The sequence below is a fragment of the Oncorhynchus gorbuscha genome, linkage group LG10 (assembly GCF_021184085.1).
Source record: "Oncorhynchus gorbuscha isolate QuinsamMale2020 ecotype Even-year linkage group LG10, OgorEven_v1.0, whole genome shotgun sequence".
In the NCBI taxonomy this organism is placed as follows: domain Eukaryota; kingdom Metazoa; phylum Chordata; class Actinopteri; order Salmoniformes; family Salmonidae; genus Oncorhynchus; species Oncorhynchus gorbuscha.
In genome coordinates, this window is record NC_060182.1 from 37,306,717 (window position 1) to 37,410,039 (window position 103,323).

The 103,323-nt window shown below is 42.7% G+C and overlaps 5 protein-coding genes across 15 annotated transcripts in view; 3 read left to right on the forward strand and 2 right to left on the reverse strand.

Moving 5' to 3' along the window:
• Positions 1-20,853, forward strand: part of acap3a (ArfGAP with coiled-coil, ankyrin repeat and PH domains 3a) — a 79,574-nt gene extending 58,721 nt beyond the window's left edge. Inside the window, exons 6-24 of one of the 3 annotated variants that reach the window (XM_046365892.1) lie at positions 1-61; positions 863-907; positions 1,037-1,132; positions 1,747-1,821; positions 3,996-4,007; positions 9,709-9,824; positions 10,157-10,208; positions 10,670-10,770; positions 11,015-11,126; positions 11,345-11,553; positions 12,882-13,046; positions 13,255-13,472; positions 13,629-13,730; positions 13,870-13,962; positions 14,178-14,407; positions 14,792-14,901; positions 15,188-15,298; positions 15,486-15,547; positions 19,491-20,853. The exon at positions 1-61 is cut by the window's left edge and continues 123 nt beyond it. In XM_046365892.1, coding sequence (XP_046221848.1) covers positions 1-61; positions 863-907; positions 1,037-1,132; positions 1,747-1,821; positions 3,996-4,007; positions 9,709-9,824; positions 10,157-10,208; positions 10,670-10,770; positions 11,015-11,126; positions 11,345-11,553; positions 12,882-13,046; positions 13,255-13,472; positions 13,629-13,730; positions 13,870-13,962; positions 14,178-14,407; positions 14,792-14,901; positions 15,188-15,298; positions 15,486-15,547; positions 19,491-19,597 — 2,077 coding nt within the window. In that variant the 3' untranslated portion in view covers positions 19,598-20,853. Of the gene's footprint in view, positions 62-862; positions 908-1,036; positions 1,133-1,746; positions 1,822-3,995; positions 4,008-9,708; positions 9,825-10,156; positions 10,209-10,669; positions 10,771-11,014; positions 11,127-11,344; positions 11,554-12,881; positions 13,047-13,254; positions 13,473-13,628; positions 13,731-13,860; positions 13,963-14,177; positions 14,408-14,791; positions 14,902-15,187; positions 15,299-15,485; positions 18,019-19,490 lie in introns of those variants that run through there. The other 2 variants (XM_046365891.1, XM_046365893.1) reach the window with 2 other exon arrangements.
• Positions 20,854-25,875: 5,022 nt separating this feature from the next.
• hipk1a (homeodomain interacting protein kinase 1a) lies at positions 25,876-51,941 on the forward strand. 7 transcript variants are annotated; one of them, XM_046365895.1, is made up of 18 exons: positions 25,876-26,282; positions 26,752-27,521; positions 27,652-27,843; positions 29,345-29,526; positions 29,746-29,869; positions 30,078-30,197; positions 30,419-30,511; positions 30,711-30,892; positions 45,284-45,434; positions 45,529-45,733; positions 46,051-46,169; positions 46,435-46,563; positions 47,612-47,778; positions 48,227-48,364; positions 48,545-48,706; positions 48,925-49,127; positions 49,288-49,421; positions 49,563-51,941. In XM_046365895.1, exons 2-18 carry the CDS (start codon positions 26,754-26,756, stop codon positions 49,953-49,955), a joined length of 3,462 nt encoding a protein of 1,153 aa, XP_046221851.1. In that variant the 5' UTR covers positions 25,876-26,282; positions 26,752-26,753; the 3' UTR covers positions 49,956-51,941. The 7 variants fall into 7 exon arrangements, with proteins under 7 accessions (XP_046221851.1, XP_046221850.1, XP_046221854.1 ...); XM_046365894.1 differs by having other exon boundaries at positions 25,877-26,282; positions 47,609-47,778; XM_046365901.1 differs by having other exon boundaries at positions 25,878-26,282; positions 30,419-30,505.
• Positions 51,942-52,076: 135 nt separating this feature from the next.
• On the reverse strand, positions 52,077-54,288 carry LOC124046008 (coiled-coil domain-containing protein 42-like). Its single transcript, XM_046365904.1, has 6 exons — positions 54,002-54,288; positions 53,742-53,846; positions 53,438-53,638; positions 52,955-53,176; positions 52,591-52,755; positions 52,077-52,290 (listed from the first exon to the last, which is right to left on the reverse strand). Exons 1-6 carry the CDS (start codon positions 54,080-54,082, stop codon positions 52,207-52,209), a joined length of 858 nt encoding a protein of 285 aa, XP_046221860.1. The 5' UTR covers positions 54,083-54,288; the 3' UTR covers positions 52,077-52,206.
• Positions 54,289-54,674: 386 nt separating this feature from the next.
• On the reverse strand, positions 54,675-67,636 carry LOC124046007 (45 kDa calcium-binding protein-like). 2 transcript variants are annotated; one of them, XM_046365903.1, is made up of 7 exons: positions 67,617-67,636; positions 59,603-59,977; positions 58,664-58,800; positions 57,597-57,710; positions 57,200-57,358; positions 56,817-56,992; positions 54,675-56,279 (listed from the first exon to the last, which is right to left on the reverse strand). In XM_046365903.1, the coding sequence occupies exons 2-7, from the start codon at positions 59,920-59,922 to the stop codon at positions 56,103-56,105; spliced, it is 1,083 nt and encodes a 360-aa protein (XP_046221859.1). In that variant the 5' UTR covers positions 59,923-59,977; positions 67,617-67,636; the 3' UTR covers positions 54,675-56,102. The 2 variants fall into 2 exon arrangements, with proteins under 2 accessions (XP_046221859.1, XP_046221858.1); XM_046365902.1 differs by lacking the exon at positions 67,617-67,636 and adding an exon at positions 67,222-67,577.
• A 3,114-nt stretch (positions 67,637-70,750) lies between these two features.
• c1qtnf12 (C1q and TNF related 12) lies at positions 70,751-95,225 on the forward strand. 2 transcript variants are annotated; one of them, XM_046365907.1, is made up of 8 exons: positions 70,751-71,997; positions 83,127-83,231; positions 83,635-83,746; positions 84,074-84,261; positions 85,308-85,416; positions 85,651-85,744; positions 91,823-91,901; positions 93,857-95,225. In XM_046365907.1, the coding sequence occupies exons 1-8, from the start codon at positions 71,824-71,826 to the stop codon at positions 93,953-93,955; spliced, it is 960 nt and encodes a 319-aa protein (XP_046221863.1). In that variant the 5' UTR covers positions 70,751-71,823; the 3' UTR covers positions 93,956-95,225. The 2 variants fall into 2 exon arrangements, with proteins under 2 accessions (XP_046221863.1, XP_046221861.1); XM_046365905.1 differs by having other exon boundaries at positions 70,752-71,997; positions 84,071-84,261.
• Positions 95,226-103,323: the final 8,098 nt, after the last annotated feature.

Below are 103,323 nucleotides of genomic sequence, written 5' to 3' on the forward strand. Positions count from 1 at the left end.
CGGTACACTCAGCATCACCAGGAAGTGTTTCCGACACCTGGCCCTCGACTACGTACTTCAGGTCAGCGATAGAGAACCGTAACCAGGGATATATGGCGAGAGGAATTTAGACAGATGAGATGCCTTTGAATTCTGTAGGTCTAGAATAGAATAAAATACCAATTGGATTAGTGATCTCACTGGCAGCCCCTTAAAGATGGTGGTACAATAGCTGTGGCATTGTACTCCGTTAGGAAATTGTAGTCACATGTTGTCTCCTCTCCACTCAGGCTCTAGACAGCTACTATGTCTATCTTTAGGAAACGAGAATTGATGTGGTGTGATCTCTGTGGCTCCCTCTGTCTGCAGTATGTCTCCCGGCACTAACGTCCTCTGCTCTAATTTAGCAGTTTGTGTGTTTGTGACCCTGTGTGGTTTTAATTGGCTGAAGGCAGAGAAGGTCACGGTTGTGTCTGGAGATGTATTCTAGTGACCCCTCAAATGTAGCGCAAGATCTAATTTAGGTTTGCATCATTCATTAAGATAGCCAATGAGCTGAATGAATCTTTTTTTCTTCTTAAATGCCAACATGATGACCATAATTGGTTCATATAAAGGTCATTGCAGTATCATGTTGATGTAATGTTATTTTGTTCGTAACATACATAAAAGCTGAGAGACCGGCAGGACTGCAGGACACATGCAGCACAGCTCTCTAGTGTCGTAAACGGTTGGTCACTGTTCTGACATCAGTGAAGTGTAACTATTGTCCACACGAGGGAGATGTTTCGATGCACGGCAGTATCAGATCAGGCTGATTCTGGCGGAGTTGTAACATACCATATTACTACTCACTGTCACCCACTTCTCTCCCGTCCTGCAGATTAACGTCCTTCAAGCCAAGAAGAAGTTTGAGATCCTAGATGCTGTAAGTGCCCTTAACGATCAGTCCCAACAACATGGAGTACAGCTCTGTAAAAGTGTTTTGCCTTTGGTAAAAAAACATACCAATAATAGATTGCTTGTATTCCTCTGTCTGTCTCTGTTTCCCCTGCAGATGCTATCCTTCATGCATGCCCAGTACTCCCTCTTTCAGCAGGGCTACAACCTGCTGGATGAGATTGACCCCTACATGAAGAAGCTGGCTGCTGAGGTGAGCATCGCTATATCACCCTCACCACCCTCATCCAGAGCCACGGCCAGCCTACAGCTTTGCTGTTCCGCCGGGCCCTAAACCCCGGTTCCTGATTGGTATTGGATTGGCTCCGATGGAAAACATCGACCCAGGCAGAGTTGCATCACCGATGCCCTGTCCGCTGTTGTGCCGTCTGTTAACATAACAGTGCATTAGCCTTCTGATTTGACTGTGTGAAACCAGGGGTGTTATCTGTGGAAAATCCCTGACTGTGCTGGGTGGTAGACGTAGCAGATATACTGTAGTAGTAGAACCATAACAGTGTTTTAGTCAAAGACTTCCGCGGCATGGTATCCTCTCGCACGTCCAGCATGCAGAAGAGTGAGACAGACTCGATCAGACGCTTCGTGACAAACCATTGACCTCGCTCACGCCCCCCATTTGGACACTGCCGGTTCAAAGTGTGGCAGTTCCGTCTCTGAGCTCCACTCTGTCTGACGGCTATTCCTTCACGTTGCCTCTGTTTAAAACGAGGCACTTCTGTGGACATTCCTTTTGCTTGGCCTCTTCTCTACCCACAAGTCTCAGCTATGTGATCAACGCCATGTGTGTTTTGTGAATCTTGTTTCCAGTTGGATCAGTTGGTGATTGACTCGGCCATGGAGAAGAGGGATATGGAACACAAGCACGCCACCGTACAGCAGAGGGTAAAGAAAGCAGCCATTTCACTCTTTCTGCTTCTCCTCTGGAAGTTACCCAGGGGTCTGGGGAATCTTGAGTTTGCTAGCCTGGTCCCATATCATGTGTGCCATAGCCATGACTTCTCTATCGTTGCCATGCGCCGCGCATGTATGGCTTGATAGCACAGGAGGTTGGTGGCACCTTAAATTGGGGAGAACGGGCTCGTGTAAATGAACACAGAATGTATATGCTGTATTCTATTCTACTGTATCTTAGTCTGTGTCGCTCTGACGTTGCTCGTCCATATATTTGTATATTCTTAATTCCATTCCTTTACTTAGATTTGTGTATATTGTGTATTGTTGTGAAATGGTCAGATATTACTTTCTAGATATTACTAAACTGTCGGAGCTAGAAACACAAGCAATTCGCCACACCCGCAAAAACATCTGCGAACCGCGTGTATTTGACCAATAAAATGTGATTTGATTTGATCAAATACATCAAGCACATGGTTTGCAGGTGTTTGATGCCCTTCCGTTATGCGCCGTTCTCCACTCAGCAGCCTCCTGTGCTTGTTAACGAGGGCTAGGATAGTCTTCTGTGAGTTGGCCATGTCTGTGTTGGGACTAGGCTGGGAGTTTGGCTGTGGTTTAGGAAACACATCAGAGCTCCCTCCAATCCTAAATGCACCACCTGGCTACTGTTATGACTGGGGGATTAGGGAGGAGACTGGTCAGCGTTTGATTAGTCTGCCTCAGAAAGGCCAGTCGTTGGTTTAACCGTTAAACCAAGTGGAATTAAGTGTTTTTAAGAGGCTAATCCAAGTGTTGTCCACTGTAAATAAGAATGTTCAGCAAATTCAGTGTATGCTAGGCTAGCTAATCATTGAGATTTGTGGCCCGAACTGTATGCTTTTTGTGTGTGTGTTTTTCTGCTGACATTTGAAATGTGGGTTCTCTCTGTTCCGTACACGTTTACACAGGCGGCCCAATTCGAATATTTTTTTCCCCCCACAAATTGGTCTTTTGACCAATCCGTTCAGCTCCGAAAAAGATTGGATGTGAAAAGAATTGATGTGATTGGTCAAAACACCCATTAGTGGAGAATAATATCCGAAACGGGGCTGCCTGTGTAAGAACGGAGAGAGGAGTACAGAACGGAGAGAACCCACTTTTTTTTTTTAAACAGACAGTTAGGGTGTAGACGTAATGCCTCTGATGTTATTTTAGTGCTTTAATGGATCATTTAGGTCTCAGATACAGGTCCACTGTGCCATGCTATATTTACTGATACAAATGTATCCGCCTGCGGGCTGTCAGTTTGCTGTGAAACTGGCAGAAAACACACAGATACATTTGGGGCGAGTTGAAATTAGAAGGAAAAGAAATTGGTGCTGTCCTCCAACGTCTACGACGATTACCGTGAGTTGGCAAGGCAGGCACAAACAGATCTGGGACCAGGCTAGTCCTATTCTGGTTGTGAATGAATAATCCCTGGCTTGTTGAGTGGGACTTCCTGAGGTCCTCGCGATCTCCATATGAATGAGACACTGCAGTCTCCAGTCTCAGGGTACTGAGCCCCAGGAACAATACTTACTTACCTCAGGAAGGATCAGTGGCCATCTGTCCATCTGCCTACAGCCAGCCAGGCAGACAGCCATGCAGACAGTCATGCAGACAGTCATGCAGGCAGCTAGACAGGCAGCCCTGGACACCCTATTTATCACCAGGCCTCTGCCTGTAGTCTGGACACAGACAGAGAAACAGGAGGTGGCAGATTGGATAAGGGCCAAGCAGTTTTTAAAAATCTGTTTATGTCTGAAAATCAGTTACTTTTTTCTTCATGCAAGCGTCAAACTAACACACTCCATTGGAAAGTGGTAGTCTGTGAGCATGTTAGCCAGTGAGCATAATGTCAGCATCTGGTCACAAATAAAATGTAGGCTATGTTTTTATAGGGATGGTCATTTTAAAGAGGAGCTCAAATACCAGGGACACTGTCTTCTAGAGTCAGATTATGAGATGCTGGAAGGCCAATAAATAGAATTATAATCTGAGGTACAATGAAGCAGTTGAGATGATTGTATTATCACCCCACAATTGGTCTCTGCTATGTCCTCTTGCGTGTTATAATGCTGCCCTCTCTCTCTCTCACTCTCTCTCTCTCTCTCAAACCATGTGGCGATCTGCTCTACCAGACTCTCATGCAGGTGAGTACATTTTATACTTCACATGCTTGTAGTCTGCTTCTTGTGAGAGACTGATGCAGACGTACAGCACAGCTCAGAAGTGCCTCTGGAGAACATTAGCCAACCCCTTTGAAGTTATCTTAAGCACTAGTGTGCGGAGCTGCAGAGGCACACAACTGTACTCTGTGAATCATTTATATGACACAATCAGATCCTCAGCGCTGACTGCTATCGGCATAGCATAGGATAGTATAGCATATACAGCCGTTTAGTTCTGAAGTGGATGGCTCTGTTCCCATGAGACTTCTCTTCTGTTCAGAAGTGTTCGGCCGAATGATTTTCTGGATGTTTTGTAGATTCCGAGGCAAAGAAAGGTTGAATCTTATTGATGGACTTTTTGATGGATATTTGTTCTTAATTTCATACAATTGGGAAATGTGTTTGTTATCATGCCACTTCAAGCATCACCTTCTAGCTCAGCTACGGCATTTGACAAATCAGTAGTGGCCTTATTACAACGGGCACCATTTTGTGTTCCCTTCCCCTCCCCTCCCCTCCCTGAAGTCATACTCCGCTCTGCGCTGGTTAAATATCACAGGGATTTGATGGTCCTTCTCATCACATCTGGACATGAGCAATAACCCTTGTGTAAAGGTACATGGGACAATGGGGCATCCCTGACATTACCAGCAGAGAGATGTGAATAAAGTGCTGCCACCAAGTGTGACCGGAGCTCTCTGGTAAACAGAGCAGAGAAAGCCTGTAAATGTCAACCCCCTGAGAGGTCTTATTCATTTCTAACTGTGGGTTTAATAGAGGAATTCTGTCCTCGGCCACGTTTGATCTCTCCAGCTCAACACTAATACGGTACCAACACAACGTTCTGGGCTACTGTTCCTCTAGCACACAGCTTGTTAATGAATTAGGCTGATAAAAAAAATATATATATACGTTTTGATCATTAAAAAAAACTTTTCAGTACTTTAATATTCAAGATTTCAGGAGTCCTGAGGTTTCTATACACAATCTCGTTTATAATTGAGGCTTTTACCAGCATTAGCAGTATATTGCAGGATTGCGATTTCAATGACTTAATAGGCTAATTTGTCTGTGCAGGTCGTGGTTAGGGGAATGAGAATGTGGGAGTTCTTTTTCGCCAGTGTTGTACAGTGTCCACGCACTCAAGATGGGCTTGGTTACATGGTAACTGTTTCTCATGGCAACAGCCAAGGGAGAGCTAAATAAACCAGGTGGGGCTCCGGATTAGGTCAGACAGGCTGTTGTGTTGTGTGGGTGGGGCTGAGGCTGAGGCTAGGGCTGGTAAGGCAAGGTGCCAGGTTAGTCAGTGGTAGATGACACCTCGGGTATGAGGGGACAAGAGGATCCTTGCTGGCTGCAGACAATAGTGGTGTAGTATGTCACTGCAGACAGAATGGCTAATCAGTGCCACCAACTGTCCTGTCTTGGCCAGGGCCCATGTGGCAAAGAGTGTGGGGGCATATGTGTCTCAGAGGGGTTGGGTAAAATGCGGAAGACACATTTCAGTTTGAATGCCTTCAGTTGTACAACTGACTAGGTATCCCCCCTTTCCCTTTACCAGGTGGATGAGATATCAGAACGTTCCTCCCCAGTCCAGTTTTGTGTAGTCGACTTTAGTTCTTGCCTCATTTGACATGCGCCCTCGGCTGATCCTGATCAAAATCTCTGTCTTGTAGTATCTGTGTGCATTGTTTACCAGCTGCATGATGTAGGCCACACACACCGCTGTGATTGCTGTTGCGACTGGACCGTTAAATGGCATATGTACTGCTGAGGTGAATGAGTACATGGACATGAATAAGTAACCGTTGTAAAAAAAAGTGGCAACTTATTTCTGTGTAAACTCTCTCAAATGGCTCAGGACAAGAACACACTCAGGAGGCTAAAGGGCACATTTTATTAACCCTTCAGCCGCTAACTGCCACTCCTTGATGGTCCTGAAATTCTCTCCCCTGAAGTCGTATTTGGAACAATATCAGAGAGGGGTTTTCCAAGGGAACTTAGCACATACTTAACCAAGGGATCCTGAGATGCTCATGATGAGAATGAGATCTTAATATCTTACACACTCACATTTCAGTCAGGCAGAGTCTCTCTCTATCCAATATCCAAGGGAGGGGTAATGGCAGAGTACATCAATAGTGGGCCTTGTTGTCGGTCCAGAGGAAAGCCTGTGGAGAGTCGGACACCCACGTTGCTTTGCTCTGACCGATGGAGACCCGGGGCTTTGATATTGGAGAGTGTTGAGGGGTTCCTTCTCAAAGTTACATAAATATGTCGTTAGTTTGCCCTATAACTTATTCGAATGGAGAGCAAAACATTGTCATAAGCCCTCCACAGCTCTGTACTCAGTAGCCTCTGACCTCTGACCTCTGCCCTCTGTGGAACATGGCTGCTGGAATTAACGGTTTTCACCTGCATCCTACATCCATTCAACATCCATGCATCATCCATTCTAGTCTCCTTTCAATAATTGACTTATCAATTAAAGCATAGATGATATTGCACCAGTAAATAGTTAGATTCCTTTTGAGTTATCTGCACCTACTAATCGGTGTAATATGTCTGACCAGAGCCATGATTACACAACTCTATGTCTGACTATCTCACCGGCTGCTGTTGCCCCTTCCACGTCCTTTCACATTCCACAGCTCCCAATCCCCCTCATCTGGCACAGCTCTGCTGCTGCCGGCATCCGGACAAGGATCAGCTCATATAACCTACGTTTAAGTTTACGGGGACACAACAAAGCTCGAACAGTAAATAAATAAATACAAAGGAAGTTAAAGTAGCCTTTATTGTGAACCATTTATTGTCTCTTGTTTTTTTTAACACGGTGGCCCACCTGACTACATTGCTAACAAGATGCTCTGCTTCTATTCTTGTTGAATTATTGAACTGCCAGTCATTTCCCCTCTGCATGATGCCAGATCATGAATAATGAATGTACTTTATTGTTCGGTTAGCTTGCATACAGGAAATATTTGCTTCCCGTTTTCATAACATGTGTTGGGTTACTCTAAGGGCATTATGTTTATGGTAAGGACAAACGTTCTTGAAGGGTACTGGACTAATTGATAAGTGCATGTTTGTGTAGACTACACTATATGGTAAATGTGCCGCTACTGACATGTTTTCTGTAGTGGCTTGCAATTTCGTTAGTTTACTCTTTGTTCGGGTCGATGGCAAAGTCTCAGCTTCTCAGTGGTGATTGCTTGATTAACTGGGCTGGTTGCCAGATGGAATCATAGAGACGCGGGCCGGGCTCCATTTATTGCGCGCTGCAGAACACTCACGGTGTCGGAGTGTTGAGGAGTCGTAAAAGTGTCCAACCAAGCGCAGCCTGGATTCTGGTGTCATTTTAACAAACTGCACGTCTTTGGGTCTGGAGCGACTGAAGGCAACTCTGATTTGGAAGTTCAACGTTCCGCGAATAAACTGGCAGCTGTATGATAATAAGATCTAATCCAAAGACCCACACAGTGACGGCAGCAGGCAGGTGCTATTGTGGAGCGCGCACATGTCTGTGTAGGGTAGTTATTCTCGATGCGGTACTAACAGTCCCAGAATTGTTCAGCGATCAGAGGACTTAACGGACGTTTCGTTTGCAGCTCGACAGCGATGCCTATTCACTGAGCATTTGATTAGAGTTCCTACATTTTCTGTTATATTTTGGTTTGCCTATTTACATGTCCAATGCTGGATAATTTAAAACGTTTGAAAATGAAGATATTTGGACGGTTGGACCACACTCTGGTGGGTTGAGCTTTTTTTATAGTCTATTAATCATTTTATTTCACTTCTACTTTGTATTGTTTTTATTGCATTTATGGAGAGTTGACCTTTTGAGAAGAGAGGAGACTCATAATTTGAATACGGATATTTTTTTGTGTCATAAAAATATGACTTTTTAATTTGTGTCATGGAGTATTGTACAACATATTTAGAAATAGCCTAGTTTATGGTCAACAGCAGCACATTGTAAGATCAGACTGTAACAACAAATTGCACAACGCATATTTGTGCACGTCAAAATGAGTGATTTTTAAAAAGTAGTAGTTGTATCATTCAAACATGGAGTGACTAGTAGTTAATGGCGTGCTGCCCTGCTCAGTGCTGCTAATACCCCGTTATGAAACTCAACTGATCACAGTGTCGGATGGGATCTGACTGTGTGCACCGTCACTGGCGTTCGTTTATCTAGGTCAGCTATGGAGCTATTCTGAATCGTCCTAAAAGAAAGAAATGTAAATGACAGATTGGACAGAGTCGTCAAACCTTCACCGTTTTTATTGCTTTTCATTAGAGAACTCATTTATTCAGTTGGAACTTGACCAGGATGGGAAGATTGTGTTCAATAGGTTGTTTGTGTATTTGTCATGAAAAAGAACCCAAACTGAAGCTAGATCAATGTTCTGTACCTATTCACCTGTCCATGGGTGAGTGTCACAGGCAAAGATGCAGGACATCAAATGATTCTAATCTAATACCTATTCTTTCCTTCTTAATACTTGATTATTTCTTAACATTGGGGTGGTAGGGTAGCCTAGTGGTTTGGTTAGAGCATTGGAGACTACTAACCGAAAGGTTGCAAGTTCAAATCCCTGACCTGACAAGGTACAAATCTGTCGTCCTGCCCCTGAACAGACAGTTAACCCACTGTTCCTAGGCCGTCATTGAAAATAAGAATTTTGTTCTTAACTGACTTGCCTAGTTAAATAAAGGTGTAAGAAAATGATCTCACAGTGGGCCTCCATATTCCTTCTCTGAGAACTCTTTCATCAAGACTATTCATTAATGAGACAATTGTGTCTTGGCAGAGGAAGCTTTACCACTATAATGTAATGTGGTTAATGGGCCAGACTGAACACAGGCACTAAAATGTTTCTTTATTTCTGTTGAAGGCATGGTAACGGTTTTGTACATGTTGGTCTGTGTTGTGAGACATGCCTTTATTTCAAGAAGGATGCACATCCTAGCTACTACTTTCTAAATGAAACCAAATGACTGTCTGACTTGGCACAACGATTCATGATTCCGCTGAGACTTGAGCCGACGGACTGCACTAGGACACTGAACCTCAAGTAGCTGCCTTTCAGTGTGTAGTTGGTGTAAATGAAGAATCTGTGAAAAGGGACGGGGGGGGTAGTAATTCTCTTCAGCCAGAAGATGCTTACACAACCATTTGCGTCAGAGTGTACATCTCAGATGGGAGTTCCTGAAGGGCACAGTGAATCGCTCTGTGAGGATGCACGGCACACTTTTCCCATCACATGCGCACACACGTGAATTGTGTTAACATGACTGCACAACTTTCTGCATCTTTCATGGAGGGCTTATATCACATCCTGATCTTATGTGATGTCATAGTTCAAACCTCTCCTTTGGACCCCCTAAACTTTTCACAATCTTGTTGTAGCCCTGAACTATCTCACCGGATTCCCCTTTTATAAAGGGATTGTTGAATAGTTGACGAATTGAATCAGGCGTACCAGCTCTGGAATCGATCAAATACATGGAACGGCTAGGGTCCCTGAGGAGGAGTTTGAGAACCACTGCTTCAGTCACTGTCCCTCTCAAATGCGTTCCCTCACTGATCAGTGAAATACCCTCATTTGTTCCTATGTTGAGTGGCCACAGGGTTAACTTGGGGTCCCCTTTTTGTCTCTCTCAACTCTGACAGGACTTCTCGTATGACGACTCAAAGGTGGAGTTGTTCAACGTGGACGCTCCCAATGGCGTGGTGATGGAGGGGTACCTGTTCAAGAGGGCCAGCAATGCTTTCAAGACCTGGAACCGGTAACTAGATGACTGACGAGTAGCCATCACTAAACCAGCCACACTCTGGCTTCAAATCTATATATGCAGTATGACAGTAATCCTGTTGATTTGGTCTCTACCTTGGCAATGGTATGTTTTGTGGATATTGTATAGGATATCAAGACATACCATAGGGAACTAAAGAAATACAGTCTATTCACTAGGAAACCAATGGCCGTACTTGCTAGCATTGAGTTACCTTGGTTAGAGAGAAACCCCCATCGCAGGACATAGAGGAGATCTATAATATATACTGTCTGTAGAAACATATCCATTTAACATACATCTGTTATTCATTTCTTGTTTTTCAGGCGGTGGTTTTCCATCCAGAACAGTCAGCTGGTCTATCAGAAGAAGCTGAAGGCTAGTCCACATAACCACCAGCTATCATCTTTATAGGTCCCTGGGGGGGTGGGGGTGGGGTTGAGTGCAACTTTAATGGGGTATAGAGCTGCTCTGAAAGTCACAGTGATCTACATTGGCGAAACGCAACCCTCCCTCATTTAACACTGACTGCATTAGGGCAGAGGACTGTTACAGGATACTCCTCAAGAGTCCTGTCCAAAGACTGCGATGGATGGCTGCATGTGTTAACCCCATCCTACGGCCTTACATCGACCCTCGCATGAATCCATAGTGGGATATAGAATGTGAGCGTCAGTGTACTCATATGCACATTGGCTCAAAAGGGGAAAGGTGCTCAACTTGGGAATCCAAACGACATGTCTTACTTTACTCCAGGACACATTGGACATAATGTTGGTGTGATGAATAATTGAACTGATTTGACTGACCGGGCCTTTTTCACTGTTACTGACCAATAGGATTCCCTGACGGTGGTGGTGGAGGACCTCAGGCTTTGCTCTGTCAAGCCCTGTGAGGACATCGAGAGGAGGTTCTGCTTCGAGGTTGTCTCCCCCACCAAGTATGTTCTTCTTCGTGCCCTTCTATTACGGAATGAGCTGTAAACTCAATTCACCTTTGTTCCAAGGGATTTGTCTTACACATGCATTCAATTTATTTAAATCCCTTGAGGTGACATTTTAAGAAAATGTCCAATAAGATTTATTCTAAATCATTCGCTTCATTCTAAGAGGGCCAAGGGGCTATCGTTTTGTACTGTTGAGAGACTGTGTGTTGTAATATGGGGCTGTCTTTCCATTCTGCAGGAGTTGTATGCTCCAAGCGGAGTCAGACAAGCTTCGGCTAGCCTGGATCCAAGCAGTGCAGGCCAGCATTGCCTCGGCATACAGGGAGAGCCCAGACTACCATTATGTCGAGGTCAGTTGGTCCATCTATCGTAAACATAACTGTCAAACAAACAATGATATTCTCTTCACTTTCTCACCACGACACGTCATTTATAAGCTTATATGCTTGCATGAAGTGATCGTCATTTGTGAGCTATCTAAAATCAAGAGTCTCATGCCTCAAGAGAATGATTGCATGCCTCTGTTATGCGCTTTTTGCCATGTGCGCGTGTCTCGTCTCACCACTAGCGCCTGGACAGGACCGCCTCGCCGTCTGTCAGCAGTATCGACTCGGCCAGTGAGCCTCGGGAGCGTAGCATGAGGGGGGAGAGTATTCTGCACCGCATCCAGTGTCTCCCGGGCAACGAGTATTGCTGTGACTGTGGCCAGGCTGACCCGCGCTGGGCCTCCATCAACCTGGGCATCCTGCTTTGCATCGAGTGCTCCGGCATCCACAGGTAATGTCAGTTTGTATAGAGGCCAGGGCATCCTGCTCTGGCATCCACAGGCACTGTGTCTGGATGGACTGGAGACATCTGAGTCACCTCAGTTTATATAAAGCATAATAAAAGCTATAGTCTTATGAGTTATATTCTAAATATATTAGCTCAAAGTATAGCTCTATTTTAGCTAGTATAAGTTTAGTATAGCTAGCTTGGCCTGCCGAGGGCGACTACATAAAGGCATACTACACTGGCCACACATACTGTAAGCTCCTTTTGGTTGTAGATCAATGGATGTAATGTAGTAGCAGCAGATTGTAGCGTAGGGCGAGGAGTCATTTTAAGGGGTCACTTGTGACTGTTTCAGACCATGTTTCTTACCATGTGCTGGTCTCTTGGCTCTGAGAATATGAAAGAGTCCCAATGACCAAAAGGGTGCCTTAGCCTTACCTTGTCATCTGCTAGTATAGGGCAAGTTCTGCCCCCCCTAGGCTGCTTAACTCTACTTATGGGATCACGCTATGTTTGATTGGGAGAGCTAATTGAGTGAGTAGACAGGATGGGAGTTAGACGATAAGCACCACAGCACTGAGACACTGAATATAATGGCATCCCTTTAATGGTGAAAGTACGCAATTGTTGACTAACCGGGCCAAAGCAAGCCGGAGATTCCTGTCTAATACCTGTCTGTCCTTAATACTGTGTCTCTGTTGACTCTAGAACTGCATTCATCATAGCTGTACCCCGCTAGGTTATTTGTCAAGCATGAGGCTAGATGGGGAAAGTTTTCCTCCATTTACGGTTTACTGCAGAGATGCAGCAATTATCAACGCTTATGTAATCACCACCTCCTCTGGACCATCTGCTGAATATTCATGATCTGTTTCTCTCAGAGCCTGTCTTCTCACAGTGCTGAGGTGAGATCACATGAGGTTTCCCATTAGCGTGGCGGAGGGATACAGAGACACTATCTCACACAGTTTTTATTTTTGGCATGCAGCGCAGCAGTTGCCTGGATACCAAAAGGTTTTGTTCGTGGAGCGGAGATTTGCATGACATTGAGGGCAGCTACTCTGTTTCCAAGGGGATAACGCCCGTGTGATTTGAAACCCCTACTGCAGCTTTTCAACTGTCATGGAGCTTCCTGTGTTGCTTATTAGGGGAGGCTATTACGTCTGCCTTCTTAATGTTGTTATAAGCAAAGCAAGGAAAAAAATATGTTGGTAGCAACACTAACTTCAAATGCTTCTTACCCAATAATAATTCTAGCCACGGAACTTGAAGACATACAGGATTCAAATGCCATCACGTTAAGACTAGTTGTGTCTCGGTCTCTGTTGCAGGAGTTTGGGGGTTCACTGCTCCAAGGTGCGCTCTCTAACGTTGGACTCATGGGAACCTGAGTTACTCAAGTTAATGTGCGAGCTGGGAAACAGTGTCATCAACCACATCTATGAGGGAGCATGTGAGGAGCAGGGCCTGAAGAAACCAGGGCCCTCAAGTTCCAGGTAAGAACTGCCACACCCTATTCAAATGCCTCTACCTGATTTTTTTATATTTTTTTTTACCCCCCCCTTCCCCTTGAATATTTAGATCAATTATTTCCCCCCAGATAATTGGTGGAGACTGGGAATGTCCTCTGAGCAACTGTGTATATTTGATGGTTAGATGCTAGGGTCATTGTGATCAATCAATATTCCATGCTATCTTCTGCAGGCAAGAGAAGGAGGCGTGGATCAAATCTAAGTACGTGGAGAAGAAGTTCCTGAAGAAGTTGGGGGCCACCGAGGTGCTGGTGAACGGCGGGCGAAAGTCAGCGCGCCGGTGGAGTGTGAAGAAGTGCCGGAGACACAACAGTGCCACCACAGTGCCCAAGACTCGACGGAAATATCGCCAGGAGCTTGGTAGCGCCTCCCCTGCCACCCTCTCCTCGGGTACTCTAATTGCTCTCCTGCCACTAGAGAAATGATACCTTGTTTATCTTTGTATTTGTTATTCCCCATCGTGCTAAACCATCAGTTGACAATGACAACCCAGTACATATGGTATGGACATTTAACATTTACACATTCCCTCCTTGTGCTTAACAGCGGCTTCAGCTCTAGAGAGGAAGTTCCGGCGAGAGTCACTGTTTTGTCCAGATGAGCTGGACAACCTCTTCTCTTACTTCGACACGGGATCTGGGCCTCGTAGTAAGTTACCTACCCGTCTAATATACAAACACTACACCCTAAACCACAGAGATACTTGAATCTTTTATGTGGTGTGTAAAGTGAAATAACTAGAAGCAACACTAACGTGACCATGGCTTGGCTCCAATTGGCCCTGCAGGTCTGAGCAGTGACAGTGGCCTGGGGGGCAGTACAGACGGCAGCACAGACATCCTAGTGTTCGGCTCAGTGGTGGACAGTGTCACAGAGGAGGGTAAGAGAAACACATACGGGTAACTGATGGAATGGGAAAAAAATGTGCAACATATATGTTCAGCCATCGTTTTGAAATGCCATTTTCAGAAACCCTGACAATTGATCTCAATCATCCTTAATTGCCCTTGAGGGGATAAATAAAGTTGTATTGAATCCTAGTTGTCGCGGTTGTTGTTCTGGTTTTGTAACTCTGCTGCTTCTGTCTCTCTGCAGAGCGTGAGGTGTCAGAGGACTCTAGCGGAGAGGCTGAGATGGAGCCGGAGCCTGAGACCCAGTCGGACCCAGAGGATAGGCGTGAGCTCCACCCTGGGGCGCTGCTCTACAAGGCCTCCCAGGCACGCAACCTGCCCGTCATGGCCGAGGCCCTGGCCCACGGGGCTGAGGTCAACTCCATCAACGACGAGGATGATGGCAAGAGCCCACTCATACAGGCTGTGATTGGGGTGAGCCATTGTAATAACAGGCAGGCTTGTTCTTAGTACACTGGCAAAGGAAGTCCTTGTCGTTCACGATGAATAGCGCTGGAGGCATCTTCCTGAAATATTCTTCTTCAGTGGCCTCAACTGACAGCACTGCAACATACATGAATGTGTGCATCTATCCCATACAGGATGTCTATGCATGATCACAATATTCTAAATATGCACAACGTTTTGGGAGCATATTTAGTGTGCGACTTTCTGTAATTATTTTAATACAGTTTAATACATTTTTGGGTGTGCGTCAGCTTGTGCTTTTCTACTAACCACAATATTCTGTCACATTTTATTTGCGCTTTATTTGGCCATATGGAGAGAGCCTCACAACGTGTGTGTGTTCCATTCCAGGGCTCTTTGATAGCCTGTGAGTTCCTGCTCCAGAATGCAGCTGACGTCAACCAAAGAGACGCAAAGGGGAGGGGGCCACTGCACCACGCCACATATCTGGGACACACAGGGTGGGTAGTGCCAAGGCATAACACGTTCCCTGTTTCTTTCCTTACTATTATCAATGTTATTTTTGAGTCACTAGTGAACATTTTTAAAGAATAGTTTTCATGGACAATGATGTAGCTTGCAAGGCAGATTATTGTTCGGTTCTTTTTTTTTTACATTCATATTGTTCCTCGGGCTAGATGGCATAAGGGACGAAGCTGCTGGGTCCAGTTCTTTTTATGCTGATTTAACTGTGGGAACGTTCAGTACATGTTCCCGTCTGATCCGTCTCCATGCTGCCCTCTACAGGCAGGTGTGTTTGTTCCTGAAGAGAGGAGCCACGCAGAACGACGGGGACGACGATGGCCAGGACCCTCTGAGTATCGCTGTGCAGGCAGCCAACGCAGACATCGTCACCTTGTGAGTTTCAGTGGGACACAACACCCTTGTCCCTCAACTTACTCAGCCTCACACGATCCTTTGAAATACATGTTATGACCGGGGGTTAGCTCCTCACTTCTGGCTAGTATGAGTGGTTCCATCTGACATGTTGTGTTCCATCCCTCCCTCTTTCCTTCTCTCTCCCTCCTCCCTTTTTTCCCCCAAGGTTGCGTCTGGCCAGGATGAACGAGGAGATGCGGGAGTCGGAGGGACCGTTCGGCCAGCCAGGTCAATACCCCACCAGCAGCCCCACTGAACAGCAGTATAAGAAATGCATACAAGAGTTTATCTGTCTCAACATAGCTGAGTGCTAGAAGTCAGTCACACTTCCTGGTCCAGTTCAGTCTTTCCCTTTCTGGTCATGGTTGGAGGGGAAGCCAATAGCATACCAGGTCTGTGGCGGGACAGGCCTGTCGGGAATCTTGTGCAGGAAGGAACGTAGTCCAAAACACACATTTCTCTACCAGATTCCCTACACGCTGCTGTCCCTCCCAGCTTTATGGTTCTTCTCTTAAAAAACCTGTTTCACCCAGTGCTGCAGACTAACATTGTTCAAACGAGGCCAGACCAGAATATGCCAACTACTATTCCTTATCAACGGCATAGGATGTCAGTATCATTAACTCTTATCATGATGTCAAAACTGTACTGTTGACTTGGACTGGCAACATTTAGTTCAGAGTTAGGTCATTTGTCAACAAATGGTTAGGGACCAACTTTATAATCGACTTTCTAAGTGAATTTAAATCATAATGTAACCTAACTAATAACCATGTCAAGTGGATTAATTCAGCTGCTCTTTATTCATTTGGAGAGGGGACAGGTGTTTGCGTGCGGTTTTCAAGGTAGGTTAGTGTGCTCCGAACCAAAGACCAGATCAGACCAATATGCTGCACGATACTTTCATCAAGCTACTCTGCCTGCTCATGTAACAATACCAAAGCAGCACATGGGTAGTCTTGTCAAGGGTATAAAAACAGACCTTAATTTCAAGGCCTGTAAAGTTGTTGTCGTTCTAGCTTGTCGGTTCTGCTCCAGCTGTGTTGTGTTGTGGCATGAGGTGGTTCTTCAGTACACGCACACTGTGTGAAAAAAAAGAGGCGTGTACTTGTGAATTTCATTATGGTGATTAGCCAGCATAACAATGAAGCTAAGGAACAACTGTGATTGAGTGTAGATGATATGGATTATTTTATCATTTCATAGATTTTTAAAGCAACATTATGCACTTTTCCTACCAACAATGATTTGAATTTAATTTAGTTACTTTTCGGTATTTTCATTTAGTAGTGTAGGTTTTCTCCCTTAATTTATGATGAACTGCCCAGAGCAATAGTGCAATGATAATTTAAATACAGATAATCTGTATTTTTTTGTATTAATTTTATCAATACGATGCAGATGGTATTTTTTTAACTGGATATATTTTGTTAGGTTTTATTTTCCTGAGCACTCACACGCACAAGGCCAGTTAACCTTCACTGTCATTTCTTCACCTCTCTTCTTGGAAAAGACAACCACAACTCACAATCTTATAATAGAAAATGACCGAGATTTACCTTAAACTGCGATGAGATGGAAGTTTTTTTTTATATATAATATGAAAACTCACATGTATTGGGTACAGTATTTGTATATGTTTGTCGAAAATATTGACTTATTATGGTATTCTGATGTATTATGGCTATACAGTATTAGATTAGTTCTGGGTTTCGTGGTTGAATAGTGCATGGGTTGCCGGTGCCCAGGTCTTTCAAAGCCATGTTGGTTTCGTTTACTTCATTAATCTGTGTATGGTAATATTTTATATATTGTTAAAAGAAAATAACTGCGTGATATGCTGCCAAATCATGACATAAAAAGACATTACAGATCAGTTAGATCTGTGGTCTATAATCAAACTGAAACTAAAAACGGATATATTGGATAGAATACCCCATAATATACAGGCATAGTTTCCCAGGCCTATGAGAACTGGAGAGAAAGATTGGTCCATGCAAATATCCCAGCTTTCCCTCTAGCTCCTCTGAATACCAACAGAATACCCCCTCCTCTGTAAGCACTGCCCGTGTACACACTATACATGCCGTGTGTACATAGCGAGAGGGTGACCACAGTGCCCAGGTTTAATTTGATACTGTGCAGTTGCTTACTACCATTTTGAAATCATCTTAAACAGGAAATGTAATTAGTTGTAGTCGCTTAAGGCTAGTAACAACTTATGCTTAAGGCTAGTAACAACTTATGACCACACAAAGTTCAAGTCATTTGAGGAGAAAATAATGAGTAGAAAAGAAGACGAGACCAAGAGTAGTGACTCTTATGAAATATCTGGGAAACAATGTTATGACTAAACAATGCCGATGATTTGCATCAAGCCACTAAAAAGGTTTACATGTTGTACAGTGTATGAGTCAGTGGATTGATTAAACTATTGGTTGACTAGGTGACTGTTCTGCTGTAAATATGCTAAAAACTATTAACACTTAACTGCTTGCTTCTATCTTCTGTATTTTCATTTTTGTGTTTCTGACTTAAATCTGTACGTTTTCTTTGTATATTGTTAGAGAACACGTGTCTCTGGATATCTTTGTGCAAGTTACACTTACTGCTACCGTTTTATGTTCATTCCCTTTTCCTAATATCTTCTAAAATGAGAAAATACTGAAAATAAATTAAAGATGTGATTCAAAGCCTGACTTCTCCCACTGCTTCTTGCTTCATTTATTCTGTTCTTTTATATATCACCGTTATAACACTTTTTCCCTCTGTCACTACAACTAACCGCATTAACCTGAACTGGCACTGTACCTATTAGTCAACACATTTTCAGAGATTAGAAACGTTGTCCTCTGACATTTAACATTAGAAACGTTGTCCTCTGACATTTAACATTAGAAACGTTGTCCTCTGACATTTAACATTAGAAACGTTGTCCTCTGACATTTAACATTAGAAACGTTGTCCTCTGACATTTAACATTAGAAACGTTGTCCTCTGACATTTAACATTAGAAACGTTGTCCTCTGACATTTAACATTAGAAACGTTGTCCTCTGACATTTAACATTAGAAACGTTGTCCTCTGACATTTAACATTAGAAACGTTGTCCTCTGACATTTAACATTAGAAACGTTGTCCTCTGACATTTAACATTAGAAACGTTGTCCTCTGACATTTAACATTAGAAACGTTGTCCTCTGACATTTAACATTAGAAACGTTGTCCTCTGACATTTAACATTAGAAACGTTGTCCTCTGACATTTAACATTAGAAACGTTGTCCTCTGACATTTAACATTAGAAACGTTGTCCTCTGACATTTAACATTAGAAACGTTGTCCTCTGACATTTAACATTAGAAACGTTGTCCTCTGACATTTAACATTAGAAACGTTGTCCTCTGACATTTAACTCAAGTATGGATTCAAATGAGTTCTATGATGAATCCAGTTTGCCCATATAACATTAGTTATTTACAAAACCGTTTCAGCGCTTTGTTTTCAATTTCTCACCTGTAGGTGGTGTGCTGCTTAAAGTAAAGGTTCACCCATTTTGAATGTTTAATTGTTTTGGTGCATCTCTGAGTGATGTTCTATTGCTTCCCGGGGTCACTTCATGTTTTCATGTGTATCTGAGTTATTGGCGTTCAAGTAGGCAGAAATCTGGCTGATATGACGTAGCGTCATGACAAAGCCGCTCTCATTACACTGGAAGTTAATAGGAATATGACTTTTAGATCGCGAAAACATCTATCATGTGAGATTTCAATACTGGCCGATGTCATAACTCGGGAGGATGTCTTCTCTCGTATGAGCCATTGATCATAGACACACACACAGGAAGAGACTGGAATGTTATTTTTAATTAGTCAAGCCGAGAATTTCTCACGAGGTCGAAAGGAGTTCGACTGGCTGTAACCATGGTCACCAGAAAACTGAAGCTTGAGAATTTAGAAATCGAGTGAAGCCTGTGGGTTTGTTCCTCTGTTGATTTATCGAGATTAGAGGCTCTGTCATTTTTGAAAATCATTTCAGGTTTTGAACAATCGATGTCGTTTTTTTATACACAAATTCCACATTATTGTACGGTCGGCCTACTGTTATTTACCAGATCGATTTAATGCAATTATTGATGATACTGTTCTGTTACATTGCTATCCTTTTTTCAGGAGACACTACTTACCTGGATATCTTCCGAGAGTTTTCTCACATGGCCTCACACAACCCAGAAAAGCTGAAGCGGAGGAGTGTGCATTTCAGACACTCTTTCAGGTAGCCCACGGAGGGATGAGATGTCTGGGAAGTCATACTTGAAGAGTGCAACAGTCACTTTCTTTACATCATTACAGATTTGCACAGTGAATCTAGCCCCCTCATATTCAGAACCTGACTTCACTCATCCTCTCAGATCCTCAACTCATAAATGTTCTTCACAAATGAGAACCACTATTGCCTTCTTCCAAATTGCCCCACAACAGCTATTATCTCTACTGATAATCCCAATACCACCTCACACTAAATTACTCCGCTCATTTTACTGGTAAAACCACTTTTGTCAACATGCACTATAGTATATGGGAGATGCCTAGAAATGTTGCCTCTGAAAGCATAGTGAGATGCTCTCAAGAATTGTTGTCACTGTGCTACAAACATCTGTGGATTCTTAGGTGATGTTCACGTGTTACTTCTTTGACAGATGCTGTTGATGCTTTTCAGCAATTGGGAAGCGTATTTTGTTGGATAATGCTGTATGTTACAAATGTGTGAGATGCGTATTCTGTTATCAGATCAATCCTTTTGTTTTGATAACGTTTTGTGATGTAGCCTGTACTCGCTTTATGAGGATTTGCTGGACTTGTCCTCTCTTATTTACCGCACGAGATCGTTTTTAAGCGTTGCTGTTCAACGTTAACTGTAGATGAATCCAAGCACTTAACAGTTTCTCATCCTGTGTTCTAGATAGATGTCAGGAGCCTTTAAGCATTATACGTTTTCTTTGTGTGCTCAGATCAGCTTGATTAATTTGTTCAATGTGCCTGACTCATTATAGGAATATAAGCATATTATTAACATCGCAAAATGTTTCGGGTTTTTTTTTGTATTCAGCTGTGTGTAATGCATGACTTTGGTCCATTTTTATATTTCTTACACATAAACAAACTTGAATTAAGCAGCAATGCCTCTACACTACAGCCTATAGGCTAAATGGATAGGGTTGTTTACTGTGTGTACCATCCAGTTCTTTGAAATGTGTTATAATGTCAGTATTATTTTTAAAATACTTTTTGTTTTTATCCTGGAACTATATGGAAGGTGATTTTTGCTATTGACTATGCTGGTATAGTCTTAATCTTTGAAATGTAATGAAAAATCTCTTTATATTCATACCACTATGAATTCCAATGCAGATATTGTATATAAACGCTGTAGAGGCAAAATGCTAATATATCTGAAAGGAAAGTTATTTTGTCATGAATATTTTTTGGAAGATGTATGCCTCTTGAAGGGTGAAAATAAAGAAAGTCTCTTTAATCTGACTGTTTTTTTGTTGACACAATGGTTTGTTGCCTGACTGGCAGTTAAACAAATTATACAAGACTGGTGTGTCCATATTTCTGAAACTAATTATATTTAAGACCAGGCGCCACAGGCTGAATGTCATGCATCTACCTACCTACCAATTTTGAGATTTTTGTTGGTATTTTGGTCCATCAATATTCGTATTTTCAAAAAGTAAACATAAAAATTTACATTAAATTCATACTACCGTCATCAATTTTCAATAATTTCAAAGCTCACTACATTAAATTACACATAATTTAAAAGCCCATTTCATAGAGAATGTTACAAACTGGAATATATTTAGTAACTTATTTTTAAGAGATGTTGACTGTGTCTAGCGTTTGGTAGCTTAAATTCAGTGTCTAACTGCCCTTTCCTGAAACATTTTCTCAGCTTCAGAAGCATCTGCATTCACCAAATGGTGTATGGTTATTATTAGATATATTCTCCAGACTTGCCCAGATGGAATTGTTGATATGTTGTCAATTCTTTATTCTAGATAACATTTTCTTTGGAAGAATTTGCCAAAAATGCATTTTACAAGCATGTCTTTAACTATTTTACAAATAGAAGGATGAAAAAAAGTATTTATCCACAATCTGCTCTGAATAAGTCCGAAACCAAAATAGTTTGACTGGCTTCAATACAGTATCCAGGAAAATGGATTTGGCAATACCCAAATATGTACATATTTAATGATATATTTACTAATTTGCATATTTTAATAAAATATTTAAGTTTATTTTATTCCTAAAATAATTAGATGTGTGTCTATATTCAACTGGTAAAAGTATATATAATATGATTCTTAAAAATATGACCATTGGCTGGCAGCACTCTGATGAGTTTGAGAGTCAAAAGAACACGGCATAGAAAGGCAGTTTGAGAGACTAACCATATTTCCATCCGAGTACCATATATATAAAAATAATGACAGCTGTGATAGAAACTGGAAGTGTTGGTACAATTTTATAAATGCAGATAGATCATTATTTAGTTCAACATGGAGGGATCTTTTTGTGTCAGTAAAATAAATTATGCAAGAAATAGCAGTGGAACCGCCCGATGCACATATATAGCCTAACCATCATATCGAAGTAAACTTGTGGTCAGGTGATGATATGCTGTGTGGTCCTCCCACTACGACTCAGTAATAAATTATAATGAACTTTACAGTGTGGTGAGCTTGATGCTCCTTTCCAATAAACATTGAGGGTCTTAAACTCTTATTCTGGTAATATGATGATCAATGCTTGGCTGCCATTTGACAAATAAAAATGATCTTGCTCTTTTGCCAATAATAATCTCATCATGTAGGCTATACCCACACTGCATCTGCAGGCTGTTGGCCAGAGTGCACAAGGTTGAGTAATAATAACAAAATCATACCGGTGATGTGACAGTTTGGGAGGATGTGCCTCTGCGTTTCATGTAAAACCATACATCAATAAAACTCAGCGCAACAGGAAAGTACTGACGGTCTTCCAGGTATTCGTTGAAACATAGTTACATTCGTAACTTTCCGTTCTATTTCATACCTTTCAGACCATCAGTACAGTTGAAAGTATGGATGACTGATACCAACAAGGTCTCGAGGAATAGCAGCACTAACCTCTGATTAATGCGCCGATGCCACTGGGAGAATGGTAGACCCCATTGTTTGGCAGGACGCGACGTTGACCTTGTAAAATCTTGAGAATGTGCAGGGGACATCAACAATCCAATGTGAAAGCCTCTGCTTGGACAATACAAGGCCTTTTGATTTCCCACTGAATCCCAGGAAAAACACCTTGTAAGAATTGCCCCGCCGCTTTACCGTAAATTGTTTGCTGGTATGACTGAGACATTCACCTTCAAGGTCAAATTAGAGCGACCTGTGTCCAATAGTGACTGAAGGAAGCTCAGTATGACAGGTACGGAGCAAGACACCGGGTGCTCCGCCCTGGTAAAGCTCCATTTGGTAAACAGGTTCCAGGGACCGGCATGCATCATCCTGGTTGATAGTGCTCTGGCGTTCTGTAAAGTCTCAATGACAGTGGGATCGCAGCCGATCAGTAGAGGGTTGGGCTCTTCAGAGGCTACAACCATAGATGTAATTGGTCCGGGCTGGGATGCCATATCCTCTGGTCCAACTTTGAGAGCAAGTCTTGTCTAGGTGGCAGCTGCCATGGCTCTCCCTCCAGAAGACTGAGGGGGGTTGGAAACCAGGGCCTGTGCAGAGTTTCTAAGATCAAGGGTAGTCGGAGGGAAAGCATACAGCAGGCCCTCTGGCCATGTGTGCGCTAAGGCATCCATGCCCAGGGGGCTGTTTGTCTCTGCCAGAGAGAACCAGTGTGAGCAGTGGGATGTTTGCTCTGAGGCGAACAGGTACATATCTGCTGTTCTGAACTGCTGCCAAATCATCTTACCTACTTGTGGGTGAAATCTCCATTCCCCCGGGGGCGGTTTCTGTCCCAACAAGAAATACGCCACCTCGTTCACCTTGCCTGGCAGCTGGATGTCTCGTAGGTTTGCCAGTTGTGGTAGGGCCCATGTCAGGAGATGTTGGGCCACCTGTAGGGACCGTACAGACCTACCTCTGATCGCATCAAGACATGTTTGTGTTTGAGAACAGGCAGAAAGTGTTTCAGAGCGAGGTAAACTGTCCGATGTTCTAGCATGTTGGTGTGTTCTTTCCTCCAGTGGGGGAACCACTCTCCACGTACAGTCCTGTGTTGCCACACTGCTCCCCAGCCTGTTAGTGAAGCATCGGTCATCACTACTTCCCGCCTTGATGGAATTGATCTGAGAGGGATACCTGTAGTCAGGTAGGTTCGCTTTTTCCACAGCCACAGAGTAGAGTAGCACACCCTTGTCGCTCGGATTTTGGTGTTTCTGTCCTGCTTGTTGAACCACACTTGAAGTGGTCTTAAAGACAGCAGGCCTTACGGTGTCACCCCAGAGGACGTCACAAGCATGTCCATCAGTTGTTGGAATGTTCATACTTTCACCAATGCTTTCAACTGGAATTGTTGCAGGAGTGTAAGAATGCTGTCCACACACTCATTGATCACAGTAAGACCCTGTGTATTTATGTGGGTCAGTGCTGTGCTCTCGGCCACACTTTCGTGAGAGGGGGCGCAGATGAGCCAGTCGTCAAGGTAAGAAAGGATCTTAATCCCCTGTAGGTGGAGGAAGCCCAGGGCTGCATTCATGCATCTTGTGAAGACAGGCGGAGCCAGGGAGATGCTAGGGTAATACTACAAACTGGTATGCCTAGCCTTGGAAGGTGAACTGCAAGAAAACGTCTGTGTTCAGGTAACACGGCGACGTGGAAGTATATGTCCTTTAAGTCCAGGGACGTGAACCATTCCCCTGTAGCTCCAGTCTGGAGAACGTTGACTATCCGAAACACATGAAAGGGGAGAACTGGATGGAAGCCTCAGTCTTTCTTCATAACCAGGAAATAGGAAATAGCTTGCTGTTCTGATGCTTTTACTCTTGTGATCGTGCCCTTCTCTAAGAGAGATGTAATCTCCTGGCTGAGAGTGAAAACTTTCAGGGGGTCTGTGACAGAGGTCATTCTTACCCCTGAGAATGGTGGGGATTGGCGTCAGAACTGCAGCTTGTACCCCTGTGAGAGGGTCCTCACCATGGGTCGGAGGAGTATGATGCACAGTAGGCCAGGAGCTGCTGGGTAAACATTACATTTACATTACATTTACATTTAAGTCATTTAGCAGACGCTCTTATCCAGAGCGACTTACAAATTGGTGCATTCACCTTATGACATCCAGTAGAACAGTCGCTTTATAATAGTGCATCTAAATCTTAAAGGGGGGGGGGGGGGGGGGTGAGAAGGATTACTTATCCTATCCTAGGTATTCCTTAAAGAGGTGGGGTTTCAGGTGTCTCCGGAAGGTGGTGATTGACTCCGCTGTCCTGGCGTCGTGAGGGAGTTTGTTCCACCATTGGGGGGCCAGAGCAGCGAACAGTTTTGACTGGGCTGAGCGGGAACTGTACTTCCTCAGTGGTAGGGAGGCGAGCAGGCCAGAGGTGGATGAACGCAGTGCCAACTATGTTGGCCAATGGCCGACCCCTGCCATTCAGTTTCTGCCCCACGGCTGTTTGTGCCCGACCTCACTAATGCTCGTGGCTGAATAGAAGCAAGTCGCTGTGTGGCCGATGTGAAATGGCTAGCTAGTTAGCGGTGGTGTGCGCTAAAAGTGTTTCAGTCGGTGTGGCTTTCGTGGTGTGATGGGTAACAATGCTTTGTGAGTGACTGTGGTTGATGTGTGCAGAGGGTCCCTGGTTTGAGCCCAGGTTGGGGAGGGGAGAGGAGAGGGACGGAAGCTGTACTGTTACACCCGCAACAATGTTCCAGCATCTAGTGGAAAGCCTTCACAGAAGAGTGGAGGCTGTTATATCAGCAAAGGGGGGACCAACTCCACATTAATGCCTATGATTTTGGAATGATGTTCGAGAGCAGGTGTCCACATCCTTTTGGTCATGTAGTGTATGGTTGCAAATAGAAATAGGAGACATGGTCTGACCTAAGGTTTTATATGAACCATGGCGGCCTGACTTTGCTTTTATAATGACTCAACCTGCGAGGAGCGTGAGGGACATATGCCTCGTTAAAAACGGGGAACTCACAGCTGGGAACCATACATCTCCGACTTCCGAGCGTTCAAAAACAATTGGGAACTCGGAAAAATTGAGCTCCACTGGGAAAAAAAATCTATTTTAACAGTCATCCAACTCAAACCTCTTTATAGAGCAACGACTTTCCGACCTGAACATCACTGACGTCATAATTCGTTTTTTTCTGAGTTCGCAGTTGTATATAGAACGCGGCAATAATCCATACTTTCAACCACACTGATGGTCTGAAACTGTAGAACCGACATGTAAATTACTTTACACTCATAAAAAGGATGGAAACATGATTACTGCGCAACACCAGAGCTTGTGTGCAGTGTGTCACAAAGCCGAAACCTCGTGATTTGGCAAAGAGTTAGAGAAAGGTTTTCTTTGATTTGGACTCTAAGGAATGTGGGCTTTTATTTTGAAGATTTCCTCATTACTATACAAAGTGGCGTCATAATTTGTGCTGCTGGCATAGTAATACTAGTGATGGATCATGGCCTCTCCTAGTGTTTTTGGAATTAGTTTGTCATTTTCTAGCTAGCTAGGTATCTCCAAATTATATGATGTCGTGTGATATCTCCGTAGCTAATGCTACTATGATGTTCCGATTGATGGTGTGAATGATGTCGCGTCAGAGGAGAGATCTCTAGGGGAGGTCTTCTACATGAATCTCGCTGTAGCTGCAGCTAGCTAACACTTCATTGACCAAGAACAATGTGGCCTGCTGTTTCGGGAAAACGATCGGAACTGCGGGACTAAAACAAACACAGGTGACGTTCATTTGTTTTTGTTTTACATTATGTTATTTTCCGGCTGTTGACAACCAGTTTTTCATAACATTTAGCTAGCTATAGCTTCCTAGGCTGCTTGGCTGCTGCTTTGTTCCGCAATAACATGGCTGGCGCCGCTAGCAGAACACTGATTATCTACTACAGTTTGTAAATATAGTTCACTTGGTATGAGTTGTCAAGGTGATTTAATTTAAACTGATTTCAACTGTCTGATCTATTACAACTATGTAAGACCACTAGCTACTTAACACCAGCTGTCAGTTTATGGTGATTTTCCCGTGTGGTTCAGTTGGTAGAGCATGACGCTTGCAACGCCAGGGTTGTGAGTTCGATTCACACGGGGGACCAGCATGAAACATTTATGCACTCACTACTGTAAGTCACTGCCAAATGACTAAAATGTAAATGTAACATGCAATCATCTCTATTTGCCTCTCATTTTGTGTAGACATGGCTTCTGAGCTCCAGGTGTTCTCCTCACCCTCAATCTCCTCCAGCGCCTACACTCGCTCCAAGAAACTGAAGGTAGAGAACAGTGTGTGGGATGTGAGCAGCCAAGTGGGAGACAACAACAGCAGTTACTACCAGCAGCAGGGCCCCAGCCAGGGCAATGGAAACACATCCTCCCCCTCTGTATCAAGTTTCAACCCAGCATACAACTCCTCCAACTCCAACCAGGGGTACCCATCAACGGGGGCAGGCTCCCGGGAGCAGACGATCGTACGGGCGGCAGACAGCACCGGCAGCGTCCGAGGACCACCTTCCTCTTCATCTTCCTCCTCTTCCGCCAGTTGCCTTGTCAAAGATGCCGCATCATCATCCTCCCAGCCAGGCGACCTATACCAACATCAGTATGGTAACAGCCTGAAGAGGAAGAGTGAGGAGGTGGACAGCAGTGACAGTGTTCAGATCCTGGAGGAGCTCTCGGCCCCTGTGCTCTCCAACCGCACAGCTGCTGGCGGGGGGACCACCACAGCCCAGTCCATAGCACATTCCACCTCCACCACTAAGAGTAGTAACTCCCACAGTGAGGGGGACTACCAGCTAGTGCAGCATGAGATCCTGTGCTCTGTGTCCAACAGTTATGAGGTGCTGGAGTTCCTAGGGAGAGGTACATTTGGTCAGGTGGCTAAATGCTGGAAGCGTGGCACTAATGAGATTGTGGCCATCAAGATCTTGAAGAATCATCCCTCATATGTCCGGCAAGGTCAAATTGAGGTTAGTGTTGTATCACTAAGCAAAAGTGACGTTCTTGTAAGCTTTAACCAAAACATTTTTGTAAAAGTTTGGGAGGAGAAAGAATAATTAGAAATATAATTGAACACGTCTGCCCTTCTCCACTCGCCAGGTGAGTATCCTGAGCAGACTGAGCACAGAGAATGCTGAAGAGTTCAACTTTGTGCGTTCCTACGAGTGTTTCCAACACAAGAACCACACCTGCCTGGTGTTTGAGATGCTGGAGCAGAACCTCTATGACTTCCTGAAGCACAGCAAGTTCAGCCCGCTGCTACTCAAGTCCATCCGGCCTGTGTTGCAGCAGGTATGATACAGTCCACCATATGCTTTATTATCCATATGGGGAAAATGGTCTTGAACACTTTTTCAGTACTGCTGTTGACTGTATGCAAAACAACACGATACATTTTGCATTACCCACTTGACACATACATTAATACATATATTGCACGTTACCCATATCCTACACATATCATACATCCACCTACATAATATATACACTCTCCTATGTATTTATTTGGACAGTGAAGCTATACATTTTAATTTGGCTCTATACTCCAGCGTTTTGGATTGTAGATTGAGTGTTTTTATAGGAGGCTACAGTACAGAATGTTACCCCCTTTTATGTTTATTTTTTTCATACTTGTTTTGCTGTTTAAAAATGAATGCACTTTAGGTATCTAGTCCCCCTATTTGAAGGTGTCATAACTATTTGGACAAATTCCCTTAAAGTGTATTACATTTTGTCAAAAGTTTCGTATTTTTCCTACCAAGTGGCGAATTGCAGTGCTTAAGGCGTCACTACAGCCAGTTGTACGGTGTTTCCTCCAACACATTGTTGCGGCAGGTTAAGCGTGCAGTGAAGCGAGCAGGGTGTCAAGAAGGAGTGCGGCTTGGAAGGGTTGTGTTTCGGAGGACGCGTGGCTCTCGACTTTCGCCTCTCCCGTGTCCGTACGGGAGTTGCTGCGATGGGACAAGACTGTAGCTTCCAATTTGCTATCATAAAAAAATACAAAATAAAAGTTTAGTATTTGTATTTTATAGCACTCAATGACTACATCCAGCGTGTGACACTTGGATGCATTTGCAATTAATTCAGGATAAATCCATAATCATGGTAGCATCCACATGAATGTAGAAGTGTTCAGAAATATAATATATATTGTATTCTTATTTAAAGTAGAAGTGACTCCGAAATGACACAATGCATTATATATTATTAATTTCTATTGGGCACAACATAATCCAAAACACAAACAAAACAAACTTGAAAAGCATCCAAAAAGCTTGTAGTCACAAGCTTGATGTAGTCATTGCGAGATAGGAATATGGGACCAAATTGTATTTGTCACATGCGCCGAATACAACCGGTGTAGGCCTTACAGTGAAATGCTTACAAGCCCTTAACCAACTTAAGGGCTTGTAAGCATTCCAATTGGAATAAACTAATAAACACTTAGGCTTCTACCTTCAGTTAATACATCTTATACACATTTTACAGACACAATCTATTTTACAATAGTTATATTATTTTTTTTTGTCTCAAATCCAAGATGCTGGAGTATAGAGCCAAATAAAAAGTTTTAGCTTCACTGTCTGAAGATTGATTCTTATTTCACCTTTATTTTACTAGGCAAGTCAGTTAAGAACAAATTCTTATTTACAATGATGGCCTACCCCGGCCAAACCTGGACGATGCTGGACCAATTGTGCGCCGCCATATTTGAGTCCCAATCACAGCCGGATGTCATGCAGCCTGAAATAAATATGTAGGGAGTGTATATTTGACTCTTGTGTTCCATCAGGTGGCCACGGCCCTGATGAAGCTGAAGAGCCTAGGTCTGATCCATGCTGACCTGAAGCCAGAGAACATCATGCTTGTAGATCCTCTCAGACAGCCCTACAGGGTCAAGGTCATCGACTTTGGCTCTGCCAGCCATGTCTCCAAGGCTGTGTGTTCCACCTACCTGCAGTCCCGCTACTACCGGTGAGTGTCTGACTGTCTCATGGGAGGCACAAGCATAGAAATAGAATTACTGGAACAGGCAAAGCCCATCAGACCACTGCAATTTACTTAAATGGGGATACTAGTTTTAGTAATTATATTTCTATGGGCACAATCTGAGTCCCATTAGCCATGGAGGATGTATTGCAGGCTCAATGTACAACTATGGACATGTCCAATGGTTTTTGTGTGTTATTACAGGGCGCCAGAGATCATCCTGGGTCTTCCCTTCTGTGAAGCGATCGACATGTGGTCTCTGGGCTGTGTCATTGCTGAACTGTTCTTGGGTTGGCCTCTTTATCCCGGTGCCTCAGAGTATGGTCAGGTCAGCAGCAATTATTCTACTGTCAGTGAGACAATACACTCATCCATCGTTGACATGTATTTGTCTCTTTCATTTTGTAGTTATACAGTATTGTATTTTATCTAGCATTTCATACAGTATTGTCTTTAATGCAAGGTGCATTTGTTTGTACTAAAAAAGCAGCGCTCATAATACAATCTCTGATTTGCATTTCCCTTGGTTGCATCAGATCCGGTACATTTCCCAGACCCAGGGCCTGCCTGCTGAGTACCTCCTGAGTGCAGGCACTAAGACCAGCCGCTTTTTCAACAGAGGCCCTGACTCCAGTTACCCCCTCTGGAGGCTCAAGGTACAGTATGTGGCAACAGAACATCTCTGGGTTGTTGATATGTACATATTTTGTTCATGAGTGTAGCTAGGCCTATATGAGACAGTACTTTTGGTAGCATGTTATTACTAGTTGTAACTAGTTTCCAATTTATTACCATATTATTGCTCCCTTATTCCACGCAGTAGTGTGTAGTGCTACTGTACGTAATAGTCTTCTGTTGTATTGTTTTTTTTCTGTAGACACCTTCAGAGCATGAGGCAGAGCTGGGGATAAAGTCAAAGGAGGCGAGGAAATACATTTTCAACTGTTTGGATGACATGATGCAGGTGAGGGTGAGCAGGTTACCATTCATTCTGTTAAATAACTCACTCCTACGTTTGATGTCTTAATGTTTTTGTATTATGCTAATAAATTGGTTTGTTTCATGTCATAAATGTATTTGATTTTGTCAGGCGAGACTTAATGTTTAAATTGGAGTCATTTAGCAGACATTCTTAGCCAGAGAAGGCAACTTTCTGTGTTTTGTTGCAGGTGAACATGACTAGTCTGGTGGGGACTGACGTCCTGGCAGAGAAGGCTGACCGGAGAGAGTTTATTGATCTGCTAAAGAAAATGCTGACGCTGGACGCAGACAAACGCATCACCCCCATGAAGACCCTCAACCACCCCTTCGTCACCATGACACACCTGCTGCACTTTCCTCACAGCTCACAGTAAGTAGAGTCAGGGCTAGGGCTGTTGCGGGGACCGTATTACCGCCACACTGGCGGTCATGAGTCATGAAGGCAGTCAAATTCTGGTATTAAGCACTCTATTGTCCCTCTAATCACTCTGACATCAATGCAAATGTATTCGAAAATCTAATCAAACACTTAATGAGCTCATGTGCTATATTTCTATAGGCTATGCAATTGCGGGAGAAAACCGAGTGATGGCCGTTAATAAAAAGAGGAGGATCCCATCAGCTTTCTATTGGCTAGGCCTACTATATTTATTTCTCAACTTTCCTAATATTAAGCACATTTCTTATTTACAACAGGAATTTAGGCTACCTGGCTGCCATGAAAATAAACCACGGAGAAAAGTATCCTCCATTCGCTATTTAAGTGCATAGATGACATGCATTTTTCCCCACGCTGCCCCTATTTTGATACAGGTGCATGATAATGGTCTATTCTAAATCAAAACAAATGTCACACCAATATTATTTAGTATATGTAAAGACAAAATTAAAAAACAAATAGGCTAATAATCACCCATCAGGCTAACACTTGTGAATGATATATTATCACTTGTGAATGATGCCCAGCATAAGAAACAATGCCTTTAAAAAAAAAACTTGTTTGAATTATAGTTGCACACCTTATGTAGCCTAGCTCATAGGCCTATATGTTTTAATAAGGTTTGTATCACAACTAAAATGGCAAAATAACTTCTTAAAATTAAGCACATTAATCTTTACAACGGGTGTAGATCCTAACTGGCATATAAACTCAACAGAAACGTCCTCCCACTGTCAACTGCATTTATTTTCAGCACACTTAACGTGTAAATATTTGTATGAACATAACAATATTCAACAACTGAGACATAAACTGAACAAGTTCCACAGACATGTGACTGACAGAAATGGAATAATGTGTCCCTCAACAAAGGGGTGTTTTAAAATCAAAGTAACAGTCAGTATCTGGGTGTGGCCACCAGCTGCATTAAGTACTGCAGTGCATCTCCTCATGGACTGCACCAGATTTGCCAGTTCTTGCAGTGAGATGTTACCCCACTCTTCCACAAAGGCACCTGCAAGTTCCCGCACATTTCTGGGGGGAATGGCCCTAGCCCTCACCCTCCAATCCAACCTCAGTTGGATTGAGATCCTGGCTCTTCGCTGGCCACGGCAGAACACTGACATTCCTGTCTTGCAGGAAATCATGCACAGAATGAGCAGTATGGCTGGTGGCATTGTCATGCTGGAGGGTAATGTCAGGATGAGCCTGCAGGAAGGGTACCACATGAGGGAGGAGGATGTCTTCCCTGTAACGCACTGCGTTTAGATTGAGCTTGTTGTCATTGCAGACAGTCGTATGATGCTGTGACACACTGGTGATGTCTGGTGAGGACCTGCCTTACAACAGGTTGGTCTGAGGGCTTGTAGGCCTATCTCAGCCTATTGCGGACAGTTGTTGTTGCCATCCTGTACCTGTCCCGCATGTGATGTTCGGATGTACCGATCCTGTGCAGGTGTTGTTACACGTGGTCTGACACTGCGAGGACGATCAGCTGTCCGCCCTGTCTCCCTGTAGTGCCGTCTTAGGTGTTTCACAGTACGGACATTGCAATGTATTACCCTGGCCACATCTGCAGTCCTCATGCCTCCTTGCAGCATACCTAAGGCACGTTCACACAGATGAGCAGGGACCCTGAGCATCTTTCTTTTGGTGTTTTTCAGAGTCAGTAGAAAGGCCTCTTTAGTGGCCTAAGATTTCTTAACTGTGACCTTAATTGCCTACCGTCTGTAAGCTGTTAGTGTCTTAACGACCGTTCCAAAGGTGCATGTTCATTAATTGTTTGTTTATGGTTCATTGAACAAGCATGGGAAACAGTGTTTAAACCCTTTACAATGAAGATCTGTGAAGTTATTTGGATTTTTCCGTATTATCTTTGCAAGACAGGGTCCTGAAAAAGGGAGGTTTCTTTTTTCGCTGAGTTATAAGCAGTGCGTGAGTTTCAAGTGTGGGGAAGATAATTTGCACTATAAAAATACACATTTATAATAAAATCATTACATGCATAATTGCATTTGTGGTCACTTTTGAGAATGGTGTTTTCCTGCTAATGGAACATTTGTGCTTATAGCCTACTGCCGTGTGCGCATTGCTGCGCTTATAATGTGAAGAAATAGCCTAATAGTTTATCAACATTTTAAGGTAAATGTTCTGATCTGTTGCGTTAGCCACATTGCATAAACATTTTTGGGGGGATGCTATTGGTTGTATTCATTTGGGATCTATCGCATCCCACAACTGGCCCAGGCACAGAATAGAATAGGTTGACTTTTGTACTATGGGGGACAGTAGATTGACATAGACTAATGCTTTTGCTGTTTGTTAGGCCGACTCATATTGATGGCTGACGAAAAGTTAACGTGGACAGTTCTTCCAATATCTTCAATATGCACCTTGGAATTAGATAAGGATGAGCGCAGTTGCGTCCCCGATGTGTCTGTCTTAACTTGTAGCCTGTGAGGAAGACGGATTCACGTGATGGAGAGCCGTGTGAGTGAGAGACTCTTCGATTGTGCAGCACACTCAGGGAGAAGGCCGCAAAAGGCATTTATTTCAAATGCAATTTTAAGGATGCATAATTTACTTCAGAAGCTGTAAGATTCATTACTTACCAACAACAGTTGCAAATCCCAATAAAACTACATTACTTTTCGAAGCTTGCTTTGTCTAACAACACTATCATGAATCATGAAGGTGTATTTTCCTCTGAAGCCATTCTGTTGTTGATTTACTTATTCTGTTGTTGATTTACGACTGTGTTTGGGTCGTTGTCCTGTTGCATCTCCCAACTTCAGTTGAGCTTCAGTTGGCGGACAGTCTTAAGTCTTCTATCTCTTTTGTTCGAGGCATGGGTCACATCAGGCAATGCTTCTTGTGAATAGCAAACTCATATTTTGTGAGTGTTTTTTTATAGGGCAAGGCAGCTCTAACCAACATCTCCAATCTCATCTCATTGATTGGACTCCAGGTTAGTTGACTCCAATTTAGCTTTCCGAGAAGTCATTAGCCTAGGGTTTCACATCGTTTTTCCAACCTACACTGAATGTTTAAATTGTGTATTCAACATAGACAAGAAAAATACAATCATTTTTTGTTGTGACTTAGATGAAGACTTAGATGAAGATCAGACCAATGTATGCAGAAATCCAGGTAATTCCAGAGGGTTCACATACTTTTTCTTGTCACTGTATATGCTTTGCGTCATATACAGTGTCTACTGGTATCATTTTCAATTGAGAACATACACTGAGTGTGTAAACCATTAAGAACAGTCTCAATTCGTTGGGGCATGGACTCTACGAGGTGTCAAAGTGTTGGACAGGGATTCTGGCCCATGTTGACTCCAATGCTTTCAACAGTTGTCAAGTTAGCTGGATGTCCTTTGGGTGGTGGACCATTCTTGATACACACGGGAAACTGTTGAGCGTGGAAAAACCCAGTAGCACTGCAGTTCTTGAAGCGAACCGTTGTGCCTGGCACCTACTACCATGCCCCGTTCAAAGGCGCGTAAATATTTTGTCTTGCCCATTCACCCTCTGAATGGCACACACACACAGTCCATATCTCAAATCGTCTCCAAGCTTAAAAATCTTTCTTTAACCTGTCTCTTCCCCTTCATCTACACTGATTTGAAGTGGATTGATATCGATAAGGGATTATAGGCTGACAAGGTGAAGGCTATGTCATGGAAAGAGCAGATGCCGTTAATGTTTTGTACACTTTGTGTATAGCTCAACATGTAAACAATGTGCGAGTTGAGCTATTCTCTGCTTTAGATGACAGATGTCTATAAGGCCAGTAATGCCATAATACTGTAGGCCTCTGGATGCATTGGTGATGCATGCCATTAGATAAGAAGGAAGCAGCTACTCTGCCTGGGGTCCAGCAAAATTAAGGCAGTTTATACAATTGAAAAAAACTTTACAATTCATTCACAGATTTCACAACACACTATGTGCCTTCAGGTCCCTACTCCACCACTACCACATATCTACAGCACAAAATCCATGTGTAAGTGTGTATAGTATGTTATCGTGTGTGTGTATGCATGTGTCTGTGCCTATGTTTGTGTTGCTTCACAGTCCCCGCTGTTCCATAAGGTGCATTTTTATCTGTTTTTTATAAAAATCTCATTTTAATGCTTGTATCAGTTACTTGATGTGGAACAGAGTTCCATGTAGTCATGGCTCTGTAGTGCTGTGTGCCTCCCATAGTCTGTTCTGGACTTGGGGACTGTGAAGAGACCTCTTGTGGCATGTCTTGTGGGGTATGCATGGGTGTCCGAGCTGTGTGCCAGTAGTTCAAAGAGACAGCTCAGTGCATTCAACATGTCAATACCTCTAATAAATACAAAAAGTGATGAAGTCAAACTCTCCTCCACTTTGAGCCAGGAGAGATTGACATGCATATTATTAATATTAGCTCTCTTTGTACATCCAAGGGCTAGCTGGGCTGCCCTGTTCTGAGCCAATTGCAATTTTCCTAAGTCCCTTTTTGTGGCACCTGACCACACAACTTAACAGTAGTCCTGGTGCGACAAAACTAGAGCCTGTAGGACCTGCCTTGTTGACAGTGCTGTTAACAAGGTAGAGCGATGCTTTATTATGGACAGACTTCTCCCCATCTTACATTTACATTACATTTAAGTCATTTAGCAGACGCTCTTATCCAGAGCGACTTACAAATTGGTGCATTCACCTTATGACATCCTAGCTACTGATGTATCAATATGTTTTGACCATTACCATTTACAATCCAGGGTTACTCCAAGCAGTTTTGTCACCTCAGCTTGCTAAATTTCCACATTATTTAGTTGAGGTTTAGGGTTTAGTAAATGATTTGTCCCAAATAAAATGCTTTTAGTTTTAGAAATATTTAGGACTAACTAATTCCTTCCCACCCACTCTGAAGCTAACTGCAGCTCTTTAAGTGTTGCAGTCATTTCAGTCGCTGTAGTAGCTGACATGTATAGTGTTGAGTCATCTGCATACATAGACACACTGACTTTACTCAAAGCCAGTGGCATGACATTAGTAAAGATTGAAAGAAGTAAGGGGCCTAGACAGCTGCCCTGGGGAATTCCTGATTCTCCTTGGATTATGTTGGAGAGGCTTCCATTAAAGAACACCCTCATAGAGGGTGACTCTTTATCCACAATATAGCCGGGGGTGTAAAGCCATAACGCATACATTTTCCAGCAGCAGACTATGATCGATAATGTCAGAATCCACACTCCCCCACAATCTTTTTATCGTGAATTTATCTCAGCCAGTCATCAGTCATTTGTGTAAGTGCTGTGCTTGTTGAATGTCCTTCCCTATAAGCATGTTGAAAGTTTGTCAATTTGTTTACTGTAAAATAGCATTGCATCTGATCAAACACCATTTTTCCCAAAAGTTTACTAAGGGTTGGTTACAAAAGGCTAATTGGTTGGCTATTTGAGCCAGTAAAGGGGGCTTTACTATTCTTAGGTAGCTGAATGACTTTCTAGTAGGCCTAAATTGAAAAAATGGCAAATAGGAGTGGTAATATTGTCAGCTATTATCCTCAGTAATTTTATAATAATAATAATAATAATATATGCCATTTAGCAGACGCTTTTATCCAAAGCGACTTACAGTCATGTGTGCATACATTCTACGTATGGGTGGTCCCGGGGATCGAACCCACTACCCTGGCGTAACAAGCGCCATGCTCTACCAACTGAGCTACAGAAGGACCATATTTTACATCCAACCTCTTCCACACTCACTTTACGGAATTCAAAATTACAATGCATGTCTTTCATAATCTGGTCACATTATATACTTGAATGTGTTGTGTCAGCGTTTGTTGCTGGCATGTCATGTATAAGTTTGCTAATCTTTCCAATATCTGTTGGTTTTGTGATGAATGATTCAATGAATTGTGGAGCTGAGTTTGCCTTTTTTCCCAACATTTCATTTAAGGTGCTTCAAGGCTTTTTACTATCATTATTTGACATTTATATTTGTTTCAAAGTGTAGTTTCTTCAGTTTAGTCATATGATTTCTTAATTTGCAATAAGTTTACCAATTGGTTGTGCAACCAGACTTATTTATTTGCCATTCCTTTTGCTTCATCCCTCTCAACCATACGCTTTTTCAAATCCTCATCCATCCAAGGGGATTTATGTTTTTACAGTAATTTTCTTAACGGGTGCATGCTTATAGGTAAGGAATAAGCAATTTCATAAATGTGTCAAGTGCAGTGTCTGTTCATTACATACCATGGACCAATTTATTCTTTATATCAACAACATAGGAATCACTACAAAACTTATTGTATGACCTCTTATACACTATATTAGGCCCAGCCTTTGGAACTTTGGTTTTCCTAGATATGGCTACTATATTGTGATCACTACATGCAATGGCTATAGATAATGCTTTCATGCAAATTTATGCAGCATTAGTAAAGCTGTGATCAATACGTGTTGATGATTTAATTCCTGTGCTGTTTGTAACTACCCTGGTAGGTTGATTTTAAAATCTGAACCAGGTTGCAGGCACTCTTTACAGTTTTAAGCTTTTTCTTGAGTGGGCAGCTTGATGAAAGCCAGTCAATATACCTCTCTGTTGATATCATGTACATTATCAAGCATTTCACACATGTTATCCAGAGACTGACTGTTAGCACTTGGTGATCTTTTGCAGCTTCCCATCCGAATGGGCTTTAGGTGAGGCAGATGAACCTGTAGCCATATTACTTCAACACTATTTAACATGAGATCCTCTCTAATCTTTACAGGAATGTGGTTCTGAATATAAACAGCAAAACCTCCACCTTTGGCATTTCATTTTTTTCTGTAAATGTTATAACCTTGTATTTCTACCACTGTATCAACAAAGGTATTATGTACGTGAGTTTCTTAGATAGTCAGAATATGAATGTCATCTGTTACTAGCAAATTTACTGATTTTGTGAATCTCGTTTATTAAGCCACATATGTCAATGTAGACTATTTTGAGCACCATTCTTCTGGGATGCTTACTTGTTTTCATTGCTTTACTGGGAAGCGTACCAGAAGAAGATATGCTCATGTTATTGCAGGGTGAGCTGCACACAGTGGACTTCCTCCTAGGGCACACAGCCTCCGTGCTAACAGTATAAATCTGGTTCATAGGCACATGATTACTACATACAGGATCAGCAGAGGCATTCTGGGCAGTTAGAGGGACATAAATAAGGTTACTTACTTTGTGTCTACCAATGCCCCTGGTGTAATGTTAATTTATTGAAGCATTATGACAACTCTGCGTCACAATGGTAGGGATTAGCTGAGCTGGGCTTTGAAAGGATCCAGGAACCTGCATTATTTGGGTGGATCCCATCCTTTTCATAAAACGTGTTTTGTTTCCAAAAGGTATCGAAAGATTGTCAACAAAAGTTAAACCCATTGAGCTGCAATTGTCCCGTTGCCAGCTGTGAAGAGAATGAACGATTTAGCAAGATTCTATGCCACGATTCAAAGAGGGCACAGGGCCAGATATGATGAGTATTTTGTTAGTGTCTAGCAGAGTCTCTATCAGCTCTTTTTAAAATTCACTTTCAACTGTTCAGAGCTGCCCTTCATAATGTCATTAAAATCCACATGGACTACGATAGTACATTCGGGAGCAGCTTAGTTATGTCATTTACCCGAGCTCCGGGATAGGACATTGGTTTTGCACCAGGAACGGTAACATTTCTTACCATGGAGCTGCTCATACAGTGCATTTGGAAAGTATTCAGACCCCTTCACTTTTTCCACATTGTGTTACGTTACAGCTTTATTCTAAAATATAATCTGTTTTTACCCCCCCCCCCATCAATCTACACAAAATATCCCATAATGTCAAAGCAAAAACAGGTTTTTAGAAAGTTTTACTAATTTATAAAAAATATAAATATCACATTTACTTAAGTATTCAGACCCTTTACTTTGTTGAAGCACCTTTTTAGCAGCGATTACAGCTTCAAGTCTTCTTGGGTATGACGCTACAATTTTGGCACACCTGTATTTGGGGAGTTCCTCCCATTCTTCTCTGCAGATCCTCTCAAGCTCTGTCGGGTTGAATGGGGAGCGTTGCAGCACAGCTATTTTCAGATCTCTCCACAGATGTTACATTTAACATTTACATTTAAGTCATTTAGCAGACGCTCTTATCCAGAGCGACTTACAAATTGGTGCATTCACCTTATGACATCCAGTGGAACAACCACTTTACAATAGTGCATCTAAATATTTTAAGGGGGGTGAGAAGGATTACTTTATCCTATCCTAGGTATTCCTTAAAGAGGTGGGGTTTCAGGTGTCTCCGGAAGGTGGTGATTGACTCCGCTGTCCTGGCGTCGTGAGGGAGTTTGTTCCACCATTGGGGAGCCAGAGCAGCGAACAGTTTTGACTGAGCTGAGCGGGAACTGTACTTCCTCAGTGGTAGGGAGGCGAGCAGGCCAGAGGTGGATGAACGCAGTGCCCTTATTTGGGTGTAGGGCCTGATCAGAGCCTGGAGGTACTGAGGTGCCGTTTCCCCTCACAGCTCCGTAGGCAAGCACCATGGTCTTGTAGCGGATGCGAGCTTCAACTGGAAGCCAGTGGAGAGAGCGGAGGAGCGGGGTGACGTGAGAGAACTTGGGAAGGTTGAACACTAGACGGGCTGCGGCGTTCTGGATGAGTTGTAGGGGTTTAATGGCACAGGCAGGGAGCCCAGCCAACAGCGAGTTGCAGTAATCCAGACGGGAGATGACAAGTGCCTGGATTAGGACCTGCGCCGCTTCCTGTGTGAGGCAGGGTCGTACTCTGCGGATGTTGTAGAGCATGAACCTACAGGAACGGGCCACCGCCTTGATGTTAGTTGAGAACGACAGTTTGTTGTCCAGGATCACGCCAAGGTTCTTAGCGCTCTGGGAGGAGGACACAATGGAGTTGTCAACCATGATGGCGAGATCATGGAACGGGCAGTCCTTCCCCGGGAGGAAGAGCAGCTCCGTCTTGCCGAAGTTCAGCTTGAGGTGGTGATCCGTCATCCACACTGATATGTCTGCCAGACATGCAGAGATGCGATTCGCCACCTGGTCATCAGAAGGGGGAAAGGAGAAGATTAATTGTGTGTCGTCTGCATAGCAATGATAGGAGAGACCATGTGAGGTTATGACAGAGCCAAGTGACTTGGTGTATAGCGAGAATAGGAGAGGGCCTAGAACAGAGCCCTGGGGGACACCAGTGGTGAGAGCGCGTGGTGAGGAGACAGATTCTCGCCACGCCACCTGGTAGGAGCGACCTGTCAGGTAGGACGCAATCCAAGCGTGGGCCGCGCCGGAGATGCCCAACTCGGAGAGGGTGGAGAGGAGGATCTGATGGTTCACAGTATCGAAGGCAGCCGATAGGTCTAGAAGGATGAGAGCAGAGGAGAGAGAGTTAGCTTTAGCGGTGCGGAGCGCCTCCGTGATACAGAGAAGAGCAGTCTCAGTTGAATGACTAGTCTTGAAACCTGACTGATTTGGATCAAGAAGGTCATTCTGAGAGAGATAGCGGGAGAGCTGACCAAGGACGGCACGTTCAAGAGTTTTGGAGAGAAAAGAAAGAAGGGATACTGGTCTGTAGTTGTTGACATCGGAGGGATCGAGTGTAGGTTTTTTCAGAAGGGGTGCAACTCTTGCTCTCTTGAAGACGGAAGGGACGTAGCCAGCGGTCAGGGATAAGTTGATGAGCGAGGTGAGGTAAGGGAGAAGGTCTCCGGAAATGGTCTGGAGAAGAGAGGAGGGGATAGGGTCGAGCGGGCAGGTTGTTGGGCGGCCGGCCGTCACAAGACGCGAGATTTCATCTGGAGAGAGAGGGGAGAAAGAGGTCAGAGCACAGGGTAGGGCAGTGTGAGCAGAACCAGCGGTGTTGTTTGACTTAGCAAACGAGGATCGGATGTCGTCGATCTTCTTTTCAAAATGGTTGACGAAGTCATCTGCAGAGAGGGAGGAGGGGGGGGAGGGGGAGGAGGATTCAGGAGGGAGGAGAATGTGGCAAAGAGCTTCCTAGGGTTAGAGGCAGATGCTTGGAATTTAGAGTGGTAGAAAGTGGCTTTAGCAGCAGAGACAGAGGAGGAAAATGTAGAGAGGAGGGAGTGAAAGGATGCCAGGTCCGCAGGGAGGCGAGTTTTCCTCCATTTCCGCTCGGCCTTCCGGAGCCCTGTTCTGTGAGCTCGCATTGAGTCGTCAAGCCACGGAGCGGGAGGGGAGGACCGAGCCGGCCTGGAAGATAGGGGACATAGAGAGTCAAAGGATGCAGAAAGGGAGGAGAGGAGGGTTGAGGAGGCAGAATCAGGAGATAGGTTGGAGAAGGTTTGAGCAGAGGGAAGAGATGATAGGATGGAAGAGGAGAGAGTAGCGGGGGAGAGAGAGCGAAGGTTGGGACGGCGCGATACCATCCGAGTAGGGGCAGTGTGGGAAGTGTTGGATGAGAGCGAGAGGGAAAAGGATACAAGGTAGTGGTCGGAGACTTGGAGGGGAGTTGCAATGAGGTTAGTGGAAGAACAGCATCTAGTAAAGATGAGGTCGAGCGTATTGCCTGCCTTGTGAGTAGGGGGGAAGGTGAGAGGGTGAGGTCAAAAGAGGAGAGGAGTGGAAAGAAGGAGGCAGAGAGGAATGAGTCAAAGGTAGACGTGGGGAGGTTAAAGTCGCCCAGAACTGTGAGAGGTGAGCCGTCCTCAGGAAAGGAGCTTATCAAGGCATCAAGCTCATTGATGAACTCTCCGAGGGGACCTGGAGGGCGATAAATGATAAGGATGTTAAGCTTGAAAGGGCTGGTAACTGTGACAGCATGAAATTCAAAGGAGGCGATAGACAGATGGGTAAGGGGAGAAAGAGAGAATGACCACATGGGAGAGATAAGGATCCCTATGCCACCACCCCGCTGACCAGAAGCTCTCGGGTGTGCGAGAACACGTGGGCGGACGAAGAGAGAGCAGTAGGAGTAGCAGTGTTATCTGTGGTGATCCATGTTTCTGTCAGTGCCAAGAAGTCGAGGGACTGGAGGGAGGCATAGGCTGAGATGAACTCTGCCTTGTTGGCTGCAGATCGGCAGTTCCAGAGGCTACCGGAGACCTGGAACTCCACGTGGGTCGTGCACGCTGGGACCACCAGATTAGGGTGGCAGCGGCCACGCGGTGTGGAGCGTTTGTATGGTCTGTGCAGAGAGGAGAGAACAGGGATAGACAGACACATAGTTGACAGGCTACAGAAGAGGCTACGCTAATGCAAGGAGATTGGAATGACAAGTGGACTACACGTCTCGAATGTTCAGAAAGTTAAGCTTACGTAGCAAGAATCTTATTGATTAAAATTATTAAAAATGATACAGTACTGCTGAAGTAGGCTAGCTGGCAGTGGCTGCGTTGTTGACTTTGTAGGCTAGCTGACAGTGGCTGCGTTGTTGACACTACACTAATCAAGTCGTTCCGTTGAGTGTAGTAGTTTCTACAGTGCTGCTATTCGGGGGCTAGCTGGCTAGCTAGCAGTGTTGATTACGTTACGTTGCGTTAAAAGAACGACAATAGCTGGCTAGCTAACCTAGAAAATCGCTCTAGACTACACAATTATCTTTGATACACAGACGGCTATGTAGCTAGCTATGTAGCTAGCTACGATCAAACAAATCAAACCGTTGTGCTGTAATGAAATGAAATGAAAAATGTGATACTACCTGTGGAGCGAAGCGGAATGCGACCGGGTTGTTGAGTGCGGAAGTTCTATTCAGTAGACGTTGGCTAGCTGTTGGCTAGCTAGCAGTGTCTCCTACGTTAAGGACGACAAATAGCTGGCTAGCTAACCTCGGTAAATTAAGATAATCACTCTAAGACTACACGCTCTAAACTACACAATTATCTTGGATACGAAGACAGCAAAGACAACTATGTAGCTAGCTAACACTACACTAATCAAGTCGTTCAGTTGAGTGTAATAGTTTCTACAGTGCTGCTATTCGGTAGACGGTGGACGTTTCCTAGCTGGCTAGCTGCTGGGCAGATAGCAGTGTAGACTACGTTAGGACGACGAAATACGAAGTTGCAATAGAAGTGCTGACTGTTTCACTTTGTTGTCCTCTTTCTTTTCCTTTTTCTTCTGTCCTTCTTTTGTCCTTATTTTGTCTTCCTTTCTTCTGTTAACTAGATATTTTTTGTTGTTATTCTTTGTAAGCTAGCTAGATCGGATTCAAGTCCGGGCTCTGGCTGGGCCACTCAAGGACATTCAGTGACTTGTCCCGAAGCCACTCCTGTGTTGTCTTGGCTGTGTGCTTAGGGTTGTTGTCCTGTTGGAAGGGGAACCTTCACCCCAGTCTGAGGTCCTGAGCGCTCTGAAGCAGGTAATCAAGGATCTCTCTGTACTTTATCATCTTTCCCTCGATCCTGACTAGTCTCCCAGTCCCTGCCGCTGTAAAACATACACACAGCATGCTGCTGCCACCACCATGCTTCACCGTAGGGATGGTGCCAGGTTTCCTCCAGACGTGACGCTTGGCATTCAGGCCAAAGAGTTCAATCTTGGTTTCATCAGACAAGATAATCTTGTTTCTCATGGTCTGAGTGTCCTTTAGGTGCCTTTTGGCAAACTCCCAAGTGGGGCCGTCGTGTGCCTTTTACTGAGGAGTGGCTTCGTCTGGCCACTCCTCCACTCTAAAAGCCTGATTGACGGAGTTCTGCAGAGATGGTTGTCCTTCTGGAAGGTCCTCCCATCTCCACAGAGGAAAACTAGAGCTCTGTCAGGGTTGCCATTGTGTTCTTGGTCACCTGCCTGATCAAGGCCATTCTACCCCGATTGCTTAGTTTTGCTGGGTGCCCAGCTCTCAGAAGAGTCTTGTTGGTTCCAAACTTCTTTCATTACAGAATGATGGAGTCTACTGTGTTCTTGGGGACCTTCAATGCTGTATACATTTTTTGGTACCCTTCCCCATATCTGTCTCTCAACACAATCTTGTCTCGGCGCTCTACGGACACCTTTTTGGTTTCATGGCTTGGTTTTTGCTCTGACATGGTCTGTCAACTGTGGGACCTTACATAGACGGGTCTGTGCCTCTCCAAAGGATTTGTAATAAATTTGCAAACATTTTGAACATTTTCGCTTTGTCATTGAGGTATTGTGTGTAGATTGCAGATAATAAAAAAATCAGTTTTAGAATACCAAATGATAATGTTTACTATACTACATGTTGGACCACTAACTTTTATATTGTTGTGTAGTTTACCAATACAATGGTCTGACGGTGATGTGGACATACTCTGTATTCATATCCCGAAAGGAAGAAATGCTCTCATTGAAATGATCTCATTACAATACATTTTTATAGAAAGTTAGCAAACACAGATAAGATCTTGCTACCGTGGAAAGGAAAATACCTGTCTATTTGTGATTTAACTCTTTAGTCATTACCTATTTGCTTATGGGCTTGTCTACACCTAGAGACTTGTTTTTTAAATTATATGAGCAAAAAAGATTCCCTTTTTATTAGGAACGGCAAGCCAGACAAATTAAACGTGCCTATTTTAAAAATGAATATGAATTCGGAGGGCAGAAATGATTAAATATTAAAGCATTAGACCTCTCACTAAAGGCATCGGTCATTCAAAAGTTATACTTAAATCCAAACTTGTTCTCTAGCAGATTAGTAAGAATGCCTCACCCCATGTTCAAGAATGGCCTTTTCCAAAACACAGTGTTTTGTCACCAGAACGTTTTAGAACATGTTGTGACTTTTGACTTTACCTGCGTCATCTACTTTCAATACATATAAATCGCAGACAGTTGGCAACACTTGGCCACTTGAAACTAGCGTAGCAACAACTACCTGGACAGAAAACAGTGACGCACATTACACACAGCACCCCTTTTATAAGCGTGTCTTGGGGGTTCTTGAAATGTAACATCCAATCAAAATCTTCCACTGGACCATTCAAACTGTTTTTTGTGATACAAAATTCTCCAGACCTTAGGTTCAAAATCTGATTTTAAGATACATTTTAGAAGTGGGGGTTAAGCCATAATTATGACTTTGTGGCTGTGGTAACTAATGACAACTTTAAAATGGCTGTGAAAATAAAATATTTCAGCCAATAGAAATGTGGGTACATTTGTGGACAACATTCTAACTTACTCAACCTTTACGTTCTATTAGATTTGGATTTTATTTTAAAATGGCATAGAGCTCTTACACACAACAGTCCAGGATTAGGACAGCTTTGCAAATCTTGTTTTTCTCTTATGATTTTCCATGGCCTCTCCTGTTTACCTTGCTCCTTTAGAGTTACATGTTTCTTGATAAATATGATTCTTTTTCAGTGTGAAGTCATGCTTCCAGAACATGGACATATGCAAGCGCAGGGTCAGCGCTTTCGAGAGTGGAAAGAATCTGTTTTCTAGCAACAACAATCCCAGTGCAGCTACAAACCTCACTGTTACATTTAGCAGCCAGCTTAACCAGCACAACCAGGTGAGAAACGAATGCCTTGTATTGTCAGACTTCCTCAGGGTGTCCTTTCAACACATGAATCATATTTGATGTCATGTTATCCCCGCCGTGTCAGATGGCGTCCACCGGTGGCCAGTCACTGTCAGTGAGCAGCAACGTCCCTCTGCTGAACTACCAGCCGGGCCTGTATCAGCAGGCTACTATCAACATCCCCGGTCTCCCCCAGCAGAGTGTCCCTCTGCAGACCAGACCCACCCAGCTATGTGGCCAGGCTGAGCCTTTCCAGCAGACTCTCATCGTCTGCCCCCCCACCATCCAGGGTGAGCAGAGCAGAGAAGGAACCGTATGGAGCAGGGTTACAATGTTAGAACAACAGTTTGTTTGACTCTCTTTTTGTGCTCGTATGAAGACCAAATTCATGTCGCCGCTAAGTAAATATGTTGTAATGTGGGAGACAACGGTCAGTGGGACATCTTGTCCGTAACCTTATGTGATCTATTAACACGGGAGGATCTGAACTTCATCATTTTGATTCCGCCCAATTGTCTTTAAATTAGCCGTAAAGTCTGTAGTCTGCTTCTGCAGAGTTGTATATTCATGACATTGTGACTAATCTACCTCCCTCCTTTCTTTGTAGGCCTCCAGACGTCCGGCAAACACTCTGGTTTCCCAGTGAGGATGGACAACGCTGTTCCCATGGGGCCCCAGAACCAGTCCACTCAGCCTCTACATCTCCAGCCTGGAATGCTCACACAGGTACAGCGAGGCTGACTGCTGCGTGACCACCCACCCGCAGCCTGACTCCATGTTTGGAATCCTATGAATAACTTGGGTGTATCTCACCAGAGTAAAGACAGGTTTCATCACAACGTGTTAAACCTGTTTTAACGTTCCTCTCCTTTCTTTGGGAATCAAATCTCAGACTGTGGTGAAGGGATGTGGCGATCAGATCTGTCCACCCCCCCCCCATTTCTAGTTATCTAACCCCTACACCCGTCCCTCAAACCTCCTCCCCCACCAGGCCTCCTGCACTCCTTTGATGGTAGCCACTCTGCACACCCCTGTGGCAGGAATGGCCCCTCTGTATTCGCTGCCCCTGGGCTGTGGGGCTGGAAGGCCCGGCCTGCTGGATCAGAGCTCCACCATGCTGGTAAAGCACAAACACCACTCCTGCCCCCGTCTTCCCTGTACCCCTTTCTCCCCCTGACACCATTTCAGGGGTGTGCAGAGCATGGGATGCATGTGCTGCTGCTTACTATAGTGTGTGCTTTTGCTTGCAGCGTCTCATCTGTCCCTTTCTCTTCTTCCCCCCCCCCAAAAAAAAGGCTTTTGCATTATTATACAGTGACAGCTGAAGTTTCCGGGAAGTCTTGCTGAAATGTAAATAAATTCAACCAAATGTAAATGTGCCCTTCATCGCTGCAACCTTGGGAAACCTGCTGTTGATTCAAATGAGTAACGCCATTTGCGTTGGTCCTGGAATCGTGCAGCAGACATGGGAAATGCCCGCTGGAATGCTGCCGCTTGATTATCTATCATGCTTCTCTTCATAGATTCGTCTTGAGTTCCAGGTCTTCAACCAGTGTTTTGAACGGACCAGTTCTACAGGACTGCCTTCCAGGACATGTGTGCTTGGCTTGAGAGCATGACCTGTTTTCTCTTCTGCCAGTTGGGAGTTCCCATTTGAACAGTGTTTTGATTTTCAATCCTATTTCTTTCCTCGGCAGTAACTATTGTTTAGGTCGTGCTTTGGAAGTCTGGGGAACAGAGACCGGTCATTGGATGGTTTTTTTCAGTGTATCTTTCTCTTCTGAATTTGATCTTGACTCAGTGGGGGCGTGCTGGATGCCTATAACTTTTCAGGCGTGACTGGAACAGACACTGAATCATGTCTGTCTACGAACTGCATGTGCTCCTCATGCACCTGCATTCTGTGGTGGTCTGACTGTCATACTCACATTTAGCACAGCATTTTTCAATTTCTCTCAAAACAGACTGTTCAACTTGCAGTATGATTTCAGTATCTGTTGTTCGAGAAGTAAACCTACAATAACTGTGTGTGTGTGTGTGTGTGTGTGTGTGTGTGTGTGTGTGTGTGTGTGTGTGTGTGTGTGTGTGTGTGTGTGTGTGTGTGTGTGTGTGTGTGTGTGTGTGTGTGTGTGTGTGTGTGTGTGTGTGTGTGTGTGTGTGTACAGCAGGGCTGGCCAGCAGGGACCCAGCAGATCCTTATCCCCTCCACGTGGCAGCAGATGCCAGGCATGGCCCTTCACAACCCCAGCCAGAGCCAGACACTGGTTCCTGACCCTCCCATGGGAGCCCCTCTCTCTGGTGGAGACTGCTCAGGACAACAAGCATCACACCGGAGGTGAGTACTGCAGTGCTGTCCCTCTGGGCTCCGTCACTAAGGCCAAATGTACTTATTTTTTTACCTTTTTTATTTAACTAGGCAAGTCAGTTAAGAACAAATTCTTATTTTCAATGACGGCCTAGGAACAGTGAGTCAACTGCCTTGTTCAGGGGCAGAACGACAGATCTTTACCTTGTCAGCTCGGGGATTCGATCCTGAAACCTTTCGGTTACTAGTCCAACGCTCTAACCACAAGGCTTCCTGCCACCCCATATCACTGACTAAACAGCAGAAAGTTAGAGTAATTTCAGAGGAAGCCCTTATTTGATATATATGCCATTTTTTTGGTATCTAGGTTACAGTATGTGGAGACATTAGTTGGTTCAGATAACTACCCACTTATGCCAGCATGTTGTACTGATTCCAATATGCTAGGGAAGCTAATTCCAACTTGTTGTGATGCCAGGGGTCGTCATGGCAGTCAGTACGATGGCATCATGCAGCAGGACCTTGCACTGGGGCGTCAAGCACCCACGGCCCCCTCCCAAGCAAGACCCCAGCAGGGGAAAGGGTGTAAGGCTCGACATGCCGACAGTAGGGCCAGGTAACTTTCAAACCCAAAAGGGACTTTTACACTGTATTGTTCCCTTCCTCACCATCTATGTCATTTATGTGAATCAGTGAGAGCTTTATGATTGACCACTTTTAAAATCTTTACATGTTTTAATTGCATTGAAACATCTCTGTGTACTTTACATTAAAAAGGAGTGCTGCCCCTTTGCAGGCCTGTGTTGTCGCTGGAGCAAGCTGCCTCTGTGGTCGACAACATCCCTGCCTTCAATGGGGATCCAATCGTCATCTCCGATACTCCCAGCCCTGCTGCCAGCATTATCTCCATCCACAGCGACACAGAGGACGAAGATGACAGGAAGTTCCCTGCTGCCGGGTGAGGTCACGTCCAGTGTAATCTCATGCATCCATCTGTGTGATTTCATGAGACGCTGCTATTTTGAGTAGCTGAATCCAGCACTGTGTATGACCGTGGCTTTCAACCCCTTTGGGTATGTGCGTCCTGTCTCTCAAGGGGCTGGGTTGAAAGCAAAAGATGAATATCTGTATTCTGAAAATAAAATTCTGAAGTATTCTTTCTCTTCTCTGTCACAGCTCTGGTGTTAACCAGCGAGCCAATGTGATCAGCTGTGTGACGGTGCACGACTCGCATGACTCTGACTCGTCAGTCAGCAGTCCCCTGAGCCCCAAGCGCCTTGCCACCAACTCCTCCTCGTCCCAGTCCTCCTCCAAGTCCCTTGCCATCATCCTGCCCTCAGTGAAGACTCAGTCTGGGGAGAGCGGGACCCACAAATCAGGTTAGCACACACCTCCGGCCTAGTGTTTCCCCTACCATTGTATAGGTGGGGCGGACTCTAGCTTTGGGAACTTTGTGTACCACCTGCAACTTCTCACACTAAACTATTCTCACAGCATTAAATATGTGGGATGTTTTTTTTTCTTGTTTTTGTTTCTCAGATCAACAAGTTAATGTCTCTGGTAAGTCCAAGAAGGTGACAGCTCAGCAGTCCAGCAGGGCAGGAGGGGCCTCCAGCTCTGATCGCCATCAGAGGGCCACAACTAGCAGATCTCAACCCCTCAACCTGAGTCAGGTATAAAGCAATATTTTTGACTTCACTTGTCATGTCTTAGGGTTTTTGTTTATCCTCTTCTTATTTCAAGTTTAGTCTTGGAGGCAGAAAGTATCTAAATGCGAGTAGCGTATTATAATGTACAATTATATTCCTCCCCAGGTACAGCAGTCTGTGCTGTCATCATCACAAGACAGAACAGGAGGCAACAGCAGCTCCTTGCGCCGTCAGCCCACCTACCCTCCTCCAGTCTCCTCCCACTCCTACCGTTTGCAAGAGGCTTCCTCCATCTTCACCTCTACCCCTAACCTGTACGCCTACCCTGCCTCTGCCGCCCTGGCCTCTGTCTCTCAGGCCATGGACCAGCTCCACGCCGGGGGCTCTTCTAGACACGCCCGGCCCAGCGGGCCCTACTCCTCCCTGGGGCTCCTTCATGCCCAGGGACAGTACCACCAGCAGCAGCAGCTGGCGGCCCAGCCTTACCCCGTCCCACGGTCCAGCGCAGCGGCCTACCAGCTCAGCCAGAGGAAGCTCAGTCAGTACCCCTACCTGTGAGGAATAAAGGCTAGAATATCCTAGATTCTATTTCTGTGGAAAAAAACAGCTATCTAGCCCAGCGGAAGACCAAATGGAGACCAAGACTATAAAGGCGCAGCACTGCACAAGTTTAGCACAGGCACTATGATACTTAAATACCACTGATATTTTTAAATGTGCAATTTAGTAAGGCCTCGTTTAGAATTATTTTAACAGCTTTGTTCGCAATGTCCTGATTTCAAGTGGTAAATATTTTTCATTCCCTGTTAAATGAAATTTGCTTATGTGCAAAAAAGTCCTTTAAACATTCTGTCTTATGTAAAGCCAGTATTTTGCTATCTTTGTTTTTAGAATATTACGCTTGTAAAAGCACTAACCCGTGTGTCCTTTGTCGTTATCATGACATTTTATTTCCATGTACTGCAGCTAATCAAATTGTACTAGAATTATAAGACTGACCTTTTTTTAATTTATTTGTTTTTATCATTATTTTGAATGTCTACGTATTGCAAATAACGCTGAACAGAGTTTCTCTGTTTCATAAGTGTGTTTTCCATGTCTGTTGTAAAAGAATACAGATAAAATGAGTTTGTCGACTAAATGTCGCCTTACCTGAACCACTTCCCTACACATGTACACTCCTCTACCTATTTGTTTGGCCAATGAAGCTAACACTTTTGCTTTGGCTCTGCACTCAGGCATCTGAGATCAAATGTTGTATACGAGGCGACTGCAGAACATCACCAGGGTATTTTCATGTGTAACTCTTTAGATATGAATGCACTTTATATATCTAGTCGTGTGTGTGTGTGTGTCCCCCCCCCATTGAAGATGTCATAAGTGTATTAATGGGCGGCAGGTAGTCTAGTGGTTAGTGTTGGGCCAGTAACCAAAAGGTTGCTAGATCAAATCCCCGAGCTGACAAGGTTAAATCTGTCGTTCTGACCCTGAACAAGGCAGTTAACCCACTTTTCCTAGGCCGTCAATTGTAAATACAAATTTGTTCTTAACTGACTTGCCTAGTTAAATAAAAGTTCAAATTACATGTCAAGTTTAGTATTTGGTCCAGTATTTCTAGCACGCAATGATTACATTAACCTTGTATGCATTTAGTTTTGTTTTGGTTATGTTGTGCCCCCAATAGAAATGAATGGTAAATAATGTATTGTGTTATGTTGTGCCCCCAATAGAAATGAATTGTAAATAAGGTATTGTACCATTTGTCACTTTTATTGTAAATAATAGAATGTTTCTGAACACTCCTACATTAATGTGGATGCTGCCGTGAATAATGACAAGTGAAGTTTAGAGGCGTAAAATCATACCCCCCCCCACAAAAAATGCTATACCTTATTGGTGTTTTGGTGGCATTATCTTTGTTCAGATGGGACTACATATAAAGTGCTTACATTTCTAAACGGAAAAACCGATGTAATGAAAATACTCTCAAAAGGTGACGATGTCGCCTGATAAACATTTGATCAAATCCAAAATGCTAGAGAATAAAGCCATGTTAAAAGTTTCAGCTTCACTGTCCATATAAGGACATGGAGGAGTGCATCTTCTCTAGCATGTTAACGAAGCGCCTGTCAAAGGCCCTTTGGTGTGTGGGAATCACGTGTTAATCACGTGCACATCTCATCACCACTTTAGGCCCCTGTAACTTGGTTAAGCTAACTCTTGGACTGAAAAGTATGTTCAATGGAGAATGCCTCCACGTCCAGGAAACCAGCCCTGTGTTAAAAGGATCCGTTTAGTAGGCTGACTAGGCCTTATAAGTCAATAGTGCTGTTGATAGTTAGGATCTTGTCATGTGCAATGATGGTGTATGTGAACTTGTTAATGTGTAAAGTAGAAATCCGATTGGGCTGCTCACACTATAAGTAACCACAGTCCATTAGACTGCATTGCAAATGGTGATATTCAGTCAACCTTGGATTCATTTGGTGAATTGTATTGAATCCAATGATGATTCATGAGTATATAAATAGCTGTTGGATATAAGAGTGAATGGTTTGTGACACGGTCATTCATACAATCTATGTGAAGTGCTACATAGAACACACACTGTAATCAATATATTCTTGCCAACTGGTCAATCCCAAATTCCCCCCCCCCCCAAAAAATACACTATCCATGTCTCAAAATATCTTTATTTTTGATCTGATCAGTGCAATAATGCTTTTTGTTGATAAGCAAAGGGCAATGACAATATAGTATAGAATCTAAACTTTCATACAAAACAGCTCTGTTGATGGATGCGGATCATCTATCTGTGTCCGGTTGGCCCTGGCTGATCCGGCTTGTTCACCTCCTCCCAAATGCAGATCAGATCGGCTAGGAAGGTCTGGATCTGTCAAAATAAGTCATATTAGTTATGATTTTGAACACGCTGGTCTAGTGGAAATGCCCTCTGAATACCTGAGAGTTGATGAATGAGTAATAGAGGATTCACAATTTATGCAAATGTCTAGTCAATGTATGATATCCGCTATATATTCTGGCAGATGAAGGAAATCCCTGTGATCAGAGACAAATTATGCATCAGAGCACAATAGTCACATATCAGGACGCTAATCATTTCTACCCCCCTATGATGTGCTGTGAGTTCATGAGTAATAATGAGTCGTGAGTTAACAGTACCCTAAAGTACCTTCTCCAGCTGCTTAATAGTGTCCTCTGGAGCAATAGGCGATTCCCCAGTGTCTTTCGCCCTCTTGCACACACACTGGTACAGATTAAGAGTGGCCATCTTGATTGTGCCCAACAGCAGTGTCTTCTTGGCAGCTGTGTTCTGAATGTGGGCCCATCTCGATTCCTGTATATCAAGAGAGAAATGATCATCCTTTGATCAGACACTTGGTTCCCTTTGAGGACACTCAGGGCTGGTGTCCCGGACACAAACTGAAAAGGGGGAGGTTCAGGACTAGCTTTATTAAGCCGTGTCTGGGATACTGTCCCTCAGAGATCAATCGCTGTAAAATACCCATAGGGAGCGCGATCATCTCATGTCTCACCCAGATCATGCCCTCAGCGCGGGCCTTGTCCAGCTGGCTCTGTAGCTGGGCCAGAGTGTTGTTGTAGTGCAGCAGGGTGTCATTGCTCTGCTCTGTGAAGCGGGCCAGCTGGGCCCGGGCGTTCTCCGTGCTGTCCTGGTTCTGCTGGGTGGTCCGCACCAGGTCCTCCCGGGTCAGCATCAACGTGTCGTAGCGAGACATCACCTGTCTGGCCTCCTGAAACTGAGATGCACAAAAGGAATTCCAAATCAACACCTAACACCTAAGGTTTAGGCTCTTGTGTAGACCTAAGAGGATGGGACAGGTGTCAGCAATATGGCTACAATATTCCACCTGGCTTATCACAGGGCAAGATTGAGTCACCAATATATTGCTTAGAGCTATCCAATCTAGTCAGATACAAGTGGCTAGGGATTGGTTTGTCTGTGAAGGCCAGTCAAATCACACACTACCTCAAGAGTTCTAATCCTCACTATGACCTACCTGTTCACTGGCCTGTACCACTTTATCAAGGTAATGGGGGTATATGGCATTCTTCTGCACTCGTTTCTCCAGACGGTCCCTCTCTTTGACGAGAGCCTTCGTCTCCTCCTGGAGAGTGAGCAGGTCCACCTGCTTCTGATTGGTCAGTTCCCTCTCTCGGCCGGCCTTCCTAACAGCTCGACATCGTTTCACCTCGTTCTCCTGAAATGAGATCACGGAAGAGCATGACCAATTCATCTCAAAGTCTGACTGACGGGCTCAATAGTTTAGTCTAAGAAGTGATATTCAGAAGCTATGACCGTACCTTCAGAAAGTTGTCAAATTTCTGCAGATATTCCTTCATCTGGCCCTCCTTCTCTATGAGCTCATCCTTGCGGATTCTCAGGGCTCTGAGAGTTGACTCAAAATCCTGAAACCCAAACCAAATGTAAAGTGAGACCATATCATACAGGAGGATTGTGTGGAGACTTGACTTAGAGGATTGCACTAATTCGTCATATAATTTTATTGCCAGGAATTGTCGGTTTGAGGTACAATGAGACAATTAAAAAAATATACATGTACCTCTCTTTGCAGCGTCATAGCATTGTTGACCTCCATGGCCTCCCGTCTCTTCTGCAGTAGACGGGAGGAGGGGGCCAGCATCTCATCTGCTGCGGACGTGGCCTTCCTGTCAAAATGGTCAGTGGGGATTGACTATCTTATTTCTTCTTAACATAAACCATGAGCCTTCTGCTAATCATAATGTTGTGTTTGGGTAGAGAGAGGAAAGTCATACATTAAATGGAACAGATAGAAGCTGCTAACATTTTAGGGCGAAAAGTTCCTTCAACGTCTAGGTTAAATGTCATATTTTTTTACTCACAATAGCTGGTCTCGAAGGTTCTCGCCAAAATAGCTTTTGAAATAGTCTGACAAATTTACAGACATGTTTATAATATTTGGTCATAAATAAGATAATTGATAATTCAAGGCCTAATGTTATTGTTTTGACAATTTCTGTGGGTGGCTGTAGAAAGCCAATGCGGTTCACAGAATTTTGAGTCAGAAAACAACAATGGTCTCATAGCAACTACTACAAATAAAAACAGAATGAGGGAAGCTCCACTCATGGCGAGCTCGAAAATGTTGTACCATTTAAAAAGCCTAGTGGAAAACTATTGGCCATCAAGTTAGTGTGCTAAAATGATGAAACATTTATAGACGCATAACACAGAGTACAAAGTATGGTCAGAGATTGATGAGAAATATTTATTGGTTTACAAGTAAATCGGGAATACAATGTATAAAGCGTTGTCACATTCTGATAGCATGAGCTTTTTCTTTTATAAATTCGAATAAGATGACAGGAACTCAAGAGGGACCCAAATTACTGATATCTCCACAGGATATTGTCCTCGAAGCAGGAAAACAATTGATGAATGCATATTATACATATATTATAGAGCTTTGGCAAAGCATGACAAGGGCTAATACGGGATTTCTTAATGACAATTAAGTCATATTCATCAGAAATGTATGGAAAATATGTAATTATCATAACCTGAATAAAACACAAGTATTGAACAACAAAATACAACACTGGGAAAATACTGAATATTATTTTTACTGATTTATAAAAATGTCTTTAAGAGAAAACAAAAAACACACACCAATAACAAATAAATAAATAAGTTAATTTCTTACACCAGTTTCAAACATTAAACTGAGATGTTGACAATCGACTAGCATTTTGGAGATGCTTAAAATGCACAATCCCATTTGGAATTATAGATACAAACATAAACAAATGTATTGGAAATAAAATATGACCTATTGCAGCAGGGAGTTAAAACATAATTATCACACATAAGCACTAATTGTAAAGAACAGGACAGATCAGAGAATCATAAACACCTATTAAAAATGTACCAGTGTAACCCTTAGTACAAGGGTAGCAAGCACATTATGGAGTCAGTGAGTGTGGAGAATACAGTGGTTACTGTGGTTCAGCTCAATCATGGACATGATTGCCAACTTCGTAAAGACCAGTTACTTCCAAGCAACATTGTGGTACGCAGGTAGGCTATATCTAATTTTGAAATGGCAAAGAAAATATGTGATGTAATTACTTTCTTTATTTTGGATTTACCATTGTTGTGCGAGTTTAAAATCAACATGTTTGGAGTCAAATTAGAGGCCCTGCTACAAATAATAGGTTTGCTTGTGTAATCCTTAATTTACACTACTTCGATAGAGGGGAGAAAAAAAAAGGAATCTTGTTTGAATCCCTCATATACATACATTTCACAATATAGCATCCACACAAATGAACCATGAAGGTGACGTAGTGTCTAGAATGCACTGAAAAAGACCAATACATAGAGGTAAGACGATTCAACTTGAGTACCACTGTAGACAGAAGGCAGACCTCGGCTATGGTTCATTCTGATAGGATGTTTAGAAGAGGCATGAAGGATGTTTTAGGCCTTACTTTAAGAGTCAGTAGAGGAGGCCAGGGCGGGTCAGTCGGCTGGGACTAGGATTTAAACACAATTGCACACTAAAACATCCCAACATGAAGCTTTTTTTTTCAAGACAGACCTGTCGTTAGAGCAGACTTACCAGGATGCCCCCATTAGAAGGGAAAGGGAAGGATTTTGTAGGACAGTTCGTCTTTAGAGCTTTAGAACTCCTCGTGAACATTCCGGGCATAGTCCATGAGCTTGCTGCCAGTGAAGTATTCGCTGTACTTGAGAATCTCCTCCAGTTCCAAGTTGTGGTTCTGGTTCTCGTCAGCCACAGCAATCATCTGCTTAGCCTCGTTCAGCGCGTTGTACTCGTTCATCGGGTCCATGTACTCCTGGAGAGCAGAGAGAGCACGGGGGAAAGACGGGGGAAGAAGGAAACCGTGTATAAAAAAAATGTTTGATGGAAAAACACTTTGTGTAAGCTTAAACTACTAAAATCATATACAAAGTATGGATAATGGAGCTATATACATATCTTTTATAATATCTTTGAGAACTAACAAGCACCAAAATATGAACTACACAGTGAGGGAGAATTGATAATTCCAAAAACAATGAATTTAGTAGTATTTATTTGTTATTTAAAAAACAGCATTAGCCATGGCAAAATGCATAGAATGGGAGGAAATGTGTTGTTTATAGGACATTTGCTTTTAAAACTGCAAAAGTTGCTAAAGTTTCTCTCAGCTCCATGGAAAATGTGTAGAACTGCAGGAAATGTTCTTTAAAAAACATTTGATTAAAAAATGATTCAGCGCCAAGATGAGGCGGGTTCTGTCAAATTTAGCCACGCCCACCCAAACCCCCCTTTTATTAGAAAAGGCCATGCCATCAGGTCCTGCAGTATAACCAGCACACACGGCACCCACCTGTAGTTCCTCCATGGTTACGATGCCATCATGGTTGCCATCGATGACCTCCTCAAACTCCTTCTTCCTCTCTCGTACCCAGTCATCATCTATGTCCTGAGCCTGCTGGTTCTCCACAGTGCCCATGGGCAGGGAGATGAACTCCGACAGAGTCAGCTTCTTGTCACTGTCCTGGTCTGTAAAAACAACACAAAAAATACACATCACACTCAGATGGCTTTATAGTAACACTTTTCATGATCGATCATGGGCATCCACAACTTATGTATTCATTCTGCATGTTTGTCTTCCACCTTTAATTCATTCTCCTTTTCATACTCTTAACTATCACTTAAACTGAATTCAAATCCAAACTAAATGTGAGCGAGTAGAGAAGACCGTACCTAGGTCGCGAACAATCTCCTTGACCATGTATTTGAGCATTCCTTTGCTGTGCTCCGGGTGCAGGAAGGAGAGGAACTCTTCCTCGTTCAGCAGCTGGTCGGCTGGGGGGTTATCAGCCTGGAACCAGCGGTCCTTCAGACTCTCCAGCACCTCCTGGGCTGCGAAGAGACAGTAAGTACAAGCATCACTGGCAGAGCTAGGGGAAATAGGCTACTATCGGGATGTGATCAGGAAAACTTAGGGGGGAGAAATGATATTGGTTTGGGGGTAGGTCAGTTTCAATGATAGTATGAAAAGAGGATAGTCAGAAAAGCCAGAATTCCTGATTAATCAGTAGAAATGCACAGACGACAACCAGAAGTGTTGTGCAGGTCGTATCATTGTGGATAAACTTACTCTCCTCGTCTACCTTCAGTTCTTCACTGTTCTTTATCTTGTCAGCCATTTCCTTCTTGTTGAATCCTTTGCTGGCCAGAAACTTCACCCGGTATTCATCCCATGTCACATGGCCTATGACGAGAATATAACGGTTTAGGGATTGGGGCTAGACCGTTTAGGAAGGATTTTGAGGCAGTTTTGGTAAACAGTGCTGTATTGTCATCAGGTCTGAGATGTATTGTGGCCCACACATTTCAGGTCTGAGATGTATTGTGGCCCACACATTTCAGGTCTGAGATGTATTGTGACCCACACATTTCAGGTCTGAGATGTATTGTGACCCACACATTTCAGGTCTGAGATGTATTGTGACCCACACATTTCAGGTCTGAGATGTATTGTGACCCACACATTTCAGGTCTGAGATGTATTGTGACCCACACATTTCAGGTCTGAGATGTATTGTGACCCACACATTTCAGGTCTGAGATGTATTGTGACCCACACATTTCAGGTCTGAGATGTATTGTGACCCACACATTTCAGGTCTGAGATGTATTGTGACCCACACATTTCAGGTCTGAGATGTATTGTGACCCACACATTTCAGGTCTGAGATGTATTGTGACCCACACATTTCAGGTCTGAGATGTATTGTGACCCACACATTTCAGGTCTGAGATGTATTGTGACCCACACATTTCAGGTCTGAGATGTATTGTGACCCACACATTTCAGGTCTGAGATGTATTGTGACCCACACATTTCAGGTCTGAGATGTATTGTGACCCACACATTTCAGGTCTGAGATGTATTGTGACCCACACATTTCAGGTCTGAGATGTATTGTGACCCACACATTTCAGGTCGGAGGCCTAACAGTAGGACATCAGTGTCGGTAACAAACGCATTGCTCTCAACGAATAGGCCACCATCATGGCTATGTATCAGGCTATGTATCAGGGTTGTATTCATTAGTCCACAGCTACAGAAAATGAAAAATATTGGTTATTGCTGAACAAGTCCAGGTAGTCCCTGCTTGTTTCAGTCTGTTTCCATCCAGATACGACTGTCGTCTCTCTTACCATCTCCATCTGGGTCCACAGCATGGAAGCTCATCTTGTTCTCTCTCACAGCCTCCTGGAAGTGTTCCTCTGTCTTCTCCACGATCCAGCGCTGCATCTCCTTGGCACTGACGCTCTTATCTTTATTAAAGTCCACCCTGAAGACAGTCAGCATTTTTTCAAACAAACACTCAAATGGAATATCAAGTTCAAGTAGTTTATTCAAACCCACTCTCATATATCTGCTTCAGCTACAAACCCAGATTATTTTGGATATTTTTCTAACTAAGTAAGATGCAACCTTAACTGAAAATATGCTTTGAAAATGTTTCAGCTTTCATGCTTTTCCAACACAGTCACTCCTTCGCCATATAGGGTCAAGATAATGGAACGGTGGTGAGGATTTGTCAAGGCACCTTGAAATTTGGCGAGGGTGACAAGTCGGGCTAGAATACCTGGACTGTTTCGCTTCAACAGTATTTACAAAATCAGACTCCTAGCTTTTACTACTTGACACCTAGCTTACCCAGTATGGGGTGGATAAGGCCAGATATTTACTTAAGACTGCTGTGGTTGACCTAGTCGGTGCACTCACGTCTCCATTCTCAGGAACACTGCTTTGTTTATCATAAGAGATAATCTAGCCTCATTTGTTCGTGCCCACCCGATCCTTTAAAATAGGAACCGGACCACGAACGGTGTACACATTAACGGGATGGGTATAGGCTACTTAGACATGATCCAAACATGATCCAAACTCCCAACTAAGAAATGTGGATTTATCGTAATTACAACCTCGCACCTACACACCATTTCATAATGGCCCACACAAAATGATAGAAATGCAACGCAGGCACTCTGCACAGATAAAACTGGAAACATCTGGTGGATGTACACAACACAGAGAGGATGTATATGACTCATGAGTCAAGACATTGAAAGCCAGTCATCCCCACTTACTTTCTGAAGATGTCAATGAGCTTGTTCCTGTTCCTCCTGGGCTCAGAGTCCTCTTCAAACTCCTCCATCTCCTTACCCAGGAACACCTCCTGGTGGAAGCCTTTATTGATGTGACCATCCATCTCCAGCTTCATCCCGTTCAGATGGTCTGGGGGAAGGATCTCATTCTCCTCCTTACTGGTGGGGCTGTTCTTGTCCTTCAGGGATGACATGTTAGCTGGCCGGGCATGGACGTCCATGGGGTTGTGGAGCAGGCAGAACAGGGCCATGGACACAGCCAAAAGGTGTCTGCGCCAAGCCGTCCTCCAGTAGTTAGCCATGGCTTCTTCCAGGTTCAGTGTCCTTGCTTGCTCACGGACTGATGAACACACCTGTCTACAACAACAACACTGGGTAAGGTGGATAGCCTCATCACTTGACTATAATAGTGTTGTTCTTGGCTAGCTAGTCATAACAAGGACATCATTTTTGCCAACAGCGCGGCGTGGTCGAAGTGGGAGAAGAAGAGGAGCTCAATTGGAGTCCATCAAAACTTCCTGACGGTTTAAACCATTTAATTATGAGACTGAGGTGAAATCAAAAGTTGTGCCTATTCATTGGCTATGTCATAGCACATTTTTAAAGATAAATATTGATCAATATTAGTTGTAACAAATATGTGTGTTTGTGTGTGTGGGGGGGGGTAAGTGCCTAGTTTCCTCCCTTATAATTCAGCTCAGGTGTCTCCATATACCATAGACACATACATCGTTTGCACACACACACACACACACACACACACACACACACACACACACACACACACACACACACACACACACACACACACACACACACACACACACACACACACACACACACACACACACACACACACACACACACACACACAGCTCAGAGGGTCAGCTAATGAGCTCCATCAGCAGCAATTTACATTTTGAATGGAAAATGTGTTTATGTGACATATGGACCCCAAATATCTAGATGCAAATCAAATCTTCTTGAAAGGGAAAGATACACATTATGGATGTAACTGTCATCGATAAACATTTAAACCGGGGACCTGTGCCTAAGATACTAGCGCATCAGTCCGAGGGAGCCCAAACGGATCCAAATTAAGCAAGCGTCGGTCAGAAAACCGATTAAAACGTTAAGAATAACCATTCAGTACATGTTGGTTTTATTTTATTATGGTTTTATTCCAAAAATATATTCTCTGTTGTGTCTGAAATGATGCGTCCAGCTAATAGCCTATTGAACGTTTACGCATGTAACTGACTACGACTGTCAGATAACAACAGTGCGGGAGACACAGTTGCTCGTGTCAACGAGAGGCAGGCCTATCCTAGCGGACTAAACCTCACTTCGCGGTGAAGGACGTTTCTGATGAACGTCACCAAAGGCTGGAGCCGACACCAGGCTTTGCGGAATCTAGCTCCGACTATGTCGATTTGTAGAAGACCAATATTTTAGAAAAAAAATGTGAATCATGAAAAACGCCCACCTTGTTATTTTAAATACCACTACCGAGCAACAGCAACGAGCAAACAGTCCGTGTGTGTATTTTATTAACATTTATTGAAAAAGTACAGATTTCAGCAAAGAAAAGTAAGCAACTACAGAGGACAAATATAGGTACACGGTTGGCATTTTATTATTCACTTCTTTAAGTATTGACCTTGTGGAATCTAGCTACATCGATTCGCCCTACACCTGGTCTTGCCTGTATGCCTTTGGTTAACTTCCTTCACCGTGGAGTGGAGTTTAGTCTACAAGGCCTATCTATCCCTGTTATAGGATATTCACCTTCATATGCTTGTAAAAATGGCTTTTGCCAGGTATAGCTTTGCATAGGCTTCATTAGTAAAGCATAGGCTTTATTAGTTGAGTGAAAGCCAATGCAATTAGCTGGTTCATTGTTACCAAATGCGCTGGTCTTTTACCGGAGTAGACACACAACTCGCATCCAACTGCTGATTGGGGTTTTCAAATCATTCGGATTCTATTTTTTCAGGTTCACCATAATCTTTTTTTTTGTAGTTTGTAAACAGTGTATTTGGTCATTTTTACATGAACAGGCTAATTTCATCAATTTGAGATTTTTAGTTCCAATCGCCTGTCTTTGTGAGATGTGGAGTAGGTCAACAGATGATCCCTGCATGTGTGGATCCCACCGTGAAGCATAGAGGTGGTGTGATGGTGCTTTGCTGGTGACACTGTCAGTGATTTATTTAGAATTCAAGGCACACTTAACCAGCATGGCTACCACAGCATTCTGCAGCCTTACGCCATCCCATCTGGTTTGGGCTTAGTGGGACTATCATTTGTTTTTCAACAGGACAATAACCAAACACATCTCCAGGCTGTGTACCGGTTATTTGACCAAGAAGGAGAGTGATGGGGTGCTGCATCAGATCTGGCCTCCACAATCACTCGACCTCAACCCAATTGAGGTGGTTTAGGATGAGTTGGACCGAAGAGTGAAGGAAAAGCAAACAACAAGTGCTCAGCATATGTGGGAACTTCTTCAAGACTGTTGGAAAAGCATTCTAGGTGAAGCTGTTTGAGAGAATGCCAAGAGTGTGCAAAGCTGTCATCAAGGCAACGGGTGGTTACTTTGAAGAATCTAAAATATAAACTTCTTCAAAGTAGCCACCCCTTGCCTTGATGACAGCTTTGCACACGCTTGGCATTCTCTCAACCAGCTTCATTAGGTAGTCACCTGGAATACATTGAAATTAACAGGTGGGTGTTGTTAAAAGTGATTTTGTGGAATTTCTTTCCTTCTTAATGTGTTTAAGCCAATCAGTTGTGTTGTGACAAGGCAGGGGTGTTATACAGAAGATAGACCAAGTCCATTATATGGCATGACTAGCTCAAATAAGCAAAGAGAAACGACAATCCAGTTAATTATATTGACTACGTCCGTCTTAGCTCGCTCATTAAAATGTCTTAATCAAAATTACGGATTTGCCTCTTATCTGCTCATCGTTCCCTTGTGCTATAGTTTATACATCTCAATTGTCAGTAGACTCCACATTTGTTGAAGCAAGCCAGCCATATCAGCTATCTTTTTTAAAAACACAGTAAAAGAGATTGAATGAACTGGTTTGCTGCCAGACAAAGCTCCGCTGATAGCCAGGTGTAGCAGTGGTAAGGATTCACTCCATGGTACTGTAAAGAAAGCTCTGCTGTTGGGATAGATTTATGCAGGCCCTAACAGTTTATGGGTACCGTTTGTCACTGTTATAGTGCAATTAATGTATCGTTTAGTGTTGTGGCTTTGCTGGCATGCATAAAACATAAATATGTTGAGTTTGCCCCTCCAAGATTTACAAGCTAAAATCCTCCACTGTGCACATAACAGGCTCACCTAACACCTTTTTTGCACTATTGGTTAGAGTTTGTAAGTAAGCATTTCACTGTTCACCTGTTGTATTCGGCACACGAGACAAACTTTGATTTGATATTAGATCAATGATCATAGGCTATAGAAATGTTCACTAAACTGACATGACTTGGTTGCCTAGTGTAAAATCTCCTTTCACACATACGCCGGCGATGTCTTCAAGGATGGGAGGAATGAAGGATGCATAGGTTATCCCAAAACAGGGGCATTGTTATGCAATTTGTTTCTGCTATACTGCTAACGGCTACTTGTTCAACATAGAGGCTAGTGTCTAATCTAGGCCTGTAATAGGTTAGAATAATGGACCTTAAAATCCCTGTCCCAGCGCTTTAACCGACCCCGCGTCCCATCCATCACAGGTGTTCGGGGGAAGCCCGTGAGTCCGACGGGGACACGCAAGCCGTGCATTAGCCTACATTCAGAGATAAGCCTAAATAAATAAATAAATAAAATCGTCCAATTAATCGGTATCGTTTTTTTTGGGGTCCTCCAATAATCGGTATCGGCGTTGAAAAATCTTAATCGATCGACCTCTATCTTGAACTCATTCAAATCAGATTTCCCAGTTGTTTTGAGTGAGGCAGAAGTCATGCTGGATTGTCACCATGACCAATGTAGAATGTTTATCCTTTTAAGCTTGGAAAAATACTCTTAAACCCAGAATTGGGACCACACACCCAGTCCACTGAATAGCAGGCTAGTGATTGCTTTGCAATGCTTGCAGTTAGCCACTGATTCCTTCCAAACCACTAATTTTTAAATGTGAGATTTCCAACTTGTTGTGTAATGTTCATGTCCAATGGCCGATGAGCACCGATATGTTTTATCTATAATTTCTCTTCATTATTTCTCATCATATGACAAGAATTATAAAGGACTTGCCAGTAGATTGTCGACTTGATTCATGATGACGACGACTGCTAGCTTGCTAGCTAATATTTTGAAAGAATGATCAGTCCAATCAAAGCTGTGGAAGATATAACGTGATTTGATGTAATTTTATCTGTGGCCAATGACCTTGGGCTTTCTTGGATGGGCACTTCTAATGTAACTCTATGGCAGCACCCAAGGGGCTTGAAGTTTTGAGCTCTACCATTTGGCGGTGATGTAGTGTCCCTATGAGTGACAGAAAACTGAGCCAATCACGGCACAACTAGAGAACATTACCAACCCCCACGCTCCATATTCCCCGCTAGCTGTCCCACCACCACAGAATGCCAATATAATAAAACGTTATCGGTCACATACACATGGTTAGCAGATGTTAATGCAAGTGTCGCGAAATGCTTGTGCTTCTAGTACCGACAGTGCAGTATTATCTAACAATTCCACAACAACTACCTAATACACACAAATCTAAAGGGATGGAATAAGAATATGTACATATAAAATATATGGATGCACGATGACCAAGCGGCATAGGCAAGATGCAATAGATGGTATAAAATACAGTATATACACATGTGAGATGAGTAATGTAAGATATGTAGATATGTAGATCTCCTGACCCCTCCTGTCTCAGCCTCCAGTATTTATGCTGCAGTAGTTTGTGTCGGGGGGCTAGGGTCAGTTTGTTTATCTGGAGTACTTCTCCTGTCCTATTCGGTGTCCTGTGTAAATCTAAGTGTGCATTCTCTAATTCTCTCCTTCTCTCTTTCTTTCTCTCTCTCGGAGGACCTGAGCCCTAGAACCATGCCCCAGGACTACCTGACATGATGACTCCTTGCTGTCCCCAGTCCACCTGGCCATGCTGCTGCTCCAGTTTCAACTGGCCTGGGCCCTAGGACCATGTCCCAGGACTACCTGACATGAGGACTCCTTGCTGTCCCCAGTCCACCTGGCCATGCTCCTGCTCCAGTTTCAACTGACCTGAGCCCTAGGACCGTGCCCCAGGACTACCTGACATGATGGCTCCTTGCTGTCCCCAGTCCACCTGACTGTGCTGCTGCTCCAGTTTCAACTGTTCTGCCTTATTATTATTTGACCATGCTGGTCATTTATGAACATTTGAACATCTTGGTCATGTTCTGTTATAATCTCTACCCGGCACAGCCAGAAGAGGACTGGCCACCCCACATAGCCCGGTTCCTCTCTAGGTTTCTTCCTAGGTTTTGGCCTTTCTAGGGAGTTTTTCCTAGCCACCGTGCTTTTACACCTGCATTGTTTGCTGTTTGGGGTTTTAGGCTGGGTTTCTGTACAGCACTTTGAGATATCAGCTGACGTACGAAGGGCTATATAAATAAATTTGATTTGATTTGATGTAAACATTATTTAAGTGGCATTATTTAAAGTAACTCCTGATCCATTTATTAAAGTGGCCAATGATTTGAGTCTGTATGTAGGCAGTAAGCCTCTCTGTGTTAGTGAAGGCTATTTAACAGTCCGATGGCCTCTGATGGCACTGCGCTAGGCTGAAACACCTGCATTTTGGAGCTGCCTTACTCAAGAAAGCAAAAGAGAGACCAAGTTTATATGCAGCTTTATTAACTCAACTAAAAAAAGATTGTCTGCAAACAACTAATATGTGACACATTAATTCCAAAACAACATGTAAAACAGGTAGCCCGTGGAATTTCGACATATAGGCTAGCTGTTAGTCTCTATGCAAGGTGTTGGCATACGCAGGGGATTGAGGATAACGTTGTAGCGAATTTGAAGGGCAGCCTGCAGGGTCTGAAACGCACTACTCCATGTCTTCGCAGTCTGTGTACCAAGAGAGTTAACTCCATTAGGTGTCATGACAATGCACCATGGCTGTTAGAATGGTATAGCATTGCTTTGGGGATATCTGGTGTGAGTGTGTGCCTCCAAGGACCACATTAAATAGACCACTTTATTGTATAGTGTAGGCAAAACTAATCCACCCCGCATGCGTGGATCAGAAAATGTAGAACTTCAGAAATTGAAACTTATATTCTATTATTCAAGTTGAACAAGTGTATTAGATCATTAGACTGATAAGCGTTACAAGGACCAAGCTCTCTAAAATGCCAAATGGTCTAAACCATTTACTTTTGAGAAGGGGGTCAAATCCAAGTTGCATTATATTAAAAAGATGCAAAATGCAGAAATCGCACTACCATTTCCTGGTTGCTAAAATCGTAACAGTTTCAGTTTGTGACAAAACAAGCAATGTTAAGTGTAGAGAATCATTGTACTAAATATTGTCAAATATATTTTCAATAACTAAAAATATTGTATTTTCAGCTGGTGTACAAAACCAAAAGTAAGAAGCAAAAACTAAACTTAACGGGAAACAGAAATAGTGCACATGGACCACATCTACCACTCAGAACTGCATTCAATAAAATGACATCTCAGATTTCTATGTGAATTTGGTCAGGTTGCCCAAAAAGTCACATATTGCAGCCTTAAACATGATACCTTCCTTATACATTTTTTAAAAAGAAAATTGGTCTTTCCTCTATCAGTACATTAGAGTTTAGCCATCTGGAGGATTAAATTGGAATCGTAACCAGCTCTGTATGGCTTCAAAACATTATATGAACCTGCAGCATATACCACCCTCCATTCCACTGCTTGCTTGCTTCTGAAGCTAAGCAGGGTTGGTCCTGGTCAGTCCCTGGATGGGAGACCAGATGCTGCTGGAAGTGGTGTTGGAGGGCCAGTAGGAGGCAGAGTGCCTCTGGTCTTTAAAAAAAAACATATACACACACATACATATATATATATATATATATGCCCTGGGGCAGTGATTGGGGACACTGCCCTGTGTAGGGTGCTGTCTTTCAGATAGGATATGAAACAGGTGTCCTGACTCTCTGAGGTCATTAAAGATCCCATGCTCTTATTGTAAGAGTATGGGTGTTAACCCTACTGTCCTGGCTAAATTCCCAAGCTGTCCCTCAGATCATCACGAGCTTACATTTGGCTCATTCATCCCCTGTAACTATTCCCCGGGTCGTTGCTGTAAATGAGAACGTGTTCTCAGTCAACTTACCTGGTTAAATAAATATTAATATTTTGCAACGAAACAGTTTACTCTAGGAAACAAAAAGAACGAAACGGGGAGGGTCCTAATTGAATTTGTCCAATAGAAACTCGTTTTCGTTTGGAGTAAACGGTTTCAATTGCAAAATATTTCACAAACTAAACGTTTTGCAACGGAATCAGACTAGTGAATACACCCCAGCATATCTAATAAGCCGGCTAACGTTAGCCGATGAGAGGACAAGGCTTGATGACCTACCTAGTGTTGAACTCCAACGACACAAAATCTGGAACGCTGCTCAAAATAAATTGCAGGAAATTGAAGAGATAAGGCACTAGCTAGTTAGCTAGCCCACCTAGCAATGGCGAGAATGCATCGTCGTACGATCAAAACAAAACTGTTAGCTATGTTATATTTCATGGACACGTGGCTGCCACGACGAACTTCACGCAGGAGCAAACGTCTCACTCTAACTACCGAATCAATCCGCATACACAGCAAATGTTTGATTAGGTGAGTTGGGGGATTTCTATTTTCAGGAAACAAGCTGCTACTCACGCCGTGTGTACACAGATTGCGTCACCACGTTGCCGTGCGGTACATCTGACCAAAGATTATGGATATACTGACAAGATACATGTCTACGCCCTTACCATGGGAGTCGTTGTGCACAAAGCGGCACGGCAGGATGTCTAGCGCTCGCCTATCCTGGTGGATACGTGTCATTATTCTAATTATATTTTTAAATATTCGATGAGGGCTGTTGACGTCAATCGCCTGTATTCAATGGAGAGGGAGCGAGAGAGAGAACGCTATACAATAGCCATAACATGACACTTGAAATGTTCATTCCATTGAAACTTGTGAGTGTACTTTTTATCTTAATTTTGTATTGTTTATCATCTATTTCACTTGCTTTGGCAATGTAAACATGTTTCCTATGCAAATAAATCCCTTTAAATTAGTTTGAGATAGAGGCTATGCTACTAGCCTCATCTCATGAATATGCATAGCCATCTTACAATTCCGATATTAAGTGCTATTTTAATGAGTTGCCGGGATATCACGTGCCCTGCTATCACGTGCCCTGCTCATATCTCACGCAGTAAATAAGCCATTATTTTTTTATTTTGCCCCAATTCGAAATAGATCTCCATACAAAAACTCCTTGCTTTGGCGGCGGAACAACGAACAAACGCTATCTACTGGAGGGAGGCAAATGTTCTGCTAAGTTGGCCTCTCTTTCTATTTCTCTCTGTTGTCACTCAGGTTGTGATTTCGTCCTTCCTGATGAAATTGGGGGCGTTCGTTTTTGAATCGCTTGGTGCCCTGGGGTATTGAGTTTACTCACGACCATTCTACAAATAATTCTCCGAGCATCAGGGAAACCGGCCGAGGCAAAACGAGCGTTACCCAGTCTACAAAGATGGCATTTGAAAACCACCAATCTACAGTAGACTGACCACTAGCGGGGGAGTTGTTAATTGTCACATTTAAAGCCACATTGTGGATGTGCAAGTTGGTCACTAATAAAATGTAATGCACCCAATTACATTTTCACATGTAAATAATGCTTGATTACGATGAATCTGTAATGCTCAAGTTAGGAGGACAACGATACTGATTTTAGAGGTACGGTTGTTTGGTGCACTTTTTTAAACTTCACCTCTGGGTGGCACTGTGCACAAAAGTTATATTTCTACACAAAACATAAGTGATGAGGCTCCATCTAGATCATCACCTCAAAAGTACAGTGTGTGTAACTGTAACTAGGCTATGCAGATTTTATTTAGGCAGACTTTGACCACTGGGGTCTCAGTGGTTGATAAGAAATTCTGAGAACTGTTATTTTTGTATTGGTAGGGTAAACATATTTTGCAGATGTTATTGCGAAATGCTTATATCCCTAGGTCCAACAGTGCAGTAATACCTAACAATACAAAACAATACACACAAACCCCCCAAATCAAAAGAAAGAAATGAAGAAATATGGAAATATTAAACAAGCAATAAAACACCATGATCAGTTCCCAGCTAGACTCCTTAGATGCTACATACATTGTTGGACTTGTAAATTAAAGGTAGACTCAGCGATATGACATAGATACAGAAAGTAAACAGCATAGTGGGTCCATTTCTGCAACAACTAAGAGCGTTGAAGCGCGAAGCTCAACTCCTCCACTATTTTGGTGTCCTGGCTACCAAGCTGTGAACAGCATGGTGCTAACCCATGCACATGCTCAGATACTGTGTGGGACTATGTGAGAGCGACGTCTCACATCTCGCTCATCTCAATATTTGCTGTGCTGCTTGTGGCAACATAATTTAGCTGAGTCTACCTTTAATGATATACAGTCCGTTTCAAAAGTATTGGGACAGTGACACATTGTTTTGTTGTTGTTTTGGCTCTGTATGAGGTTAAAGTGCAGAATGTCAGCTTTAATTGAATTCATATCAGGTGAACTGTTTAGAAATTACAGTACTTTTTTGTCAGCTTGGGGATTTGAATTTGCAACCAATGTAGTCACAAGCGTGATGTAGTCATTGCGTGCTATCAATATAGGACCAAATACTTAACTTTTTACTACTTAAATACACATATAAGTGAATTTGTCACAATACTTTTGGTCCCCTAAAATGGGGGGGGGGCTATGTACAAAAATGCTTTAATTTCTAAACGGTTCACTCGATATGGATGAAATTACCCTCAAATTAAAGCAGTCTGCACTTTAACCTCATAGTATCATTGTATCATTTCAAATCCAAAGTGCTGGAGTACAGAGCCAAAGCAGTAAAAAATGTGTTACTGTCCCAATAGTTTGTAGCTCACTGTATACCCATTGATTCTTGAAGAACATAACTTATAAATGCCTCATGAGCTTAGTTCAATTGCCGTACCACAACAGAACCCAACATTTAAGCTTATTTTACTCCAATATTTGTAAACAATGTAAATGTAAACAAACACTGTAGGCCTATAACCTCAAAACATGGTTAGAACGATCATTTTGAGATCATGGATGGTCAGTCCTTGCACCCATACCCCTGCCTACAAATTTGAGAGTGGTTAAATTTCTCCAGGCACATCCATCAGCTTTTTACCAAAACTGAGGTAGTGTTTCCGATTTGTTATTATTTCAGGATTCTAGCTTTACTGCATGTACAGCAGGTATGTGTGGATCCCATGCATGAGAGGAATTTGTTTGAAATGTAAAAAATTCTGCTCTTGGCATAAAAAGATACATTTCTTTTGTAAACATTTAACATCGCTCTCAAGAGAATCATTCCTTATTTGAACTGGTCTCCACATACATTTTTTGACAAAGGGATCAGCATCAAGAGATTTACTATAAACCATGTCTTACTCTTTTTATACTGTGTTTGTTTATGTAACAATCAAATGTAAGTGAGGAACAATACATTCCAGAACATTCCAGACCCCCCCCACCACCACCACCACCACCACCACCAACATGGGACAGTCAGATTTGGCAATTTGTCAAACAACAGATTACACAAGGTACGTATATAAATTCCTAAATATGATTTGGATCCAAACACAGAGCTACACACACACACTGCACACACACTGTAGTTTGTCTGCCAAAGAACCTCCTCAGTTTTCCAAAAAGGAGTCAAGCATTTCATCTATGAGATAAAACAGAGACTGAACAAGCCAGCGGGGTTGCCAATTCACTGATGAGAAAAATAGAGGCAGCTAGGGGAAGGAAGAAGAGAGAGGGAGAGAGAGAGGGAGGGAGAGTGACGATAAAACTCCACTGTGAGCACTCCTGTAAGCTCAGTCACAGAGAGCAACAGAGAAGGAGAGAGAGAGTGAGAGTGTGTAACGAGGCAAGCAAGCAACAGGGACTTACCACACACACTGACACACACAGGCAGACAAACAGGGCTCTCTGAGGTGAAATTGCACATGTTTTTGTCACCCCAGAGCAGACGGACTGGGTTGATGAATGAGCAGTAGTGAGTTATGTACAGCTGGGTGTCCTGGACAGCAGAGACTGTGTTGCTAATAACCCTCAAAGTGTTTTTAACACCACTTTGAGGTTTTCTCTCTGGATCTGCTTCTGCGGGGGACCAATTTTATACCCTTTAAGGAGAAAAGAAGAAGGAAACTCTCAAAGGCTAAGAAAATTGGACCATCTCCAACTCCCGTGGACTTTTTTTCACTCTCTGTCTACTCCTGAGGGAAGCACGTGTGAGGAGGACTGAGGGATTGAATGCCAAGCGCTATTCTCTGAAGAAAATCCCAACTATTATGGGACTTCCACTTTACCCAACTATCGAAATGCTATGAGGAAGATCCATTGCTCAGTGTGAGAGAAAGAGCAAGAAAGAGGGTGATAAAGAACTCTAGCATCCACTTCTACCCAAGGGTTCCCTCCCTCCCCCAGCTTCAAACACCCCTCCTCTCTGCCTCTCTCTCCTTTGCCCCCTGCATCCCCCTCCTCCCCCCCCACAGAGCAGAAAGCGTGAAAAATCTCACTAATGGGTTTATTTGCTGTCAGATCTGTGCCGATCTGTCATTCCCCCGGGACCACATTTCATAGTTGAGTAAGCCGCCTGGCTTTCTGGCTAGAGTTAGCTGTGCTCCAGCTCCAGCAACACACTGCTGTCTGGCTCAAAGATCATCAGGAAGAGAGCAGCAGCAGGCAGCCAAACCAGGAGTCAGTGTTGTTGTAGTCCTCCAGTTTGAGGTCCAATCATCTTGGTTGGGGTCCTTGCATTTTTGTAACCGGGCAACAACATTATTATTCCCAATCGTTGGACAGTCTGGACAGACCACTGGGTCAGTTGATCAAAGTTTCAGGGATCTTTGGGTTGATTTAGTGTTTGTTGAAGATGTGGTGTGGGCCGCTGGCCGTGCTGGCTGTGGTGTTCTGGACCCAGTTTGTCCTGCTGGAAGGGGTGGATGCCAAGAAGGAGAGGAAGAGGACACAGGAGACCCCCCCACAGCACACAGAGGCATACAACACTACCCTCTCCAACAGCGAAGAGGTCGGCGGGAGCACCAAGGTAATGTTTGATTTGAAACGGACTAAAAATGTGGTTTTGAAGTCACCGGCACCAACCTCTTTGCTCTGTCGATCTGCTGGTGTATTTCAAACTTTATGGCCCCGAAATGTGTATATTTGGTCTGATCCTAGGAGTGCTGAACATCAGAAGAATGTTTATGATTAGTACGTGGAATATGTCATGAACTTTATTAGCGGTTTTGGATTGTGACTTTTGATTTTGATAACCTTATCTTATGAATATCAAAGTACAAACCTCATAGAAAATAACATTGCGGTAGTGCTACCTACATACAAACAACCTGCTAAATGATCTGATCGCATTCTCTTAACCTTGGAGCCTATTCTGAGATGTATACTTGAGCTGATAATTAACTTGTTCAATTATGGATTGCAATGACTGGCTATGGGCAGGTAACATGCTCTGACAGATTTATCTGGACATGATTCAGGCTTTATGAATGTATAATTCATGTCAAAGTGTTTTATAGAGAGAATGAGTGTAGTGGTGTAGTGGCAATAGACCGCATAGAACAGGTTTGCCCTACTGGGTCAAGCCTGAGAAAGTGAGTTGTGTCTGAAATGTGTGCAAACCTAAATGGATGACTTCCTGAAGAATGTGTGGAATGTGGGATGATCAATGCACCAATTAGTCCTCACTATGGGGGGCTAACACCGATTTCCCAGCCTATCAGATTTAAGGATTGTATATTGACAAATCGGGGCTCAAGAGGGTTTGAATCAACGTGAATTAGGGATAAGAAGATGTGACAGTTTAGTCTAAATTCTCTAAATGTGTAGCCAAAGTATAGTATTTATTGAAATATAAAATATGGACAGTAATTGGCATACAGATAGAAACTTGTATTTTTACACCAAAAGTACAATATGAAAAAGGTGTAGTAAAAGTTGTTTTCTGTTGAAAATACACCATGTGGTAGTCGGGTAAACACAAAATGCTCCGTTGCCACTGATTCATACATCTACTTTTCATTTATGTTTCCCTGTCCAAAAACAGCATTTGACCTTTCACATTCTTATTTATTGGTTTATTGCTGGTATTACATATTTCCAGGAGTTTCCAATGAGGTATTTGTTTTGCCTTGAGCCCACCCATTGTGTTGGCATTCTCAAACAACCCTCACTGCCCCATCCGCTCAATACCAGCCCTTCCTCCCAGTCCAAGCTCTACCAGGTTGTCTCTCTGCCCTGTTGGTTTGTTAGCCTATGACTTTTATTTCCCATAGATAGAATGGGGATTTGTTTCTGTATTCTCGAGAAGAAGAACACATTAGTCAGCCCTAGCCTGTCTCATTGTGATCTGGCTGTGTTTATTTGACTTGGTTTGCCCTGTAAAAGCAGATGGCTCTGAAGGATGACCTTGTGTCAACCCCCAGGTTGCTGAAGACTGAGGATTTCTGCACCCCACTGGGATATATCTGTTCAGTTCTCTCTCCCATCTATCCAACCCGAGCCCAGGGTGTCTCTGTCTCCATAGCCCCCCTCCGCCCCCCTCCATCTCTCCCCCCATGGTCCAGCAACAGGCCACAGGCAGACTGCCATGATGTAGTTCCTGGGAAAGTTAGGTGGGCAGATATTTAAAGAGCTTTGGCAGTACTGTTCCCAGCCCATTGATGCTGTCATTCACAGGGCCAGTCTGACTCCGCTGTGTCTGGGACATCCGATAGGGGCGGTGCGGCCCAGAAAAACTGGGGCAGCGTGCCGTGTAAGCCCCTCACAAAGCCCCATAGAAAGGGTCCTGAAAGAGGACACCTCGACAAGGATTAGCCCCCTGTGCCCCCCTCACTTACATTCTTTTCATCTTGTCTCCCACAATCTGAGGGTAATGACATAATCACTCCTAAGACCCTGTGTTATGGCAGATAGTGTCTCGGCCAAATACTGTCACCTCTAGTTGAGGACCCTGGGGTTTAGACTTTACACCTAAGGTTAAATAGTGTAGATGTTGAAGGTTAGACAATGCAACACAACTAATTTAGGCTACATAAGACTCATTAAGGCTACAGAAATTGAGCACTTCTTATTGTAACGTGGTTTTAGGGATATTTCTCTAATTCTGTACGTAAATCTGTGAAATTCCATTTAGTATGATAAATGACGTTAAATTAGGTTACATAATGAATGCAATATTGGTCGTAGGATCATTGGTCGTATAGTATCATACATCTTACCTGGTCGTACAATAGCATATTAATTGAATCATGTGACTTATCATACATCCTGGAGGACATATAGTATTGCACATCTTTATCTGATACCAGGTTGCTTGTTGCTCTGTAACAACAAAGGAGAATTACTGGGAGAATTTACGTTGGCGGTTAGGGGAACTAAGAACAAAGATTAGGAGAACTAAAATGACAAATGTTTGGAGAAGTAAAACAACAAAGGTTAGGTGAATTTACTTTTAGAATAAGGGTTAACTGAAGAGTTAGCTAAAATGTTCAGTTTTCTCCGACACGACTCAAACATTCAAACTTTGGATTGCTCGAGTGTGCCTTTGGATTGCTAGAGTGTTGCGGATTATGCCCACCCATCTCTCTGACCAACCTCCCTACATTAGTTTCTGTCTTAAGTAACTAGACCATTAGTAGGTATCATATGTCTTGGGGATGCTCAGAAATAGATCACTTATATTTCGTATTGGCTCTGAGGCCAGGCTGCTCATTATGGACAATGTCACAGCAAAATGGAATGCTGTATCATCCAAAGGTCAATGAAAAAGTATCCAGTAAAAAAACAAATGTCTACAATTCCAACTGCAAGCAGTGCTTGGTAGCTTTATTTCATGATGGAATCTTAGTTTGTTCAAGTTTTATCACTTAATCCTCACACCTTTGCATTCACTCAGTCAAGGGAAATATAGCATTATTTCTAACAAAGATATCTACGTATATTTCAGGATGTGGTGTATCCCTGGAGATAATCCAAATTCATTACAGTTTTTGAAAACATAGCTTGTCCAAGAGAAGGGGTCTCTTGGCACAACTTCCCCCGGGTATGGGGTAAGTTGAGCTGTGGGACAGGGTAAGTTAAGCCGCCTACACATTTCTGTACTGAATGAAATATTACTACTACCATTTTAAAACCATGCCTATCTTTATTTCCCAAACACAATTCACCACAATCACTTTTTTTCCCTTCATATTTTGAATCATTTTACACAGGCTTTACACCTTAACACAGACTTTGTACTTTTAAAACACTTTTAACACAGGGTCTGTTGTTACCTCATATCCCAGCGATAATGCCTTGCATTACAACTGCGAAGAAAACACTTACATCTGCTCAACCATTGGCTCAAAATAATCCATGACCATTGGCTCAACTAATTCCAAGGCAAACATTTATACCATATTAGCATACACAGCTACAAGAATACAATGTCATGCTAGGTTTAGGACCTTATGTCGAATGTATAGAAGAGTCTTAAAACTATCTACATTGGTTTAGATGAAACCTCTAACACAATACATGCATTTGACTTGGTGAAAATCAGTTTTTTTGGGCTCTAACCACTTTTTCCATGTGATTTCTTCCTTCACAGACTTTATGAAATTCTGACCTCTTCCTAAGTATTTGGTCAAATTATTCATTTTGTGTATGTTTGGCTCAATTAACCCCTTTGGCTCAACTTGCTCCACTCTCCCCTACCTGTAATGTTTTGGAGAAAACAACCTCCTTATTAAAGTGATGTTGGCAGGAGAACACCGGCTTGTATCTTCTAACAAGCCAAACAGTTTATACATTTGCATGTTTTTCTTTTTGCTCATGCAGTGGAAAGTCTTCTTGTGATGGCATTCATTTCGTATCTGGCCCAACCCCAGTGAGCGCTGTTGGCAGGATGCAGCAGACCACATTCCATCAGAGATTTTCCATTTGAAATTGATCACAATTGAGGTGTGGAGTGGTGCACTTTGTGAAATCTGGTGAGATGATACAAAGCAGTAACCTTTTGTTCCAAGCAGTAATTCCTTTGCACCAAAATCAACATTATGTCTGCTAAAATCGCTGACAGCACTACACATGTATTTTCTTCTCCCATTCTTTCTGGGCATGTCTCAAAGTAATAACATAGATAGGTAATGGCTCACAGTCCATTCTATCATGATTTCACTGACTAGCACCGTAAATACACTGTGAGGGCAGAACTGCGTGAACAATATATACATTTGTATGTCACTTCTTTCCAAAGTGCAGTGAAATCTGTCCGTGTTGAGCAGCAAAGGGCTCGGTCAGTGAAGGCAGTAGTTGAGGCAGTCAAATCAAACATCACACCTAGCGTGTTGAGTAATGGCTAATCAGTGCCCTGGGGGAGGGCTTGAGTTTCCCCTCTCTCATCCCAACACCATGATTAATGAAGGGGTGTGTGGCACCGTTTGAATTGCCCCATACACAGGGGACTGGACCCGTCACCCATAGGAAACACTAGGCCCACTGACACGATGGGTGCACACACACACACACACACACACACACACACACACACACACACACACACACACACACACACACACACACACACACACACACACACACACACACACACACACACACACACACACACACACACACACACACACACACACACACACACACAGAGTTAGGTAAGTAGTAAAAAGTTACAAACAAACACCTCATCTCTCACACTGGTAAAGGAAGTATAGCCCACTAAGCTTACCCATCACCATATCCAACCACAAGATTGGAAACAGTGAGAATAAGGGTCCCATAGTGAGAGTATTACTTTTATAACATGTCGTAATGACCATTGTTTAGTTACACATTGTATGATCAATTTATGCACTCATTGAAATCCTGACAGACAACGATAATAACAATAAGCAGTCCTTTGTCATTAAATCTAAAATCTACAAGTAAAATAAACTGTTAGGACGATATTCCCCTGGAAATAAAACTTTAAAAAATACATATTAGGCAAAGAGGTCCTGTTTTATTTGGATGACCTCTTATTTTAATAACTTCTAATTGATGCCAGATTTATAGGAATCCCTTAATCTTGCCTGATACGTATCATGTGCTGATCATGTTCCTCTACCTCAGATTCACATTGGACTGGAGTCTTGAAAATAAAGAATAATATGAGGGTGTCTACGCCTACTGCCGTGCAAATGATTGTTAAAATGTTGGCAATCCTTGAATCGTTTTCAGAGCCATTGTTGTTTTGTAGCAAGAGTTATGTATTTCTTTTTTTCCTGTGATATTTACATCAGACCTACATTTGACTGGTGTTGAAGCCAGGGAGAATTTGGCATCTATTCAAATTTGCCTTTCAGATACTATAAATTACATTTTTATATTTTGTGCTTTTCTACTTACAACATGTTTTTAATACCTCATAAAGTAAGTGAGCACAGTACTTACACAATAAAAATGCTTAAACCTAACAGAACGGAGGACTCTGCACTTATGTGGTAGAGCGGAACCACAAATGGAGGCTATGGAGCACATAAGAGTAGAAAAGATCTCATGAGTATCTACAGTATATACCTGGTGCATTCCACAGTGAATAAAACCATGGAGCATAACTCAGACCCAGGATCAAATACTATTTGAAATATTTGAAAATACTTTGAGTGTTTGCTTTCCCCTGTCTGGAGTGCCTGGTGGGCGTGATTTGTATGCTTGGGAATCCTCTATTAGTTCCATTGCAAGTTCAATCGAGCACAAAACGTTTTTCAGAACTTTGTGCTCTACAAATTAAGTATATCAAATAGTATTTAAACCGAGGTCTGGAAAAATGGTTCAGTTTTCAGTTTGATATGGAAGTGGAGCCAGAGACATTTTTAATGGATCCTCTTACCTACCACAGATACAGGGGGAAATAGCCCCCATTTGAGCAATTTGAAGACTATAATTTGAACACAAAGCAGGTGTGTCAGCAATCAGACTCTTTTCAGATTTTTTGGGACTTAAGCACAGTTATTATTCCCTAGGAGGTTTCATGAATACATTTGATTGCTTTAGTAGCTCTTACATGTCTTCACTGGAAAGGAATGCACATTCAATGTTTGCATAAATATCTACGACATGTTGACATTGCAGCAGTTGTTTTGTGGAAAGAAAAGAAAGATGATATGACGGCTACGCCATAGGAATATGTGTACGTGCAGCATACCCACAAATACTGTGACTTGAAACGGGCTCGATCCTTTACAGTCGTGTCATTTGATCATTTGATAGCACTCTAGAGATGAAAATGGTGTCTACGTTTCACGTGGTTAATATGCAAAGGCCGCCACTTTTCTCATATCCTCAACAACTTTTATGTGACATCTCTACAAAGTTAAAGTGCAGCGCTGCGTGCAGGGTGCACCAGTTGCGCGGGTTGCACGTCTAACCATATTTAGTGTTGTGGTGGTAAATCCTCTTGTCTATGAGGTGCATCGGGGGAGAACTGCGGTGGATTGGATGCTCATTAGGGGGGAACGGGTGGATGCGTGACGGTGGGGAAGCATGTGGGTTCCCCCTAGCCCAGCCCTACTGTAGCCTGGGGATCCCTGCCTCCCAGGATGCGATAGGCCCTCCCTTAGTTAGCCTCCTAAACGCATGCATGGATGACTGCAAAAGGACTATAACGATATAAAAACAAGGGATTTAGGGACGCCTCTACATCATCCTGTCCCACGTCAAACTAAATATGTACCTGTTCACAAAACATACATTAGACATAATCTTACAAGCTTATTTGTTGGTGTGTCTGGTGCACCCTGCTCTCACATTTACATTTGGTTGGTACAAACAGTAGGATAAAAACACGAGTCCATTCCAAACATTTTATTTTAAGAGCTTTGTCACGGACTAGTCAGTTAACATTACAAGATATTGTTTGCACGGTGTAGGTATTTTTTTTGTCTGTACTAGTTGGTGCATTTTAAGCAGTAAATTATGGATACTTAGTAACAAGTTAATAAGGACATTTAAATTAGAACAAGCTAAGAGTTATGTGCTATACCGTTATGTCTACAGAGGCGGCGGCGATGCTTCTTTCTCATTCTTAAGGATTCAGAAACTACCTGCTATGTGGAGTGCTGTTCTGGTTGAGGATCTATTGCAGCCAAAGAGACAAGTTTTAACAGTTATGTCTGTGGCTGAATTCCAAATGACACCCTATTCCCTACATAGTGTACTACTTTTAATCAGGATCCAAGGCCATATGGCACCCTATTCCCTACATAGTGTACTACTTTTGACCAGCTCTGGTCATTTGGAACGTACAAAGTGTTTTTGATGGCATGCTGCCCCAGGGACATATTTCCCTCCCTTTCATTGCTTCAAATAAAAATTCTACCTAATTTCACCAAGCTACATCACAAACACACAAATCAAATCAATTGTTGTTTGTCACATACATGTGTTTAGCAGATGTTATTGCGGGTGTAGCGAAATGCTTGTGTTTCGCAGTAATAATCTAACAGTACACAACAATACACACAATACACACAACCTAAAAGTAAAAGAATGGAATTAGGGAATATATAAATATTAGGATGAGCAATGTCGGAGTGGCAAAGACTAAATAAAGTAGAATAGAATATAGTATATACATATGAGATGAGTAAAGCAAAAATGTGTAAACATTATTAAAGTGGCCAGTGCCTTCAAGTCTATGTATATAGGGCAGCATATGCATAGACTTGAAATGACTGGCCACTTTAATAATAGAACACTAGTCCCTTTAATAATGGAACACTAGTCACTTTAATAATGGAACACTAGTCACTTTAATAAAGGGATTATTCATCACAACTGTTTCCTGAATGATCATGGATATAATGAAGCAATAATTAAATTGGGGAATCGCATACATTGTAGGTAGGCTATTACATATTTGCAACCTTACATGCAATGTTCAACAACATAGTGTTGCAAAAGTGTCACGATATTGTACATCATGCATACAAACTGGGATGTTCATCATATATAGTGGTCACATATTTGTAAGTAAAGTTCATTGCGCTATAAGGATCGGGGCATGTAGCAATATACACCATCCCTTCAGTATGAATAAAGCCCCCACCGATGAGCCAGACAAACAGTGTTTGATGTTCTTAGGAATACCTTTTTAGTTTAACACCTTAAGAATGTCTGACACATTTTCCAAATCACCACTGGAGTGGTGTGCTCTCACAGCTGTTGAAAGACACGGCCATTGGATGGCACTCATACAACAGCCGGGATCAAAGGGAAGTTCAGATTGATACCTGTATCTATCCTGTTCACTTTGTTCATGTGCTGTACGCGCTGATATGAAGGTATGTGAGTGAGAACATTGTTTAATTTGCGCCACAACTCAATAGGAACTGCATTGAACATACAGTAACTGACAGCTTTTCTATTTCGTCATGCGGAGGGATTTTAATTTCTCTGTGTATGGACTCAGTCCTTCATCTGGGGAATATTGAAGATAGTTTGACTGAGGTGCATTGAATCATCATTTCTTGCCAGCTGTGGGAAGCGCCACCATCTATCACTATTGGATGTCATGGTAGCAAAAATATTATGCCGAGTGACGTACAGTGCGATCAATGAAAGCGAGGAATGTGTGTCCATACTAGAAAGACAAAAGACTTGAACAGATCTAAAAATCCTCATGACTTAATGTCTGATGGATGCACTCCTGACACCAAATAGCAATTCTCATAATATGTTGTGTTACTACACGCGGTATAAAAGTGTAAAAAAAAAAGTGATTTGCTCCATTTTGCAGTTCGAATAACAGTTATAATTACCTTGGTTACAGGCCAACTTCCTAAAATATCGAAAATCCTTTAGGGCACGGTTTTACGCGTTTAATTACACATGCGCGTGCTAACAATACAAGACGATAACAAGCAGAAAGAGAGGCCTCCTGTCCTGGCAGTGCTATTATTATGTGGGGAATAGCTACGGCAGCATATATAATTATAAGTTGCATGTGTGGGCTGACTTGAGGTGGTCTAAAAACATCTGACATACAGTACGATGATCTATGTATGACATCAATGTGAGAGGAGAGGTGCAGTTATTTTGAGACTTGCAGGATGAACCGCCAGGCGTAGCGTTAAGGTCCTTGTTTTGCGTTTCACCCGCTGTCAATGTTCAGTGTGCATCACTTAAATCAAACAGAGTTTGCCAGAGAGGGTCCTCAGCGATTATTGTCGGTGTTTAAATCAAACGTGGGGTTTAGGAATAGAGTTGCAAGGCAGCTCTTTCAGATTCTTTCGGTGTCTCAAACGCAAATAATTTTTCCTATGAGCTTTTAAGGTCGGTATGAAAGTGAGAGGTATAATTAGAGATAATTCCTATGCAGCATGAGCTGTAGAAAGGAGAAAAAAAGGTTCAGTATAACCAATTAAATGGCCCGGGCAGTGTTGCAGTGTTATGGAAAAGATGTGGTGGATTATGCAGTAACAGTATCTTTGGCTTGACAAAATCGGTCTGCCATTTATCTGTCTCCAGGCTTCGAAAACACAACAAAAACCCACAGACGTCTAACAAGCACAAGGCACTGGGTTACTTAACTTGTTTATTTTGTCTGCCGTCACAAGAAAAGAGAGACTAGAGAAGACGGAGAGAAAAACAAACCCAAAATATAAAACCTTTTTTTTATTCCAGTATATTGAAGACAAGACAAACAAGGGTTTACTTTGTTGCTTTTGAACAGAAGAAGAGGTGAGTCTCTCTTTCTGTCAAGAAAAGGGGGCATGTTAGTTTTGCAGATAAGTGATCCGTGTCCTCCTGCCAAACCTAAATAAATACAATTTCAGACAGCTCACCTCCATGGCTCGTCCTAATCTCCTCTTCTATCTCCACCACAGTCACTTGATGTTTGGGGAGGAGGAAGAAGGCCTTTGCTTGGGGAGGATTCAAGGCATTTTGTGGTTATTGGAATTCACACAGCATCACTTTTCACCCAAATGAAATAACGTCAGCCAGGATGGGTTAGGGTTAGAATTATTTGGTGGCAGAGGTCTTTCATTTTTGATAAATGAGATATGCGAGGGTGTTTTTCTTCAACATCACCACACATCCAGAATCCCTGCATGCCAATCAAAGGTCTACAATCATCACCACTAGCATGAGGGAGTTTCCGCTTAGAATTCATGTACGTCCATGCACGTCTTCAACAGCCTCTGTTGACTTTTTATAGTGTGCCTCCATATCTATTATTGTGTTCATCAGGGTCGTTTCGGTCATTTCCTTCCTGTTATAGCTTACATTTTCAAATGTGTGGCAAAAAAAAAAAAAAGTTTCATTGCTGGTATGTTTGCAGCTAGGTATAGGTGAAAGTTTTGTTGGATGTTTAGAAATATTGTCGTAGGCTAATTGGTCACTAAAATATCCTATGGATAGAGTCATTTTTCAGGGAGTCCTGAATGCACGGTATGCTTATTGAAATATTTGTGTTGAAAAAAATCACTTCAGAAGTCTTGTTTATTTTCCTCTGACCCTATTAGGCAATTAAGGATTGACGTGGCACCTGAGAAAAAACAGGGAAAGTCTTGGAAAGAAAAAGTGACTGAACATAATTGGCAAAGTGAAAGATACAACACAAAAAGCCTTCTTCCCTCTCTCTGGAATGGCAGTAGATCGGCAAGGAGACATGGAGAGAGAGAAAGAAAGAAAGAAAGAGAGTTCACTTAACAGTGTGACCTGCCTTGATGTCTGGCACCATTTAATAGTATCTTAAGGCAAGATTTTCCAATGGAGGGTAAGCAGAAATTATGACTCATTGGATTCAGTTACATAGTTACAATACTTTGCATTGTGTGCCGGTGGGCGAAATGATTCCAGACTGAAATATCTGATGAATCTTGCAATTAGCACTGTTCTCCTTAAAGAGCCGTTTTGATTGAGGAATAAGAACAGTCTGGAACTAGTGTGATTGTAAGTACATTCTGGCAAAACCCTTAAATCACACTTTATTTCACTGGGCACTTGTTTAATGCTCACCATCAATCAGCCAGGTTTATGTAGGTACACCTGTCTCTCCTTGTGGCATCATTGATTCATAGTAGGCCTGTCTTCGTTGCAAAATCAGACCTCTGAAGTGGTTTGATGTTGAATGAAAAATGTCTCATGGGTTTCTCTGTCTCGTGTATCCCATAGAATCCTGACAACCAGAGAGTGGATCCCCTGGGATCATGGATGGACTTTGTGAAACGACCTGTAGGCAACTTCCCTGGGAAGTGCCGCAAACGCAAAAGGCCACTGGTAAATATCACAATGGCTTCAGTAGTGGTTCAAAGAAGCTAGCTCATCAAGCACTGGTTCGTTCATTACATTGGTCACGAAGCATCTAGTACGATACATAAGTAGAATATTGGTTGTTTGAATATTGAAACAAATTTCTGTTTCAAATCGTGTTCACAGCAGTGGAGGCTGTTGAGTGGAGGCCGGCTCATAATAATGGCTGGAATGGAGTCAATGGAATGGTATCAATCACATGGAAACCACATGTTTGATGTGTTTGATACCATTCCATTGACTCCCTTCCAGCCATTATTATGAGCCTTCCTCCCCTCAGCAGCCTCCACTGCTGTACAGCAGATTATCTTCTTATTCATATGATCCTATATTATTATGTAATGTGTTATTATTTCCTGGTCTCTGTCAGCCCGGGCCACCAGGTCCTCCTGGCCCCCCAGGCCCCCAGGGACCACCTGGATCCCCCGGGGCAGAGGTCACCCAGGAAGTCCTCCTCCAGGAGTTCAAAAAGATGATAAAAGGTGACATCATATAAAGTCCTAAAATGGCATATAAAGACACATGTGATAAAGTCTGATCTGGTCCTTCGCTGTGTATAAGAGGACTCATTGATTTCAAGACATTGGGGACGGCACTGTTACTACTGATGGATCATTGTCTCAGTGAAGGCGGACGTATTTCATTAGTACCTGACCATCTACGGTAGATATTGGGTCAGCAAGCTCACTACTCTATTGGTGTACTGTAGTGCCAGAGAACGTTTTTCCTAAAGTTTAAAGTCAAGTCCATATTCTTGTCATCTTTCTAGTTGAGATGATCTCATATTCCGTCTGTGTTTTAATCAGAAGCTACAGAGAGGAGAACTGCTGCAGTGGACAGGCAGACCAGTACCAGTCCTAGTCAGATACCCACGGCCCACATCGCCCTGGAAGGAATGACCTCTTACAGGCGGATAGAGGAAGCCTTCCACTGTAAACTCAAAGGACCTGTGGTTATTGACAAGAAGACACTGATGGAGTTACAGAACTTTCAGACGGTACGTTTTGGAGGAACAATCGACACGTTTGTAAAGGATGTAGACGTTTGTGAAGTATTTGGTCACCCCCCCCCCCTTGAACATCTTTTGGATCATCTTGTCTTACTCTTAATCATTCAGTACACAACATCAAGCCCATATTAATATTCACAATCAGGTTTCTATCTTTCTATTTTCTTTCTGTTAGCCGTGTTTGAATATTGGGTTTGATGATTGAACCAGCAATGATGTATAAGAATGATGCCAGGAATCCTTAAGGATCACCACATCCCTACAGTCTGACAAAGCAGTACCAGGCTGGAGCTCAGACTGGCTCCTTGGTCAAAAAATGCAACGCTCCACATCACTTTCTGGTCTCGGCATACAAAAGGCACTCTGTCTGTGACTTGGAATATGGTGTGGAGAGGACAAATTTATACACTGTTTAAATTAGCATGCTGTAGTGGAAGAACTATGCCCAGGGACATTCTGAGGAGGGAGGTTATTAAAGGAGCAATCAGCAGTTGCCACATACATTTTTGGATTTATTAATGATATATATACCCATTGATTCTTGAAGAATATATCTTATACGGTTCTCATGAGCTTAGTTTAACTGTCATGCCCCATCAGACCCCAAAATATAAGCTTGTTTTACTCCAATGTTTGTTAACAAAGTAAATGTAAACAAACACTGTATAGCCTCAAAACATGGTTAAAACTATAACTTTGATACCATGGATGGTCAGTCCTTGTATCCATAGCTCTGTCTATGAATTTGAGAGTGGTTACATTTCTCCAGCCCCATCCCTCAGCATTTTACCAAAACAGTGGCAGGGATGCGCTTTGTTATTGTTTCAACTGCTGATTGGTCCTTTAAGAGTAGACATATACCAAGTTTATGAAATGTCAGTTGGAAAAGTTCAGATTTGATTTCTCCGGTGTTCACTTTGGCAGACGTATAGAAAGCAATTGAGCCCAAATTCGAGATAGAAAATACCAAGTTTTACATCTGTCACTCATTGTATAACTCCATTCCGCATGTCACATTGTATTTCTCCTTCCAGCCTCTTGCTAAAGGTGCCTTCCTCAGAGGGACAGGAATGGACCAGTCCACAGGGCGATTCACGGCTCCCGTCACAGGGATCTACCAGTTCTCTGCTAATGTTCATATCGGTAGGGAATGCCTCTCTACAATAAGGAAATCTAATTAACAGGGAATCATCTTGGGAAATATATTGATTTGGAAGTTGGAATTCAATATCCAGACAATGAATGAGGCCCCCATTTCTACAGATATTTTGCTAAAATATGATATATTTTCAGAGGACTCTGTGGCCTTTTATTCAGAGAGGTGTTTCTGAGCTGGATAATGTCTGACCTCAGATGAACTCTGTTTTCTCCCTGAAGACCACAATGAGGTGAAGAGGAGTAAGAGTCAGCTGAGAGCCAGGGACAATGTGCGAGTGCTGGTCTGCATCGAATCCCTGTGTCATCGATATACGTGAGTGCCATCAGTCTCAGTCAGCAACACCTTTGGAATGAATTCATAAAGGCTTTATCACAGCTATATAGCACAATGTAACATTTGTCATAAGCCGTAAGTCGTAAGTAGCTTTAAATAGTTACGAGTAACGGCATAAGATGTAATTCAACTTGTTTTGATGGGTGTTACAGATAACTGTTCACCCTGTTGTCATATGCTCTAATGTCAACTGTAATGAAACAGTCCACATGACACCTTATGCATTATGTTGTTACATGCTACACAAGAGTCTACATACCATGTGTTAGAGCAGGGTGTTATGTCATTTACCAACCTCTTGTGTCACATTATTACATTTCCTGGAATGAATGATGTCATGACCCTATCATATGACATTAATTTGAAGGGTTATAAAACAGTTATGAGTGTGCTTATACCACAGGATGAGTTGAAACTATCACAAAACTTTACAATTCAAAGGATCTCCAACAAACATGGGCAAATGGGAGCACATGTGTACTTAAGATTTTCTTTATGTTGACAACGAGACAATGAACAGCTCCGAGTTGAACCAATTAGACCATGTCCAGATGTAAAAAAGGACACATTATAATTGCCATCAACTTGCAAAAAAAACAACAACCCACAAACATTTTTAAACAAAATGGAATCAAATAGAATTTTACAACAAAATCAAGGTTGCTGGGGTACAACAGGATTTGTGACCGTAAACCATCTGAATAATAATGACCCAGTTAGGTTGAGTTAAATAAGAGTTGTTAAGATGAAAAGGTAATTGTGCAATTAAAATAGGATGTAAATGTGTAACGTGACAAAGAGTATGTTTTTTAAATTTATTCCACCTGTAGCTAGTGAAGTTAACTGGCTAGTGCTAGCAGATAGCTAACGTTAGCTAGATAGCTAAAGCCGTCCGTCAGCTGCGAACCGTGGCTATTGAACCTTGCCTTTCAGTGGGGGAAATTTCTTTGTACCAAATTAAATAATCAAGAAAATCACAGAGACAGAACCCACACTAACATTACCAGTAACAACCACCACAGTGCTTACATTAACTTATGTTAACCCAACGCCATCAATATAACAATATTACCAAAAGTGACAACAGTTCAGAACATAAAGTAACCAGTGATCTAAAGTTTAAATGAAACAACGTTTCACACACATAGTGCATTATTTTCTGATTTTCTGGTTTTCTGATCCACGCCTCTTATGTTTTTTTCTAATATACCTGTGACCAACAGATGTATATCTGTATTCCCAGTCATGTGAAATCCATAGATTAGGGCCTAACACATTTATTTGAATTGACTGATTTCCTTATATGAACTGCAACTCAGTAAAGTCTTTGAAATTTTTGCATGTTGTGCTTTATATTTTTTAAATCCAGGACATGGTCCATTTTTTACAGCTCAGACCAGTGTATTTATTTCTATTTAACTAGGCAAGTCAGTTAAGAACAAATTCTTATTTTCAATGATGGCCTAGGAACAGTGGGTTAACTGCCTGTTCAGGGGCAGAATGACAGATTTGTACCTTGTCAGCCCTGGGATTTGAACTTGCAACCTTCCGGTTACTAGTCCAACGCTCTAACCACTAAGCTACCCTGCCGCTCATTGTCAAAGACTTCAAATTAATGTCACTTTACTTATGGTGTCTTTGCACATTGTATTAAGGGCAGATGACATGTTATGACATCGATCATTCCGTGATTTGTAATACTGGTACACAGAGGTTGGTAATTGACATAACACCCTGTTATATCACATGGTATTTAGACTCCTATGTAGCATGCAATAACATATGACATAAGTTGTCATACAGATGGTGTAAAAGCAATTGTTATTAACAGTTGACAGAGTATATGACAACAGGATGAACAGTCATCTCCAACACCCATTAAAAATAGTTTAATTACAGCTTATGCCGTTACTCATAACTATTTAGAACTACTTATGGAAGCTTATGACAAATGGTATGTGCTATATAGCTGTTGTAAAGGCTTTATGAATGCATTCATAAGGACACCTACAGTGAAGTGTTACCGTCTCAGTCTATTGATCGTCTATCAACAAATCAGTATGATAAAGTCTTTTAAATTGGATTTATTTCACCTTTATTTAACCAGGTAAGCTAGTTGAGAACAAGTTCTCATTTACAACTGCGACCTGGCCAAGATAAAGCAAAGCAGTGTGACACAAACAACAACACAGCAACAAATGGAATAAACAAGCGTACAGTCAATAACACAATAAAAAATAAAGTCTATATACAGTGTGTGCAAATGGCGTGAGGAGGTAGGCAATAAATAGGCCATAGTAGCAAAGTAATTACAATTTAGCAGATTAACACAGTGATAAATTAGCAGATGATGATGTGCAAGTAGAGATACTGGTGTGCAAAAGAGCAGAAAAGTAAATAAAAACAATATGGGGATGAGGTAGGTAGATTGGGTGGGCTATATACAGATGGACTATGTACAGCTGCAGCGATCAGTTAGCTGCTCAAATAGCTGATGTTTAAAGTTAGAGAGGGAAATATAAGTCTCCAGATTCAGCGATTTTTGCAATTCGTTCCAGTCACTAGCAGCAGAGAACTGGAAGGAAAGGCGGCCAAAGGAGGTGTTGGCTTTGGGGATGACCAGTGAGATATACCTGCTGGAGTGTGTGCTACGGGTGGATGTTGTTATCGTGACCAGTGAGCTGAGATAAGGCAGAGCTTTACCTAGCATAGACTTATAGATGACCTGGAGCCTGTGGGTCTGGTGACGAATATGTAGCGAGGGCCAGCCGACTAGAGGTCGCAGTGGTGGGTGGTATAAGGTGATTTGGTAACAAAAAGATGGCACTGTGATAGACTGCATCCAGTTTGCTGAGTAGATTCCCATGTCTGGAATACACTGCCATCAGACACACATAACTGCACCACATATCACACTTTCACAAAATGCTTGAAGACCTGGCTAAAGGTCAATCAGATTTGTGAACATGGTCCCTAGCTGTGTGTTGTCGCTTTCCATGTTGCCTGTTGTCTGTAGCTTGTGAGGTGTGGAAACACTTTGTTGCTTTTATGAATTTTGTTTTGCTGCTTTTTGTTCTATGTTGCTCTGTCTGTATGCTATGTCTTGCTTGTCCTATGTTGCTATGTCTTGCTTGTTCTATGGTGCTATTGTCTATATTGTAATTGTTTTTAATAACCTGCCTAGGGACTGAGGTTGAAAATTACCCGGCTGGCTAAAACCGGCACTTTTACTGAAACGTTGATTAATGTGCACTGTCCCTGTAAAAATAAAATAAACTAAACAACAAAAAAAACTAGATTATTGGAAGCTATATTGTAGATGACATCGCCGAAGTCGAGGATCGGTAAGTTAGTCAGTTTTACTAGGGTAAGTTTGGCGGCATGAGTGAAGGAGACTTCGTTGCGAAATAGAAAGCTGATTCTAGATTGGATTTTTTATTGGAGATGTTTAATATGATTCTGGAAGGAGAGTTTACAGTCTAGCCAGACAACTAGGTATTTGTAGTTGTCCACATATTCTAGGTCAGAACTGTCCAGGGTAGTGATGCTAGTTGGGTGGGAGGGTGCGGGCAGCGAACGGTTGAAAACGATGCATTTGGTTTTACTAGCGTTTAAGAGCAGTTGGAGGCCACGGAAGGAGTTTTGTATGGCATTGAAGCTTGTTGGGCCAGATGTATACAATGGTGTCGTCTGCGTAGAGGTGGATCAGGGAATCACCCGCAGCAAAAGCGACATCATTGATATATACAGAGAAAAGAGTTGGCCCGAGAATTGAACCCTGCGGTACCCCCATAGAGACTGCCAGAGGTCCGGTTTGACACACTGAACTCTGTCTGCGAAGTAGTTGGTGAACCAGGCGAGGTAGACATTTGAGAAACTAAGGCTATTGAGTCTGCCGATAAGAATACGGTGATTGACAGAGTCGAAAGCCTTGGCCAGGTCGATGAAGACGGCTGCAAAGTACTGTCTTTTGTCGATGGCAGTTATGATATCGTTTAGTACCTTGAGCCCGTGGCTGAGGTGCACCCGTGACCAGCTCGGAAAACCGATTGCACAGCGGAGAAGGTACGGTGGGATTCAAAATGGGATTCAAAATGGTCAGTGATCTGTTTATTAACTTGGCTTTCGAAGACTTTAGAGAATCAGTGCAGGATGGATATAGGTCTGTAACAGTTTAGGTCTAGGGTGTCACCCCCTTTGAAGAGGGTGATGACCGCGGCAGCTTTCTAATCTTTAGGGATCTTTAGGGATCTCGGATGATAGGAAAGAGAGTTTGAACAGACTGGTAAATAGGGGTTGCAACAATGGCGGCGGATAGTTTTAGAAAGAGAGGGTCCAGATTGTCTGGCCCAGCTGATTTGTACGGGTCCAGGTTTAGCAGCTCTTTCAGAACATCTGCTATCTGGATTTGGGTGAAGGAAAGCTGGGGAGGCTCGGGCAAGTAGCTGTGTGGGGGGGCTGTTGGCCAGGGAGTTTTTGAAAGGGGGATGCTTATTTAAGATGGTGAGGAAATTACTTTTAAAGAACGACCAGGCATTCTCGACTGACGGGATGAGGTCAATATCCTTCCAGGATAACCGGGCCAGGTCGATTAGAAAGGCCTGCTCGCAGAAGTGTTTTTAGGGAGCGTTTGACAGTGATGACGGGTGGTCGTTTGACCGCGGACCCATACCGGATACAGGCAATGAGGCAGTGATCGCTGAGATCCTGATTGAAAATGCCTTCAATATCTAGTCATCCCACTCCAAACGTTTTCAACATATGACCATATGGTTCTGATTTGTTCTGGCTTTTGCAACATACTTGGAGTGTAGTAAAAACAAAACAATACCAAAACTATTTTTGCTTTACCCCCAAAAGAGTTAGCTAATCCATTCTATTGTCTGCCAGGCCAGCCTTTCTTGTCGTGTTCTTGAGGCTCTATATTGACAGCAGTCATTGAATCCATGCGTGATAATCAGAGTTTAATCCCAGTTTTATGAGCTGTTAAACAAGTTGTTTGTTATGTGTTTTGTGGAACAAGTTAGGCATTTCCTGTGTAAAAGTGAAGCACAGCTTTAATAAATGAAATGTCCTCTCACTTCTTCCCCTGGTCCCTTTCGCCTCCAAAATCATTTTAGACTCACCTTTGACACCTGAGAAACCTTGCTGCTGCTTCCAACACCACAGGCCAGGGTCATTTATCATCATAGCAAAACATTTTGCAATGAAGAAAAGGAACATTTCATATTGGAAAGGTTCAGGTTGTCCCTCCCTGTTTCAGTCCTATTTTTTTAAAAATTGGTTGCCGATTGAATATGACCCTGAATAGAGAAATGCCCTTTTTGGGATGTGTGAAGGATGAATTTTACACACTCATTTGTAAATACCAGAATATTACACACCCATTTTCGGTGATATGAGAACTGTTGTTCACATACTTTGGCCTTTTTTTGTTTATATAAAGTAAGCAAAATCTGAAATGTTGAAATGAACAGTACCCAAGATTTCCTCCATATATACAGGCCAACAACCTTGCTTCACAACCTGGTATTATGAAAGAAATGTATAAATAATATTGTTATCCGAAAAAGTGGGCTCATTCTTTTTTGCCTTTCCACCCCTATGCCTCCAGCCTGTCTCGCTCTCCCACACATGAAAATGCAGAGAATGTGCTATGAGGCTCATTGCGATGGCAGTTAAAGTGAAGACAAACATGATTGATTCACCATAAAAATGTTGCGTTTTCCACGAAACAGGAGCCAGTGGTCTCAGCAAGAGTTGTAACGACTAGACTCCACGCCTACTCTATTACATATTACTCTCTGCACTGCAGGCTTCATTAAAGACTCACTGTAATGATTATGATGATTCAAGACTCAAAATGAAGCAATGGCATGTTTATTTAATGTGTACAAAAACATATTTTGCATGAAGTATCATGCAATTAGATGATTTCGTTTCAGAACCTGTTAGATGTGTATAGATTAAATAAAGTTATTTAGAACAAATATAAAGTTCAGGAAAAAAAGATGATGATTAATTGTCAATCATTTTTTGTTTTCTTCGTCATTGCAGGTCATTAGAGATGATTGTTGGATTGGAAAGTAACAGCAAGATCTTCACAGTGAATGTGCAAGGGTTACTAGAGCTACAGGTAGGCTTATATTTATCAAACCACGCTCACCATTTAGGTTCTCCAGTAGGGTTGAGCTGAATATAAAGCCTTTAAGAAGGGTTGAGAAGTATAATTACTATTGTACAGTCATGGCCAAAAGTTTTGAGAATGACACAAATATTAATTTCCACAAAGTTTACTGCTTCAGTGTCTTTAGATATTTTTGTCAGATGTTACTATGGAATACTGAAGTATATTTACAAGCATTTCATAAGTGTCAAACGCTTTTATTGACAATTACATGAAGTTGATGCCAAGAGTCAATATTTGCAGTGTTTACCCTTCTTTTTCAAGACCTCTGCACTCCGTCCTGGCATGCTGTCAATTAACTTCTGGACCACATTCTGACTGATGGCAGTCCATTATTGCATAATCAATGCTTGGAGTTTGTCAGAATTTGTGGGTTTTTGTTTATCTACCCGTCTCTTGAGGATTGACCACAAGTTTTCAATGGGATTAAGGTCTGGGGAGTTTCCTGGCCATGGACCCTAAATAACCATGTTTTGTTCCCCGAGCTCATCACCAAACTGTTCCTGGATGGTTGGGAGAAGTTTCTATCAGAGGATTTGTTGGTACCATTCTTTATTCATGGCTGTGTTCTTAGGCAAAATTGTGAGTGAGCCCACTCCCTTTGCTGAGAAGCAACCCCACACATGAATGGTCTCAGGATGCTTTACTGTTGGCATGACACAGGACTGATGGTAGCGCTCACCTTTTCTTCTCCGGACAAGCTTTTTTCCGGATGCCCCAAACAACCGGAAAGAGGATTCATCAGAGAAAATGACTTTACCCCAGTCCCCAGCAGTCCAATCCCTGTACTTTTTGCAGAATATCAGTCTGTCCTTGATGTTTTTCCTGGAGAGAAGTGGCTTCTTTGCTGCCCTTCTTGACACCAGGCCATCCTCCAAAAGTCTTTGCCTTACTGTGCGAGCAGATGCACTCACACCTGCCTGCTGGCATTCCTGAGCAAGCTTTGTACTGAAGGTGCCCTGATCCCGCAGCTGAATCAACTTTAGGAGATGGTCCTGGCACTTGCTGGACTTTCTTGGGCTCCCTGAAGCCTTCTTCACAACAATTGAACCGCTCTCCTTGAAGTTCTGATGATCCGATAAATGGTTGATTTAGGTGAAATCTTACTGGCAGCAATATCCTTGCCTGTGAAGCCCTTTTTGTGCAAAGCAATGATGACGACACGTGTTTCCTTGCAGGCAACCATGGTTGACAGAGGAAGAACAATGATTCCAAGCACCACCTCCTTTTGAAGCTTCCAGTCTGTTATTCGAACTCAATCAGCATGACAGAGTGATCTCCAGCCTTGTCCTCGTCAACACTCACACCTGTGTTAACAAGAGAATCACTGACATGATTTACATTTACATTACATTTACATTTAAGTCATTTAGCAGACGCTCTTATCCAGAGCGACTTACAAATTGGTGCATTCACCTTATGACATCCAGTGGGACAGTCACTTAACAATAGTGCATCTAAAACTTAGGGGGGGTGGGGTGAGAGGGATTACTTAACCTATCCTAGGTATTCCTTAAAGAGGTGGGGTTTCAGGTGTCTCCGGAAGGTGGTGATTGACTCCGCTGTCCTGGCGTCGTGAGGGAGTTTGTTCCAGCTGGTCCTTTTGTGGCAGGGCCTTTTGTGGCAGGGCTGAAATGCAGTGGAAATGTTTTTTTGTGATTCAGTTCATTTGCATGGCAAAGAGGGACTTTGCAATTAATTGCAATTCATCTGATCACTCTTCATAAAATTCTGGAGTATATGCAAATTGCTATAATACAAACTGAGGCAGCAGACTTTGAAAATTAATATTTGTGTAATTCTCAAACCTTTTGTCCACGACTGTATAATGAGTTGTATTATCACTATAACAAAACAAATAGTAATCATATTCTTGCATTTAAAATGTTATTGTATCTCCTCAGGTTGGACAGTACACCTCAATATTTGTGGACAATGGAGCTGGGGCATCCATCATAATACAGAATGGCTCTGACTTCATGGGCATGTTGCTGGGTGTATAGCCTTACGTCCTGGCCTTGGAGCTGGGGGTATACCTTACCTCTTCCCATTGGACACCAGGGCCCTGGCCACGCAAGGCATCTGTATCTAATTGGACTACTAACAGACGCTACTGGCCTATCACCATCCATGGAGGAGAAAGGACCGTTTTGAAAGCTTTAGGACTGTGTCTCTCCACAGACACCATGAAAGCAAGCACTCCCTTGGGCCAAGAAAGACATTAAGTACATTCCAACAGACAAATCCTAATAGACAAGACTTCAAATCACTCAATGAAATGTTTTTATTTGAAAGGTTTTCATGTCAATCTATTCATTTGTATGGCAGTAAGTAAGTACAGTACATAGACCTGTGAGTGTGTATATACACTGGATGATGCAAAGATGCTCAGATGCATTGTACGAGATGCATGAGAGCAACATTAGTTCCGGTTTTGGGGGTTTCGTCACTGGTTATTTGGACTTATCAGGATTGGGCGAAGGCGGTGCTTAAACTGTTTCGCCTCGAGTGCTTCGTGCGTGTGCCCACATGGATCAGAGGGGGGGGGGGGGGCTTTGGCTGAGAGTTTCCTTTTGTGAGGGTGGAGACTTCATTTTTGCTGTAACTCTCAATTTCTAACACGTATGAACACAAAAGTTAACCACGCAGCTGACCAGATTTACACAACATTTTACTTCTGGGTTAACAGAGATTAGTTTCTGTCTGGAACTATTTTGTGGGATTCAAATCCAAACTAACCAATTTGGTTAGAGCGTTTAAATTAAATGCGAGTGTGTTGGCCATTCTGTTTTATACCGATGTATTTAATATACAGTGTTTCCAAGTTATGCTTATGCCAAATTATATAACTGCCATGGTCAAGCAGAAAAGATGTTAAATATTGTTTTATAAAATGCCAGTTGTTTCAGCAAAAGAGACTGATCATGTTATCTATTCAATTAGAAAATACTCACATATAATATTTGTGTTGTGTATATCTGTACGTTTTTTTTCCGCCATGTAGTTGATTAACTTTTCTGTAAATTATTATAATATTTAATTAATACACATGGTTAAGAATTGAATTTGGACATACATGGAGTTTATGTTCAACTGTAACCACAAATGGATATTCATATCTTTTCTCACCCTAGGGATTCATTTACAGGTTATATAAAGTTTCAAGACTAGCACAGATTGGAGTACCATTATCTTATACTGATTTACTTTTTAATAACTAATACAGTATGATATATTGTAATGAGATCAAAATTAAACTATGGTCAAATATTATGTCATTTCTGTCTTTACTAAATACACGTTAGTGCTGAAACAAGCTTGACATTTACACTGAGTGTAAAGATCTTCCAGATATTGAGTTGCATCCCGTTTGGCCCCCAGAACCACCTCAATTCACCAGGAGGATGGACTCTACAATGTGCCTAAAGCGTTCCACAGGGATGGGGGGGAGGCATGTTGACTCCAATGCTCTGTACAGTTGTGTCAAGTTGGCTGGATGTCCTTTGGGTGGTGGACCATTCTAGATACACACAGGAAACTGTTGAGAGTGAAAAACCCCCAGCGGTGTTACAGTTCCTGACACACTCAAACCAGTTCGCCTGGCACCTACTACCGTACCCCGTTCAAAGGCACTTAAATATTTTGTCTTGCCCATTCACCATCTGAATGGCACACATACACATTCCATGTCTCGGTTGTCTCTAGGCTTCAAAATCCTTCTTTAACCCGTCTCCTCCCCCTTCATCGACACTGATTGAAGTGAATTTAACAAGTGAGATCAATAAAGGATCATAGGATTCACCTGGTCAGTCTATGTCATGGAAAGAGCAGGTGTTCCTAAAGTTTTGTACACTCAGTGTATATTGGAGAAGACTAAAAGTATCAATAATCAATGCATTTTACAGAGAGGATTGCGAGCCTTTTTACCGCCTCGACCAGTCATTTAATGGAGTTATAATGAGGGTATGGATATTTTTTAAATATCTTTTTCAATATCTTGGGTGGTCTGTGTATCACAAGGCCCTAATAAGCAGCTTTTAGCCTCCATTGCACAAATGTCAGTCCAGCCACTTGTACGAGCTTGTTAGCATCAAGTCATGAATGCCTTAATAAGAGAGTTCTGCTCATGGAAGCATTGTTGAGCCCAAAGTGCCATACACTGTACCCACACACACCAAACACAAAGACTTTATCTACACCAGTCAAACTACAACAGTAATCTGCTGATCCAAGGGAAAGCCCTTTAAATTCCATTTTGGCTGCATCTAAAGCCTGGATTTGGACTGTATCAGACCCTTCTACCAGTATTTATACTGCCTGTGTTAATTGTGTTAGACTAACCACTAACCTGTCATTTCTTATACAGGTGAATCAGACATGACTTTTAGTGTGTTTGGGACAGGAATGAAGACTGGATCGGTATACAAATGACTTACCGTATTTAAAATGATGTCATGAGAGGGAGGGGCAATTCCCAAAACTCATACATCTTTTATCTGCCATACCATAGGGTTCCAAGAAATGGGGCCAGAGAAATGCACCCCATTTCAACAATACATGTCCTCCTTATTGCTTGAGATTTGAATGCCATGCCAGGCACATACTTGAGAGTTGAATGCCATACCAGGCACATACTTGAGAGTTGAATGCCATGCCAGGCACATACTTGAGAGTTTTGATTGTCTTATGTTTTTCTAAAATGTGTTTAAGGACAGCTTTGTGAGCATGCCGCGACTCATTCTCTGTCCTGGCATCTAACACACACACACACACACACACACACACACACACACACACACACACACACACACACACACACACACACACACACACACACACACACACACACACACACACACACACACACACACACACACACACACACACACACACACCCCGAAAGAGCCTGCCTGCCAAAGCGGTTGCAAAACCACGTCTTCGACTGAGACTCCCTGACAGGAATTTCCCATCGCCCCATTATCAGCATCAGACGAGCTGAGTGATCGCAATTACATCTGTCCAAATGCTAAGAGCAACCGTTTTTCCTCCTTTTCCACCTCCTATCCTATCCCAGAGAGGAGAGGTTGAGTTTATGAATGGGCCCATTGTGAAATTGTGAGGTTTCTGTCTTTCTGTCTGGCTGTCTGACTGGTTCAGGGTTATGTAAACAAGCCTGTATAGCTTTAATGAGGCTTTAGTTAGCTTGCAGGATTCCTCCCTGTTTAGAAGCGTACTGGGGTCTGTGGGGTGATGGTGTGACGGCTTTAGCAGAGTGCCTCCGATGGTGGGCAGTGATTCACACCAGAATTCTATGGCAGCTCGTGACAATGGTTACCTACTCTTGTGTCAAGTACCATTGCAACATTATCAGCGTTGTGCATCATTGTCTCTGCAAGGAATAAATCACGACAGGTTTTGTAGAAGCGAAGCACTAATGTGTTGTGTCCCTGTCATGAAATGGTTCATTTGCATTGAACTGCAAAGTCGTGAGTGGTTTATTTCGGCTTCTTGGCACAGAGGAAAATGACAATGCACATTTCAGTTACTTATTCAGGTCTTATCTGGTGAAGTAGCTTGCCTTTTTAAAACATAGGTTGATATTTATTGGGATGTACCCTGTCCTGGAGGCCGAGTTATTTAACTAGGCAAGTCAGTTAAGAAGAAATTCTTATTTTACTGATGGCCTACCCCGGACGATGCTGGACCAATTGTGCCACGCCCTATGGGACTCCCAATCACAGCTGGTTGTGATACAGCCTGGAATCGAACCAAGGCCTGTAGTGACGCCTCTAGCACTGAGATGCAGTAACTTAGACCGCTGTGCCACTCGGGAAACCCGTTCACTCGGGAACCCCCCTATATATCGTCAAAATTCTTGACAACAAACAGTTGCTCTTGGTCTTATTTTAAGGTGAGGGTTAGGGTTAGGAATAATGTTAGCAGTGTGGTTAACGTTAGGGTTTAGGTTAGGGTTAGGTTTATAATACAATTTTATGACTTTTTGACTGTGCAAGCTAGGGACTACTCTGCAGAGCTGCCTCTAGTACATGAATCATCCCAATAAAAGCCAACCTGCTTTTTAGACAGGGTGCTTCCTCTGTTCTCCCTTCATTGTAACAAGCAATGCAGGAATTTTTCAAAAACTAGATTGCAGCTGAACAATGCCGAGGGGACGTTGTTTGGATGAGAGGTGGCTTTCTGTCTCGCTCTCCTATTTGTCAGCACTTCCAAACAAGGCTACCTGCAGAGAGCAGAGCAGACAGAGTGTGTGTCCTAAATGTCACCCACTTCTCTACATAGTGCACTACTTTTGACCATGGGCCACGGTCAAAAGTAGTGCACTATAAAGGGCATAGGGTTCCATTTGGGACACAGTCAGAGAGACTGTCTCTCCCTTGGAGACGCACGCCAAGCTCCTGTATATTATGTTTTGTGCATGCTTTGAATTTTTTCACAGCAACCCAAGTTTCTCCAAACAGTTACTCAGTCCAAGACCCACGGATACCTAGGCAGGGTACTCTAAACTACAGGAGGCTGCTGAGGGGAGGACGGCTCATAATAATGTCTGGAACGGTGCAAATGGGATGGCATCAAACACAAGGAAACCATGAGTTTGATGTATTTGATGGAAAACAGAAAGCAAAACGCTGCACACTGCTGCTCATGCTCCGAGCTGATATTATTTGTAACAACGTTTCGACCCTTGGATCTTCATCAGGCATCCATATCCCAGATGGGGGTGGAAGGTCCTACACAGTGCCTTGTAAAAGTATTCATCCCCCTTGGCGTTTTTCCTATTTTATTGCATTACAACCTGCAATTTAAATGGATTTTTATTTGGATGGACATACACAAAATAGTCCAAATTGGTGAAGTGAAATGAAAAAAATAACTTGTTTAAAAAATGCTAAAAAATACCAAATGTGTATTCACTCCCTTTGTTATGAAGCCCCTAAATAAGATCTGGTGCAACCAATTACCTCCAGAAGTCATATAATTAGTTAAATAAAGTCCACCTGTGCGCAATCTAAGTGTCACATGATCTGTCGCATGATCTCAGCATATATTCACCTGTTCTGAAAGACCCCAGTCTGCAACACCACTAAGCAAGAGACACCACCAAGCAAGCGGCACCATGAAGACCAAGGAGTTCTCCAAACAGGTCAGGGACAAGGTTGTGGAGAAGTACAGATCAGGGTTGGGTTCTAAAAAAATATCTGAAACTTTGAACATCCCAAGGAGCACCATTAAATCCATTATTCAAAAATAGAAAGAATATTTCCACAACAAACCTGCCAAGAGAGGGCCGCTCACCAAAACTCACCAGGCAAGGAGGGTATTAATCAGAGAGGCAACAAAGAGACCAAAGATAACCCTGAAAGAGCTGAAAAGCTCCACAGTGGTGATTGGAGTATCTGTCCATAAGACCACTTTAAGCTGTACACTCCACAAAGCTGGGCTTTACGTAAGACTGCCCAGAAAAAAAGCTTTTGCTTAAAGAACAAAATAAGCAAACACGTTTGGTGTTCGCCAAAAGCCATGTGGGAGACTCCCCAAACATATGAAAGAAGGTACTCTGGTCAGATGAGACTAAAATTGAGCTTTTTGGCCATGAAGGAAAGCTCTATGTCTGGTGCAAACCCAACACCCCCCATCACCCTGAGAACATCATCCCCACAGTGAAGCATGGTGGTGGCAGCATCATGTTGTGGGGATGTTTTTCATCGGCAGAGACTGGGAAACAGGTCAGAATTGAAGGAATGACGAATGGACTAAATACAGGGAAGTTCTTGAGGGAAACCTGTTTCAGTCTTCCAGAGATTTGAGACTGGGATGGAGGTTCCCCTTCCAGCAGGCCAATTACCCTAAGCATACTGTTAAAGCAACACTCAAGTGATTTAAGGGGAAACATTTAAATGTCTTGGAATGGCCTAGTCAAAGCCCAGACCTCAAACCAACTGAGAATCTGTGGTATGACTTAAAGAATGCTGTACACCAACTGAACCCATCCAACTTTAAGGAGCTGGAGTAGATTTGCTTTGAAGAATGGGCAAAAATCCCAGTGGCTAGATGTGCCAAGCTTATAGAGGCATGTCCAAGAGACTTGGAAGGGAGGGGATAGTTATTCACGCTCATGTTTTCTGTTCTTTTGTCTTATTTCATGTTTGTTTCACAATAAAAAATATCTTGCATCTCCAAAGTGGTAGGCATGTTGTGTAAATCAAATGATACAAACCCCCCCAAATCTATTTTAGTTCCAGGTTGTAAGGCAACAAAATTGGAAAAATGCCAAGGGGGTGAATACTTTTGCAAGCCACTGTATATAGGGGCAGTACTCAGTGACATCACTTCCTGAAACAGGAGGTACAAATAATATTAACAATATTATTTGACATTCAGTGTATCAAAATATATGATCATACACAAGGAATGTGATCAGTATTCACAGTAATATACAGTACCAATCAAACGTTTGGACACACCTACTAATTCAAGGGTTTTTTCTTTATTTTTACTATTTTCTACATTATAGAATAATAGTGAATACATCAAAACTATGAAATAACACATATGGAATCATGTAGTAACCAAAAACTGTCAAACAAATCAAAGTACATTTTATTTGAGATTATTCAAAGTAGCCACCCTTCGCCTTGATGACAGCTTTGCACACTCTTGGCATTCTCTCAACCAGCTTCATGAGGTAGTCACCTGGAAGGCATTTCAATTAACAGGTGTGCCTTGTTAATGTGTGTTATTTATTTCCTTCTAAATGCATTTGTGCCAATCAGTTGTGTTGTGACAAGGTAGGGATGGTATACAGAAGTTAGCCCTATTTGGTAAAAGACTAAGTCCATATTATGGTAAGAACAGCTCAAATAAGCAAAGAGAAATGACAGTCCATCATTACTTTAAGACATGAAGGTCAGTCAATCAGTAAAGTTTCAGGAACTTTGAAAGTTTCTTCAAGTGCAGTCGCATAAACCGTCAAGCACTATGATGAAACGGGCTCTCATGAGGACCGCCACAGGAAAGGAAGAAGCAGAGTTACCTCTGTTGCAGAGGATAAGTTCATTATATTATTATAGTTAACTGCACCTCAGATTGCAGCTTCACAGAGTTCAAGTAACAGACACATCAACATCAACTGTTCAGAAGAAACTGTGTGAATCAGGCCTTCGTGGTCGAATTGCTGCAAAAAACACTACTAAAGGACACCATTAATAAGAAGAGACTTGCTTGGGCCAAGAAACATGAGCAATGGACATTAGGCCAATGGAAATCTGTCCTTTGGTCTGATGAGTCTAGATTGTAGATTTCTGGTTCCAACCACCATGTCTTTGTGAGACACTGGGTAGGTGAACGGATGATCTCTGCATGTGTGATTCCCACCGTGAAGCATGGAGGAGGAGGTGTGATGGTGTGGGTGTGCTTTGCTGGTGACACTATCTGTGATTTATTTATAATTCAAGGCACACTTAACCAGCATGGCTACCACAGCATTCTGCAGCGATACGCCATCCCATCTGGTTTGCGCTTAGTGGGACTATCATTTGTTTTTCAACAGGACAATGACCCAACACACCTCCAGGCTGTGTAAGGGCTATTTGACAGAGAAATAGAGTGATAGAGTGCTGCATCAGATGACCTGGCCTCCACAATCACCTGATCTCAACCCAATTGAGATGGTTTGGGATAAGTAGGACCGCAGAGTGAAGGAAAATCAGCCAACAATTATTCTACAATGTAGAGAATAATAAAAATACATAAAAACCCTTGCATGTGTGTCCAAACTTTTGACTGGTACTGTATATACACACATTATTCAATTAGGATAAAAAACACAATAATTTTGACATTTTGAAACTATAAAAACTTCAAAGTAAAAAATATCGTTAAGGCCAAGAGGAGACGATGAAATTTCCTCTCAATGTCCCCTCCCCTGCGTGACATCTTGACCATTTCCATCCCAATGTATCTCAGAGAACTAATAGGATGTCCAGCTTGTACAAAATGAACAGTAACCAGATTTTGTGTCTCACCTGTCCGTATGTTGCTGCGGTGCTCACTGATCTGGGTCTTAAGGCTTCTACGGGTTTTCCCTATGTAATGAGGTATTTGATACCATTCCACTAATTCCACTCCAGCCATTACCACGAGCCTGTCCTCCTCAATTAAGGTGCCACCAACCTCCTGTGCTCTAAACACAACTGTTGCTATGACACCAGCTTGGTATCTAAGTCTTTTCTCTTGTCTCTCTGTCGGAAAAGAAAGGTGAAAGGAAATGCAACGGAGGGGTCATGTGTGGCATTCCTTAAGCTTTTCTACTATCTTTCTCTTTGGGGAGTCTCTCTCTATCTCTCTCTCTCTCTCTCTCTCCCCCGTTACTTCTTTCTTGCTACTTAGTCGGGCGGGCTGGTAAATGATCCTCTAGTCAAAGCTTACATTACAAAGCTTACATTATAACATGCAGCTCAGTGAAGATTGGAAGATTGGAATGAGCAAAGTACACAGCCAGTGAGCAACACTAGGTTTTTCTATCAATTGTGCTCTAGATGCAGAAGCAGGGGTTGTTTTTCAGACCTGGAGGCTCCAGGAAGGCATCCACACCTTGCCAGGAGGACTGAGAGACGTTTTTCTGCTTACAGTACCTAACCCCTCTGTCTGTCCATATCAGTCCATGTAAAGAGTTAGACAGAAAGGTAGAGATTGTTGGTGTACGTGTTGGTCCTTTATTTACAGTAACCATAGCTCCTAGATAGATATAGATACCTTGCCTAGGTTACACTTCTCTTTCCAGTCTGTCAAAGAAACCTTCCCAACTAACTGCAAGTCCATTATTATGAATTCTTGTCCTTTGCTTTTGCAAAGGTTTTTGTGGCTTATTAGGGGAAGTACTGGTAATTATATCTGGCCACTCATACCTGCAAAATATTTGCAAACTGCACACTCATCCCCTCCATGATAAAGTCAATTCAAACTGTCCACCCTATCTCTCGTATCTTCATTTAGCTAATCTGTTTTACATCTGCCTGTCTGAGGAAATGTTTTCTTTATGAGCAGACAGCAATAATAGAGTAATTTCCTGTCCTTTCATTCTAAAATTACACAGCTGTCAAGCACACTTGGTTTCGTACTTTCTCATACGACTTTCACACACACGCTCCATCCGTGCCTGTTTCTGGCCTTCCCACATCAAATTATCTTCTTTAAAAAAAAATCAAATGCAACATGCAATATGTACTAAACAGTAGAAGAACATGAAACAATCTCCAAATCATCCCCATCTGTATTGTGAGACATTACCACAGCACAACAAAACAAACCATCCGTCCCAGCTCCCAGCTCCCAGCTCCCAGCTCCCAGCTCC

Bases quoted from the DNA above. Each gene is read 5' to 3' on its own strand.
- hipk1a (XM_046365894.1), top strand. From the start codon at position 26,754: ATGGCTTCTGAGCTCCAGGTGTTCTCCTCACCCTCAATCTCCTCCAGC. The intron at 46,170-46,434 runs GTACAGCGAGGC...CTCCCCCACCAG, and splicing joins AGCCTGGAATGCTCACACAG to GCCTCCTGCACTCCTTTGAT. The intron at 49,422-49,562 runs GTATAAAGCAAT...ATTCCTCCCCAG, and splicing joins AACCCCTCAACCTGAGTCAG to GTACAGCAGTCTGTGCTGTC.
- LOC124046008 (XM_046365904.1), bottom strand. From the start codon at position 54,082: ATGCTGGCCCCCTCCTCCCGTCTACTGCAGAAGAGACGGGAGGCCATG. The intron at 53,639-53,741 runs GTACGGTCATAG...ATCTCATTTCAG, and splicing joins AATTTGACAACTTTCTGAAG to GAGAACGAGGTGAAACGATG. The intron at 52,291-52,590 runs GTACTTTAGGGT...TTATTTTGACAG, and splicing joins CTATTAAGCAGCTGGAGAAG to ATCCAGACCTTCCTAGCCGA.
- LOC124046007 (XM_046365903.1), bottom strand. From the start codon at position 59,922: ATGGCTAACTACTGGAGGACGGCTTGGCGCAGACACCTTTTGGCTGTG. The intron at 58,801-59,602 runs GTAAGTGGGGAT...GACTGTCTTCAG, and splicing joins CTCATTGACATCTTCAGAAA to GGTGGACTTTAATAAAGATA. The intron at 56,993-57,199 runs GTACGGTCTTCT...TTGTTTTTACAG, and splicing joins GGAGATTGTTCGCGACCTAG to ACCAGGACAGTGACAAGAAG.
- c1qtnf12 (XM_046365905.1), top strand. From the start codon at position 71,824: ATGTGGTGTGGGCCGCTGGCCGTGCTGGCTGTGGTGTTCTGGACCCAG. The intron at 71,998-83,126 runs GTAATGTTTGAT...TGTATCCCATAG, and splicing joins AGGTCGGCGGGAGCACCAAG to AATCCTGACAACCAGAGAGT. The intron at 91,902-93,856 runs GTAGGCTTATAT...GTATCTCCTCAG, and splicing joins AAGGGTTACTAGAGCTACAG to GTTGGACAGTACACCTCAAT.